The sequence below is a fragment of the Hesperophylax consimilis genome, chromosome 11, assembly GCF_061612785.1.
Source record: "Hesperophylax consimilis isolate HC1 chromosome 11, BYU_Hcon_1.0, whole genome shotgun sequence".
NCBI lineage: Eukaryota > Metazoa > Arthropoda > Insecta > Trichoptera > Limnephilidae > Hesperophylax > Hesperophylax consimilis.
The window spans coordinates 36,960,218-37,104,396 of NC_142846.1; the positions used below are offsets into that span (position 1 = coordinate 36,960,218).

The following is a 144,179-nucleotide window of genomic DNA, read 5'->3' on the forward strand; positions in this document are numbered from 1 at the left end:
ATTAGACAAAGGCCATCAAGTAGATTGTTCATACAATGATTTTTCAAAGGCCTTCGATACTGTAAATCACGACGTTTTACTTAATAAACTGGCTACAATAGGATTCTCCATGAGACTACTTACTTTTTTTGCTAGCTATCTTGCAGACAGGAAACAGTTTGTGTCTCATGGACTATTCCAATCCAACCATTTCTTTGTACGATCGGGGGTACCCCAAGGCAGTAATTTAGGCCCACTCCTCTTTTCCATATTTATAAACGATATTTCAGAAGTAATTCTGCATTCTAGGTTTCTTCTCTTTGCTGATGACTTGAAACTTTTCTTAGAAATACTAAATTTAGAAGACTGCAATCAACTCCAGTCAGACATTAATAGAATTGTTGAATGGAGTAAAATAAATCGGATTGAGTTTAATGTTTCTAAATGTTTAATTTTGTCATTCACTAGGGCGAGTCATACCTGGTATTACCGGTATACAATGGACGCCCGAAGTTTAAAACGTGTCTCGACAATGAAGGATCTTGGAATCATGTTTGATAGTAGACTGACATTTCATGCTCATATTGAGGCGGCATGTAGCACTTCACTTAGAATTCTGGGCTTTGTTCTACGCACTGCAAGGAATTTCAGAGATAACCGGGTTCTTATAGTTTTATTTAATTCCTTAGTAAGGAGTAGACTTGAAAGTGGGTCGGTGATTTGGAGTCCACACCAGGTAAAGTATTCTCTCATGTTGGAGAGAGTTCAGAAGAAATTCTTGAGATTTCTCTACATGAGGGAGTATGGCTACTACCCGTGGCTCTATCCCACTGACTTTCTTTTGGGTATGCTCGGAATGAACTATCTACGGGTCAGGAGAGATGTGCGCATTGCTACACATTTCTTTAGACTGATTCGTGGATGGTTTGAAAACTCGGTCATCATGGAGAGCATTCATTTTTATGTTCCCGATGGTTATCTACGTCACCGACAACATAGACTATTTTATCTCCCGGCCTGCAGAACTAACTTGCCAATGGTCATGCCTGTGGGGAGAGCAATCTTGCTGTTGAACAGAATCAATTCGGATATTGACATGTTTGCCATCAATGAAGCTTCTTTTAAAAGGCAAGCTTTATTATCACTTGTATAGTTGATTTACACACTGTAAATATTAATATTTCAATTCTTATTATAAAAATTATTTTAAAAACGCTTTGAAATGAACAATTTTGTAATGTTTTTGAAATTAATAAACAAATTGAATTGAATTGAATTGAACTACTATCATAAATATATAAACACATAACCTGGTAAGACGGTACATTTACAAAAAACAAGTAAGTTATTACGAAAATAGAATAACTGGAGTACGGCGAAAATTTGGCGTCGGCGAAAAAAAATAGTAATTACACTTGCGTGTCATCGTATATCGCGAACCCATCTGAAGATCATTTCAGATCTGCGGCGATCAAACAAAAGAAATGTGGCCCTTTTCCTTAAAAAGGCTGCGTACTACAGCGATTGAAACACGTGTATTTAGGTACATAAATAAAAAATATATATGATACTACCTATTATTAGATACCTACTGGTAATAATTACTGGCAAATGTATAGTTAGAGTGAAATCGGTTGATAGTCACGATTATGTTAATTAAACCTCAACGAACATGGAATTTCATGATTTTCTAGAATTCCTTCATTAATTTTCTCAGTAAAATTGTTTCATGTTTTTGTACAGATTATCTTCTGTCTACAATACGATTGTGGCTATGTTACTGAATTTCAAATATTTCATTATTTATCGCTATTATTATAATTGCACTTTATTAAAACTTGGATGTTATAAGCCATCCAAGCCATAGACATACTAAAGAAAAAAAACAACATAACCAAATACCCCGGTATTAAAATTTATTCAGACCAAACCCCAGCTCAAAGAAACTATCTCACCAAGCTACGTTTAACACTAGAACAAAGAACCAAAGATGGTGAGATTGGACTCACAATAAAATACAAAAATAATAAACCTGTTATTGTAAATAGTAACTCAAAAAACTAAAACCTATCATGGCTTACTATCAGAATATCAGAGGCTGCCGCACAAAACTTAATGAGCTAAGATCATCGATTCCAATCCATCCCTTTCATATATATTTCCTGACTGAAACTTGGTTGGATCCGTCCTTTAACACAGAAGAACTAGGCTTCACTTCACACAACACCTACCGCTTAGATAGAAGTACCGCCACCAGCACCAAATCAAGAGGAGGAGGTGTATTAATATCAGTCACCAAATCTATAACTTCATCCAGGCTAAAATGCAAACACAAAAATATAGAACAAATTTTCCTACTACTCAAGACGAACCTAGGAAAAATCATTCTTGGATGTGTTTATATTCCTCCCGGATCAATTACACAAATTTACGTAAACCACATTAAAGATGTAGAGGCCCTCAAGCTCAAATATCCGGAAGCTAGAATGCTGCTAATCGGCGACTACAATACTCCCAATACAGACTGGATTACCCATAGCGATAACTCAACAACTCATTTTAATACATCTGCTAATGCTCGTGAAATTATAAATATGTCAAATTTCCTAGGTCTTAAACAAATTAATAACGTATACAACTCTAATCACCATTTACTAGATCTTGCATTTAGTAGCGATCCTTCAGTAAAATTATGTAAATCCATAGACCCCCTTCTTCCCGAAGATTCCCACCATCCTCCCTTAAACATCACCCTTACTAACAACTTCCTAAACATTTACTCTAATAGTGTTCCTAAATATTCATACAATTTTGCAAGGGCAGATTATCCACTCATAACAAAATACTTAGAAAGTACAGACTGGTCCTTTTTAGACAAAAACACAAATGTTAACCAAAATCTTGAATCTTTTTACTCCATCATCAACACGGCTATTGAAAAATATGTTCCCTTAATTCAATTCAAACCATCAAAGTTCCCCAAATGGTTTAATAATGACTTAAAACACTTAATAATGAACAAAAAAATCTGGCACAAAAATTTCAAAGAGAGCAACTCTATCTCAGACTACAAAATATTTCATAAATATAGAACTGACTGTAAAAAGCTCTCCAAAAAATTATATCAAACATACTTACTCAACACAGAAAAGTCTATTCCTTCAAATACCAAAAACTTTTTTACACATGTAAACTCACTAAGAAAAAACAAACCTAGCCTACCAACATACATGTATTTCGAAGGGAAAAGTAGTAGTGATACTAATGACATCGTTAATTTGTTTGCCGACTTCTTCAAAAATGTTTACGATAATGATATCCCAAATGTTCAACTTCCACCCTTTCATCCAAAGGAATCGGTCCACATTCCCGCTTTACATATAAATGTTCCTGATGTTATACGCAAAATAAAAACACTCGACTTAAAGAAAAAAGCGGGTCCTGACAAAATTAGTCCTGACTTTCTAATTAACTGTGCATCAATAATAGCCAATCCACTATGTCATATATTTAACCAATCATTAAATTCTGGATGCTTCCCCGACCTATGGAAAAATTGCTATCTAACACCTGTATTTAAAAAAGGCGATATTCATGATGTCACTAATTACCGACCCATCTGCATGCTCTCAACTATCCCCAAACTGTTTGAAAAACTTATCCTCGATAAAATCTCCATACATATTAACAACATCATTGTAACTAATCAACATGGATTTATGCCAGGCAGATCCACATTAACAAATCTCTCCTTATATGAAAATTTTATAGCATGTTCACTCGAAAACAAAACCCAAGTCGACTCAATATATACAGACTTTGTAAAAGCGTTTGACAAAGTTAACCATAAAATTCTTCTTAATAAACTTAGTCAAATCGGAATTGAGGGTAAACTATTGGAATGGATAAAAAGCTACTTAACAAATAGAAATCTACAAGTAAAAAATAATTCTAACCTTTCACACAAATTCATAGCTACTAGCGGTGTACCCCAAGGGTCACATTTAGGCCCAATACTGTTTCTCCTTTTCATAAACGATATTGTTACTGTATTTGATAAAAATGTTGAAGTGCTACTTTTTGCCGATGACCTTAAACTATTTAAAATTATAAAAACAATAAATGACTGTATTCAAATTCAATTAAATTTAAATAAACTTCAAGATTGGTGCAAATCTAACAAACTTTATCTCAATATTAGTAAATGCCACATTATAAGATTTTTTAGAACAACACAACCCCTTAACTATCAATACAAAATTAATAATGTTTCTCTCGCCTCTGTAAGTGAAATTAACGATCTCGGCATTATTTTCGATTCAAAATTTAACTTTCTTTCACATGTAGAAACAGTCACCAACAAAGGACTAAAAATGATCGGCTTCATTCTCCGAAATGGCAGAGACTTTAAAAATATTTCAACACTAAAAATCTTATATTCCTCACTTGTTCGAAGTCAAATCGAATATAATTCTCCTATTTGGTGTCCTTACTTTAAAATCCACTCCGACTCTATTGAAAAAATTCAGCATAAATTCCTAAGATACATTAACTATAAACTCGGTCTACCTATAGAATCAATAAATTACAATCACTTGATGAAAGAATTAAACTTACTTAAACTCTCAGATAGAAGACTTATTTCCGATTTGACTTTTATTTTTAAAATTGTCAATGGTATTATAGACAGCCCTGATATATTAAGCCTAATTACCTTACATATACCCACTAGAACCACTCGATCCAAAATTCTTTTTAATTTCAATAACAATATCAGGACTGAGTCATTTAGAAACTCGCTTATACCTAGATTGCATGCAGTTGGCAATGCTTTCTCAGAAGTAGTAGATGTGTTCAACTGCACGGAATATAGTTATAAGAAGGCTATAATAACATACCTCTGTCGTAATTATCAAAGTTATTAGGCATAATACCATTCTATTCATAAGTTATCACAGAACCTAAACTATGCACTTACATCAGATATCAGACAGAAGAGTGTTATCTAATAATTTTATATACTTAATCAAAACTATAATTTTTCCCAAAATTGTTATGAGATGTCTTACTGACAGCCCTGTTTCAATAGAGCTAACTCTTAGTTCTCAGCAAATTCAACCAAATCCAATATTGAAGGTAACAATAACCTCAATACTAAACTACTGTACGGATTGAAAATAAAAATGCTATTGTACCTATGTATACCAGATGTTATTCTTGTTTAATTTTCAACATAATTTCTCAGTAATTATTCTGTTTAACATAATACTGTTTCGCTCCTGTGAACCACTGTAAACATAAATCATGTATATTGTAAAAGCCTTTTACGGCGTTTAAATAAATAAATAAATAAATAAAATATTTATTAAATAATTAAAATATTTGTTAAATAATTAAAATATATTTTAAATAATTAAAATATTTATTATTTAATTAAAATATTTGTTAAATAATTAAAATATATTTTAAATAATTAAAATATTTATTATTTAATTAAAATATTTGTTAAATAATTAAAATATATTTTAAATTATTAAAATATTTATTATTTAATTAAAATATTTATTAAATAAGTCATATATATAATATTCAAATGAATTATTTTAACATTATTTTAACATTATAACAAAACGTCAACTACTTAATACATTCCTGACGCATTGTGCATTCTCCTTAAACATTGCACATCCTCTTCCAAAGTTGTGCGTTTTCTTGAAACATTTTATATTCTCCTGAAACAATTCACATTTCCTTTAAAACATTCTATGTTCCCCTGAAACTATGCACATTCTCCTGAAACCATACACATTTTTCTTCAAACATTTTATATTCTTTTGAAACTTGGCACATTCTCCTAAAACAATACACATTTCTCTTCAAACATTTTATATTATTCTGAAACTTTGCACATTCCCCTGAAACAATACACATTTCTCTTCAAACATTTTATATTCTTCTGAAATTTAGCACATTCTCCTGAAACAATACACATTTCTCTTAAATCATTTTATATTCTTCTGAAACTTTGCACATTCTCCTGAAACAATACACATTTCTCTTCAAATATTTTATATTCTTCTGAAAATTTGCACATTCCCCTGAAAAAATACACATTTCTTTTAAAACATTTTATATTCTTCTGAAACTTTGCACATTCTCCTGAAACAATACACATTTCTCTTTAAACATTTTATATTGTCCTGAAACTTTGCAAATCGTTTTATATTATATTTGCACATTCTCCTCAAATACTGAGCATTTTCTTGATACATTGCACAGAACTCTAGAACACTCCAGAATGATTGTTTATTGGTAGTAATACTTACACTACAGAAACACTGCACATTCTCCTAAAATATTGATAGTAGATTGATATGTTTTATTGAACATTGTACATTTTCCCAAAACATTGCATGTATGTATTTGATCTCGAGACAATGCACAATGCACATTCCGGTGAAACATCTATATTCTTAAGAATCATTAAGTCAGGGAGTTTCTGTACATCAGAAGCAGGCGAACGTCATGAATCGAATATTAAAATGTTCATTTTTTCTTTTAAAATTCGTGCTTAACAACAATCGACAATTCCAAATCAATAGGCAGATATATATATGTTTTATTGTGTGTACATGTTTTTTTGCAGTGTCCAAATAAAAAAATGTTTTTTACATGAAGTACATTTTGTGAAATAGATCAATCTAAAAAAATAAAAGCTTACTACAGGCCTCATTTACTCGATTAATTTTTTTTCAACAGTTTAAAAATATACTTTCAAAAAATCAACCCGTTAAAAGTTTAATCTAATTTAATATAAATAAGTTTGGTACATCTATTTTTATTAAAGATGTATTAAAAAATGGTTTGGCAGAGGATTGAACTTTCCTCCCCAGGGACTAGCTCTGTAAACTTTTGAAATGTCTTTTAAAACTTACAATCCTCCAAAAGTTGCTAGAATGCATTGTCATCGCCAACGAGTCTATCTGACGAGTTTAAGCTCGTTCGGATCTCGGCAAGTGGGTTAATTTCCACTTCCAAGATTAGCATTATTTCATTACCGAAAACAAAAGTTAAATTCCAATAGATTTTTTTTAATTCTGGTATTTAAATTCGAAAGTGAATAGAGTTCAAAAATATTAAAAATTTAACCGGAATTTCTCATTCGGATCCGATGGATGATAAAATAAATAACGATTATTAAAATGCTTTACATCCTCTTTTGTCATACAAATAAAACATGGCATGCACTGTAAATACAGTTAAGAGGAAGCTACAAGCCAAAAATGTGTATATTCTTGGTAAACCTTATATTGTATATAATTGGCATTAAAATGGCTTGACAAACGGAGTCTAGAAACGTTCGATTTCAAGCACAAAACTGGTTTTTGTTTATTTTGTAAATAATTTTATAAGAAAGAAAAAAAGTTAATCAATTGAAACTATCACAAATAATCTTAGCTATAATACTGTATTTATTAAAAGTTTTTTCCTTTACGCGTTCATACATTTCTATTGAAAAAATATATTTCTTAGTAATTTACATCCATATTTTTTATTTAGTAATTTTTTATTTGCATTCTACTCAAGCGAAACGATAGGAAAACCTTCAATTCATCTAAAGCATATTTTTTGGAATTCATAAAGTACACTAATTCGTTATAAAGATTAATCAAAATAGTGCTTTGGCATTAAACTTCGCCTTAAATTCCAATAGATGTTTTTTTATTCTGGTATTTAAATTCAAAGGTGAATAGAGTTAAAAAATATTAAAAATTTAACCGGAATTTCTCATTCGGATCCGATGGATGATAAAATAAATAACGATTATTAAAATGCTTTAAATCCTCTTTTGTCATACAAATAATACATGGCATGCACTGTAAATACAGTTAAGTAATACATAGCATGGACTGTAAATACAGGTAAATACTGTAATCATAGTTTAAAAAGCTGTAATTCTGAGTAAAATAAACTGCAACCTCATACTACATAAACTACAACACCATTCATTTAAATAATCATAATCATCCACTAACATTCAAACCTGCAATACATGGACATAATAAATACAATGCTAGTACATTATGCTGTCCGATGTGAAAAGTTATTTATTAATTGTACAAAAATTCTAAATATTGATTCTCGATAACTTTGTTGATAAAAAAATAATCTTTTTGATTTCATTTTTTTTGCTGTGTATTGCTAATAATTATTATTATAGTATCAATATTTTTTATAAGAATTTCGTTCTCTTCTTTCGTTCTTTAGCGGAAAATATTGCTTCTGTTGTGATGGAGGACTGAGCCGGCCGAGGAATTGAAACACAACGCGTGTTTCAATTCCTATTTTATTATTTCTAATTTTATTTTTTGTTGTGATACTTTTTGTGGTTTACCAAGTACTTTAATTTGCCGCCATTTAAAGGAATGTCAATATGCTAGACTAGCCCCTCTAGCGACCAAAGTTGATACTGCCAATATTTTACTTGTTGGACGGATTATTAATATTATAGGGTATTTGATAAAATCATTTAATTATCTCTGTACTTCAAGGGGTTGAAAAATTATTTAAAAATGTGCGTTATTATGCATAGCAGTCGGTAGTACCTTAAAAAATGTTTAACGTAAATTCCGCTAAACTACTTTTATAGTTTGTCAGCAGGTATAATCAGTAAGATTTTTTTTTAATTGTTAAATTATTTTCATACGGTGCGAAGATCGAAAATTTATAGGTTTGTTTCACATTTATGATGAGAGAAAATGGAGTAGATATGTATGAGGACACATTATAATCCATATAAATTTAGGTCGATACAGAAGTACATAAAACAAATATAACTTTAAAATGATTTGAAAATCAACCCAATAGAGTTATTAAGATACGTAATACAATACAATCATAACACAATTAATTTGTATAATTAAATAGCCACTCTGAGATTGTACTGGACTTAAATTATAATTGTTTCGAATTGTCATTGGTCCAATTAATTCAATTAAAAAACTTTTTTTTTCAATATCTCCTCTTGATGCAGATATCTCATTGAATTTGAGAAATTTTTATATAAAGATAAAACTTCTATGATTTTGGTCTCTACTCGAGAATTACATCATTTAGTTCACATCTAATACCATCACCCTGTAGATACATATGTAGTCCTAGTCTTCCTACATAAAACTGTTGAACAAACATCCATTTCCAATAACAACGATTGTTTCCATCTGAAACATGATATATACCTCTTCCACAGTCTACAGTGTGAACACAAACACTGTTCGCTTTTGTTGAAGTAATCGTCTTTTTAACCACATGTCTAAAAATATACCGGTTTTTTTTCTTCCTTAACACACTACATACTTTATTAATTCTTCTCCCTCAATATTTATCTAAATTTAACGTTTCCTAAATCTGTCAATATCGTTATGCATGAAATATTTTTACTGTACATTCCTGTCACCTATCTCAGAACAGGTTACATGTAAATAGTGAGGTACGTAATGTAAAGCATGCAAATAAATTACATAGAAAATTAATTATTGCAACTACTTATGTATTTGTTTTCTTTTTGTATGAAAATGTTAAAATTATATCTTATTAAACGTCGATTTATTGGCACTGAACTAAACTGAACTGAGTATAATTACAAAACTTCTCCTTTTTGTAACTGCGCCATTTTTGTGAAATATTCCTCAAGGGCGCTTTACAGAGCAAAATTACTTCATTATTAAAACAAATTTTACTAAATTAGGTGCATTCGGCCAAACACAATCAGCCTTGAAATGACAAGCTGAATATATAAAAACATCCGCAAAAAACGTCACAATAATACTTATTGTAATTTCTGTTCTAGAAGCCAACAAGGTGATAATACAGCATGTATACCAACACCAAGTAATTGCCTTAAATAAATCACGTTTTATCGTAATAAACCACAAATTAAACGTTCGTATTCAAGAAAAGTTTTTAGTTTTTCGAACTATGTAATATTAGATTTTTTTATTTTTTTGTTCATTTCGAAGAAGTAGAAATCATAATTTTTTATCTGTAACAGTACGTTATTTTATTTTATTTGGGAATCCGACAGTTTTGCTATTCACAGTGTACTATGTATAATTAGAAGTGCAATATGTATAATTATTAAACCAATAAGAGATTTTCATTGATGTATATATTTTTTTTTGATAAACAATAGTTACACTAATCATATACTACTCGATATAATAGCGTTTAGATGCTGCACATCGTGTACTGTCACTGCATAGACATTTAATATAATTTTGAGTGTCTATTTATCACTGAAATAATTAAAAACATCACAAAAAATGTTAATTCATTCCTTCGAAGGAAAGTGCCACACTTTGGGCGAAGGCTCTCGAATCACCGTGTCTGAATTAGATAATAATTATGAACTTGTATAGATGTGTTCCTGGCGTCGTAATTTCTGTTAACAGTCGTCAACATTGACATGACCGAGCCTGACAGTTCGATCCCAAATATCTACAACTGAAAAAAAACATCTAAACCGTAAAGTGAAAATCTGCAGTTGTCTCAATGTTATCGTGTCTCGTATGACGGAAAAGAAAACCTGTACAAGTTGATAGAACAATAGCAACTCCTGTATTTATTTATTGTTCGTCGAGTATTTGAAAAGTTGTTATTACAAGTTTCAAAATGGTGCTGCCTTTACATAAACCGGATGAAACTATCACTAATATCAGTACTGCCGAAAAGTCGAAACCAAAAGACTACAAAGAACCTTCACTAGCTGAAAGTAAGTTCAATTTTTTTTTAAAAAACCTTCTTCTTGAGAAATAATATAAGATTCTACACTTTTGCACCCAATGTCATTTTATTTCTCAAATAATTAAGTACTAGAACAACGGCAAACAGAATCAGCAAAATATTTAATGAAAGAGAAAGCGATTATTATTTGTTTTTGGTATGTTCCAAATATTTGATGTGTTTGCTTACTTTTCTTTTGTTTTTGTTTAACTTACCGCAAATCTGTCCTCAAATAAGAATCTGTTTTTTAACTAAAATAATATTTTTTCCGAAATAAATGCAGTATACGTACACTAACAGGGCATGTTAATATTTTAGACTTCTGAACACTAAAGTTAAAAACAAAAACTTTGATATCAAAAATAAAGTAGGTACATGTTCTAAAAAACCTTAAAATATTCAATGAATTTTTTGGCATATAACTGAACATGAACAGGGACTGTTTTATTTTTTACTGATGGTATGAATTCTTTGGTAGACTGTTTTGTTAAATGTATTTACTGTTTTGCCATTCTATTGACACTGAAATTCCTGTGCAGACAGTAGGTACCTCCCATTAATTTCGATTTCGAAATATTATAATATGACTTCAGAACGAGTATTTTTTGTTTGTTTTTGTTATAAGGTACATGGCTCTTTGTTATGCAGACATAAAATTGATGGAAAAACATGTGTACAATACTATCAACAATAAAAATTCTCACGATCGTAGTTCATGCCCCTCTTGGTCTAACATAACTCAACCTAACCCAGCGGAGAGGGTATCGGTCAAACGGACAATATAAATAGCTTTTTGGTTAAATTAGCAAAAAATTGTGTGGTATTTAATGACAGTGAGGCATGAAACTAGTAAAGTAAGGCAGAAAGCAGACTGAATGCTGTAGAAATGAGATCCCTGAGGCGAATGTGTAGTAAAACAATGTATGATCGTATGAGAAATGTGCAAATAAATATTAAAATTGTGTAAGCGAAATGAGTAAGATTAAAAAAGGGAGGCTTAGATGGTTCGGGCATGTAGAGCGAATGAACGAAGAAAGGCGTGTAAGTAGAATATATGAAGTGAATGTGAATGGTAGAAAAATTCGGGGACACCTGAGGAATACATGGCAAAATCAAGTGAACCAGATACTTGAGTCGTGCCATGTCAAGAGACAGGATAACAGAAGAGTATATATGAGTCGATGTATGAATGTGAATGAAACATTGAGTGGGTGCCAAGACCGATCTGTGTAGCGGTTCGTGCTCTCTGCCTACCCCTGCTGGGAAACGGCGTGATGGTTATTTAGTTATTTTCGATTTTATTTTGGAACACTCAAACTACTTACATATCAACTTATTTGGATTAATCACACAATCGAACAAAAATAGTGACCTAGATTTTTGTTATTAGTTCTAACTTGTTGTCATAGGCTTTATTTGCCTTATTACGTCCCCAAAAGTTAAATACTAGTGCCAATCCCGTGGGAAATTAGAATTTTTCATATAGATAAATAAAAATCACAACATCTAATTGGTAAGCTCCGATTTACCACGAGTTAGATTAAAACACTTCCCGATAATCCAAAGGATAACATTATTATTAAACAGCCGTGATAAGACTCATTTATTGGATACAATATATACAAAAATAATTAATTTTATTAAACATATGTCATTGTGTTATAATCACAATAAAACACATCACAATAAAACCGTGACATTTCATTCCCACCGACTAAAATAGCAACACTGTATTTATGGAATAATGCAAAAATTCGCTTAAGTACCTGACTAGCAAAGATGTAAACTTTTGTCCCACAGATTCGAAATATTTAATACGTTTTAAATATAGAATAAAAATAATTGTCTGATAAAAATATTATGTGTGGGTAGGTACCATGATGGTTTGTCTGTATTTAAAATATATATTTTTAAATAATTTGATCATTATCTTAACACGTAGGTACCTTTTTTACAAGAACGCCACACAAGAGTCCTAACTGCTCCCAACCGTCTAGAGCCAGCATTCCCAGTTGGAGTATGTTGTGTGGCTGATGGTAGTGGAAAGAGGAAGTACCTGGCTATTCATATCTGATCACGAAATACGGCTAAAGCCATTTCAAGCACTGTTTCAATTCAGAATGGTGGTATTACACCAGAGTGACTCTGGAACGTGCCGCAAATTATTTTTAATTGATCAAATGTGAAATAACCCAAATAAATCAAATAAACTTTAGCACACGCCGGGATTTGCATCCGCGACCTCCGGATTGTTAGCCGAGAGCCTTACTCCTCGACCACTGAGGCGGTCACCTTCATCAGTTACAATATTTATTATGATGTTTGGGTTTTTAAATCGTTAAAAATTAATTAAGAAGTAATGTTTTTTACGAAATAAACATGACCAAAAATCGATAATCGATAATCGATAACTACTATGTTTTCGAAATATTTTTAGGCGATAGAGTACCTACGTTTTTTCACCACTTTAAAATGAAGAAATGCTTTTGGGAAATTCTCGCGTTGCTACTTGTGGGTTTATGAACTGCGCGCAAACTTGATGTCCATGTCATAAATAATAACCTTATCCTGTTGTTACTTACTTCGTATTTACTTTAACATAATGTTTGTTAAAGTAACAATAAATTAGGAGATAATGTTAAGATTAAAAGTGACAGTTACGTCTTCTTCTGCCATTTTGGGATTCCCGGTTTCCCGAGGCAAGAAGTAAGACTACACGGAGAAAAATGATTACCTACGGCTTTTTTATACTATCAAAAATGTGACGGCATGATCATTTCCCAGTAAAATATTAGTCATTCAGAATATATCTGAAAACGTGTTCACGCAGGTGCGCTTGTCCGAATAAATATAATGGACGAGTTGCGAAACTATTATTATTTTGAAAAGCACGTGTTCCGACTCCCTTATAACATAATATTCGTGCTATAATGATAGTATGTTATGAAATTTGTCAAATCATTCGTTATACACTACAAATAAAATAAATAAATATATTTAATTATAAAATAAGTATTTAATTTCAAATTTAAAGAAAATGTGCATTGATTTTAAGATTCTTGTCTATGAATTGGATAGTCACCAGTTTGAATCTCAGCGTGTGCAATTTCTGTTTCTTTAATATGTGTGATGCTTATAAATATTTCAGCGCCCTTAAGGTGATTTTTCACGAAAACGGCGCTATATAAATTAGCCAAATAGTATTAAATATTATTATTCTCCTATACTCAAAAATGATACATATATTTATTTGTACTGGGTTTACGTGAGAACAATCTCTCGAAAATTATTTATAAAATCGGGTATTTCCAAGTTTTCTGAAATTCCAGCCGGCCCGATACCGTAATAGCCTAATTACACCTGGCGTTCAAAATTCAACTCAATAGTCAAACTTTCCCAAATAAACTAATTATATCTATTACTCTAATCATGAACACGTACGAAAATACCGTAGCCGCCTTCGTGTACGCTAGGATCAACATAAATCTCTCGCCAGAGGAAAAAAAATATCCGAAAGATTTAATCCATCAAGCCAACAAATACTATCCCTGCGGCGGCATCCTTCTCCGCAGAGGCCATTTTCCTCCCTACCCGACCCATGCCGAAGAAGTCTGAAATGGAAGAATGTTATTCTTCCTCCGAAGAGGCAGGATTACGTCTTGTCTCCAGACGAAAGCGCACTTGTACCACCTCCAATGGCTCATTGACCCCTTTAAACTCGCCTAGGCCCTCTCCTAGTTCCTCAGCCCGCTCAAAAAAATACAATATTTATTGGATTCAACCAAAGATATTAGAAGAACGAGATATGCTATGTTGTCCGCCGGACCGTAGGCGGAGTACTACCTAATTAGGGTACTTTGAATACTATCGGGACGTGTACGCACAGAAATCTCATCTATGTATTAGTGCGGATACCTTAGCGTAAGCGAAGGTGTGCAGTAGTATTGGTGAACAAAACCGGCGACACTCGGCAAAACAATTCCACACAGTATGAACTGCTCATAGCACATCTCGTTCTTCTAATATCTTTGGATTCAACCCATGATACGAACAAATTAAAGCTGCTGCCAGACGCAAAGCTCACATCAAAAGTTAATGTACAGCGCATCATCTTTTCTACCGACACACGACGCTATCAAATATTTCTTTCTATGGTAGGAGAGGGGGTCAGTTGAATTCGAGAGCGGCCGAGGAACATAATTTCATCTGTCAAAGTGACAACTTTACTTACTGACAGCTTGAGCACGTTTTCGAAATGGATGATACTTGTCGCCTATTGCTGGATCTGTTGGACAGCTCATCCTCAGATGATGATGCCGCCAACTATATAATTATAAATGCTATTTATAAACTTTTTAGATTTTAAACAATCTGCGCGTAAATAGCGCATTTTCACATAACCTGACATAACCTCTCCGTCGAATCAGGAAATTCGCAGTTCGCACGCCGATCGACGAAAGTGACATATAATAAATTATTGTAAAATAAGCTCACGTCGATTTCTAAAAATGTCGAAGGCAAAGGCGGCAAGGACTAACACCAGGGCAGGGAACGAGAAGAGAGCACGAGAGCTGACGAGAGCCAACCAGATTACCCATGAAAACAATCAACAAACGAACAAACTAGAAGCTTCTCTATGTAGGTATCAGGCCGTCCAACTTTATCAAAAAACCGAATGATATTATACATATAAACATACTGAGATTAAAAATATGATTAATTTTGAAAGGGCGAAAATTTGTTTACTTCAAATTCAAATATTGATTATATTTATATTTTAAATATATGTTAAGTATGTTTGGCAAATAAAGTTTTTTTTTAATGTATCTAAATTTACTAGCACACATGACGATATGAGCTAACATAATAAATAAGAAATGCATTATTAGGCTGCTTATGTCATGGCTGTCAAAGGGAACACGGAACTTAGTTGGTAGCTCCGTAATTAAAATTACCCCCTCTCCTTTTTACGGCGGAGAGGGGGACGCATAACTTTTCAAATATCGCGTCGGGAGCGGTTACGTAAAATAAATTCGGTTAGCGAAGTTCAGAACCACACTTATAGCGCGTTATCTTTTTACGTGTGTCGGGTCTGTATGGGATTGTATGGCGAGCGCTATTGTGCTTTATATTATCTGTTGATGTGAGCTTTGCGTGTGGCAGCACCATTAATATGCTGAGGTCACTTTCTCCCGTTCCTTCCACCTCTGCTCCGGTAACTAAGCCAGACACAGCGGCTCGACCACCACGTAAATATGCGTGTATTCCGCCGATTGTCCTTCACTGAAAAACACAAGTAACTACCGTTTTCCGCACACTTGAGGATTAAATTACTACAAATATGGGGAACTTTTTCCATGTTCAGACCAAATCTCCGAGGGAACATAGCAGTGTTACAAGGCTGCTAATTAGTCGAAAAATTGAACAACATTCATTCATTTTTTTTTTTTTATTTATTGTTTTTGTGTTTAATTCGTAGAACTCCATTTTTTTTTAATTTAATCAAAATCAAATTTAATAATATAATTATTAAGTTCTGCAAGTATTGTTTTTTGTTATTGTTACGGTTCTTTGAAAGCCGAAACAGCTGTAACAATAACAAAAACAAAAAACACTTGCATAACTTAATAATTATATCCTTAAATTTGATTTTAATTAAATTTAAAAAAAATTTAAAAAAACATTCAATCAGGCTCCCTGAAGAGAAATCCCTCAAAGTAGTTATCAGGGGTATACCTGGAGATATAGATACAGAGAAGGTCAAGAGATGGAACTTGCCCTCAGCTATCCAGTTTTATCCGTTGTAATATTTCCTCCTTTTCATCATTTTCTTTTATTTTTATTTGTTTAAAACAATATAAAATTTTCTTCTCTCTTGGCTATGACCGATATTTAATTTTTCTCTAAGGCTTTGTATATGTGTTCGCAGGGATGGAAAATTCCTCCCCTACAACACATAAGCCTCCATGAAAATTGGACCCTTTTCTTTGATATCTACAGAAAGCTACTTAAAGCTCTCTTGTACTATATATCTTTATAGACATATGTACTTAACTAATTAATACGTTATTTACGAACTTGAACGCAAATATTTCCGTATTTATATTGTAATTAAATTCCATCAAACGTTGTGTAATTTTTTTGATTTATGATATAGGATTTTAATTACCTTCATTTTTGTGGTAACCCTCTTGGTTCTGATCGAGGTGTTGAGTTTCACAATTTAATTGGTCTTTCCATTGCAAACCTAGACTTAAATGAATTCCCTGAATGAGCTAACTTTCCTAATGTAATTATTCTGATTCCCTGCACCCTAACAAAATCGTAGTTAAACGCTGATAAAAGATATTATACATGTTTATTTGGACAGGTAATTTGATATAACTCAAATGGTTAATTGTTAGTAAATTTGATTTTGGTAAACTCTTGGGTCTGTTTGGCGCCACTCCTTTTTGATTCTGCTGCTATAAGGTACATGTAAAGATTGATTTAGTAGGTTAATGTAATTAGTTAATTGCATATTTGACGAACTCGGAATAGCCCATTTGCTGGCATAATTTGGCTCCAAATCCTCCTGCAAGTAAACGAGATGATCGTGAGTCAACAAGAAATTTGCACAATCCTTTGACACGGCTCTTTGATTGATACCTAAGTTATCGCGTCCCAAAAAGCCTTCCACGTCATCATGTACTGCATTCAAGTTTCCCCTCGGGTCTCGAAACCCCCAAATTCCGACTCCTCCTTGGACTACAATTTACTTAGGGCGAACCGGTTTCGTCCTATATACAATCATATACTCACGGTTGGTGTGGACTTACGGGTCGTGAATCCTCATTCCACGTTTAAAAGAAAATGCGAGAGTGGTCTATAAGACCTAAAATGCAAGCTGTATGCAGGTCCGCATTCTCCAGTAAACAGTACATACGAATAAATATATGTATACATACAGTTTGGGAAAGGTTTATAACTCGCAATACGAGGCTATCTACCTCGCATTCCGAGCTCGGATCTCGCACGAAGAGTTCTGCGAAACTCTAGGATTGGTAACCGAATATATACGTAAGAATAAGGTTATACTAATAAATACTAGTAGAATAAGATATTATTTGATAGTTTGTTTTGGAGAGCTATCGAACTCCAGGCTTTTTGTTTGGTTTTGACGTTTTTATTTAAGAGAATCGCCATCTCTATTTGATTTGGTTAATGGTCTTGTTGTAGGAGCGACCACTGCCTCCTATTGATGAACTGTATTTGTTTTAAATTTTACCTCCAGGGTTCAACATTAATTTTTGTTCATCCTATCCCGTGATTTTCCAATTGTTTCAAGTAGTTGATTGCCACATTAGAGAGTACTCGGCTCTCAATGTCTCAGGCAACTGATGGGGTTCTGTATGAGCACCCAATCAATAATATTCAAATGTTTCGTATAATTATTCAATATAAATCTTCCTAACCCGTGATTTTTCAATTGTCGATTGTGATTGATAGGTATTTGTAAGCACGCAGCTTCCAGCTGTTTCAAGTAACTAATAAAAACTGTGCGATTATCTAATCAATGATATTTAAATGTTTCATGTAATTTCGATATAAATCTGGCTAACCCGTGATTTTTCAATTGTCGTTTGCGAACGATAAGCATTTGTGAATGACCCAAATCGCTGCACACTGCACAATAACATCCTGATGTTTACCCTTATAACTCCGATAAATTATCTAGTTACGGCCAAGGTCGTTTCCAAACTATGCAGTTGACCCAATTCTCCAGTGAGCTCTTTATTTGTAAACAAATAATATAAACATCTCCTGACACACTAACCTAAATGTGAGATTTGTTTATTTTAAAATTCCTTAGAAGTCACTTGTGCCTCTTTACTTTTATTGTGCACTATTAATTTAAATATTTTTTTAAAATCCTTTATTGAAGTTAAACTATTTATTTCATTTCCCGAATTTAGTAAATTTACTAGAAATTAGGTGAAAATAATATAAATATATATATATGTACACATATCTCTATTGTCAAAATATGTTGAATAAAATTACATATATTAATAAATAAATATAAGATATATGATTCTACATAGTCTTGAATATTAATAAATACATATTTTCTTTTTTCAATAATATCGATATGTCCTCGGGTAGGTATTAAAAATCGCTACCATTTCGATGCTTCGATTAATAAGTAAAATACATATATATAACTACATTACTCATATATTTATTCTTTATATACAATATATTACTTTATTTTATATAAATAAATACATAATATACATATATTAATGTGTAATGCTTTGTTTTGTTGTTTTTAATAATTTAATAGATATACCATAATCAGCTGTATCTCCTCACTCCTAGGTCCTGAAAATTATTTATAAAAGGAAAACTTACCCCCCACCAAGATTTTTCCAGTTGGGTGCCACACAACAAATCTTGTCAAAGAAATCCTACCTAATTAACTGTATTTTCCAAATATTTTCAAAATTAATCTTTTCGACTATTTATTCCTATTTAATATTTTATTCTTGCTCGATTCATATAAATTAGCTGATATTTAAAATTCGTGATATAGATGTGCCGGAAAATTATAAATTATTTAGGTCGAACTATTTTTGTTGTTTTCACTCTTTTTTAAATTTTTTTTTTTTTTTTTTTTTATAAATTTATAAGAAAATTCATCCCGAATTGCGCAAACTTTTAAATATTTCGATTCTGAATAAATTAAATATCTGTTTAAAACTTTCTTCTAAATTTCACTGTTTTCACCAATATTTTAAAGTATCTACAATTATTTTTTTTTTTTCGAATTGTTACTTTTAGAACAAAGGTTTGAGCGATTATTATTATTGAATCCTTTTTTTTTTGTGTTTGATTGATGCAAAATTATAATCTATTTTTAAATATCAATCCGCGAACCCGTTTACTCTAGATTAACGATAAAACTCTCCACTAAATTCTAATGTTTTCACTTTGAATGAAATAATTATTTTTAAATTTTAATAATTCACTTTTAACACTTTTTGCACTATCCACTTTTAACACTTTTAAGCACTTCACACTTTACTTTTAAAGCACTGAGTTTAAACTGTATTTATTTTCACTGTTTGATTTAAATTAACTGACTTATTAAATTTCACTGACTCTAGCACTTGTACTTTTCACAAAATTTTCCTAAGTCCAGGGGCTTATTTAAAATTTAACACTTAAAGATTTTTCACTGTTAATCCTACCAAAGACGTAGTACTGCCACGTAACAACTTTTCGAATCCTCGGCGCGACTGTCTCCTGACTGATGTGTTCCATCTTTTACACCCCTCTCAGGTTCCAAAAGACGTATCTGAATTTCTCTTGATGCTTAATTCTATCTCCTATCAACTCGTAAATCCAAACACCCCTTCCATCAATATCGATTGTGCTTCCATAAGATGTTCTGCTTTCCGGCTCAAGGCGGTGGTCAGTTTCCATCTCACAAATCTAAATCGATAGGGTCCGAATCGGGTAAGTCTGTGTTAATCGCCCAAGCTTCCTTTGTCCTGTGTTCATACAAAATGTAGTTAAATTCTCATGATTTTGTGTTCCCTTTTTTTTCTCAATTTGCGATAGGTCCGTCCTCAATAATATATATATACATCTCAATTTTATGCATCTCGTGCGAAAAATGCCTAAATCCATGTTGAAATCCCTACTATGCAGTTTAGAATTTCGATTTGTTTAAATTCTACTTAATTTTATTGTCACTTATATGAGCTTTTCCATTTCCACCCGCACTTTCTCTTCTTTAAGTCGCAGATTCGAATTTTCCCTTTCACTTTGAATTTTATATTATTCGCGACGTTTTCCTGCACAGTTTTCTTCTTTATTCTTTTGTTATTTCTCATAACTCTATAACTAGTTATTTTCCAAGTCGTATTTATTTATTTCACGGATAAATTTGAATTGTATCACTTTTCTCCACTTGGATTATTCTTTATCTCCGTTCTTTACCCTTCCTTTTATCTTTTCTCCACTTTTCCCGATGTGTGTGGTCTCCAGGAAAATTTCATACTTCATCTATTATTAATTAATATATAATTTTCCACACTTCTATGGGAGATATACCTAATTAGACTTTGGGATATCTGTCATTTTTATTGTTTTATTCAATCTCCGCCCAATTTTCTATCTTTCTCATACCAGGATTCACATAAAACATATGCATTGACATCTGTTTACGTTTAAAATTTTGGTACTAGACTCGTAAATTTAGTTTGATTTCAAACCTATTAATTTTAATCTCTTTTTCCTAATCTAAATACTTCATAAGCCCAACGTTAAAGTTAATCGCTTTTCTAATCGTTTATTACCTTAACGTAAATAAAAATCATGTTCGGATTTTGATTGTTTATCCTCCAAAATATACATGAGACCGCCAACCTTTTATCTTGTTTCGATCCCTCTGTAATATTGGGTAACTCTTATATATATCTAACCTTATAATTATGTAAAATGTCTACTTTTCCTGAATCTAATCTATCGCTATATGTTTAGTTTTACTGTCTTCTTCTGATACTCAATTTTCACGTCCCTAGGACCTTCGTAGCAGTCCAAAATCTCTGTATTATCCTTCCATTCGATCGCCGCACTTTTCTAAAATGTGTATTTTTTTTGCGAGATTTTTCATTCAAAATTGATTTACCAATATGTCCGTTTCATCTTAAATTGATAACGATTAATTTCCATTGTTTCCAACACTCACTCCTCTCTTTAGTACGATTTTTATCGAACATGACACCCTCCTTCTATCATAAATAATTGCACTACAGTTGAAATTCCGCCAGTAACTTTCCTTCGCTTTTCCCGTCCTTTTTTTATACTATCACGTTTATAATTTTTTTCATTGCATTTTTGTGTGTGCGCTTTACAACTTGTAAAACTTCCAAGCACCCGATTTCAATGGTTCGATACCCCATAAATGTCTCAGTTATTGTAAACATTCCCAGGAGTTTGTCACCTTGAAAGTCGATGTTGACCCTAAAGTGCGTTCACCTCTAATTTCTGTGAGAATCGAAATGTCGTTAATTATCTTTTTTATTGCCCGATCCACAGTTCATTCCTTTGTCTGTATTTGGTGTACGCCTCTCCGTTCACTGATTGGTTACCCAAAATTTTATAGCTCTTTGTTCAGATCTATTGGTTGACAAAATTCAATATTTATTTTTAGGCCTAGGAAAGGGGAAGTACCAGTCGTCCTAGACGATTTTACGACCTCTCTGCTTTCGTCCCGGAACCTTGATTTAATTTCAACTATTACAGGTGTCTACTGCAAGCAAGCTGGATCAATTCTTTCTCCGCCAGATGTCGTTAGCATGTCCGTTTTCATAAATAATTTGCATATTTTCTTGCAGCTATGGTTTATCTGTTTTTTTTTTTTTCACTGTGATTTAAAGCCTTTCATCACACCGTTCACTGGATGAAAGCTTATCGGTCTCATAAACCGAAACCTCTAGTGCTGGTCAATCGACCAAAAACGAAGAAAGCAAAAAAATCTTCAGCCAACTTACCTCGATCTTTCATCAGCGGAGCCAGGTAGAGAACCTGGGTAATAAAACAAGATTGGGGCAATGCTTTCGTTGCGAAGCTCATGGGCAAATTGCTGCCACGGACTTGAGCGCTGCGTAAAATTTGCAGATCGTCCGATTGCACGAAGCCTAAGGTTACGCATGCCAAGTGTGCCCTCTGTGAGGGTGAACACACCAGCTACAAAGGTTGCCTTTCCAGGACTCAGCCAATACATTTAATTAATAGAAATTCGAAACCAATATAATCACAGGCAAAACAACCGTCAAAGCCACCGACAGCCTAACGATTTTTCCCACCCTCTACCTCAGCAGCAAAACCAACCACCTAGGTCTGAGCCCATACCAAATACGATTCCCCTCCTTCGCACTCCCCCAGCGCCTGCCTCCTGACCTGCGCCTCACTATTATAAAAGCCGTTTTTGCCAGCACGAACAAAAGCAATTCCGTCTCAAACGCCGACCCGAGTCCCCTCAAATGCCTCAAGACACCTCTCTGCCTCCTCTCCTCCACCACCATCGAAACCCTTGGGTTCCGAGTTAAAGATGCTCATAAAAAGAGCCACAGAGCTTCAATTCCTCATTCAAAATGCAACAAAAGAGCTCTCTTCCATCCAGACCTTCATAAATAAGCACAATGGATAGACAACGCGTCAAAGACCCTAACTTACAGACGGCTTATTGAAACGCCAATGTCATGGTTCTAGAGATCTAGAGTATCGTGAAGAGATAATTGAATTTCACCACGATCATAACCTTGATTTATTCCTTATAAATGAAACGTGGTTAAAACCATTCCGAAACCTAAGAATACCAAATTACAACATCTACCGCGATGATAGAACGGCCAAAAAAGGAGGTGGTACAGCTATCCTTGTTAAAATCAACATCGACCAATGCCTAGCCCATTCCTACTGGGCTTCCCTATATCATTAAAAAATCGTTTATAACTATCTTGTTTATCGTACATTTAAAGTTGAATTAGATGAATTTTCTCATCGGTACGTCTTCTATAAGCCGAAAGCCCTCAAGAAGGACAACTGTCTCTATCCTTTTATAATATATATTCTAACGATATTCCCAAGCCAATGAACCATAATGTTAAAATCACTCAATTCGCAGATGATAAGCATATCATGTCAAGCTCGACTGTCACGTCCACTGCTACAAGACGCGTACAGCTCCAAGCCATTATAATCCAATAATAGAGCAATAAATGGAGAATCTCAATAAACCCCTCAAAAAATGCCGCAACTGTCTTCTCACTTAGAAGTCCTAAACAACCACCAAATATAATACTATTTGGTGAAAAAGTTCCATGGGAGGAATCATTAAAATATCTCGGAAAAACTTTAGACTCAAAATTAACGTGGGGAAAATACATTAAAGAAAAAGTCAAATCAGAAAAAAGTCAATAGCCGCACTCTACCAGATGCTAGGTAGAAAATGTCGATTATCATCAGACAATAAACTACTTCTTTACAATGCGACCACTAGACCGGGCTTCACATACGCTGCACCCAGTGGCGGTTCTTCCCTTAGGTCAGTTCGTGTTTGACCCCCCAAAATTATAAGACAACAATAATAATAAAATTATTTGAAATGTAGCGGTGAGTGACTAGCAGTGATATCTGTTGTCTCTAATAGAAGCTTTCATTCACAAGTCCACACGATTCGCTGAGTCAATTTAAAGTATGTATCCTTTGGCATCTTCTGTCCCTGTGGGCGCCATAGAATAAACGAGATAGGTATTAAAAATTAGGTACCTAAGAAAACTTAGGGACGCTTTGGTCATGGCCGTGAGGGAGACAGTACGATGAATATTATATGTTTTAAGGAGATGGTGACATAAACATATGTCGGTTTTTTTTTATTTTACACGCTTGTCGTGTGTGGAACATTGATTGTTTTTCAATTGCTTCGCATCCAGAATCTTTGGACATTAAAACGTATTCTCTTAAAAATAATTTTCCTTAAGTACCTACATGGGTTGTGTAGTTATTTCCAGTTAACTTAATATGTATTTAGAGTCGTGGACTTACAAATGGATATAGATAATAATGTATGGGCATTTTTCACAATTTCAAATAAAGATTAGTCACACATTATTATTATTAATAAACTATTAACCCTGCAAAACAAAGCCATTCGACTAGCATTGAATGCGCCGAAGTGGATCGGGCTTTCCACTATCCACAATGATACAAACATTCCTCTGATAAAGGATTTAATTGTGGATTAGCTGGACGTGAAAACCCTACCATAACCTCACCCCAGGAGCCCGGGCACACCTGCTGAGTCACCAAGCATAGCGAACCACTCGGGGTGACCTATGGCAGGGGGTGTTGGGAATTCAATAAATGGTTCCCGAGGCGGCGGTATCCACACGTGCCTCCCAAATTAAAATAATTATTTGTATTTTCAATGTTTATTTACTTCGAAATCGTATTTTATTTTCTTCAGGGCCTCCTGTGTAATGTAGAAAAAAAATGACCTGTGATATTTTTATTTTAGTAAAAAAATGTACAAAAAACAACGAATTTTAGAATGTTTCCTGTTAAAATATTTTTTTTTTTATTAGGTACGTATTGTTTGTTTTTGCGTAGGTATGTATCAAACACTGGTACCTGGGTATATGTGTTTTAATTTCGTCAATGCTAGCGATTAAATGCAGAAAATGCAAGCCCTTGAAACCATTTTATCTTTTCTAATTTATTACAAAACCAATTCTGTTATCAAGGGATGGAAACTTGGCATTTAAAAATGGTGCTATTTAAAATCCTGGCCTTGTATTTAGATTTCCTAAGTAGGTACTTATAATATTTATTTTGTTTGTATTCAAACCCAATCTTTCAGGAAAACCTAAAATTATTGCATAATTTTTGAGAAAGTAGAAAAGTAACTATTTCATGTGGTACTTAAATGTTTTCGCATTTACGGTTTACAAATTATAATCCATTTTCACCCATTCTCTAGATTGGTATATTTTTTAAACTTTTCCTAGCGGTCCTCCACACTGACTTTTAATTTAATTCGAAAAAGATCTCAATTTCGACTACATTTTTCAATTAATTTCCGTGTGTAATTCAAATTCTTAAATATTTTTTTTATAATTTTCAATGAATATTTCAGACTAAGTTGTGTAAATATTCATTACACACAAGTTATTTTACGAATGTAAATAAGAAACTCAAAATGGAAATTGAAAGAAAATATAGCACAACTGCAGTTGTTAATTGTTATTTTTTTTACAAAAGTTTGATAGCTAGTGCAAAGGGCCGATTGTCGCACATGTGGAACAATAATTGTTGATTGTGTAACATACATTCCAATTTTAGATGAAAAAATTAACATAACGATAGAAGATCAGATAACAAACACAGAATCCGCGGAAGATTTCCAAATCCCTATAAGATAAGAAGTTTAATAAATCACACTTTGAAGTAAAAACTGCGTCTAATAATTATTAATGAATCTCTTTAAGATAGAATAGACAGTTTGCTCTGTCACCTCGTGTCAAATAGTCTTTCCTTCGGAATTCCCATTCGCGTAATATTTCCTCCAAAGACGTGAAGCGAATTGTGATAAATTTAGATGATGCTTGTATAAGCAGTGACTTGTTGTTTCTCACGTTAAAACAAAAAGTGGTAGATAATTGTTTCAGATACAGAAGAAAAAAACTTGTGATATTGTAATATGGCCAGGGAAAAAAGTATGTTATTTTTCAATAAACTAACTTATTGTTGTAATTACCACACGATTATGAGTTCTGGGAACATGTTATTCTATTGACACCCTGATTACCTGTTTCGTAACAACTGGGTTTATAATAATATTAACTAAGGTTTCTCGATAAAATTAAAAAATATATGTAATGCAAAAAAGTTAGCTTTTTGGCAAAACTACTACTTGATACCGCACTAGAGTCCCGAGCCAATAGGACTATCGCATCCCCATTGGACTTGGGGAGATGAAGGTTGGAAAGTTCTGGCTATTCAGATTAAAGATGGCAAAAATCATTTCAAGCAAATGTTTCGATTCTAAACTTTATAGTTCAAATAAGCAAAGAAATCACTTGTTGAAATCTGTCGGCTGCGCCCTGTAACACACTTCATAATGCGCATTAATTTGAAAATGCAAATTCAATATTCCCGAGTGTGACTGTTCCGAAATAAGATGGGAACAAATAACTGAATTAATTAACCCCCAGACTAAAGAATAAAGAATCACAGCAGAATTGCCTTGTGTATTTCGTGATATTTTCACACAAGACTGTGTTTTATGATATTCAATTTCAGGCAAGTGTAAGAGTGACCGACCGCGTGCTAAATCGTCTAAAACCAAAAGGTACTAAGTCAGTGGCACATTTGTTTCCATTCAAATTCGTATAGAAGACACTCCTATTTTTTTCATTTATTGTATGCCCTCAAACTTCTTATCTTATTTGTTTAAATATGCTCAAGAATTACTCACATTGCAGTAGTAAATCATTTTTTCCATTTCTTACAACAATATCTCATAATAATAATTAGACTAGCAGTTAAAAACCCGCTCCGCGGGTTTTTGCTGCTAGGCCCTGCGGGCGGCACTTGGTTGGGCTGCGTCCAGTTTAAGTGATATTAACAACAGTTACATTTGATAGATAGATATTAGGTCATTCACAGAGAGAGGGTGAGTATATATTGTTAAAAAACGGAACAGGAAAGAGTTAATGAATAATAACATGCTCAATTTAGGCATAATAAGAATGACAGTTGTTTGAATAAATGAAATTTTACGTATTTGTGATGGATTATTTCAAATGAAACACTATTATTGACTACATGTCTACAACTGATATTAACTGTTATGGTACCTAATATAATTTGCTCATAGGAGATTTGCAGTGCTTAAATATGTGTTACAACCGTCAATGTCTATAAGTTGAATCAATATCGTATAGTTTGTCACAACAATTAAAGATAGTTACAACAAAGTTGACTGAAATAATACATTATTACATATTGATTAATTGTACCCGTGTTTATGGATAAAAGGAGGGTAATTGTGCAATGTGATTAGCAGTCGGTTTAATTAAAAGGTGTGAATTTTACTCCAACTGGTGGTAATTCTTTTCCTAAAACTGTTACTGTATCTAATAAAGTTTAAAGTTAGATTATATATACACCTTCATCAGGAGAGTAAAAATCTATATATAAAGGTAGATTATTACAATATAGCGCCCCTGAGGTAATATCTCACAAAAGCGGCGCCATGCAAATTGTCCAATTAATAAATAAATATAATGTTTACATTTTATTATGTACGTATGCATTGATATACAATGGAAATAGATAAAATAATGTTATCCGATTAAACTTTATTTTATTAAAAAACAAATAACTTTTTTAACTTCACTTTATTATATACAACCAATACATGTTTCATGAACGAAGTATACACCGAAGTCAAAAATTAAATATAGATTACAATTGGAAAAAAGAAGTGGAAGGAGGGGGGAGGGGTAAGAGTAGGCTGGGTTTATAAGAATTAGGAATTACAATATGAAAGACCAGTTAAGTGGGAAAATATTTAAAAGAGAGTTTATAAAAAAAAATTCTTGTTAATTACATCTACATTTATAAACATGTTCTCTTATTTCTAAAATTTCGAAATTATTTATTTGTGATGCTTTATATCCTGTGTGAAGTATTTTAAGACCTGAATTTTTTTTTGCATATAACCATAAAACAATATATTCATAAGACAAATAACATTTAATAACGGTTATTCTCATAAATTGATAGTTGAAATACTAAATAAAATAATTAAACATATTATCTCCAAACGGTATTTTTACCCTAGTTCTTAAGATATAAATAAACAATCGCGTAGAATTCTGTTTGTGGATAACGACACTTCTAAAATTATATATATATAAACATTCCTGGTACTATTCAATCGGCGTTTTACACTAATAACAGAATGAATAAATATATTCTTAATAATATAGATTGCGAAAATCAAACAAAAAAATCAGGAGTTTATAAACTCAATTGGGCTGGATTGTAATTTATTTTACAAAGGTAGAACCAATAGAAACTTTGAAGTCAGAACTAAAAAACATCTCAGGGTTCTAAATGGAAATAGTGAATATGAGTTTGCAAATCATCTTTTGAATCACACTTTCGATAAAAATTCAGGTCTTAAAATACTTCACTCAGGATTAAAGCATCGCAAATAAATAATTTAGAAATTTTAGAAATTAGAAAACATGTCAATATAAAATCAGATGTAATTAATAAGCAAAAAAAAAATTATAAATAATAATGAAAAATGCCATTGCAAAGTAGAACTAAACTTCCAGAAGAAATCTTATTATTAAATGCTTGATGTTCAAGTAATTTTGCATATTTAAATATACGCGCCAGTCATTTGATTCGTTTCTTCACCGCCAGAGGGGCGCTCTGTCGGCCACCTAGCCGCGATGCGTATCGGGAATCGGCCATATTGAATTAACGCGTGCTTTTTCGTCAAACGTCAAACGTAATCACGTAATTGTGGATAATTTTCACTGTAATGTAATTAATCCAATGGATTATGAACTTTCTAAGACATATTTTCTTCGATATTATCCAAAAATTGTATGAGCAGAAACGATATTTTTTAAGAAATATCGTATTACATGTGGCGATTCTATTTCAGTATGAAATGGTGTCTTAATCTTTAAAGTCTTATTTAAACACAATTTGAATTTGACCAATCACAGGGCCTACACCGTCCAGACGCTGGAGTAATAATATTATCAGATGATTTTTTAGCGCCATTTTCGTGTAAATTACCCCCAGGGCCCTATAATAATAATAAATATTATATGTTTTATATAGTAAACAAAAACATTTTAAGCGAGGTTAACGAGTTACTTTAATAAACAAGGATTCCTCATTCTTATTTACGTGAATACCGCCGAAGAGTCCCAACTTTTCCAAACTGTCCGGAGCCCTGGATTGTCGCATCCCTAATTGAGATATTCGTGTGAAGATGAATATAGTGTGGAAGGAAAGGAGGTAGAGAACACACTATCTAGAAAATTAAAGATTAGTACACAATCTAGCGAAAAGTTTAAAATTATAAAATAAAAAAAGACTCAAAAAAATAGAAAACAAAGATTACATAATCTAGGGATTTTTTTTCTAAAAAATCAACCTAACAGTTACATTATTATTTTATAATGATATAATGCCAATATGGATAACAATGTTTTGCACATCCCAAACACGTAGAACTAAATTATGATCAATATTTTCCGACTTTATGTCCGGGTTAAATCTTCCCCATAGGAAAAACTAAGCCCTTCCACACACTTTTCCACAAATGATCATCTAGTCAATCAACATTATGCAAGTGCATTATATAAGCAAAATAAATACAAAACTATACAAGAACAACACGTCAACTCACCAGAGATCAAATGGGAATAAATTCACCGACTCCAGATATTTTCATATCAGAGGGTTCGGCTCGGTAGAACTCCTAACAGGGCCTATAAATCCTACTGATCCCTCAACATAAATATTTTAAAAAATATTATGTAAATTATAATTATTATAATTACGTAAATTAAATAAATAAATTTCATAGGATGTTGGGTTTGAAACCAAGCCCTCCGACATCCAATGTCTAAAATTTGTCCGTTCTGCCCCGGAGTTGACCGATGCATGCATTTCACATTTATCCCTTCGTATCGCTTTATAAACTAATTATTGTTCATATTAAATTATACCTATTGCCTAAAACCGGCCCTCCTTTCGCCACCGACTGCCTTATCTTTGTTGCAGGAAGAAAATCAACAATAGTGTCTTTTCTTAATTATTTTCTGACACTTGTTGACTTTGTACGGCAAATAATACTCTACGTAGATTGTTTGATGGAGACATTAATCATATAAGAGCCCTAGTAAATTACGCTCGTAACTGGCTATAAAATGCCGCATTTCACGCATCGCGGGCCTTTTTCAAAGTAAAATTTATTTTCGATTGCAGGCCAAAATTCCCAAGCAAACGGAATGACCGTTTTTGAATCAAAAGGTATATAAAATATGTAATTATTTAATTTTGTTTTAAAATACCTACTACTAGTGGACCCCGCGATGCTTCACTATTGCTAATGTCTTTCTCGGGCGTCTCTGACTTCTTCCACCATTTACTTCTGTATACCATAATTTTAATATTAAAAAACTACATTACATCGACTTTCATTCGACTCCGTATCACATTCTGGTGCAGATATATTGCGTTAAGTCTCCCTCGGACGTCCCTGACTTCTTGTACCATTCAATCCACTCTCTAAACACCCCTGTCACTAATAAGAACAACCGTTGAAATTTTCAGCGATATCGGTCTACAACTTTTCGAGATTTGCGAGTGCAAACATACGCAGGCTGATTTTTTTATATATTAAGATAGGCTATTAGAGTCAATATAGAGATACGATTTTATTTATATTAAGATAGGCTATTAGAGTCAATAAAGAGATACCTTTTCATATATATTAAGATAGGCTATTAGAGTCAATATAGAGATACGATTTTATTTATATTAAGATAGGCTATTAGAGTCAATATAGAGATACCTTTTCATACATATTAAGATATCTCCAAAAGCCCCTGAGGTGATATCTCACAAAAGCGGCGCTATACAAATCATCCAATAAATAAAATAAAAAATAAATAGGCTATTAGAGTCAATATAGAGATACGATTTTATATATATTGAGATAGGCTATTAGAGTCAATATAGAAATACGATTTTATATTTATATTAAGATAGGCTGTTAGAGTCAATGTAGAGATACCTTTTCATATATATTAAGATAGGCCATTAGATTCAATGCAGAGATACCTTTATATATATATATTAAGATAGACTATTAGAGTCAATATAGAGATACGATTTTATATATATTAAGATAGGCTATTAGAGTCAATATAGAGATACGATTTTAGAGGCAATATTGGCAATCACTCGAGTTAATGGTTATTATATATTTTTAAATACTTTTTCCCCGTGTAAATATGATGAAATAATAAATTAAAGTAGGACAATTTTACTTTAATACGTACCACAAAGCAGCAAATCTATGTAAATAAAAGATAACGTCCTTATTAACGGTCTCCGTGGTCGAGGGGTGAGGCTATTGAACATCCACCTGTTTAAATCCTGGGGTGCGCAAGTAAAATTTACTGTAATAAATATGTGTTATGTCTCAATTTATTTATATAAAATAATATATAGTATATTTGCAGCACCTTCCAGAGTGAAAGACACTCTCATTATGACCCCGGTGAAAGAGCACCATTCAGAATCGAAACGTTGCTTGAAAAGGTTTTAGACGTGACCAGATATGAATAGACATGGACTTCCTCATATTCCTCTTCCCCATCTCCTACCCTCTTCCCACGATACCTTCAGTTTCATAACATACCCGATTGGGGATGCTATAGTGTCAGTTTCATAATACGGTTGGGAGCAAATGGAACTCTTGTGCGGTATACACAAAAAAAATGACGTGTGTGCTCTGTAGATATAGAAACTACTGGACATTTAGGAACGTTCAGATAGTGATTTGAATGGTAAAAGTCGGGGACGCCCGGCCAAGACTTACACATTACCTCTGCACTGGAAGGAGTCGAATGAAAGTCGATATAATGTTTCTTAATAGTAAAAATGTGGTATACAGTAGTGAATGGTAGAAAAATTTGGAGACGCCCGATTAAGACTAATTACAGACGAAATCATTTAGTTTTTAACAATAACAATGTGGATTTTATGATACTACAGGAAATGAATGGTAAAAAAATTTGGGAACGCCCGAGAAAGACAGAAATCAAATAATTATTCACAACCTCAAACTTTACTCCAAGCTACTCATAACCCCGAACAACACAGGGTACTCTTCAGCTGGTAATTTCTAAATTTCTCTCTAAAATCATGAAAAATCGATTTTTTTCAATGGCCTTTATAAAAAATTCGTAAATAATACTTATGTGTGGTACCAGAAAAGTGTTGGCTATAACTTTTGAAAACAAAGTTCAATCAGTTTGGTTGGATATTTTGGCCTGATTTAGTATTATTTAACTGATCTGTAGAATACAAATACAACCCGTTGCCATAAAGCAGAAGTCTCCGAGTGCCGGAGGGATCAAGATAACTAGTTCCTCATAGCGCCTTCCGTTTATATACCGGTAGAATAGGGACAGCATTCCCATCTGATGGCGAGGCATTAAAGACTGCAATCCGTAGGTTAGGATTAAAAAAAATATATTTTTTTTTTATTTATTAATCTTAAGTTAGCTCACATCTTCGTGTGTGCTAATAGTTTTATAAACATATAAACATGTACATTGTTTGGCAAACATAATCTTTCTTTAAATATTTCAATAAAGTTACAAAAAAGAAACATTAATAATTGAGATAGACATATTTTCTTAATTCATTTTTGAACTTATTAATATTTTCTATCACAGCAATTTCCTTCGGGATTTTGTTATAGAGTTGAACGGCCTGGTACATCAGAGATTTTTGGGTACTTGTTTTTTTTCTTGTTGGCAATCTAATTTGCTTAGAATTTCTCGTTCCGTGTCCGTGTATCTCGTTATTGTAATTTATTTTTCTTTTCAGTTCCTTAGACATCATCCCTATGTTAATTTTATGTATAAAAATAAGTACATTCAAATACACAGTTTGCTTCACCGTCAAAATATTCAGCTCCTTTAACATGTCTCTTATCCGTGTGTATATGTTGCGCTTAAGTATTATTCGCATTGCTTTATTTTGCAGTATTTGCATTTTTTCATTTTCTCTTTATTGCAGAGAAAAAGAATACTTGAACAGTAATACTCTACGATCAATCCTTGATATAAACACTCTAAGAACTGTATATTTTGCTCTATTTCAATCGATAGCAACGTATGGCATTATAGGATGGGGAGGTTGTGCAGCATCCATCCTCTACCCTCTAGTGACCGTTCAAAAACTTTTGCTAAGGGTCATCTTCAAATGTTCCCCCTCTCATCCATCAGAGCCACTCTTCAAGAAACTCACAGCCATTGATATTCGCCAACTGTATATCAAGATAGCTCTTATCCATATCTGGAAAAATGGATTGATAAACTCTACACAAACGGACATACATACACGCTACTCAAAGCACGGAAAATGCATAATTCCTGTAACAAAAACCACTTTTTCACAAAGGCAATACTCATACATCGCACCTAAAATATTCAACACGTTAAAAAACGACATCAAAACATCAAAAACACTTACTCACTTTGCAACCGGTGTGCATAAATGGATATCTGAAAAGGGGCGAAATTTCTTTAAGGAACATATGAACCTATGTCACCAGTAAATAATTTAAATAACTTGTATATTACTAAACAATATATTTCTTTTTCATATTCATCATTAAAAAAAAATATTTACCACCACTGATATGTTTCTTATACTCTAGTATTTATTACGAAAAATATTGTGACAATAATTCCACATTTGTGTACATATCCTTAGCCGTAGCTCAAACGTGGATTTACACAAAAATTGCCGATATATATCTATACACCTATGTTACCATAACACGCTCATGCAAATCGCTCATCAAGATATAACTTATCCCTACTTTCTTACCAAATAGTACTTTCTTTGATTTTATATTGTATTTGTATTATTTTTTTTAGAAATACACTTGTACTTAATGTACTTGTATTTTTACTACACTTTTAATTCTATCTTAATTACACAAATGTAATTGTATTTTTTCTTTTTTTTTGATACATGCTCCTTGTATTATTTTTAATTCAATAATACGTATTTTCTTTGATATACTTTTTATATTATTTTAAATTTTTCTGTTTTCCACACCTATTTTTTATATTCATATATCTTAAACTTATGTAGATATTTTGCATTATTTTTAATTCCTTTATACTTCATACTTGTTTTAGATGTATAAATTATTTTATTTTATTTTTATATTATTTTGTTTTCATTCAACTTATTTTTAATTTGTATTTATAATACTTAACATAAAATTGACCACTACAACACGGGCATGTGCCTAGTGTGGTGGCCAAAAATTTACCCGTTTACTGTAATGTATAAACTTTACTGAATAAAGAACATATAAAAAAAAATTAAAGTGTGGTGATAGAATTGTATTGTATATTATCTGGCATGTTTCTTTATTTACTTTGTTTCTGATTCTACCAAGAAATGATATTTTTTTTGCAATTTTTTTAATTGTATAGTCTGCATTTTTTGAGAAGTTCAATTTTGAGTCTATAATAACACCTAGATATTTAATTTCTTCCACTTTTTTTGTAAACTATTAAACGGGCTGCTCGTTCCTGTACCAGTGTGAAGATATTTTTTCATGTATTTTGGAGCTCTAGACCAGGGGTGGCATTTTCAGCAGTTGATAGCCCACTATAGTAGATCTAATTTTGTTGTTTTTGCTTTTATCGTTTCGCCAATCGGTGTTTATATCGATATTCTATTCACGCGATAGGTTTCTGTATACTCAAGGTGCTGACTGCTGAGGTTCTCGCGCAGGATCCTTCCCAACCTTCCTCCTCTCGATATCCTTAGATATCCCCTCCCCACTTCCTTCAAAAAATCAACATTCCCTGTTCCTGGGGGTGTCATAATACGGAGCCATCGTAGTACTCACAGGTATCAATAAAAAAAAAAAAATATATATATATATATAACAACAAACTAAAAAAAACTAAATCAAAGTACGTAGGTACCAACTAACGAGTTGGGTACATACAAAAATATCTGCCTGTCATTATCTCTATATAGTACAAAACAAAGTCACTATCCGCGTCTGTCTGTTTGTCCGCTTAGTTCTTCTAAACTATGCAACCGAGTTTGATAGGGTTTTCACTATCATTTAGAAAATTTCTTCCTGAATGTTTATATATATAAAACATGGATATTATATTTATTGAAAGTAGAGAAAAGTCGAGTAACGCCGTGTACACGTCAGCTGGCTATTTTTATTATATATTATGTGTACGACAGATTACTTGTCCATTTACAGTACAAGATTGATAATTTTGACATTCTCAACATTTGTTAAGATTATTTAAAGAGTACCTAATGGAACATATGTCATGATAATAAATGTCATTATTATTTTCAGGGCTGCGAGAAGCATGGCACGGCGGCAGCGTTACCTGGAAGCAGGCAGCCGTGCTAGGGCTGTCCGAGCTGATTGGCACAGGTCTGCTGGTGAACCTGGCCTGTATGGGGTGCCTGCCTGGTTTCGCATCGGGGGCGCCCCCCGTCCTGCAGTACTCCCTCAGTACGGGGCTGGTGGTCATGTTTGTTGTGCAGGTAAACGAGTCATTCCGAGTTTAAAGTCACTTTCAGTTTAATGTATAAAATCACTTTATCACTTTTACTATGCATAGTCTTTAGTTACTATATCTGACATACGACAGTGGCGTTCATTGCTCTTTCATCAAGCTTGTATATTCAAGGCAGAATAGAATAGAATGAATATCCTTTAGTATCCCTCTTTGCTGAGGATTCCCACTCCGATTTATTGCCCTGTTGAACATCCTCCACTCCTCGCGGTCCTATGATTTTTTACAGTAACCCCACACGACCTTGAGGAAAATAATTTCCCTCAGGGCCATTGTCATATTTTGGGATGCTGTGTGGAGAGTCTTTTTTAAGGAAACGAAGGAGAGGAAGTTTTGAGAGGTAAAATGAATGAGGGTTGAATAGGAATCTAGGGATCAGTGTGTCCAGGAGTGATGGACATATGAATATATAGGTACCTCCCACTGCGGCGCAAGTCCCTAAACCAGTGTCTACCGATCTGGCAAGCCACGCAGCTGTTGGGCAGGCGAATCATGAACACACCTCACACAATGAAACCGAGCACCCCTGCTAAATCACCACTTGGGATGACCCATGGCAGGTGTTGGTTATCCAATAAATAGTTCCCGGGGCGGCGGTTAACAAACCCGCCTCCCAAACGCTGCATAGGAAGTCGCGGACATCAATTTTCACACACCATTGCACACCACTGTTAACCAAGTTCTTCCAACCTTTCTTAATATTCTCGTCCGTAGGCAGTCGTATGTTGGAGGAATAAGGTAGTAATAGTTACCTTTCGCATTATATTATGACAAAATCGGATACTCTATAAAACAGAGCTCAATGAGAAAACAGAACACAATAAAATATTAGGTTAGGTTAGGTTAGGTAATCCAAATACTTACCAAATAACAAAACACGGTAATCGGATAAAATAGAACAGTGATAAAACAGAACACGATAAAAAATAGGTTAGGTTAGGTAAGATTAAGTTAGTTTAAGTCCATAATAATAATAATATTTGGATGATTTTTAGTGCCATTTTTGTTCAAAATCACCTCAAGGGCGCTGTACAAATATAAAATACATTTCTACAATGATCTATGTTATTACCAACTATATACGCAGATAATAAACAGTACAATACTTACCTGGTAAGTCACTTGAGATTAACACTGTTTCAATGTTTATTAGTGAAATTTAGATACGGCTCGCACGCACGAGACACAATTGGAAAATTGGACATAATTGGCATTTCAGATATTTATTTTAATAATATATATTTATGTTCTTTAATGAGAGTGTTTAGGGAAGGAAAAGCAAATTTTATGCTGGGTGGTACTATATAACAAGGTTTAGCTCAGAATTTACTTTCCTGAATGTGATTCGTCTCTTGGTATAAGACAGATTTCGAATAATTTAAATCCAATAAGAAATATCATACCTTTCTCAATACCTATATATAACAAAAACGGTAACCGTGGAAAACAGAACAATGACAAAGCAGAACACAATAAAATAGGTTAGAACTAGATGAATTAATAGAGTGAAGATACGTTACTGAGACAATGCGCGAGGTTTCACTGACTGGTCCAGAGGACATACTTTAGCGCAAGGCTGCCCAACCTTTTTAACAGTTGGGCGAAATTGACGATTTTGAATCACTGGCGGGCCACTGAATACCTGGCGGTTCCTATTTCCATGGGGGGGGGGGATTGTTAGAGAATTTCTATAAAACATAATTCCCCCCCAAAAAAAATTCAAAATGAATGCTCCCACAAAATATTTGAAATCCATGGGGGGGGGGTTGTTACGGAACTTCGCTGAGAAAAAAATTCCGCGCACCCAAAAACATCATATGTGATTCCCCACAACAATTTTTCGAATTCCATGGTGGTGGGGTGGCTACAAGATTCCATTTCGGACGCAAATAATATTATATCAAAAACTGGTGTATTTTTGTTTAAAAAGTAAGTTCAACAGGTTAGATTTTTTCGTCGCTGATTCTCGTTCTAAGTAGCCTAAATTGCGATAAATCGCCTTCGTTGGCAACACTGGTGACCGCGCGCAAGCTGCATTGTTTGTTTTACCGCGGGCCCGCGACATTTTTTCAAATTGGCGGATTGGCGGGATATTTGAAAATGGTTCACGCGGGCCACTTATAATTCGGGCCTGGGGTTGGGCAGCCTTGCTTTAGCGGGACATTCATATAACTATTTCACGTACATACATATTCTTAAATAGCTATCGATTTCATAAGTGGTTCTTCATCTTTTGTTCGATTACTATGAATATAATGTTTTTGTGTTTTTATTAAGTCATCGGGTGAGGATGGGTTTTTTGTTTTACTTTTCTTAAATATTCTACTTTGTCATGGAACAAATTCCTACTTTACTTGAAATCGTATATTTTTTTTAATTTCCAGTGTTTTGCGCACATATCAGGTGCCCATGTGAACCCTGCGGTGACCCTGTGTGCAGTGCTGTTTGGTGGGATGTCCCTGGCGGTAGCGGCGGTGTACGTGGTGGCACAAGTTGCGGGGGCCATCCTGGGCTATGGCCTGCTGCTTGTGGTCACCCCAGAGAAGATCTTCATGAATGAAACTGCCTTCTGTGTGAACTTGCCCCATGAGTCTCTGTCCCCTGCTCAGGTAGATACTATGACCAATCAATATGTTTTGTTGGATAGTTCTTATTGCCAGATAGATAAAAACCTACCAAATAATATAATAAAAACATTTTTTTTTGTTATCTATGGTAGATAACAGGATTCCTCAGTGGCCTGATAATTTAACATGTTGAACCATAGTCTTTTAGTTTTTAACTAAGCCTATTGTCCCACGTGTTGGTAAGCAATCAACACAAACGCGCCTGCGCAGAAAGAATCCGCGCTGCAGACCGTTACCTTGCTATAGAGAATTTAATTTTCTGCGCAGGGTCTTGCAACATTCGGTTTATGTCGATTGCTTTCCGACCTGTGGGCTGAAAGGTTTAACTAAAACTGTGGTTACGCAGATATAAAGGGACTCCCGAAACGCTTCTTTGAGGACAATTTATTTAACTGCAAACTAATCAAAAATATAATAATGTTTATATAATGAATACAAATTAATGTTTTTCTAAAATAAACAAATAAATACAAAAATACCTTCGGGGGACGAGGTGTTAGTTTTAATATATTATGTTAAAAATGTTGTTATTAATATGGGTTATTTCAGGCGGTGTTGGTTGAGGTCATTTGCACAACAGTCCTGATTTTGCTGACTTGCTCAGTTTGGGATTCACGGAACAAGACAAACACCGACTCCACAGCTATAAAGTTTGGCTTCACTGTGGCTGTGCTGAATATGTGTGCTGTAAGAGTTTTTGTTTAACTAATTCATCATTATTATTATAAAACCAATAGTGTCTACACTTGAGTTTCAGCAATCTGTTTTCTTATTAAACAATTGAAAAATATGCAACAAACAGTATAACAGTAAATTTGATGAAGTCAGATCTCACATCTCACAATTCAAGAATTTTTAGCAGAATACAGATTGTCTATTAAATGGTGAGATATTAATTTTCACAGAAGATAAGGCACATAAGTCCACCTTATCTATTCTATGGTACATTTCATAGAACAAAAGTTGAAGACGGTTCAACATTCTTTATCTTTTTTTCTTTCTATTTCTATCGGGCATTCTATTGCATAAAAAGCCTTCTAACTAAACATAGAATGGATAAGGTGGAAACGTCCTAAACGCGCCGCCATAAGTCATGGATGCACAGTTCAAATATAGAAGTAAAATAATTATTGTCTGCTAAAATATATTATTATTATAGGTAGTACCTACTTTTCGTTGCCTGATTTTGAAAAGATTATTTTTCTAAAGAGTTCCAATTTTGAAAAGTTTAAACTCATACAAGGTTTACTCACAAAGGAAATTATGTTGCAAAAATCAAGGAAAAAAAATTTTTTTGATGGAATTATGTAATCCAATATTGTGTTATTTACAGAGTTCTTTCACTGGATGCAGCATGAATCCTGTCAGATCATTGGGTCCAGTTGTATGGACCAATCATTGGGATGACCATTGGGTAACAATACTAAGATTTTTTTTATTCCAGTTCAGAATAATTAAACCTTTTTTGGAAACGCATTTGTGCTTGTGAGGATACAAATTTGACACTACTAAAACGGGATTCGAAATCACATCTGTTGAAATGGCAACAGATGTGATTTGGTGTTTGGTGACCAGACCTGGATAGCCAGGTACTTCTCGACGTTCTTCCCTTCCCAGATCCCTTCACCATCTCAACATACCTCAAAGAGGTCGACCCCGACAACGAAATTTCATGTTTCAAAACAGTACTTTTTGAAAACTACCGAATTCTAACGAAGATATAAGCGGTCAAAATATTGATTTTTGTAGCCAACGCTAAATGTTCGGCAGTACTGCCATTCATATTATGAATTGCACATGAATGCGCAATTGCATACATTTTAGCAATGTTTACTTTAAAAACTCATAACTTTGTCATTTTTGGACAAAATTAATTTTATTGTTGTTAAAAACTCTAAATTGGTGCCATAGTCCTACTGGCTCCACACAGTAGGAAGGCGTCGGGACACTCGTGCAATATTCACACTATAAAAATATTTTCAAATATGTATATAATAATTTATTGTATATTATTATTGATTCGACACACATGGCTGATATAATAAAAAGGTTTTTTTTATTGCAGGTTTACTGGGTTGGACCACTACTTGGATCTACCATCACAACTCTTTTCTATTGTGCTGTCTTCAAGAAATCCGAGCCCCCGGCAAAACTTCAGGAGCAGGAGCCTCTCAACGAGGTGCAAGAAAAACAGATTGCAGTCACGGCTTAGCTACACCACCAAACCAACACCAAACTAACTACAAAATAATGTTATTAGGATAAAATTATTTAAACTGCATGTTACATGGGAGAAAAACAATATAAACTTTTTCATACATCATTATGCGTCGAAGCAAAGAAGAACTTTCTTTGAAGAATAGACAACATAGCCTTTATTATGGTTTGTCCATGTGAATTATAGTTTTATCATAAATTATTATCGCATATTTTTTTACTATTAGGTACCAATTTAAGAATATCTTTTTTTTTTTTGGTTTTAGGCATTTCACCCTGAAAAGAGTGCTTTGTGCCGGTAACAGTTAAAGTGGATAAAAAAATTCGGTTAATCTATTGGGAGAATAATAAAACAAATTAAATATTGGACTCATTTAGATCACGAAAACAAATTAAATGTTGAATTCATTCAGGTTATTATTATTAATTATTCAACTTACATAAAGCTGTATGAACACGAGAATTGTTAAGAGATAAAAGGTATGAAATGTTAAGGGGGGACTGGTGTGTGATTTTAATAAGCCGGCGGTATATGTTCTTGAAAGATGAATGGTTTTTACAGTTAAAGAAAACGTGGTCGAGGGTTTCCTCTTCCACACCGCACTGGAAGACCAGATCATCCAAAACTCTAATTCTAGCAAAGTGGGATGCAATTGAACAGTGACCAATTCTCATTCTCGAAATACATGAAATGAATCGTTTTGAAGGATATGGTTTTGAATTCCAGCATAGAAAGATCCAGTTCTTATTTTGGAGACTGCCCAATTTTCTTCCCTAAGAATAACTTCCTAACCATTCGAGCGATAGCTACCCAAATCTAAGTAGCGTAGATAGGTGATTTTAATTAATTAGTTGAATGTACCGCTGATAACCTGATGCGTTTAACTTCTATTGAATACCAAAAGATGTCACTAATGTTCGTCACTGAAATATAGGTGGATTCATTGGCATTAAACCACAGTAAGCAGTTTTCGTGTTTACATATTAATTTTCGGAGGTGTTATTTTTGAAATGAGGTAATCTCTATCGCTCAAGCGGTGAAGCCTTCTTCTGCATCCAGTGTTGTACGTAGGACTCCCTCAAATGCCGCCAGTTTTGCCAATTCTTGGCAGCTCTAACCTATCTGAAGCTGGCAGTTTTCTTTAGGTTAGCCCATCTCACCTGCGGGGACCTCTGTCTCTTTCCCGAGCAAAAATTTTTGACATGCAAGAATTTCATCAATGAATAAGCAATACTATTGTGTATTTGCAAAAATGTTACTTGAGTGTTCAGGATATAGTAATAAATACGCATACCTTATGTAAATATCTCTCAAGCCAAGCTTATAAAGCAATTGAATTACCGGCCCCAAGGGATTATTCATGTTATTATTATTCATACTAAAATATTATTTAAGTTTTGATTGGCTTGTGTACAGTTCATGTTCAAGTAATTTTTGGAAAACATTTTTTTTTTCTGAAATCAAAATAAGAGGCATCAGGTTTCTGGTAATATCTAAAGTTTTTCAAATAAAAATGTATTCATTGATTTTGCTGTTAAGTTGTGGTAGTGATAGATTTATGTTCCTATTAAAACTGTGAAACTATATTGTAATCAATAATACAATTAACAAATGTGTGACTAAAACTAGATGCAGTTTTATGCAACAATAAATTATTAAAGTAATATACATTTGTGTTTTCTGAATTTATCATATAACTACCTAACAGGCACGTCCCTCTATACACTCTTTGGGTGCGGTGCATCCCGTGTTCTGGAGTAAAAAATTATTATTATTTAAACTTAAAAATAATTATTTTTTATTTTAATGATTAACGTTTATAAGCAATAAATATTAGCCTGAAACACCCATACTCTGAAAAAAAAAAATGTCGCCGACGGAAATTGAACCCACAGCCTTCCGATTGCCAGTCAGCTGCTCTACTATTGCGCTACATTGGCTTATTCTAAAATCGCCAAATAATTCAATATGTACTAGTATTTTTCATTCAACAATTATTGCTTATTAGATTTTCACCTGAAAAATGGTGTGATATCTCCTAAATTTCGACCCTTCAGAAGAATAAAGGATCAATATTTTCAAACAAGTACAAATCACCCTACTTTGTGCTTCCCTCTCCAGATCAATCTACATATATATTTATTAAAAATACTCCATTATCAAAGAAAAGTTTATTTATGCATACATCTATTGCTCTGTTACTTTGTTTCTTGACATTGTCATGTAAAAAGAAGCAAATGTACAATAAAATTGAACATACTTATAAATAATATTAAATTGATGTACCATCTTACATGGGACCAGAAGAAAAGTTTGCAACAGCAGAAATAATAATAATTTATTATCGATAGTCAGAAAAATAATGGCAGAATAAAAAGAAAGAAATAATTGGGTAACATTCACTTAATTACGTAGATTTAAGTGGCACGGTATAAAATGATTGACTGCTGAACTTATTGCCATTCAATTATAATTGATTAGAGGAATAACTAATGTAGCCATTTATTAAAATGTTTATTATAAATAACACCTTGTATATATAACTTCAATATAAAAGTTTTTACATTAAACTGAAGATTATCGGTTCACAGATTAGTTTGTGGTCGGTTCAATAGTCTCTCCTCCTCGAATCTGTCCCCAACCAATCAACCTGGAAGCAAAAGAACAAAAATTAGAATATGGTTAAAATAATTATATTATGTAGAATCTTTTAATAAATATTTCACTGGATTCTGAAGATCTTTTTAAACTTAAAGAATAAGTACACAACCATCAACATTAAATGCGTTATTAAATATCAATTTATTGTTTTTGGGATTACGTCAATTCTCTGAGAGCTTCATATATTTTATAGCAAGAATATGACTACGAAGTTTTCAAAATATCAATAAAATGAACCATCGATGTTGGAGAGGATAAATGGGTGAAGCGTCATTTATTCTTTCCAGCGTTGATATTATAACAGATAGGCATATTACCTCCAATGTTTCTCAACACGTCTGCTGAGGGCAATCTTCTCCCCAACTTCTGTACACACGGGGCTGGTGAGAGCAATCTTGGCCAAATCAGCCTTAGTGGCCACCACCCTTCCTCCAGTGCTCAGGGAGCCGATGTTGACCAGCAACACCTCGTTCTTGGCTAGCTTCTGCACCTTGGCTGCCTTCTTGTCTCCCTCCGTGCGCACGCCCAAAAGGCGCTTCAGCAAGTGATATGACACTTCGAGCACCACGAAGATGGCGGGCAGAGCACCCACAGCTCCCAGCACTTGTCCCACCAGTCGATCAGCACGGCACAAAGTCGGCTCGATCAGAGTTCCAACACCGATCAGACCCCCGGGCACAGCGAACTGGAGTTCATTCTGTTCCGTGTATAGCGACACGATACGCGAGCGAATAGGCCGGCACGCCAGCTTTCCTTCAGAGTCTTTGCTCACAAGTCCAGGGCGTACTTCCACTTCCATTCCCAAACGGAGCACTCCTTGCAGGATAGAGCCTCCAGCAACACCTCCCTTGAGCTCCGCTACTTCGCAGCCCGGCTTGTTGACATCGAATGACCTGATGACGATCATCCTCGGGGGGGAGGTGAAGTCACGCAGGGGGATGGGAATCTTCTTAGTGATGTACTCGCAGAGCACCTCGATGTTGTACTTGAGCTGGGCCGAGATGGGGATTATGGGGGCTCCCTCAGCCACAGTTCCCTGGACGAACTTGAGAATCTGCTCTTGCTGCTCTTTAGCTTGGCCTTCCTTCACTAAGTCAATTTTGTTCTGAAGGATTAGAATGTGCTTCAACTTCATGATCTCTATAGCAGCCAAGTGCTCACTGGTCTGTGGCTGAGGACACGATTCATTACCTGGAAACATTCATTATTTCTGTATATTTAGGGACAAGTAATGAGTGCAGTTCTGTAGAGTTATTTCAGGCTGCAGCCTGCAGAGTGAATGATGGTAGTCAACCTCCAATAGGACAGGATGCCAGAATAAGAATCAATGTATATTGATTGCTACAATACCTGCAATGAGCAGCAGAGCGGCATCCATGACAGCGGCTCCGTTCAACATAGTGGCCATAAGGATGTCGTGACCGGGGCAGTCCACGAAGGAGACGTGGCGGACGAGACAGAAGCGACCGCTGCAGGCGGGCCGGAGGCATGGCAGGCGGTCCTCTCGGCCGGAGCCACCTGACGTGTAGGACGCCGGCCGTGAACATGACGGATTGTCACACTTGTAGATCTTGGCATTGGCATAACCTGCAATGAGAATGTTTCGAATTAAGCTACAAAGTGAGAGTGATAATATTTATTTATTTTAATATCAACGGTATAAAATATACCATTTACAGTAAATTATAAACAGTGACATCAGAAAATACACAATTAACAGAAACTCTAGACGGATATAAAAAGTTAGAGATACAAGTACATGCAAAACTTATAGGTAGACAAGGTTAGATTAGTATTGATTGAAATATAATATGATAGTATAGATACATGGTATAATATATTACAATAGCTAAAATGTATGCATTTATTTTCAGGTTTTGGTTGAAAGTAGGTAAGTGCCAATCAAGCTGTTGGTTCACCGAATTGAACCAAGTTGAATTGAGATTGTAAATTGGGAATTAGAACATTTTGAAATTTAAAAATCAGGATGCTTACATTTTGAAATAAGTAATATAATAAATAACAATACAATGTAGGGAAAAAGAACATTTTGAATTAAGATTATTAAGTGGAAATGAGATTATTTAGAACTAAGATTACAAAGTGGAAAGGAGATCATTTTGAAATAAGATTATAAAGAGGGATTGCGAATATTTTGAAATTAGGATACAAAGTGAGAATGAGAACATTTTGATTTAAGATTAGGTGAGAATGAGAGCTTTTTGAATTAGGAATAGAAAATGAGAATATAATATATGAGTCGTGTAATTTCTATACCCGCTATATCAACTTTCATTGATTTGGAGAAAACCGCAAAAAACTGTCACATCTCTAGCGTACATAAGAAAATGCATTAAAATTTTTTATATAATGAATTGGAGTAATAAAATTTCGAAAAGCATTTATTTTTCTATATATGTCTAGCAATAATTAAGTAATTTCGATAAATAAAATGGATATAGCGGATTTTGATACTCACTTCGTGATTTTGAAAGTCAACTGAGGCGACATGGCGGGTTTAGAAACTCACGCGTAGATCATTTTGACACACGAGCGTGGCGTCAGAGCGGCGGCCATATTGTATTTTGGTAAAATAACTGCTTGTGATTCGTTGAATCCGATATAGCGGGTTTTGATAGTGACTTTCTGTATGATATAGCGGATTTGGTTTCTCACTCGCAGTTTTAACATGGTTTTTGGTCATGATAAGGAGGGTTTTGAAACTCAATTTTAGGCTCCTCTTGTTGCTCGCAAAAATGTGAACAAGATGTCATACTCAGATCATTTTGTCAAAAAATCGGATATAGCGGGTATAGAAATTATAGGATTCATATCTTATATGTACTTAACACGTTGAACGCCATTATGGAAATGAAGAAACATTACCATTTTAAATTTGAAAAAAAAATACTCAGATGGCATCGGCGACCATCAAAACGTATTCCTTTTTTTTTTACCAAAATTTTCCATGAAAATCAAGAAAATTAACTGCGGTCACCGGTGACCGTCATGGCGCTATGGGAGAAAAATGACGATTTTCGTTATGAGGTCACTGGTGGCCTACATGGCGTTCAACGTGTTAATTAAATGAATTTATTTTATGATACAAGAATTTTTACAGCTTCATCAGCTCCATCAAATTGTAATAAACTAAAAATGCTGAAAAACACAATAGTTGACCTCTTCTGCTGATCACTATTTTTCAAGAGCTGAAATAGACTTAGAATCGTCATTTAACGGGGAACTTCCAACTGCCAAAAAAACAAAATGGCGCAGAATGGCCATTTGATGATAATCTTATATTTGAATTTCTGTGAAACAACCTGTCCTCACCCTTCAAAAATATAATAATTTTCTGTAGATACATGATATATGAGTCGTGTAATTTCTATACCCGCTATATCAACTTTCATTGATTTGGAGAAAACCGCAAAAAACTGTCACATCTCTAGCGTACATAAATAAATGCATTACAATTTTTTATATAATGAATTGGAGTAATAAAATTTCGAAAAGCATTTATTTTTCTATATATTTCTAGCAATAATTAAGTAATTTCGATAAATAAAATGGATATAGCGGATTTTGATACTCACTTCGTGATTTTGAAAGTCAACTGAGCCGACATGGCGGGTTTAGAAACTCACGCGTAGATCATTTTGACACACGAGCGTGGCGTCAGAGCGGCGGCCATATTGTATTTTGGCAAAATAACTGCTTGTGATTCGTTGAATCCGATATAGCGGGTTTTGATAGTAACTTTCTGTATGATATAGCGGATTTGGTTTCTCACTCGCAGTTTTAACATGGTTTTTGGTCGCGATAAGGAGGGTTTTGAAACTCAATTTTAGGCTCCTCTTGTTGCTCGCGAAAATGTGAACAAGATGTCATACTCAGATCATTTTGTCAAAAAATCGGATATAGCGGGTATAGAAATTATAGGATTCATATTTTCTACCACCGTTGTCAAATGTATATAGGTTTCTATTGCAAGTCTAATTCCCTACAGGACGACTGAAGTAAAAATAATTTTTTGGTTTATCAAACGCATTTTCCATCTGTCAAGGGATCCGGATATTAAATCATTGAGAGATGAGTACATACAACCTAAATGCACATGAATGTTGCTCCAGAAGTCCGAAGTACCACTGTTGATCTTCCTGGAACTGTAATCTTTATTTATTACTAGCTCAAGTCCCAGGTGTTGTCTGGGCTTTTCGAAATCAGATGCAGAAAAATTTCATAAAGTATCAAAATTCTGATTTAAGCTGTTATACCCTTAAATTAAATATACCATTCCTGAGAGAAAGTCCAGTTACATCAAATTTTCCAATTATTTCCTAAATCCTGTATCTAAATTTCGCTAATAAATAATTAGTTAATGTTAATTAAGTTAATCTCAAGTGACCTACCAGGTAAGTATTGTACTGTATATTATCTCCATAAATAGTTAGTAGTAACATAGATCACTGTATAAATGTATTATAAATTTTACAGCGCCCTTGAGGTGATTTTGCATAGAAACGGCGCTATACTAGTCATCCAAATATTATGATAAGGGGTGGGAAAATGGGATGGGGTGGTTTTTCGAAATAATAATATTTGGCTAATTTATACAGCGCCGTTTTCACTTCACCTCATGTAAACAGTGGCCTTCCTCTTATATAAAGGTCAAGTGTGTCAAATTTCATCAATCTCACAATAAAACTATACATTTGTATACAAACATCCTCTTCTTTATATTATACATAAATATTAAAGGTATTAAAGAAAAAGAGTTGTGATTAATTTCCGATTTTTATTGTGATTTATTATACAGCAGATTTCTGACTTATGACCTCCCCGTAAAATGTTCATTTTTAATTTAATTTCACACATCAATCATTACTCCACGAAATATGACGAAAAATGTTAACATTGCAATTTTTAGAAACATAACACAATAAAACATATTCATTTAAAAAAATAATATTACCACAACTTAATTAGTCAATCTTCGGAATACCAAGTTAAAATGTCGAGCGGCCCGCCGTGCGCCACCATTTTCTCTGTAATTCTTTTTTTTTTTTTCAAACATTTCTGGCTTTCACCTTACAAGGGTGGTGTTCTAGGCCTTCATTTCAAATTAATGAGAGAGGGAAGGTGAATTTATGTATATACGAATTTTGTTTAAAGGGGCAAATTTAAAATTGTATGGAAGATTGGAATCGACTTCAGACTTAGAAGAGATGAGATCTTGAATGGAAGGGAGGCAATTTTAGATAAGGCTATGTTCGTTATAACTTGCTATTTGCAAAATTACGTTTTTTGTAAATTGAACCGCCTAACCGGGTAATGTGTTTATATATTTATAGAAAATGCAAATATCTATCCTATGTAGTTTCCCCAGGATAGCTACTTATATTCAGAGAAATGTTCTCTCTAAAGTTATAAAATAATATAATACATACAATCAAGAAGTATGAAAATATTCTTAAGGTTTATTGTATTTTCGAGTAAATAAACAGTACTATGACTTTTGAGAGTCAAAATTATTACATTTGACTTGGAATTTAAAGAATTTAAGATAAAATAAAGATGATTGCAAGTGATGAAACAATAAGCTAGAATAATATTTAGATACATTTTTCCTTGCCATTTGAATAAAATATATTTTATGGCAAATTTTTTAAGGTTCAAAATACCATAAAATCGAGAAGAAAAGTGTGGTGAAAAAAAAAATTTACAACAAAAAATTTTAAACACTATTTCAGTCTCCAGTGTATTTATTACGCTTTCAGTATATTTCATGATTAGATTTATTGTTCAATGTCATAATTTCAGACCCTTTAAGATTATCAGAGAAATGATATCAAAAAGAAAATACATTAGAAGTTATACATACAATAACAATTATTAAATAGGTCACAAGAAACACGAAACTGCTGCAGACTTTACCCACTACCGGGCGCGCTTTTGTGGGTCGCATGATTGGACTTTGTTAGTTGCGTACCATGTTGGGTGCGACAAAAAAAAAATATATATTTTCATCAAAATGTTCGTCATCTTTATTCCAGAAGGATAAAGTTATTCTGAGTAAATTCAAATTTATTTCAACAATCATAAAATCCAATGATAATTTATAGTATCAAATGAAGACAGCAACCTCTCACTTTCGAAACTCAATTGTGACTGACAGGTGTTGATTAGGTGACTGCGGATAGTTCAATAATATAATAAACTAGGATAACCTAACCTTCCTAGACATTTCATCCATCGCTTCCCCTCGGAAAATGCAAAAAAAAACAGGGCTTGCTGCACTCATTACAGCTGAGTACTCGGCAGTAGGTAAACATAGTCTACATTTAATAATACTACAGGAACTGCATGAACATATTTCCTCACATACAGAGTAAAGAAGAAAATATGGTATGCAATGTGGGCGTGTTTCGTTATCCAAAGTTCTGGCCATTCGGGCCTTAAATTTTAAATACTGAACTGTGTTTCATCTTCATTTTGAAATTCAAATAGGTTGGCGACATACGAGTCAGTGGCAACATTGATTTGCATTCAAATCTACATGGAAGGCATTTCTAGTGTACCATCTATTCAGTGCATGGAAAGTTTTTAAAAATAATTATCTAACAATATTATAAAAATATTATTTATTATAGTCTTCATATTTAGATATCAAAAATTTGTCTTCCTCTTTAAAGCTGTTGGGAGCACAGGGTTAATACAAGTCTATGGTGAACCTAATGAACAACTATGGTTTGAAGCAAAGGATATAGCGGTATGACACTTTAGCCATTTATCCTTTCCAGCGATATGTATATTAGAACAAAATCCAATTTTAGATTACTAATAAGGGCACTAGCTTTTAGATACTTGTGGGTTAAACAACTTCATTAATAATGCATGAGTTTGTCAATCTATAATAATATTGGTATTGTGGACAGTGGAGATACAACTTACTAATTTACCCTTTGTCGTAAACAACACATTGAAGACATAATTATACCCTTGTCCAAAATAACCTTAATTGCAATATACTAACTCTGTTGTAAACTGCCACTTGCGGGTCTTTGGCTACTAAAGTGCCGTTCTTCGAAAAATGACGTCTTTAAAATACATTTTATTTTAATAATAATCTCTAAATAGTATAAAATAAAGTCGCTATCCGTGTCTGTTTGTGCACTTAGTTCTTCTAAACTACGCAACAGATTTTGATAGCGTTTTCACTATCTTTTAGAGCATTTCTTCCGAAAGGTTTAAATATATAATACATGTAAATTATATTTATAGCAAGTACAGAAAAGTCGCAGTTTTGTAATCAAGTTGTAAAAAAATATTTTCAGGCGCTTACATTGCAAACGCTGGCTAAACCTTATAAGATACATCAAAACAATGTACTACGGAATTGTATATCTTAAACAGGCCTACAGAAAAGTCTGCTATGGTATATGTCTATCTCTTTAGGATAACCCCAAGCAACGCCAGGTACACGTCAGCTAGTATTTCATAATTCAAAAAATACAGTACTGTTCTCGTCCGTCAGGTTGTTGTTGCTGTTGGCAGTTACTCTAGTACGTCTTTATCTATGAAGTTTCCCAGAGGCGTTTGGAATTTGAGATTTCTTTACTGTCGAAAGTTTTAAGACATTTTAAATAGTGCTTGGTTATCGTTCCTCAGTTAATTATTCTATTGCGAATCCTTTATTTGTAGACAATTAATTGTATTTCTCTAATATTTGCACTTCAGACATTTTTATATTTGCTCATTTAGGCTGTACATATTATTACAAATTTTCGTTATTTTATAAATTATCGATATAAGTGTTTTTAAGCAGTGGTGGCTTGTGCGTTTTATGTTTTGAGTTTTAATATTTAAAAAATGGCATTATTGATGTCATTGTAATGCTTTTGTTTTTTTTTTTTTAAATACAGTTTATTCTATGAAGATTTTCAGGAAATCGGTGCAGTGCACTACAAAACAGAATTTCCTGAAAATCTTCATACAAAAAGCTGAATTTTCGAAAACAAAATAACCTTTTGGTGAAACATCATCAATAATGTCGAATTTTTCGAACTTAGCACTCTATCACACTCAAAAGTGACAAGCTGCCACTGTTTGTAAGTTCTTAGATTTTTTTTTAAAACTTCAGTTACAAAATAATATTATTGAAAATTTAGTACCATAATATTATAAAGTATGATACATACAGGATGTCCGGGGGTAAAGTGCGTTAACTTCGGGAGGTGATTCTACATGATGGTAGTAGTAAAAAATACAAATAACTTTTTTCGAAATTCCAATGCATATTTTCCCATAGAAGAATATTTATTTTCCCATGCAAACAATTCAACTTTTTTACCTAAAAATTACCTTAAAACGTTAGAATTTTGAAAAAAGTTGTTTACCTTTTTTACTTGTAATATCATTTAGAATCACCCCTGAAGTTAGCGCACTTTACCCCCGGACATCCTGTCTATAGTTTTCTTTAATATAACTGGTTTTAACAGACTTAAAACAGGACTCTTGTATATGAATTTGTGAATCAAAATCGTTGTACTGCCGATATTTGGCTCTTTTGACTAATGAGTTTGCCGATCACTGAACTAACTTAATTTAGCAATAAACAGAATATATCTGTGAACTTATCTGGAAAGGGCTCCATTATGTTTGAGGCACTTGTGAATAAACTTCATAACAATATGTATGTAATAAGAAATATAATTAGATTATTTATAGAATTTAGTCGTAAGTCTTAACAATTTGTACAAAATATTTTTAGAATCATTACTTAGGTTTTTCAACTACATATACACAATTTAATGAAGAAATGGATTAAAAATTTCTCTTGCTTAAATTTTTGTGATGAATCGAATGAATTCAGTGAGAATTGAGTTTTAAATTTAATATTTTTTATTTTATTTTAATACACCTTAGTTAACCCTTTGATTGCCAGTGGCGCATATAATCGGTTGCCACCATACACTATAATATGTATACATATGAGTATACACGTATCAGCAATCTGTGCTAAAAAAATCTATTTTGGATGCCATACTACGTGTTTACTCATGCACTACACAATTAGACGATTTTCTCTTTTTAGAGAAAATACATAAAGAGAAGAAAATATGTCCAGTTTTAAAATGTATCATACAGACCCATAATTTATTGAAAAAGAAGCTAAGTGTAAACATGAGACACTGTGAAACAAGTGAAAGTTATGATATTTATGTGTGTATTAGAGATTTATGATAATATAACTCTTCCATGGACATATAGTTTATAAGATTTTTTTATTGAAGTTAATAAGATATAAGTTATAAAAGTTTTGTTTTGAAAATTATTAGAAATTTGTATTTTTTAATAATTTAACCTTTTTTTTCACATAATATATTAGATTTTTGTAAAAATGGTTGCTGTAATTCAAACAGTCAAAAAAGTACTGGTTATTCAAAATATAAAAAAGCGAAATCTACACAAATAGAGGTGTAAAAGTCGGGAAAAACATTGCGAAACCTACAATAAATTAATAAATAGGTGTTTGCACTGTGCAAACACATCGTCGGAAAGGGTTAATGACAATCACAATACAAAAACTAAAAGTTCCAAGTACTAGTGTACTGGTACTTAGCATTCAAAGGGTTAAATATAAAACAAATTATTTAACATTAGATATTAAAATCTTTTTTAACTATTAATAAAATAATGAACACTGGAGCAACATTAAAATAGATACTTTCTGCAAGTCTTGGCCCCACATTTGCATACAGGACGAACTCGTTCAGAGATACCGTTAATACTAGAAAGGTCCATTCTCAACTTCAGAGGAGATCGCAATACTTCAGGGCGGGGGGGACACTCCTTAGTCGGAGTCAACATTCCTTGTGGCTCCCCGTTTGTCAGCGGGGGCAGGTCCTCCACTGTCACAGGCCCACCCTCTTCTGGCGCAGTATCTGGAGACTCGTCAGTATTGGGGGTCGTCTGAGCATAGTCAAAAGATATTTCTTCTCCCAAAGCAATTTCCCTGGTTGCAAACAAGGCCAGCATCGGGAGGTTAGGGTCCAGACAATTCCCCCAGACGGCCCACACCCCGAGGTTGGGCTCGCATGAATGGTTGATGAAGTGGGAGACATTCCCCATAGCGGCCGCGTCCACCGTATACATTGAGTCTTCACTGTTGAAATCTAAGTCAAAAAGATAAGTGGGTGCTTCGGGATCTTTCCTGGCTCGGCGCTCCGCCTCGTCACAGTTGATGATCTCCCCTACATATTGGCACACAAAATGTCCCTCGGGGATGCGCTGACCCGCCCGCACTCCCCAGCCACACCCTGAAGCAGTACGGAAAATTCGCAGGCGAACAGTGCGCCCGCTCTGCACCAGGCGGTTGGTACAGTCGGGGGGACATTTACACAACTTATTGCACTCGTATATCGGAGTCCCCACGGCTACGCGTAGCCTTCTCTTGCAGTTATATGCAAAAAGTCCACCTTCCGAAGCACACGAGCACTGGGACCTGACGTTACACGAGGTGCACGAACATCCCATTGGTGGATCTTCCGGTATCACTATTCCTTCTTGCGGCACATTTTGGTTAACATAAGTAAAGTTTGGCGGTGGCCCTTCAAGATCGACATCATTGGTGATGGTCAACTTGGCGTCAGGGTCAACACAGTTGATGTGCGCCTCCCATTCCCGCAGGGAGCTGAGTTGACGCTGGCGAGTCTCCGAAAGTTCCTGTTCCTGCAGGGCGGAGCGGGCAGCCTCCTCCAAGAGAGGCTTCCAGGTCTCTTCCTCAGGAGGCAGCGTGCACAGGCACAGCAACAGGGTTAAAGAGGAGCCAGGCTTGGATTTGGTGTGACCGCACGAGTTCCATAGAGCTTCCAGCTTGGCGCGGTCCAAAAGCCCACCTCCAACCAGCTGTTCCTTCACCTCTTGAAGTCTCTCTCTCTGCTTTTCTGCTAAGTCATCGAGGAAGTGCTGCATCAGGATAGGACAATTGTGCAGATTGGCTGCGGGTTCCCAAGTATTACTGCTTTCTGGCCAGCCTTTCCATTTGATAAGGAATAGAGGATGTCCAGTCACAGCTTGTAAGTCTCTTATTGCTTCTACAATATATTCTTCTTTCTCGACCCGCCTCGGTTTTTTTGGATTCTTGGCAGTCATATTATTTGGACTGGCTTTTCTTTTCCAGGTTTGCTGGTTTTCCTTCCGAGTGTATTTGTTTATAACTGCTTCAGACAGTTTCTCTGCAACAACCACGTCTTTATATAAATATGAGGTAAAAATTATCAAATCATTATTGTTATGTAGTGCTTCAAGTCTAATTTGAAATTCCCCAAAAATTTGCAAGTTTTACCAGTTAAATATTCCATCGATTCAATACATAACAGATTATTGAAACAATTTATCTGACAAATTAAGATTAAAAATTAGCACCATATTTGGGTAATAATGATAGTATTTAACCTCAAATTTATATTGACTGCGTTGTGCATAAGAACGCAACCGACAAATGTTCCAGATTAAACAACACTATTCATAGTACATAAACATCACTGACACTTTATGAACAAATATTATTTTTGATAAAAACTAAAATAAAGATGAATTACAAAATTCACTCTCGGCACTTAAAACAATAAAAACACATAATTACACTAATTATAAATATAATGATATTTCGAAGCAAATTTAATACTTTTTTCCACTTATTTTATTGTTTTTACCATGACCGGTTTCAGCTTATTATAGCCATCTTCAGACTGGTACAATTATTCCTTAAACTATGGTTAGTATACATAACATTTTAATTACATCTGGAGCATAAAACAGAAAAATTAAATTATTCTAAAAAGGATCGTAATAGAATGCTCATATGTTCTCCACAGACCTTAGCTAGAGTTATTACCAGAGGTAATTAGTCCTGCTGGTAATAACCAAATAATTCAATTGTGAAACATCTCATAGCAACAAAGATGGGAAAATTCATATAATTAAAATAAAATCATTGTACACCATTCCAGTTAATCCACTCCTTCCCACAAATGTTATATGAACCATAGTTTAAGGTATAATTGTATAAGTCTGAAGATGGCTACAATAAGCTGAAACCGGTAACGGTAAAAAAATAAAATAAGTGGAAAAAAGTTTTAAATTTGTTTCAATATATCATTATAATGGAATTCCACCACAAATTGTCAGAATCAAAAATATAAATATGAAATTTAAATATAGTTCCAGAATTTTAGTAGACATTACCAAAGTTGGAAAAAAATATACTATACAAATTATTAAACATGGCACTATACAAATCTGCACAGATCTCTTTGTATTGAATATTTTATGGGCTAGATGTTTTATTATTAACAGCTGTTAGACATATCAATGTCTTAATACAGAACTTGTTACAAAACTAGTTAATAAAATATGAAAATTAAGGTAATTAATTAAGCGAATGAAACATAAGGGGGGAAAAGATGTTAAATCTGCGTACCTAATTTAATTGTAATGTTCCTCTCGAGCTCGTTCTTGAATCGTACGGTCTGCACGCCAGAAATGGCCTTCACAACAGTGGACTTTCCATGGGCTACATGGCCAATTGTTCCAATGTTAATGGTGGCCTGCCGGGAGATTACTTCGGGGGACACGGCAGTCAGCTTACTCACATCCTAAAAGACAAATATACATTAATTAGATTAACTTATATCATAAAAAAAATTATGTTTCGACACAGGAATATCCCAGAGATATAGACATTAATCAATAAAAGTTTTATTTATTTAATATCAAGGGTATAAATATACCATAAATCATGTACAATGACCTCAGAAAGAATAAAATGAACAGAAACTCGAGACATATATGAGAGATACAAGTGCATTCAAAACTTATAAGTAGACTTAGGAATTAGTATCGATTGAAAAAGTGATAGTATAGCCTTCTTGTCCCTACATTCAGTGCAGTGAAATAGATCTGCTACCATTTAAAAATAAAAAATTTACAGACTTTAAGAGAAGATATGTATCAGTTAAAAATCACAGATAAACACTTCTTATCTAGTTTGGCGCTGAGAGACAATGTTTTAAAATCATTGGCACGATAAACAGGAAGACTAGTGCCAGTCGTATGCTAATGTAATAATATAACAGCAAGCTTGAATTATTGTTTTCTGACGTACAGCGGTATCATTTGTTGATAAACAAACAATGAATGTTAATGGAAATCGTATGGCTGGCGTAGATTGTTAAGCATTTGCATATTTTAATTCTAATACACCTCCAACCCTTATAAAATAAATAACCACAAAACAATGACAGCGTTGCGTCAGCAATATTATTAAACACAAATCACGATACGATAACACCAAAGAATTATTACAAATTTCGAGAAATTAACGGCGTGAACCATAATGTCTCAAAAATTACGTGTAATCACATATTTTAAAAGATCTGGCTTGATGGGCGAACATAACCCTATGGACCGCCACGTGTTAATTCACTTTCCCAAGCGGCATACCGCCTGGATAAGGTATTCATTGGATAAGTTGAATTATTTACGCATTTTCAAACAATGTACTCACTAATTTCGATAAATCCTGCTGATGCAAATTTGCTTGGGAGACGCTAACGCCGCGACTCTCGGATGTCGCCATTTTCAGGTTTATTTAAAAAGAACCATAGACGATACTGCTACCTCTAAGCCTTTTCTATGAGGCATCTGACAGATGCATTAAAATGTTGCCTGTGCTATTCCTGCAACCAAAACTCTCAATGCCACGATTCTCTCTGGTCTTTCTAGTTTGGTTGGAGACGTTAAATAAAGTAGAGCCATAAAAATATATAAATTAAATAAAGAAGTATCAAAAGTCACAGATAAAAAATGTTGGTTTGACGTCGTTGCCAATTTCGGTATTTTAGGAAAGTGAAATGTCCGTTATATTTGACAGTAAACATTTTGTTTTCACTTGTTGGATGATAACATATTAAAATAGAATTACCCGTATGCGGTTATCATAGCAATGTTGAAGGTATATCCCTGAATTAAGTTGTTCAAAGTAAATGGGATATCATGTTATAGGTTAAGTTATATTGATCTTATTCTGTTTACAGGATAAGGGGCAATTGTTTTTCGAGGATAAATGGCCTTCTATGCGCCCAATTGTATTAAAACTTCTGCAACAAGAGCCTGTAACGCAGCCCGAATGGCAGGATCTGTTTTATTCCGTTCACCTAGTTTGTCTGTGGGATGATAAGGGACCTGTCAAGGTGAGAGATGCATTGCAGGAGGACATTGTTGCCTTCATTAAACAGGCTCAGGCTCGCGTCCTAGCGCAGTGTGAAGAACAGGCACTGCTTAAAGCATACATAACAGAATGGAGAAAGTTCTTTACGCAGTGCAATTATTTACCAACACCATTCCGGCAGCTAGAGACAGCACTATTGAACAAAACGCCAGGCAGCGGTCTCAGCTTTGGAACTCACAAGAAAGGCACCACCAATACGGAAGAGAGCATTGTTAGGAAGCTCATGCTCGATTCTTGGAACCAAAGCATATTCCATGACATAAAGCAACGCCTACAAGACTCCGCCATGAAGTTAGTTCATGCAGAAAGGAACGGTGAAGCATTTGATTCGCAGCTTGTCATAGGAGTCAGGGAGTCATATGGTAATTGTTGCAAATTATATAAGCCCTCAAGTTGAATGTTTTCTGAATTCCAATTAGTAAAACAATTAAAAATACTTTCTGCAATGCCGTTTATACATCCTTTATGGATTTATTTCTGCCTACAAACCTCTTGTATATTTAATCACCATATGAATTACTCTAAGTGAAGTGGTTATATGTGGTATTTTGATGTGAATTACACTTTGACTATTCACTCGCACTTTAATTCAAATAAATAACTAATACGAAATACACATTCTTGAAGTGTTTTCCTTACTTTTATACTTTCATGGAATAACCAACCATTGAACTAATGTAAAAATAATGTTGTCAACAGTCAACCTTTGTTCGAACCCAGAAGACAAACTCCAGATTTACAGGGAAAATTTTGAAGCAGCTTACATGCAGGCCACGGAGGCCTTCTACCGCCACAAGGGAGGGGAGCAGCTGCAGGCCAACGGGGTGCAGGCATACATGCGCTACGCCGAACAGAAGCTGCGCGAGGAAGAAGCTCGAGCAGCTCGGTATCTGGAAGCTGGAGCGGGGAGTGTAGGGGCTCTGGTGCGACGTTGCGAGCAGGTTCTCCTCGCCGGACCCCTCCCCACCCTGCTGGCAGAGTGTGCACCTCTCATACGAGCCGGGGAGACTGCTCGACTGCAACTCATGTTCAGACTCCTGGACCGTGTCCCTGAAGGTGTTCAGCCCATGCTCCGCGATCTCGAAGCACACATCCTCTCTGCCGGCCTCGCCGACATGGTCGCCGCAGCCGATCTCGTCACACAAGACTCTGAAAAGTACGTTGAACGTCTTTTGGAACTGTTCCGTCGGTTCAGCTCCCTGGTGAGGGATGCCTTCCAAGATGACCCGCGCTTCCTGACTGCCCGCGACAAGGCGTACAAGCGAGTTGTGAATGACACTACTGTGTTCAGACTGGAGCTCAGCGGGCCAGGTCGGGTCCCCAGAGCTGCGGCCCCCGAGAGCAAGTGCCCCGAACTGTTAGCCAACTACTGCGACATGCTTTTGCGACGGACCCCACTTAGCAAGCGTCTCACGGGTGAGCAAATTGAAGCCCGTCTGCGCGACGTGCTTCTGGTGCTGAAATACATAGAGAATAAGGATGTGTTCATGCGCTATCACAAGGCTCACCTCACCCGCCGCCTCATATTAGACTGCAGTGCTGACTCTGATAAAGAAGAAGACATGGTGGAATGGCTGCGCGAAGTCGGGATGCCAGCAGACTATGTCAACAAACTAGCTCGCATGTTCCAAGATGTGAAAGTCAGTGAAGATCTTAATGCTCACTTCCGCGCCGAAACATCTCGTCACGACACCATCAACATCAAGATTCTCAATGCCGGGGCGTGGGCGCGTGGCTCCGACCGTGTGTCTGTTAGCTTACCCCTGGAATTGGAAGACTACATCCCAGAGGTGGAAGACTTTTACAAAAAGAAACATTCTGGTAGGAAACTACAATGGTATCATCACATGAGCAATGGCACCGTCACTTTTGCAAATGCCGTGGGACGGTTCGATCTGGATGTTACCACTTTCCAAATGGCCGTGTTGTTTGCCTGGAACCAGCGCCCTAAAGAAAGAGTTACTTATGAGAACTTGAGATTGGCGACAGAACTCCCCGATCCAGAGCTGCGCCGAACTCTTTGGTCTCTAGTGGCTTTCCCTAAACTGAAGAGGCAGCTTTTGTTGTATGAACCCGCCGCTCAGGGCCCTAAAGATTTTGCGGAAAATACTCAGTTTTGGGTTAATCAAGAGTTTGCCTTGGTCAAAAATGGTAAACCGCAAAGACGGGGCAAAATTAATTTGATTGGACGTCTGCAACTGAGCACGGAAAGATCTCAAATTGAGGACAATCATTCTATCGTACAATTGAGGATTTTACGAACCCAGGAAGCAATAATTAAAATACTCAAGATGAGGAAACGCATTTCCAATGCATCATTGCAGGTTAGCAAAAATGTCATTTATTATTTATTTATTTTCGGGAAATCGACGTTTTATATCGGTGTGTACGTGTGTACTATAGCCAAAATAAAACCAATTGTGGATTTCCTCCTTATGACAGTACCTCTAATAATACAACACAATAAGAATATTAAATATTAAATTTTAGAAAAAATTGTATTAAAACAATTTTACTGTTTGTAAAACCTATAATAATTATGTACTATTTATTGTTTTTGTGTTTAATTCGTAGAACTCCATTTAATTTTTTTATAAATTTAATTAAGATTAAATTTGACTTCAAAATTTACATTTGAAATAATATAAATACGTCGTCTCAATGTGGACTAACCACAGTTTGAAAATGGCCTTGTAAGCCGAAACAGCTGTCACAATAATAAAAAACTAAAACACTTGCAGAACTTAATAATAATATTATCAAATTTAATCTTAATTAAATTTATAAAAAAATTATGTACTACATATTCATACTAGTAACATAGTTTTATTGCTTTTAGCCGTTCTATATATTATATCTACATACTCGTACTAGTAACATAGTTTTATTTCTTTTAACCATTCTATATATTATGTCTACATACTCGTACTAATAACATAGTTCTATTGCTTTTGACCATTCTATATATTATCTCTACATACTCGTACTAGTAACATAGTTTTATTTCTTTTAACCATTCTATATATTATGTCTACATACTCGTAATATTAACATAGTTTCATTGCTTTTGACCATAATATTTGATATTATATTTCCTTTCAGGCGGAGCTAATTGACATTCTGAAAAACATGTTCCTACCTTCTAAAAAAATGATCAAAGAGCAGCTCGAATGGTTAATAGAACACAAATATATGAGAAGAGATGATGACGATATCAACACATTCATATACATGGCTTAGGCAGTCCTCAGTCAGTATTGTCAGTCCTGTCACACCGAACAAACAAACCTTCAGGGTTCTTGTGGATTTTGCAATGGTCAATCAATAAATGTTACTTTGTTCAATCTATGGACTTCTCGGGAAGCCTTGTGATTTTCCACTAATTAAAAGTCTCCGAGAAACTTTTGAATACATAGTTCCGTTAAATAATTGTTATATCAAAGAATCTCTAGGAACTAATAAAGTACTGCTGTGATTTCTTCTTGTATTATATATTTTATCGATATGCCATTGAATTCATTTTGTATAAATATATATATTGGAAGAAAAAAAAACTTTAATTTATTGGCAATAATGAATTCCTTCATCGCAGTAAACATTTCACGTCAATCGTGCAAGCGTGAATTCTATTCTATCGATTAAAAATGTTTTCTTTTTCATGTTGTGTCTTATTCATATCACACAAACTCCAACGGCTCGGAGGGCTTTGAAGCAGAGAATGGACGGTTATCTCGAGAGTATTTCCTCCTGGGGTAAAAATAATCTCGTCGAATTTAATGTTTCAAAGACCCAATCCTGTCTGATTACGTCTAAAAGGGATCCAAATGATAATCTAGTCTCCTTCAACGGAAGCAATTTTCCGAACAGGCCTTCCATTGATATGCTTGGTGTAACTATAAGTGACCAGCTCAGGTACGGGGGCTCCATCGAAGCCAGAGTAAAGTCGGCCTCTCAGAAGCTGGGCGTACTGTACAGGGCCCGCAGATACTTTAATAGTACACAACTGCTGACCCTGTACAAATCGCAAGTGCGCCCTACTGTCGAATTTGGCAGCCATCTCTGGTCCGGAGCCCCTAAATACCTGAAAAAAACCCTTGACTCTGTGCAGAAACGGGCGGTCCGTTTGATAGATTCCCCAATCTTAACAAACGGACTGCAATCTTTAGAGCACAGGGGTCAGGTAAGTATGCTGTCCTTGTTCTATCGGTATTACAATGGAAGATGCTCTGAGGAACTAGTGTCATTGATCCCTTCGGCACCGGTGCGGGATACACGCCAAACGCGCGCCCAACATTTGTACACGATTGACATTTGTCACATGAGAACGGGTCGCTTCTACGATTCGTTCTTAGGTTCAACAGCTCGGCTGTGGAACGAACTGCCGGCCTCTGTGTTTCCTCCCTCCTACAACTTGGGAATCTTCAAGACCCATGTTCACTCCTTCCTCTCCACAAAAAGACCCTCCACACAGCATCCCCAAAGATGACATAGGCCCTGAGGGAAATTATTTTCTTCAGGGCCTCCTGTGTGGAGTTAATATAAAAAAAAATAGTATATATATTTCAACAATTTTTATCCCTATTACTATTTTTCTTTTGCTGCATGATTTTAATCATCTCGTGATTGTGTAGTGAGTCAATTTGGTCTATAGAGAACCTGTTGTCAGTCCAAAATTCAAATTCGAGTCCCAAGAACTCCGTCATTTGTGCTTGACTCGAATTTATATGCTACAAATGGACGCATGATTTCACCGTTGAAATTACGGACCACTCGGATACAATTGGTTTAGAGATATTATGGGAAGTATATTTATGAATGATGGAATGCTTGATAGAGAAAGAAAAAAGGGTGAATGCAGGAAACACCGTTAACGGAGGAGTGCACGCGGTTGGCGCTAACAAAAAAATTGTATAAAGAAGCGAAGCTAGCTGTCCACGATGGGAGTACTGGTACCTGCCGTGATTTATGGCAGTGAGGCATGGAACTGGCAGAGAATGCTGTGAAATGAGATCCTTGAGGCTCACGTGTAGTAAAACTATGTATGATCGTGTGAGAAATGTGGAGATTCGTAAAGAATGAAAGGCTGATTTAAGTGTAATAAGTAAGATTAAGAAAGAGATGCTTATATGGTTTGGCCATGTAGAGCGAATGAAAGGAGTGTAAAGAGAATAAATGACGTGAATGAATGGTAGAATAAGTCAGGAACATCCGAGGAAGATATGGCACGATCAAGCAAACCAGATACTTCAGTCGGGCCATGCCAAGATTCAGAATAACTTTTTCATTTTTTTTTAAGAGAAAGACAAATATTCCTGGGTTAAGAAGAACCTGACAATATTTGAAAATGTCCTACTACCACAATAGTAATCGGAAAATGGTCAGTGGTATCCTTATTGGTTTATTGAAATGAAATTCATAATACGCAGATAGGAGAAAAGAGGCAAAAATAAAGACAGCTGTGCAAATCTGTGTACATCTAGAGATATCTGTTCCAAATAATATACTAAGATGATATACTAAGGTCAAATAAGTCTTTTGCAGTGAAATTATTGATTTAACAATGTCCCTTACCTTGACTGAATCAATTTTCTCTACCTACGAAAAAAAACATTTCAATTTCATATTTTCCTAATCATGAATTACCTATTATACGGCTACATTATGTTCTTTGGGTTTAAAAAATATAGATCTTTTAGAAAATATGTAGTTAATTTATTTCAAGGGTTCTATTTATTAACAATAATAATAAATGGTATTACATGTACAAATTAGATGACACATTTACTTTGCGTGTAAAAGCATCTGTGATGGGTATACACAAGTGATTCAGTAAATTCACAAATGGCTGCGTGTTAATAGAGTCCATCCCATATATAGGAGTGTCGTCGTATATAGCATAAGCTTGTCCAGGGAGGTCCAGATGGTCTCGGAGACAGATGACTGAAAAGAATATATCATTTAGAACTCTATTTATACCATAGATAGCAGAAACAAATGGATATATCACAAAAGCGTACCGACTGCTGCCAGACTACCAGGCTACGACCAAACTGTGCGGACTGTCAAAGCGGCAGAGCCTGTGAAAATTATGGGTTTATTTTGTATGTAGAAAACTAACTACTGTGTGTAGATGCGATTTGCAGAATTATAGCTAGTATTGGTATTACTTTCTATAAGTGCATGCATATACCCCATATGAAAAGGGAGTTAAAAATAAAAATGTGATGTTATGTTGAGTAAAGGGAAATAATTCAAACTCATAGACATATGAATATTAGTAGACCTGCCCTAAGTGATTAAAAGCGTATTATCCCCACTCCCCATACCGGTTCCATTGAGCCGGCTGGGCTCGCGTACGGCCTCAAGTGATATTTGAAAACGTGACGTCATCATTCTTGTGCGAACTATGGTCGAGGCATCATCGGTTCATTTTACGAAATAACACGGCAAAATGTTTACTTGTACTATGAAAACTGGTAAAAATAGATGCGAAAAAAGAGAATAAACCCAATTGTCGTATTACATTCCATATATAAGCATTATTTTATTTTATTTTAAGCATATTCACATCGTATAATATGAATCAGTTGTTACTATCACATCGAGAAACGTCTGGACGCGAAACACAAAGCTGGTTGGTTGCTGGGAAGTAAATTATGAACATTTATAAAAGTGTCTTAACTAAATACTCTGAAAATAACTACGACTCTGAATATAGAAGCTGCCTTACTTTGCCGAATTTGGACTTCGCAAATTTGTTCATAACGTGGCGAGTAATTTGCGCTCCCATGTAAAAATGTCTATTCATTCAAAGCAGATTTTACTTTTAAGAAGTAAATGGTGATATTATAATGCGAGATGCCTATTTACTGTCAGATTGATTTATTGACGAATCACAGTCATCTTCACTCCCTTCGTTCTTCAACAGTTGATTTTACCCCTCGCCTTTATCTTCTCGTCTATTAATTCCTATGTCTGTGTTCAAACTATATTTTTTTACGTAAATCAACTGCTTGGGAAAAAAAAAGATGATTCTTGACATGCTGTCTCTAAGGGGGCCGACAGACGTAGCTATAAAAGATCAAAAGTTATTTGGCTTGGCGTATTTCGGCATATCGCTCGCCATACATTTCAATTGGAAATGTACGGCGAGCGATATGCCGAAATACGCCAAGCCAAATATCTTTTGATCTTTTATAGCTACGTCTGTCGGCACCATAATACCCAACATTTTTAATGATTACATACTATATATAAATCATTGCCATCTGACAACACAGTTCAATATGTTCTCCAGGACGGATGGTGGGGGGTTTCAGAGCGAAATATCTAGGTCAGTAAGACAGTCTAGGCCCCGCCCTGTGGACCTCATCAATCCCGCCGGGGAATGAATGCAGCGGGCATTCTTTAACCACATGTCCGGTGGTCTGCACTCACATATCGCCGACTATTCAAGGCCACACCTGTGCATTATATGGGCACAGAGGCTTTGGGAGGACCTTATCCTATTGATGGTGGACCAAAGTTTACAAGGCAGTCAGAATCCAGGCTTACTCTCAGTGGGGTCATGCACAAGATGGGCATTTCTCAAGTCGGCCATTTGCCAGTCAAGTTTCCATCTATCTTCTGGAGTGAGAGGTAATTGGGGGAGCCACCCTCCTTCCACCCAGAAGGGTTTACGGGATTTCAGGCAGCATGCAGGGTGAGAAACGACATCATTGTGCAAAGGTATTGAGCTTTTTTGCAGTGCCTTCTTGTATTCCCTCAGGGTTGCAATCTCACACCTGATATTTGGCAGGGTTAAATTTGCAAGTATGGGGAGCCAAGGAAGAGGTGTAGATTTTAAAGTCCTGCTGATGGTTCACATTGTGGCATTAAGTTGTGTGGCATTACCCCGGTGTGGGCGCTTCTAGCCTATACTGGAGCACAATATTCAGCTGTTGAGAAAACCAGGGCAATGGATGCCATTCTTAAGGAGTTGGCATCGCATCCCCAGCTAGTTCCACCTTTTTTTATATTTCCTTGTATTCTTCAATTTTTTGTTTTTTCATTTTATTACCCAGAATTAACAAAAATCTTCAGTAAAAATAAAAAATTAGGAGAAAAGAGTACAGTAAGGAAGTTTTTTTTAGTATAACATCCAACACACTTGCAATATGCATCATTAGAAATGTGATTAAATTTCGTAAAAAGTAAATTAGTTGATAATGTGGGAACATTTTTCGCAGAAATACATCAAACTTCGTCTTTTGTTTCCTGATCAATTCACTTTTACTTTCACTACCCTGAGCCACATTATGTTGGCGACACTTTTGTAATGGTCATTGGCTCCCTTGTTTCTATTATCTACGATTTGTACCATGGATCAAAGACTTTTGTGATAACGGGACGCCATACGTCATGACTTCTTTATGTGACTGACATGAGTGCAGTTCTGCAGAGTTGTTCCGGGCTGCAGACTGCAGGGTGAAGATTTCTCTGATGATATCAACATCTGATGTGCGAGGCCAGTAGAAGAATATAACAGTGAAACAAAATTTATACTAATGGAGCCAGTGAGATTATGGCATCTCTAATTGGGGTATGTTATGAGGCTGAAAGTAGTGGGGAGGGAAAAGGGATAGGAGAAAAAGGAAGGTGGGAAATTACCTGGCTATTCAGATCTGGTCACCAAACACGGCTAAATGGTTTGATTCTAAATGCTGGTCTTTCACTAGGGTGATACTGAAAGTAACTACCACTCTGAAATATGCCGCAAATATAAATAATGATGAAAAAAATATGTGATCGTTGGTTAGATAATAATATAAGAGACTAATATGCATAATATTATACAAAAAATGTAGACATACCTCCAGCAGTTAATCCACTCAAAATATTTGGTTGTTCCAATCTACTCTCCAATTTCCCGGTTGAGTGAGTAGTCTGTAGGCTGCGTATAATAGAATTCGATACGGGAAGAGACAAATTCTGATATCTTGTGGATGATAAAGACTGAATACATATAACATTGGAAGATTTCTCTAACAATGGTTGCAGCAGCAAAGTTATCTCCCCGAACTTAGTGTCATCATCGTTTAAAGATGTGCAAATGATAATCAGCGTATTGGGTATCTGGTAAAATGCGACATTTGAAGGTGACACCTCATCTATCGGATCTGTGGTTATTAAACAGGACTTTGCAAACTCCACGGCCAGTGCACCCTCCATGAGCAAAAGCAGATCAATCTCATTGGGTAGGGAAGATTGCTTCGTCCACGATAAACTGAAACATCAACAATATATTGACATTACTGAAAAGTTAAAGAATACGTATTCATTAGGTGTTATTACCATTATTATTCCTATTTACTTTATTGATTCTTCGTCGCCTTCAATATCGTCCCACAATGCACGGCTCGAAGGCTCTATTATTTCACCAAAACAACTCATAATACACTTTTAGTTAAGAAAACTGTGAGAAAATAGAATATTGTGACACGCGAATACCAGACAAGCTAATAAAGCTTAATCTCTAACTTATAACAAAACAATTAAATGTTTAGCGGCCTTAGCTGTAAGCACAAATAAATTTGTTTTCAATAAATAATCGAATAATATGACATGCAAAATGCAAAACACAAAATCTATGGCTTTAAAATACGTAGGTACATACCTAAAATTGTGTTAAGTACTTTCCCATTCGCATTTATTAAACTATTATAAGAGTATACCTTCACGACGTTACATAATTTTTAATCATGGACCTAAAAAGCCCTGGAGCTGTTCGAAAACAATTTGAAGCTGCGGGGCGAGGGAGAAGTTGCATGAAAATAACAAAAATCGACTTAAATTTTTTAATGACATATCTCATCAAATATTAAAAATCGTAAGCCGACATAACTGCTTTAACAACAGAAAAATAAAATTATAATAGCATATTATTTTTGAGCATTCTGGAGGAGGCCCACCACTTCCCCGCCCTGTTTTAGGTATTGATGGTACCCCTTCAGAGCTCTCGCAAGGATGCTAATTTTTTTGATATAACGAGTTATATCAAAAAAAAAAAAAAAAAATTTAAATTATTTTTGAGCAATAATTAATAGCCTGAAACACTAACAGAAATTGATAAAAACTTTTCTAGAAAAAAAAACATGCCAACGACGGGAATTGAACACCAGCCTTCTGATTGCCGCTCAGGTGCTCTACAAATTCAAAACCCGCTAAATTATTCAATGCGTACTGTTAAAATTAATAAAATTATAACAGTTCATTATCCACCAATATGAAAATTATTCAAAAGTTAGTCATACAAAAGGCTGCCATGCAATTACCCTTCAATACCTTTTTTTCTTAATTATAATTTTGTAAAAACGGAATTATTTGTTTTATAAACTGCACTAAACAAAATAAGTATACCGACGAACTGACGATGCCTATGTGGGATTTTTTTTGGTATATATGCATACTATTCTATTATATTTTTTTAATTTAATTGTATCATTTTATTTTTCTTATCTTAAATATACCTTTTTTATTTTTTAAAGTACCTTCTTTACCTGTGAATGAAATGCTTTTTGTAATACTATAATAATTTTAATAATGTAATACTTGTTTTTGTAATACTTGATTTTTGTAATTATATTTTTATGCATGTAACAAAAGAAAATTATTAATAAAAAAATAAATAGCTTCAATGCCATTCATATAAAATCGCACTAATGCTCTGTCCGGCTTTTTAGGTCCATGTTTTTCCTTCACTCAGCTAATGCGTGAGTAGTTTATTTATGGCTAATGCTGATAATCATGCACATTGATTTGACGGGTTTGAGCACAAGCTGTAGTATCAGCCTTCAGCCTTCAGGAAGTGAGGCAAATTATGTCGTAATATTACAAAGAATTCATTCAGCCTCCCCAAACTGAACAATTTTAGTAGAAAGAGATAAACTTTTTTTTCAGCTACAATGACATCAGTAATATCTGACTAAGTAACCATCACACCGTTCCACACCAGAGATAGGTAGAGAAGACGGGCCGCCAAATAACTCGATCTTAGCACGTACTCCTTGATTCATTCACATTCATACATCGTCTCATCCGTACTCTTATGTTATTCTGACTCTCTTCTGACAAGGCCCGACTCAAGTATCTGGTTGACTCGATCGTGCTGGGCTCTTCCCTGGGCGTCCCTGACTTTTTCTACCATTCAAAATGTTGTCATATATTCTCATTACACTCATTTCTTCGTTCGTTCACTCTACATGCCCAGACCATCTGAGCGTCCTTTTCTTACTCATTATACTTACATCAGCCATGCATTATTTTCAGATCTCCACATTTCTTTCACGATCATACATAGTTTTACAACGCATACTCCTCAGGGATCTCATTTCTATACGTACCAGCACTCCATTGTGGACTGCTAGCTTCGCTTCTTTGAACATTTTTTTGTTAGAGCCAACCGCGTTCAGTCCTCCATTAATGGAATTATCTGCATTTATTCTTCCTTATTTTCAATCATCATCCTGTTTCGTCCTCAACATGGAAAAAATGAGTATTGCTGATTTATTAAAAATCTCGTCAAATTAGTGGTCTTGGTATTTGCAAACTTTTAGTAAATTCATAATAATATCGGAACACGTGTTTGTCTTAATAATATATTATGTAGTAGGAGATTTTCAAATATTGTCAGGTTATTTATAACCCGGAAATGTTCGCATCTTTTTTAAAAGGTACTTACGCATTTATGGTCACAAACTGGGCCGGCCCTATGCTGGAGCAATTGGAGCAGCTCGCTCCGGGCGCAAAAATGCCAATGCGCTGATAAAATCTAACACCTAACAGTCCTAACACATTGCCCTAACAATTATGCAAAAAAAATCACCCGAATATTATTGACTACAGTGATCACCTACCTAGGCGTCTACTCGTTTTGACAAGGGGCACGAAAATTACATTCGCGCCATGCGCCGTTTGGCTCAGGGTCGGCCCTGGTCACAAATAATGATGAAAACATCACCGAGCTGTACTCGTTTTCACTGATGAGGGACAAATTCCTCTGAATAAATTATTGCGCCATATGTTTTTGATTGCTGTGCCTGAGGAAATGTTTCAGGGGCGGTGTGCATGAAGGAAGCCCTAGTTAGGGCAATGGTCTATCACTCCCAAATAAGTATTTTACTTTACCGGTAGGTAAAATTATATTTTTTGTTGATATCGATATTTTTCTGCCACATGGTATTGAAAACTGCATATTTTAGTAATATTTTTTCGGTAGAAAGCAGTCGCTTGTGGTTTGACATATTAATGAAAATAAAACAATTACTTCTTTTAAAATTAAACAATTACTTTGTTTAAAATCAAATTCACTAGAAACCTTAACATATTTTGGACCGAAATTTTTACCAATAACAATGGTTATTTTAATCCTATGTCTAGAATGTCTCGATCATACAACGATATTGCTAAAACACATGCTTGCATAGATATTTTCGTAAATAATATAACTTGTTTCATGAGATATCTCCACGATTTCTGTACTTAAAAAAAAAAATAAAAGCAAATATACTGTGTGTTGATTTTTGATAGTTTGATATTTTCTATTATATACCTAATTTGAACATATTTTTTAAATTATTATGTCTTGTAATCTCTGTAATTCTAGGCTTTATATAAAAAAATAATGATATTGTTTTGATAGTGAATCTGAAAATGTGATTGCTGCAGACACATTAGTCTAGGGACATTTATATTTGCATGTAAATTTATTTTATACTTTACAAAAATGTACTTTAAATGTCCTGTTTGTGTCTCAAATATAAAAAAATACATAAATAAAACAATTACTTTGTTTAAATAAAGCAAATACTCTGTTTAAATAAAACAATTACTATATTTAAATAAAACAATTACTATGTTTAAATAAAACAAATACTTTCTTTAAATAAAACAACTACAACAACCACGGAAAATAGTAACTAGTTTAATTTTGTACCCTGGAGATGCTTGTGGTACATGACATGCTTGTACATTATGTACATGACATGCTTGTGGTAAACGAAACGGGTAGGTCATCACGATAATAGAATAAAAGGTCATAACAAATAAAATTCGTGGATATAAACAAAGTAATTGTTTTATTTTCATTTATTTATTTCATTAGTTTGTTCTGTACAAAACTGTTTGTTCTGTAAATCGATAGTTCTAAACCAGGGGTGGAAACCTCAACAAATATCCACAAAAATCCGAAAATATGCTCAAAAAGTAAATTGATGTATAAATAAATAAATTTTAAAATTCCACAAATATTCACACATATTAATTAACTTGCTGAAGCAATTGGAAAAAACTGTCTGATTGAACAGCTTTAAACTACAGATGAACAAAATATTGTTCAGGTACACAAAAATAATGTAATATTATATTACCTATATGTAATGAAATTGTATCACAGGCTTTCTAAAATCAGTACCCATAAACCACTTGAGCTTTTTTTAAGCTTTGGTTAAAATTTGTGTGTCTAATTAAGTTGGGAAGAGTACTGCCACCTGAAATAAATACAAAATAGCAAGGCATTTACGCAAATATTTGTGTAAAATGATTGTCAAGTCACTTGACAATCTTTTTGCTCAAGTATTTAGGTTTTCAAAGTGTTTTGCTATGTTGGATTGAATGTGAAGACCAAAATGTGTCTTTAATAATTTCGAACATCACTTTTGTCAAACTTTTTTTAAATCTGAGTCAATTATTTAGTCTTTAATTACATATCAAAGTCCAGTTCTTAAAGAATACGTTTACTGGCAAATTATTGAGTTATTCTTGTAACACCGTAATTCGTTCATTATTATTATTTCACGCCTTCAAAATCAACACACTCTGCAGCCATAGGTCACCGTAGGTTTATTATGTGTTTTTTAGTAGAATGTGTACCGCTTAGATACTCAAATCCTCAAATCACAATTAGTAACATTTTTAAAGTAGGTACTGCTTTATATGAAAACATTCGCTCATCGTGTCCTCGTGTTTGTAATTCTACAAATTCTTTGCATTTGTTTTTCATCTAGCCCATTTAACTAAGAAAGAAAACCAAAACGTGTAAACATTCTAGTATGATTCCGATCGTTTTTTTAAAGTTATGGTTTGCAACTGGGGCAATATTACCAACCAGTGGGCGATTTAAGTCGCTTATGGGGCGATCAAGAGTTATTTTATTTTATTTTTTTGAACAACTTAATGAGTAATACCTCAAATTGTAATTAATCATTGAACGATTCTTAAGCGAAAATTTGAATCAGAAAAAGATAGGTAGCATTTAGAAATTGAACTTAGGACCTTATCCCTACCGGGCAGAGCAGTTCCCCGACCGTATCTTTTTTCTGATTTTCTGTTTTAAATCTTCGTTTGAGAGTCGCTAATAATGTCTTAATTAATTAATTATTAATAAAAATTACTTTAATTAGTAAAAATTACTTTATTCTAAACGATGTACATAATTCAGAGCCTTTTGTTGAGATCTACGTTTGACGTAATTTAAAGTAAAAATATATATAAAGAAAATTCCAAAGATTTCATGAAAAGAATTTTCTTTGGAATGTGACTTTCCAGATGATAAGAAACAACATCAATATTTATCGGTTTGTCCTTGAGCCTAGTCAAATTTAGCCTTTGGCGCTTTCTGTTTGTTAACTGATATTCTTACATTTAATTGATATTTTGAATGGGTTTCGTTTTACGCATTAAATGTCATTACATAATGAACAAGTACCTTTATATACTGAATATGTCCGCCACACAAAAGACACCAAATTATTGAATGGCACCCTGCGACAAAAGGGTTACCTATCCCTGTTCCAAACTAACCATCGATAAGTTCTAGTTTAGAAGGAATCCTGAAAGAAGGGTTTGCATGACAATAGATAAATAAATAAACTTCACACCAAATGAAAGTAGTTAGATTTTGACTAGATAATTTTATTTTTCTATAAAATTTAGATTCTGTGTTTTCTACAATGTTTTCTAGAACATGTTTATAATATAAAGTGACGCTGGAATCTCACCTTATCTATTTCATGATAATATATTTCACAGAACGAAGTTCCATTTAATTTTGGGTTCCTATCGAATAGACAATACATATATTATTTTCAAATAATATTTAAAAGAATAGATTCGGTGAGATCCCAACTTAATATATAATTTTTTTCACAGTGGAATTAATAGACTCATGCTCACCGAAAGATACAAAGTAGTTAAATAAATTAGTTTGATTAATTTTAAAGGGCGCCGCCGTAAATGTAATCGATTTAATGCCGTAACACAAAAACATGTAAATTTAGATAATTCAATAGTGAGAAACTGAATCTTTTCTCGCTATTGAAATATCTAAATGTATGTGTTCATTTAGATAATTCAGCAGTGAGAAAGGGAATCTTTTTTGACACATATTTATTTTGTGTATTGTTCAAGAAATAATTAGTTAACTTTACTAACCGACTCATTGCCATAAATAAATACTTTTTAAGAGTGCATGTGATAATTTAAGAATGTACTTATATTTTTTTACCAGAATTAAGTACCTACATATTAATATACAGGACATTTTCAAACATAACAGCTGGACACGCGTTATTTTAATGTAACTTAAGAAATAATTCCACATAAATTAAACTTATGTAATGTTTATTAACCTTTCAGTAACTAAGTTAGGGGTGATTACAAATAAATATATGTTGTTGTTGTTTGTTAAAAATCTTTTGACGACTTCATTACGATAATACTTATTGTTCATTCGCTGTGCAAACTTATTCACATTTTACACATAAAATTATATTACTTGTATTAGTAAAAAAATGTATAAAATGACCTAGGAATAGTAAGAATTCAAAATTATTAAATTGAATAACTAATTTTCATTATTTTAAAAGTTTCGAGGAAAATTTTTAGGAATTCATTTTAATTTACATAAGTTATGGTTAAATAAGTAAAATGGGGTGAATAAAATCTTGTAATTGAATAACTTTTAAAGTTGACAAAATTTGCTTGGAATTTTTTTTTTTGCTATTGATGAGTTTGGTACCAATTTGTGTTGTTTATGGCACATGTTAATAATTTTTATTCATCAAAACATTTTTTTTTTTCAATGTTACTTCTTGAAATCGATAATCTAAAAAAATACATTGGTTTAAAAAATATACCTACGTTTTGTTCAATGGATGGAATACAACGTTTTTATAGCTATTTCGACACAGTATGTAGGTACCTATGCTCTACGAGTATCGTTTAAAAACGCAAAACAATATTTATGTCTAAATCTCTTCGACATTGTCTCGATTTTTAATTGTTGTATACTGAACTTTTTTGGTGATTGCCTCAACCATCGGTGACAACTTCGCGCGTAATTGAAACCTGCTCGAGTAGATCATAATCATGATCAAAGAAAACAACGCCATTGTCACTATTACCAGGAGACCCATCGTGGCCTTCTGCCCCTTGGTGGTGGTGTTCCTGGGAATAGCCAAAGAACAGGGATTAACTTTGAGTTTCACCAAAACATTACCAGCATAGATCTTTGGCCTCGCACAACGCAAGTTTTCTTTGCGGCGAACTGTGACATTTGTCTTCTTGAGCCAACTGTACAGATCCCACACAGAGCAGTCGCAAGCGAATGGGTTTCCTCTAAAATCCACCATAAATCCTTCTTCACTCCCGGGACGCGCGTTTATCTTATCAAACACGCTCAACTCGTGCGCCGTTAGAGTTTCCAACTGATTCTCTTCTAAATCTAGAAATCGTAAGTGTTTTAAACAAGTGACATTAAAGTTAATCCCGGTCAGCAAGTTATCACCGAGATACAAGTCTCGCAACTCCGGCAAATCGCAGAAGACGCGGTGGTCTCTAAACGTGATGATTTCATTCTGCTCCAAGTGCAGCTTCTGCAGTCTAGTCAGGTTACTATTCACGAATATGTCGTGAAGGTCATCAGCGAGAGCTGCGTCTGTGTTGTCTTCAAAAGCATTAGTTAAATGCAGTTCCAGAAGGTTGACAAAGTTTGACAAAACTCTCGGATGATGGTAACTAATGTCGGCGCCGTCCTCGGATATCACCAATTCGTTATGATTCAATATGAGTCTTTCTACATTTTGGACGTGATGATAAGTCTTTCCTTTGATCTCTTTGATTTTGTTATTGCTCATGTCGACGACTCTCAGTTTTTCAAGGGAGTTGAGGGTGCCGAAAACGTTCCACGGCATCTCGGGGATATAGTTCCCCGTGAAGATCAGGACCTGGGTTTCCGCAGGGAGGTTCTTGAGGATTTCGGTGTCGTGGAAGCCTTGGTTGGTGCAGTTGACGACGTACTGGCTGCTGAAGTCGTACTCTCTGGGGCCGCAGGAGCACTTTCCCTTGAAGGCGGGACCGCAGTCATTCTGGCCGGCCCCCAGCACAGACAGACAGAGCCCCCCGCCCACCGCCAGCAGCAGGAATACGGAGCGCATCCTGAAACACGACAGATGACACATTAGTAGATTCGATGATTTCCGCACCCACATAATCTAACTTCCCTTCACTTGATGGTTTCACTTCCCAGAAGAAGATAATAAGAAGGATGAAAGTTGGATGGAATTACAAAACAATAACCGTGCGTGCACCTACCTACCTAATCATCCAGAAAATTTATTTTTCAAGGGGGTGATAGTTATGAATGGAAGTAAATTAAATTTTGGAATCCGGTGACATTTTTGATGTTTTTTTTTCAACTTAAAACCTGAAAAATCAGTAGGTATTGGACAATTAGGATCGGGGTGAGGAGTTGGTCAGTTACTAAGCTGAGTACCCAGTGGCGACATGTGGAAGATTAGTTTTTGCTTGGTTTAAAAAAAATAAGGAAAAACTCACCGGAGACCAAAATTTGATTTGCAATTTTTACTCCAAATAATGTCAGGAATCTCCGATTTAAAGTAAGTCAGGTACTTCCCTTAATACCCTGTATAAGCAGGTACAATAATACAAGTTATCATAGAAAGTTCTGTTTCATAAAGGAGTTCAATAATTGTATATAATAACAAGAGTACAAAATAAGTACTCGATGTACTATGAAAGTATAGTTACTTTTGTTTAGTAACTTTGTTGACATTTATTAAAATAAAAATGAACAGTTTGTTGTAGCATGTTTGTATTTGGCAAAACTTTACTACGCCAGATTGTGTGTTTTACAGAATACAGTTAAATTAATACAGCTATAAAAGGTCGACATCAAAAAGTATGAAAGATATATCAAAAGCTATATATTATGTTCCTAGACGGAGAAAAATGAGTAGGTAATATTGATTTATTAAAAATCTCTTCAAATTATTGGTAATCCGGTTAAAAATGGGACTGCAGGCCGCTTCCTGATAAATTTTTAGTAAATTCGTAATAATATCGGTACACGTGTTCATGCACCAGCGTTGGTCTTAATAATATATAATGACAAAATACGAAAATGTTAGGATATTTGTGAACAGGTGTACCGACATCGTGACAATATATTGGTGTTTATATTTATGTATTAAAAGTTTATCAGGAACCTATCAATTTATTCCGTTTTAACCCGATTAGGAGTAATTTGAAGAGATTCCTAATAAATTAGAATTTTTTTTTTTATCAGTAAGTTTTCTCCGTGTATTGCCTACCTATTTACTTTGAAGCGGTATCAACAACACCTAAAGAATTATTATCTCAAGATGAAAATGCGTGGTAGACAATTCGAGTTTTATGATATGTCTCTCTCATGTATTTTATTTAACTAACAAACAAAAATAACTCCATGATGATAATAAGAATATTTGTTTCATAACTAACCTTTTTAGGGGCTTTTACGTAGGAAAAGTAAACAGTTTATTTCTGTTTTTTTATACACAACTAAACTGCCCCAGCAACAATTTTTTTAACGTTAATTCTTTCGTTTTTATCTCTAAATAGTATAAAACATTGGCGTCTGCCTGTTTGCTCGCTTAGTTCTTCTAAACTACGCAACAGATTTTGATAGGGTTTTGACTATCATTTAGAAAATTTTTTCCGAAAGGTTTATGTACATAATACATGCATCTTATATTTATTGAAAGTGGAGAAAAGTCGATGTTTTGTAATCAAGTCGTAAAAAAAATATTATCGTGCGCTTACATTGCTAATACCTACTGGCTAAACCTTATGTAAATAATGCACTCCGGAATTGTATATCTTAAAAATGACGACATAAAAGTCCGTGATGATATCTAGGTATCTCTTAAGGATAGTAAGTCAGCTAGTTTTGTGAAAATAACTACAAACGTAACAATTTTTTGATCGGTAAATTTTGCTGTTGTAATTATTACGAAATTGATATTTTAACTGAACCTAAATATCTCTAACTACATTACACTGAATTAATAAATCATTCTGAAAATAATCACACAGTTAGGTATCTACGTTTATTCGGTCAGATGCCAGTCTTAAAATAATATTACGATAGCAATGAAATTATTTATTCAGGTTCTTAGCTTATCTATGCGTTGATTTCCTGGCTAATCAGTAATCCAAAATCAATTACAAAATTACCTCTCGTTATAAAAAACCTGTACTAAGAATTTGTATGTACAGTAAGAATCATTGACAAATCCATTCTGAGACGACAATTATTATTATATTTTGGTATTCAAGGAAGTGGGACAAAAAATAATATACCTTCAGTTTACCGTTGGAGCCAGAACTTCCGTCAAAATTACACTGCCATATAATTGACAAAAACGAATGGCAATGAGTCACTTTTATAAGAATTACTCACTCGTAGAATCTGAAAATACTATCGTGGTTCCTATAAGTAAAGAAAATAAATCTCGGTTATCTATTCCAGTTTTATGTAGGAATGTAAGTAATACAAACTTTGAACTACAGACTGATGTTTTAGTCTTTGAATACATACAAAACTTGAATGCATTACATTACGAATTCTGACACTAGGTAGGTAAACTTTTTCCACAGGTGCGAGCATTTCTAAATAATACACAAGAAAATGAGGTTATGTTAATAACCAGCCTATTTTGCCTACTTTTTGCCGATGGATAATAAATATGATGCAGGCGACAACAAATGTACATGTGTTGATTTCTTACAGCAATATATATATCAGCAAAAGATCTAAAATTAGCTGTTAATAACTATCGATGTATCTTTTAGAGAAAAGTTGCATTCTACGGATTGCATCTTGACATTTTTTAGGCAGGATCACTCGTATTTTATTATAGGTCGTTTATACATCGGAGTGGCTTTGTTTTTGACTTAGTGAACTTAATCTCAGACTTCACACCATATTATATTACTCACCTGAAGTATAGATATTCGTACCACTGCCTAAATATAAAAAAGCGACTTATTATGGAATTACAGTAAACAAGCACAAACTTCATAAACTAATAAAAGTTTATTGAGAACTCCGCCCACGGTTATGCTTTGTCTGCAGTCCCAGAAATTTTCTTACCTGTTCATGGCCAGTCAAATAAAGACACTTTGTAAAAAGCATACCTCTACCCAAAATGATATTGAATATAGGGATACAAAGGCTTTGATCCTTTTTAGGGGAGCACTTAAATAAACATACACAAGTTGATATTTCTCACGTGCCCACACCTGTATTTACGAGGGATACCTACCTACCTTCAACGTTTTTTTCACAAAATTGCACAATTTTACCACACGCAGGTCGTGAGTGGTTTATTTATGCGCACGTCGCAAATTTGACAGTAGGTAAATAGTGCAGACAGCCATAAAGTATTTTTACTAAATGAAAATAAAAAGATAACAGGGTAATTTCCACATCGATGTAAGATATAATCCAGGTGACCCAGGAGTAATTTATTTATAATAGGTTATGAAAATCATCATATTGCACCTGAAAGGGTCAAGCCTAACAAAGCAGTGGACTTAAATTGTTATATTTTTAAGGAATAAATTAAGATTAAAATAGTTTTCTTTGAATATCTGTATAAACAATTTTTAAAAATATGGTCGACATCTCTGTTTTTTGCTACTTTTTTGTCACGAAAGTAATCAAAATGTACCTACTTCTTATTCTTGTGCCCTCTTCTACCGGAGCATAAATAAATCACTCATTACCGGAGGTAGGAATATAACTTACCCTCACAAGAGCAAAATAATCTTTATTCGACATGTGAATGGTTTACTTATGCTCGGCATGTTCCAGATTGCAACTCTGAGATGACGGACAGGGCCGGCCCCTGCGTATAGGGGATTTGAGTAAATAATATTTTTATTAATAATAGACTTTTAAATACTACGTCCATGTAGATCAAAAGACCTAATTCTGAATATACACAAATATTTACTCTGAGAATTAATAAATCGTTCTTGAAAATGATAATGTCATACTGTATAAACGATCTTATTTATTTTACGATATTTTTTTATTTAAATCTTTGTTTTTCCGAACTTTATAAATGATTATGATACCCTTCAGTATCTTCTAAAATTATTTTAGTGACATCTATCTCAAAATAGTATTAGATACACCTGATCCAATTCTTCTTGGAATCTATTTTCTACCCCAAAAAATGACGTTTTTGTGCTTTTTCAATAACATGTTTTCAAGTTCGTTCGGCAAAATGTCAGATATTATAGAGACGCACGAACGAATAATTTCAGTTGACGCCGTGTTGATTATCAATATCGATTCGATTTAAACTGAAACTTCTGAATAAATCTTGTTCAATTTCTGTCGTTCAATAAAAGTTGTTCAACTAAAACTGAAACGTCAGAACGAGGCATTCAAATGTATGATTACATTCCAAAGTAACTGTGTTGAATATCTATTTTTTTCTTGGACATACTGTAACATAACATAACTAAATCAATTTTTGGGCAATATTGAGTGGTTCTATTAGGCCTTCTATATATCCCCAGCAAACTATATTATAATGATAAGAAAGTAGAGACTGAATTATTGCAAAAATCTGTTTTTATTTTTTCCTTGTCTAGTACATGTATGAGATCTTTAAAAATATAATGTATGTTCTTCTATATAAATATATATGTATGTTCATAACAAATCGCATACGACGAATTAATGGTAGTGTAGGTTACTTTTGTAGTAATTACTAGTACTTACGTTAGTATAAAATATGCTGAACACTCAAAACTCAAGATATATAATGTTTTAGTAGAGGTAAAATTACTTTTTTTTTGGGAATCTCACGATTGTGATCATTACATTTATAAGTTGCAGCAATAAATTTAATATGTAATATAATTACTGAGACGTAAAATACACAAGACAAAAATAAAGCAAAGAAATAGGTGAGAGTTCCTACTCAATCGCTCGAAGATTATTTTATTTTGTCGTATGGTATCACTTAACTTGACTGATCGAAAAAAGAACATTCCAATATTGTTGCAGTAAAATTTAATAGAATCTCATTTTTTTGATTCTGATTCAGGTGTGTGATTTTTAAAACATCCTAAATAAAACAAACTGTCGACAGTTGAAGAGCATTATTGCTAAAGTTGAATGAACAATGTCTTCGTACAAGGTTAGTTGATATCATACCTTTTTCAATGTAAATATTCGTGTTTTTGTCTAAAATTATCGAAATCACTGTAACATTTTTGCAGCCGTTAGATACAAAGCGAGAGGAGTTCCGGAAGTATTTGGACCGGGCAGGAATAATGGACGCTTTGACGAAAGTATTGGTCAGTTTGTACGAGGAACCAGAAAAGCCAGAGGATGCTCTGGACTACGTGCGTAAACATCTCGGCGGAGTGGCCATCGAGGAATACGAAACCGCAACCGCTCGAATTGCCGAATTAGAAACTGAACTTGCCGCGATTAAGGGAGCACCAGCTCCGGAAGGTTAACTCCATTTAAAATCTTGCATTTAAAACTAGTTCCTAGGTCCTAGTCAAAAATAGATAGGTTCTGATTAAAGAGCGAATATAATAATGTGCAGCTGTAAATTGTACAAATTTTTCTCCATTATATTAACAATGCAAATAACCCAAATGCATTATTACCTATCTCAATTAAAACCTCTATTATTTTGTAATTTTGCTTCACCTGGCCACCTGTAACGCTAATAAACGTTACAATGCCGGAAGGTTCAATTCATGGTAATAAAAACTGTCATGATATATGATGAAAGCTTTATATTGTCATTATAATTTCTCGTAACTTTACGACGTTACCCAGTATTAATCATATATTATTCCACACCATTGTTTTTTTCGCTTATTATATTTTTTATTCAGTTTTAGTGTTAGTAAATACACCTAATTAATATAAATTGTCTGTAAAGAAATATTTCATCGTTCATCACATAAACGATAAATACTGTCAATGAAAAACCACTAGAAACTCTGAAAAAGTAATATGATTTATTTTCTCATCACTTTGTGGTTTTTCTTTTCGAGTGTTGATAATCAGTATTCATCTTTAAAAGGATATTCTTTTGAATATTACTATCATATTGTACCATCTAATTAAATTGTTATAACTGCTGGTAGAAGTTTATTAGTTTTAAATAAAAGAGTTTATAATTAATAATCTTACAAAATAGCTATGAATGCTGTGAGTACTATTTGAACATTACTATGTTATTATTGAATATAAAATTATAAAAATTGTACTGAAAGATCTATTCCATTCATATTGCATTCCATTCTATGTGAATAAAATTAATATTTATGAATGGTGGTGCTGCTATTTAAATTATAGTGAATTATGATACCATTAGTGTCATTTAAGTTAACATAACATTACATTTCTTCATCCATTTAATTATATGTAAATTATCTGTGTTACTATTGTTGATTTCAATTATAATAAATGTAGCAGACTATAAATGGTGTTTTATTTTGATCGTACATAAAATGTCACCAAATCATAGACATATGAATATTAGTAGACCTGCCCTAAGTAATTAAAAGCGTATTATCCCCACTCCCCATACCGGTTCCATTGAGCCGGCAGGGCTCGCGTATGGCCTCAAATGAAATTTGAAAACGTGACGTCATCATTCTTGTGCGAACTATGGTCGAGGCATCATCGGTTCATTTTACGAAATAACACGGCAAAATGTTGACTTGTACTATGAAAACTTGTAAAAATAGATGTGAAAAAGAGAATAAACCCAATTGTCGTATTACATTCCATATATAAGCATTATTTTACTTTATTTTAAGCATATTCACATCGTATAATATGAATCAGTTGTTACTATCACATCGAGAAACGTCTGGACGCGAAACACAAAGCTGGTTGGTTGCTGGGAAGTAAATTATGAACATTTATAAAAGTGTCTTAACTAAATACTCTGAAACTAACTACGACTCTGCAAACAGAAGAAATTTACTTTGACGAATTTGGACTTCGCAAATTAGTTCATAACGTGGCGAGTAATTTGCGCTCCCATGTAAAAATGTCTATTCATTTAAATGCAGATTTTACTTTTAAGAACTAAATGGTGATATTATAATGCGAGATGCCTATTTACTGTCAGATTGATTTATTGACGAATCACAGTCAGCTTAACCCCCTTTGTTCTTCAACAGTTGATTTTACCCCTCGCCCTTATCTTCTCGTCTATTAATTCCTATGTCTGTGCACCAAATAGATTAAACACCAAATCAAATAGTTGTGATATACCCTATTTGTTTTGTTAATGAATATAAGAATACAGTATTTCATCGCGGCAGCAAAATAATTTCTGACATACGACTACTAGTGCATCAAGAAGAGCTCCGTCCTGACACTATGAAGCTTGCCGGCAGATATTCTAGTGAGAAGAGCGAAATATTAACACATTTCTGACGGGGTATTTTTTGCGCTGGCGCTACACTGTCTCCGGGCGAAAATGAAGGTCCCGCGAATTTGTTTTAAATCAATATATATTCGAAAATATTTTAATAAAATTTCTACGTAGTAACTCAGCATTCCCAAGCTATAAAAGTAATCTAAAATCGAATATTATTTGAAATGCAATTCGATTTGTTTTTTACGGTCCTCCTATCAGCTTTTGCCCATACCTGCTTTCTTTAAATACGCCCGACATCTCTCACTCGCTTGGAGTTGAGTGGGGCGGAACGGAGATAGAGATTCGAATCGGGTTTTACGATCTTAAAAACCCTCATTCCAGTTATTGAATTATTACGATAAAAAATAATATACTATCCTTTTATTGAAATACCGATGTGAACGAAAGGCACGAAGATAAATATAAAAAGAAGACTTGCATTACGATTTGATAATTATTTACATACAGTTGGGACCTTTACAAAGAGATTGGTATATAATATTCATGTAAAAACATTAAATAATTCTGTATTTTCTGCCATTGAATTGAGGCCGCCACAAAAGGTAGAACTACCCTTCTCGGCGTTAAGCATCAATCGACCGAATGGGTAGAACTACCTTTCCCTGCCGAAGTGTATGTATTTTATTTATTTGTCTTGTCCTTAATCTAATGTTGTCTTTCCCGAAATGAGTTTTATAAACTCACTTTGACGCAGATATTGAAACGCTTTTACTATAAATTTATTTATCCTTTCTACAACTCACTTGCTGAAACTTTATAAACTATTGTACATAATGTTTTCTCTTTACTTTTTATAATAACTATAAACAAAAAAAAAAAACTTTTTCTGCTAATGTATATTATACTTTAGGTACTTGAAATATAGTAATCGTTTTATATTACCCACACTCAGGCAGTCAGTGCCTTAGTGGGTTTTCATTTCTTTTGTAAACTATTTGGTATTATATATTATGTTATTTTATACTATCTATTAATATGTATAATATGTGTAAAGAAATGAAAATAAATAAAGTATAAAAAAAAAAAAAAAAAAAACATTACTTTGTTATCATTTTGTAATGTATTATCTTGTAATAAAAAATAAAAAAAAAAGAAGTGAGTTAAGTAAACAGGATACCAACATTTCATAAAGCCGAAATATAAATTTTCACCGTGGCGCTAAGACTGCTAAAACAATATGTTCTATGACAGTGTTGAATAATATTTGTACTATCTATTAACATTAGATCCAATACCGTTGATGAAAATTTTCGGGAATAATGTTGATGACATCTAGGTTTTATTTATTTTTTCATGAAAAAAAAAAATTGTGGTGAATAATTTTTTTTGTTTTGATCCTTGAAGACTATATTAGCTACTCAAACGAAAATCTGAAACAGAAAAGATTCGGTCCCATCTAGGAATTGAACGTCACTCATTGAATATGCATTGCAATCGTGCCGTTTGAGTTTGTTTGGCGGCCGTATATTATACTCTTCTAATGAGGCTGTGGACAAGAGGTGAAGCTAGAGTTAAAGAACCGCAAATGCTTACGAAAAGAACTGCGGTCTGCCGACCCCTGGCCTAGATGATGAATGCGTCGTAGTATCAAACAATAGTTGCACATTAATGTAATATTTTTACTGTCCGAATTGGTTGTTCCCTCGTTTGATGGTAATTTTTTTGTTGTTGACTGCGTAAATATTGTTTTCTTTCTTCATTTCATTTTAGATGCCAAACCACCAGGCGAACATATCTATGTGTCTTTATTTTGTGTTACTATTAATGTAAGTATGCATACATTATTTCGTACTAAGAATCGTGCATGCAGGGACATTGGAGGGTCTAGAATCGTTTTGAAATAAATGTAGATTCTTTTTACAAATAAATCCTGTGAGTTCTATGAGTCCTGACGTGTGCGGCTAAGGAGGTTAAACAATCAGTTTCCTCACACAGCCGTTGGGTTTTGAAGCCCCAAACTCCAAGCGTATATTTATCTTTTTTCAATTTATGACAAAAAGAGTTATGTATGCGGCAGTGACCTATGTTCAAACTCCCCAGAGTCAATGGGACTTTGGGCAGTAACCTTCTTGAAGGAAAGTACTGTTGAAGCCCCCAATATTTGGGAAATTATGAAAGTGAAGAGATTGGCGGATAAATTATTTTTATAAATTAAAACATTGAAATGTTAATAATTATTTTATTATAAAACAAGCAATTATGAACAATGAAGGTTATTGTTAAAAGCTAATTTTTCACTTTGAGATTTAGCAAGCACTGGTGTCTTTTAATTCATAATATTACCTGCGATGGAGACAATTTTTTATTTGGATGAGCTTCCTTTATTTGATATAAATAATTATTTTTTAATAAAAATTCACAATACTAAAAGTAAAGATGCCGTGAGAGAAATATAGAATCATTCTACTGAAGCTGGCTCTACACTCGCGCGCGAAGTCGTGAATTCACGCCGTGAATATACGCCGCGATCCGCGCGTGAACTGTGTCCATCCACACTCGCAAAGCTTCAGTCTTGTTCGCCGCAAACCCTTTGTCGCGGGCCAAAAAACCGACAAAAATCGGGGAATGGCGCGAAGCGCGAATGCGAAGATTGCGAAGGCGTGAACAAGATCCACACTCGCGGCCTTCGCGGCCGTTCGCGCCGCGAGTGTAGAGCGCGCTTGAGAAATTTTACAAAAGCAAAAATAAATTAGGATAATTTTTCGTAAAAAATGCAGATATAAAAGTAATTAGTTCAAGCTCATGAAAATTTTCTCCTCAATTTTTTTCTCTTTAAATTCAAATGTTAGTGGATCTTAACTTACATACATTATAGAAAAAAAATTTACACTATGAGGGAGGAGATTATTCAATAGTAATGTTTATTAAACAATAAATAAGGATAAAAATTTGGAGCAGAACTTCTTCTGTACATATTATGTATTTGCAAATAACAATAATTATTATGTTCAAGAATAAAAATGTTGATAAGGGACATTGTTCATTTAATGGTAAATATAAAAGCAACCAGGACAATATAATATTATGATACAATAACAATATACCATTATAAAAATTAATCAACTGTTGGAGATGTTTCAATACGTCCAGAGATTTATTCCTGGATTTGACGGTAATGTAAAATGAAATATAATACGGCTATGAATAACGATTGGTTTTATGCTGCATTTTGCATTATGTTGTTCAATACACCATTTCGAATGCTTATTTGTTCAAAATGCAGATAAGAACTTTTCTAAAACAAATCCAGTTTGTGTTACCAACAGAAAAGCAAACCAGAGGAAGTAACGCTGCAGACAAGAAAAAATCAGATAACACAATGCAACTTGAGTGTTTTTATAACCTAAGTAGCAAATGAGATACATCATACACATTATGTGTTACATATCCACAAAGAGTTGTGTAATTTCTGGAAGTTTTCGATGTCCGATCGAGTGAAAATAGCAGATTGGGGTTAGGTTTGAAAATTCCTCGGCGTAGTAATTAAAGGGCAACTTTTTTAGACGCCTGCCTTTTTGTCACATCCCAATTATAAACACGTGCCATGTTAACTTCTGTTGTCGTAAATTGATCTCTGAAAATGAAAAGAAATTTAGAAACATTTATGTATAGTAAAATCTTTGGACCTACAATGAAAAATTGACTGCAAGATGGCAGAATAAAAATTATGACTAAGTGGATGCCCCAGTGGAAGCGACCCTGAGGCAGGCCGAGAGCTGTAGCGGATGATGTTGATATTATTATATCGAAATCATTAAATAAAGGAGACTTAAGGAGAGAGATAACATGATTGTAAGGGCTACAGTCGATTCCAAATGGTTATCAATGTTTTTTGAGAAGTTAGGTAAGGAGTGAGAAGGCAATAATTATAAGTCCCACCAACACCACTTTATCTGATCTCTATAATTTCGTATTTCCATTCTTATCGTACCATAACAGAGTATGAGAATGGAGTAGTTAACTGGTATTGTGTTGCAGAAATATAGAGTTTATAGATTTTAAAAAGAGTACTAAATAGTTTCACATTTACTAAGCTCTGATGTTTATAATGCAAACTTTTTTTACATTAACTCCACACAGGAGGTCTCGAGGAAAACAAATTCAATGAGGGCCTGACATCTTTGTGAATGCTGTGTGTAGGATTTTTTTGGGGAGAGGAAGGAGTGAACATGAGTCTTAAAGAGACCCATGTTGAAGGAGGGAGGAAACAGAGTCCTGCAGATCGTTCCGCAGCTGGGCTTTTGAACTCAAGAATAAGTTGTGGAAGCAACCTGTTCTCACGTGAGTAACGTCAACCGTGTACAAATGTTGGGTGTGCGTTTTGCGTTTTTTTTTTTTACATCAACTCTACATAAGAGGACCTGAGGAAAATAATTTCCCTCAGGGAGCTATGTCATCTTTGGGAATGCTGTGTGGAGGGTCTTTTTGAGGAGAGGAAGGAGTGAAGGAGGGAGGAAACACAGAAGCCGAGCTGTTGAACTCAAGAACGAGTCGTTGAAAGAACACATTCTCATGAGACAAATGTCAACCGTGTACATATGTTAGGTGCGCATTTAGCGTATTTCCCGACTATGCACCGGTACTGAAGGTATCAATGGCGCGTGTTCCTCGGAGCATCTTCCATTGTAATACAGGTAGAACAATACCTATGCTCTAAAAATTGCATCAGTTTGTTAAGATAGGGAAAACATCAATCCTATCATCATCCCGTTTCTACAGAGTCGAGGGTTTTTTTTAAGTACTTTAGGGCTCCAGACCAGAGGTGGCTGCCAAATCCATCAGTGGGGCACTTGCGATTGTACAGGGTCAGCAGTTGTATACTATTGAAGTATCTGTGGGCCCTGTTCAGTACGCCCAACTTCCGAGAGGCTAACTTGACTCTGGCTTGGATGGAGCCTCCGTACCTGAGCTGGTCACTTAGAGTTACACCAAGCATATCAATGGAAGGCGTGTTGGGAAGATTTCTTCCTATTAATACCAATAAACGGGCAGTCTACTTAATGATTAAAGAATCTATGCCATAAATATTAAAAAAAAAACAAGTATCAAGTGACAGACCACGCTATAAGCGAGCTATATTTTCGTGGCTTGGTATATTTCAGCATATCGCTCACCAAACACTACCAATGGTAATATATGGCGAGAGATATGCTCAAATAGACCTACCCATGATGCATATAGCGTAATATGTCGCCTACCTCGTGGGAAAAAACCCAGTCCACCTGCTCTGCTGCGCTAAATTAATAACAGCGTACAATTGATGGCAACATGTTCTTATTCTTGCGTAATTACCAAAACTTTATCAGTAGAAATAAGAACTGAAAGAAGAATATTACCTCAGGTAATCAAGGTCATGTTCAACATAGCCCAGATTTCTATTGGCATTGGTCATATTGGTGTCTAATAATTTCTCAGCGTCATCCAATGAATATTCCAGCATCACATTGGCTCCGAGCCACAGGCAAACAGTTTCTGTTGGAGGAACAGTGGCCTGAAAATATAAAAACAACGGTCAGATAAATAAAACCTTTCAAATCACTACCAAATAACGTGGTCATGAAAAAGATTTTTTTCCTCTTATTTTGCATATGCGTGATAATTATTTCTTTTTTCTACTACTAGGTAAAAATGCAATTAAATACAGGCTATTTATCCATCAGATCTACTTCAGAAGTGTTCATTTTTGAGGAGCGCCTCAAACTAAACAACACGCGAACATGTCGACTATCGTTCCTTTCGATTCCTTGGGACTTTCCGACTCTCCTCTGCCTACATAAAATTAATGGCTCTCTGAGGCCAGCCCCACCTCTAAATCACTAGCGTATTATTGTACTCTGCGGTGTAGGTCGCATTACACTGGTATGATGAGTTACATAATATAAAGACAACCAGTCCTCGTGAAATTCGATAATATTAATGGGTAATATATTACCGAACCGCCACTGATTCTGACAATTCTCATAAGAGATGTTCATTGTGAGTTGTCAGATGACTCAACGGTTAAAAACGGCAGTTGTAGTTAAAAGTTTACCTATATTATATTTCTTTACCTTTACAAACACTTGCTCATTGAGCAAGAACTGCGTGTGGAGTTCTTCTTTCTGTTGTTTTAGCAGCTTGATCATATCCAGCGACCTGGCGAGGTCCGGAATCTGCTGATTCAATCTTTTCCTCTTGGACAGCAGATTATACTCCATGAACTTGTACTTGCTGTGTTGTTCATCTAATCTCTTAAGTACCTTGTCCACTCCATCGCTGTTGTCTGTCAGAGCCATGAAGGCATCTACATCTTCCTGCAACCGCAAATAACAACATGTAGATATCGAAATAGCTCTAGTTTTGTAAACAGAATGAAGGTGGGGTTCACCCACGACAAATAAGCAGAACGAATCAAAATCCTAGCCTATAATTCGTGGCCTACAATGGTCTTAGACAAATAATCTTTGGCATGCTTTATTGAATAAACATTTTAAATATTAAAAAACCATTACGTTGGTTATTATATTTGGTATATTGATGCTAAAAATTATATTCTTCGACTTACGATGAAATCAGCCTGAGGTATGCCGGCGTAAGACTTGACCTCCTCTTTGTTAGAAGTTTCTGCTACTTCGTTTGCCATTTTTTAGAAAATATGGATACTGAAAAATATTATTTTGAAGAAATCAAACTATTTACACTCCTTTAAATCACAAAATGAAATTAAATGCAAAAAATCTAAATGGAGAAGCACCATGTGTAATATTTTTTTTTATTTTCTATGCATTTTAAGGTTCGTAAAATAGATAATAGATGGTGGAGTTTTGTACAATGTGAAAAAGACACCCACACACGCTGAAAAATGTATTATATTTTCGATTTATTAACTAAATTATTTAAGGAAAGATAACTCGATTTAAGTTGTGGTGATATTTGAATTAAAATACATTTAAAAAAACATCTTAAAATATATATAGTTGCGAGCCGGGATCGAGCCAGATTGAGCGGTCCCTTTTTTCGGGACTCACTTAATTTGTTTTCTATGGACATTGTCCACAATAATCTGAGTTTTTGATTTTATGGGGGGTATAACTCCGAGAAAAAAGTGGGTCAGAAAAAAAGACACGGTAATCTCTATGGGTGACTTGTGACGTATATTTTCCACAAACCAATACGAACTTCATGCATGTTTATAGGCCGCTGTCATTGGCCGATTTTAGGCTAGCCAATGGGTTGGCTCCGAATGAGAATTATATTGTCTATGGTTACGCCTTTTTTATAGTTTCTATCCTAGTCGATGGTGAGTATGTGTAGTAGTGACGTATATTTTTCAGTAACAGACTTTTATCTATGGCAAACATTAGGACCCATGGGCTCAGTACTAAAAACCCGAAGATATTGATCTAGTGAGTGGTTCATTTATGGATTTTATTTTATTAAAATCTGTCACTGTCAAATGTCAAAATCTTTGCCGAAAATAGTCGAACTACAGTTAACCACAACTTAAGAACTATTTTAACTCATGGAAAGGACAATAACAATATACAGTCTGTATACAAACTACGAGGACACATTTTTGTGAACAAAGTCCGCCTTTGAAGATATAATGGACTCTGCTACTACCCAGCGACGAAATGTTGAAAAACGATTGAAAAAACGCGCTTTTTGCGGCCACTATATGGAACGACGACTAGTGGACGAGTACCAGGGATATCGTGACGTTATTTGGCTATCACCAGAAGAAACTGAACTGGCAGCAGATCTAGCACTCGCCAGTGAAACCTGTGGATCATTGTCTCCAAATGTTTTTACCTCCTATTCGTCTTCTCCGGTGCCATCTCTATGGGTCACCCTAAAAGACATTCCACTAGGATGTCACTGGTTTCAAATCACGTCTGTCACATTCACCGACAAAGAATTAACATTTACTCTCAAAAGCTTGCGTTCCTTTCCCGACGTTAAGTATGAGAAGCCAAAGCAAGTTTCCGTGGAAGATATCCAGATATCTTTGGAAGGAATGATGCATTCGTGGAAACAAAACTTTATTCTTTGCGTAAATGGTGTCAACATTGACTCAATTTTCGGGATCTTCAAATTTTTGGTTATTCTGATTACAACTCTGTTTACTGGTTTGTTTAGTTTGATTTTTTTTTTGGGAGACTTCAGTATTAAGCTGGTACGAGAAGCGTCCATCTTTATCAACGCTAGCACTCCTGTAATGCTGGGTTGCATGGAGTTTGTAAGTAAAATAATTGGCGGGTTTTATATTCTGTTGGCCATGCTGTGGCGAGGAACCACTTCTCGGCCGCCCCAGCCACCTCCGCAGTTCGCACCCGCTATTGGGTTTAAACCGCACCAAAGATCATACCCGCACCAGGATAGATACTATGACTGACTTTAACCAAATTAATTAATTATAAAGGTATTGGTGACTAGAAAAATTAGCATTGCTTTTAACACGGGCTGGCTCTTTTGTGTTTGGAAAAATGAAGTAGTGTCGCTTGATGGGATCTAGTATATTTTTATAAATTAGGTTTAGTGATTTTGTGACCGCCAATTAACATTTTTTTTTACTTTCAATCAATATTTACATTTTTGAAATATTGTTGGCTGCTTCATGCAGCTTTTGTATTAACATTTCATTAATCTTATTACAATATCTAATGTGTGTGGTACAAAGATTCCTATTATTATTATGTTTTTTTTTTATATCAACTTAATCATGACTTTAAATATTAAATTTTTAACGTAATTATTTCTACCATCTGTTGTTAGTTAATATTTACCAATTCATAACTTCCAGCGCACTTGATTAGTAATAATTATTAATTTAATGGCACATGTTTTATTTAACAAAGTAAGCAGTGAAAAGGCACCAAAGGGAAATATAAATATTTTCACATTTTTTATTTAAAATTTTGACATATTTCTAAAGTAGATATTATTTTATTCAATCCATCCATTTAAAATTCGATATTGCTGGGAAATATCGAAACCTGTTTGTGTGTATATTTTTTTAGATGTATCATTTTTATGTCCTTTTTGTATTAATATACAAATATATTTTATATCAATGAATTTGTAAATAAACCTATGAAAAAATCTATTTTACTTCAAGCCTGTTTTATTCATGTATCACCGGCTAAGAAACAGAAAGACAAATCATGAAATTGGCCATTTTGTCAGTAAGTCAATTTGGTAAAGAACGTATTAGGATCCTACGACTTATCCCGCCGCTTGGCCAGACTTCGCCAATTCACCGGTTTGTATACACACAGGTTGGGTTATCTTACTCTTAGACGCTCAATTACTATACCGCCGTCTAGTTTGCTGTAGCTGACGTCACGAAGATGAATTTTTGTTTTTTAGAACATTTTGGTTAGTCCTCGTTGTGTAAATTCTAGCAACTGTTGCATATATTTATGTTTGTTTTGTTCTGCCTCATTTTTTGTTTGAATAAGTTTACAAAACGGAGTCTCCCGCAAGCATAAATAAGTTTAGAAAGAGTCCTTTCGTAAGCTTAAAATAGAGTCTTCTCGCAAGCGTAAGATGGAGTATATCGCGAGCGTAAAGTGAAATCTTCTCGCAAGCGTAAAAACATGACTCCTTAACTTTATACTTAAAATTTGATGAAAGATCGATAGCGGTGTTTGCTTATTTTTATTTTTTAGCATATTTTGTATGTATGCACTATAATAATCTGCCACTTTCACTAATTGGACCCTTTGGCCGATCAGTGACTGAACCCTTAAATTAATTTCAGCGTGAACTGGCAAAGGGATTATTTCTCCTTAAACTGTCATGATAATCTGTAATAGAGGTTTTTTTTATTTTGTTTATTGGTGGAATTAAATAACAAGCATATTTATATGTATTACAGTGAGCTTTGTAATTAGGTATCACTTTTAAGTTACATAAAAACAATGTGTAAATAACAATTTAAATTTTTAAATTGAAATGAAACTTTCGCATCAAGATTGTTTTTTAGGGGAAATTTGGAACTTTGATTGAATAAAAATAGAATTTTAATGCGTCTTTTACCATCTCTCCTGATGAAAATAGTTGTTTCTTTTAGTAATCAAGTTAAAACGAAGTGTTTTTTCCATTATCTGAGCCTATTAAAAGCGTGGCGATTAAGTAAATATTTACTACATAAGAATTAAAATAAGAAAGAAAAAAATATTTTTTACTTGTACTAACAACCTTCCGATGCTAGTGCACTATACCCCCCAACACCTTTTGTTAGGTATATTAGTAATTAAAACATGGAAATCAAATCGATTAAAATAAATGTATTTATGTTGTTGCAGCAGAGCTCCATATTATTCAATTTATTACGAATCTTTTGCAAAATTTGTTTGGTGGTGTTGAAGGTTATTAAATACAATAATAAGAAAGAAAAATATTTTACGATATCACCTTTTATTCATAGGAAAAATATTTCTCATCACAATTGACAAATTAAAGTTTCCAAAAATGTACCTTAGAAAATGAAAAACAATGGAAATAAATTAAAAAAAATCCTATACCAACAATAATATGCAATAAATGGTTTTATATTTCGAAAAAAGAGGCTACGAGCTTCAAAAGGGGAAAGTAGCCGACAGTGGGAGTCATTCCGTGACTAGCATAGATAATAGAAACAAAGGGAGATATAGTAGCCGAGGTACTACCAAACTGCACAGATTACTAAACAAGAGGGCCAATGGAAGTTATGCTTTTGGTATGTAGCTAGAATCAAAGGCGGTGTGCATAGATGTGAGCAGCAGTAGAATAGGTGAACAATGTCGGCGACACATGTTGTGTGCGCAGTTTTCTATTAATAATGATTCATTGCATATCTCCATTGTTTCTATCATCTATGGTGACTAATTGGTGGAGTGTCTAGACTTGACGCAGACCAATGACTCCGCAGGCGATGCGGGCGCCGGCGTTGCCAGTGGTCTTGCTGAGTTCGTGGCCGCCTTGGCCGAGGTCATCGGGATCCGCATGCACCACCAGGGTGCGCCCAATGATGTTCAGGTCTCCCTGGAAAGAAAAATAAAGGATTGTACTCACTGAACAAGCCATTGAAGCGTGATATATACAGACTTGAAAGAAAAAAAATGTTGCCAATTTACATAGGACCCTTGGATCCCAACGCACACACAGCTTACTTTAGGCACGGACAAAAATTATTATTGTACGTCATTTTGTGTGTACAACATTTCTGAATGTATTTTATTCATTTTATGACAGATTCCTACACAAATGTAATTTAACCCCAAGGTAACATCATGAGAAGAATATATAGTAATTCAGTTTATTTTCATAGTAAACATAAAATCAATAAATAATAATAATAACAAATAATCAAAGATACAAATCAAATTGATGATTTATGTAGAAAATGTTTGGCTTTTCCGGAAACTATAGAACATATTATATCGGGATGTTCTATATTAGCACTGTCCGAGTATACATTTAGGCACAATCAAGTTTTAAAAATAATTCACCAAAGTTTGGTAATTAAACATAACTTGATTGACTGCCGTAATATAATACCATATTATGAATACGAACCAAAGAAAACGAATTTTATAAAATATATTATGATAAAACTATACTAACAGACCGAACGATTAGTCATAATAGACCCGATATAGTTTTACATGACAAAATTAAAAAAATAACTTATATCATTGATGTCGCTATTTATTAATTCCTGTAACATTAAAAAATCTGTTAATGAAAAAATAAGAAAATACCCAGATCTAGGAAATGAAATAAAAAGAATTTGGCATTCTCAAACTATAAAAATATTACCATTTGTTATTTCGGCTACTGGCATTATACCTAGCTCTCTCATAAAAAATTTAGGCGTATTAGATCTATCAAAAAATTTATATATAAAGATGCAAAAGTTGGTCATTTTGAATACATGTAGGCAGAGGCGGTCCCTGCCTTAGTGCATTTGTGCACTGCACTGCCAAACATCGATATACGTTAGAAATGTAAATTCGTATATCCACTCACGAAGAATTCACGCCAGATCATTATAATATTCTTACCAATCAAAGTTTGTACTAGACTCCCGCGCATGCGAAAAATAGTGTAATATATCAACCCGTGCATTTTCGGCTTTGCCCGAGACATGCCATGTACCTTCTATAGGCACTGTCTCTAGAGGTCGGAACCGTGAAATGAGCGAGACAGGTAGAGACCCATAACGGCTGTTGATGTGTTAGAGCAGTGGAGATAGAAGCTGGTCGGTGCATTATCGGCGCATGCGCCGAAACATCCTGATATATATCAAAAACCTTAAACATGCGTAAAACGTTTGGAATGCATTAGTTAGGATTGACAGAATTCGAACTAATTAACAATGTTATAATATTCAAGCGTTACCGGCGCGATCTACATATCTGCAAACTTGACAGTATTCATTATTGGCGATTGACGCGACGTTTTAACGGTTTTTACGAGTTTTGCTCTGCAAAAAGCTTTTTAAAAATGAGTGCTAATGAAAACATTGCGGTTAACATTGATTTTATCAAAAGTAACCGAAGTTCATTTAATCCCAACAAACTAGAGATGATTTTGCGAATGCTGACGGAGCAATATCAATTTTACAATTATTTTACAAGTGTAACTTGGTGGAGTATTTTAGTGAAATAGTGAAACTGTTAAAAATAATTTGTACTATTCCGATGACAACTGTCGAGTGCGAAAGGTATTTTTCTACGTTGAAACGTGTAAAAACATTTCTGAGGAATACTGTAATGTCCTAAGATCGTCTCAATGCTTTATCAATGATGAGCATCGAAAAAAGTTTGATCTCGTCTATACCAGACTTTGATAATCTTGTAATTGAAGAATTTTCTCAAATGAAAGAGCGACGAATGGATTTTCTCTACAAATGAATTATTTGTACTGGGTATGTAGTTCCTTTTAAATAACTTTATTTTCCTATTTTACATGTTACCATTATTTGTGAAATGCACTGCTGGCAAATTCTGTCACGAGCCGCCTCTGCATGTAGGATAACAAAAGATTTTTTAAATATTTATGTTGAGGGATCAGTAGGATTTATAGGCCCTGTTAGGAGTTCTACCGAGCCGAACCCTCTGATATGAAAATATCTGGAGTCGGTGAATTATTTTCCCATTTGTGATCTCTGGTGATTTGACGTGTTGTTCTTGTATTGTTTTGTATTTATTTTGCTTATAAAATGCACTTGCATAATGTTGATTGACTAGATGATCATTTGTGGAAAAGTGTGTGGAAGGGTTTAGTTTTTCCTGTGGGGAAGATTTAACCCGGACATAAAATCAGAAGTATAAAAAAAAAAGAATAATAACTAAAAAAAACTTAACTTAAAAATTAACTTGGACAATTTGTATAGTGCTGTTTTTTTATTTCAGTCGTAAAAGGGCACCTCAAAATTAAGGAAGAAAAATTTGTAAAATAATGTACTGCAGCCTACCAAACTCTATCTCTAATTAATTCGATATCTCTGTGGATCTGTTAAACCCAGAGTTCATATTTTGGGTGTTCCTCAATAATACATTTATTTATTGGATAAAATAATCTAAAATGTATTATAAAAAGAAACCCGCAGTTTCCCAACCCGCCTGATTTTCTCCACAACCAGCCACTGCCACCCAACAGTGTTTATTGTGGTAGATAGCCCTTGGTGTCATATATAAAGTAAGAGAGTTTGTGGTAGATAGCCCTTGGTGTCATATATAAAGAAAGAGAGTTTGACGGGGGTGGCTGAGCATGGGTTCCCACCCATGCTTCTGGAGTGGGTAACGAAAATGTGCTTTGTTATGGGAAGGCTGCGAATGCTTCAGATCATTTCAGAATGGACCCACCCACAGACTGTCTCGGTGAGTCTGGAAGGTTTCAGAAAGTTAATGAAGGTTCTGGAAGATTGTATATACAGCAAGTGCCAAGTGTTAAGGACCATTAGTTCAAACATTTATGAGACCTCTTCAACCGAGTTGTATTCTAAAAATAAAATAAGTAATATTTTTAAACATTTTGTTTTTGTTTTAGATGATTTGTATATACATCAAACATTTAGGAGTCGACTCAGTGGTAAATAACCAGTGGGTCGCTAGATGTTCCTAGATAGTTCATGTCCGTTTCTGCATGGTTGGTTCCCACTAATTATGTTTTTCAGTCCTTCGGCCAAATCATTTTGTCTGGAATGATTTGTGCATGAGGATCAGATGGGCGAGGAGGGGAGTACTAGCAGAGTATGCGACCCGGAAAGTAGTGGAAACGGTATTTAGGGACGCCCGGGGGAGACTTGGCACGATCGGGTGCTTATGTCGATGTATGAGTACTTAGCCACTATAACTTGAAAAGAAGCTTGAGACACAGTGTGAATGGAGGTTAGGAAGGGCGTGAGTGGTGCGGCGGTCTGTCCCAGAAGAGGAGAGAAAATGCATAAAGATGTAAGAGGATCCGGGGTGTGCCAAGAAGATGCGAGAAGAATGTAAATTTCCCATTTATTTGGATTTTATCGAGAAGCGGAAATGCACACACATTCTCCGACTTTCTGACAGCATCTTTAACCTTTTCTCTGCGGGAGACGCACGCCTGCGACGCACTGTACATGCCCTGTACGCGGGTGGCACATCTGTGCGACGCAAAGTTTCTTCGGCGTTATGGGTATGAAACATGCTTGAGCACGGTAAAACTTATACTCTTAAAAAATCTCACATCTTTACACTACTGACATCTTACGATATTTATCCATAATACGTATCCTAATCATCGATACAAAGATTTGAAGGGATCTTCCAACTCAGAGCGAAAAATGAATCAGTTTGAATTCTTCCCGCGTCTTTACACACGTTATTGCGCAGGCGCATTTTATAAGATTCTCAAACAGAGACGCTCGCCGTGTAGATTACATTGTTTTATCGAATTATTGTTTGCTTTTTCGTGGATATGAACTTTTTTAATTACAGTGTACATTCATCTGATTTATCATATTTTAAAATAAGTTCAGTTACATAAATTCATTCAAACTATTGAAGAAATATAAAATTTCGTCAGTGTTAGATTATTTTCAAATAAAGATACGTGGTTAAAACTTTTTTTTAGTGAAAAATCAAGTGTAAAGTTGTACAAGTTTGACGTTTTATCAATTTTTGAAAGTATTTTTATTGCCAAAATACAAAATGTCGGGTCGTGGTCTTAATGACGAAGAAATATTTGGTGCTACTTTAGAAATAGATTCAGATTTTGAAATTAGTGACAGTGACGTCGATAATAATTGCGAAGATGCTGAAATACATGAAAGCCATGATTCTGAACCCGAAATGAACATTGAAGAAGGAGAAGAAGTGGTTGAAAATCTGTGGACTGCCGGCCCTTTCGTACCCATTATTTATGAATTCGACGATTTCGCATCAGGTATCAATCCAGATACCAGGTTAACTGAAGACACGCCCGAACTTATGTTTTTTGAACATTTTTTGAATACAGAAATTATGACAAAAATTGTTGATGAAACAAATCAATTTTATCAATATAAAGTTAGGACGATGGATTTTACAGCAAAATCGAGAGTTACAAAATGGGTTGATACAACAGTCTCAGAAATGTACGTTTTTATTGCGTTAACATTTGCCATGACTAGGAACAAACACTTAGCTATCGAGGAACATTGGAGTACGAACCCCATAATCTTTTCACCAATATTTGGAAAGACAATGCCCAGAGACCGTTATCAGATAATATTACAGATGCTCCACTTTAGTGATAGTAATATTCAAACGCCTACTGATAGACTGCATAAAATACGTGTTCTTGTTGACCACACACGAAATATTTTTAAATTAACTATGATGCCCCATGAAAATCTATGTATTGACGAAAGCATCATCGTTTTCAAAGGCCGTCTATTATTCAAGCAATACATTCCATCTAAACGTCACCGATTTGGAATAAAAATGTTTGTGATGTGTGACGTCATGACGGGTTTCATTCTCGATTTTATAATTTATGTTGGTTCTGATACAGAAAAAAATGATACTCAAGGTATTGGTATTTCGGGAGGCGTTGTAACCACCCTTTTGTCAGATTATTTCGGAAAGGGTCATAATTTGTGGTGCGACAACTGGTACACTAGTCCAAATTTATTTAAATATTTACACGAAAAAAAAACTAATGCTTGTGGCACTGTTCGGAAAAACAGGAAAGGCATGGCACCTTTTGTTAAATTGAAGAAAGGGGAAATCCAATCAAAGCACCAATCACCGTTGTTAGCTTTGAAATGGCACGATAGGCGTGAAATCCACATGCTGACCACTCTTCATGATGGTTCTGTTGGACCATCGGGAAAAATAAATAGATCGACAGGAGAGCCCATTTTAAAACCACAATGTGTTCTAGACTATAACAAGAACATGGGTCTAGTAGACAAAGCTGATATGATGCTAAGCAACTTAAGTTGTATGAGGAAGTCACTCAAATGGTACAGGAAAGTTGCATTTCATATAATTGATTTGTATTTATTAAATGCTCACATAATATACCAAACTGTAACATCAAAAAAAGTCAGTTTGGCTGATTTCCAAATGGCTGTGATTGAGCAATTACTAGAGAAATATCACAAACTTTGCCGAGTATTTTACGTCCCACAGCATCAAGAGATTACCCGATGCGTTTATCATCGAAAATTGTTTCCAAACACATGCCCATTAAAGTTCCCCCTTCAGCAAAAAACACAAACCCTCGTCGAAGGTGTCGTGTCTGTGCCACTTCAACACTGAAGCCCAAAGTCAGAAAACTTACTAAATTTATGTGCTTAGAGTGCAATGTGCCGTTATGCGTTGAGAACTGTTTCAAAATTTATCACGATAAAAAAATATATTAAGTGATACATATTTACGGTGACATAATAACAGAAAAATTATTTCATTATTTTTGTAAATTTAAGTGTAGTTATTTTTTATTATATGAACCTTTTTAAGTGTGTCAATATTTCATGTATCCAGTCAAACGCGACATCGCACCCATAAATCAACCACTTACATCGCACCACAGTTGAAGAGCTCTACTCCGGTATGTTTATAAGCATGTGTATCGTTATCTTTGAAATATAAACATGGCCGCCCGGGTATACCGTATCAGATTACGAATATTATATACTTCGAATTTTTATCAAGTCTCATTGATGTTCGGATTGTTTATTTATACTTGAAAAGATAATTCAAGACATAAGCGACGTATTTTTTAAAACAAATTTTAAAATCCATGCGTGATTATTGTTTAAAGTCATAAATTAGATTGATGATAAATAGCCCCGCGTGTGAACGAAGTGATACAAATTAATGACGCATAGAAAAGGTTAAGAAATGTAACTGTCAACATGCCAGCGGCTTGAAGGGTTAAGTATTTATCGAACGCAACAGAAAAAAGAATTTTTTCAAAATTTTTGAGAATAATTAGTTAATAACGGGTGTACCAGAATTTTTTTCATACCGATCGATATTGCAATATGGTCTAGATTTTTTTGGCTTCAGAAATGCAAAATCAGATTGGCTACAACCGCACCACATTGTTCCATCAAGATGGAGCCACTTCCCACTTAACAAATGACTCGTTAGCTACTCTTCATGATTTATTCCCTGAAAGAGTAATTAGTCGCCACGGAGACATCAACTGGCCACCGAGGAGTCCAGATTTGGGGCTACTTAAAAGGTAAAGTTTTCAACCCGTTACCACCCAACTTTAATACGAGGATTCACAGACAAAATCAATGCAATTCCAAGAGAAATGCTTCAGCGAGCGATTCCCGGTTAAATGAATGTGAAGAAGCGACGGTGCAAATGGTTGTTTTCCATAAATAAAAATTCAAAAACTGCTCTGTAATTTAACAGTAATTAAATTACGAAAAACATTCTGGCACACACTTTATATTATGTATGCCTGTGTGCAGTTTTTGGTCACTGTGCCACGATGCGCGCTTGTCAGTAGTAGCCGGGTGTAATGGAAGTTTAATCAGTCGCCAATGTATTTTCCTTGTTTTCAACACTAATATATTACATTTTAATTACGCTCATGTGTCCACATGTACTGTTAATAAAATGATTTACAGAATTAATTAATATAAATTATTAATTTTTATCCAACTTAAAAATTGTAAATATGTACCCTGTGTACTCGTACACAGCCCGCAGCACGAGGGATTTTATAGCACCGTAAAGGAAAGGTTAAGGATACAACACTAAATATTAAGTATACAATACCTATAAGACAGTTTCATTGTTACCTATTCGTTTGTTAATATTACTTCGTATTTTCCCTGAGTAATTTGATTATTAATTTAACATACTCTTCACTTCCACCCATAAATAAATAATACCTGCAAAGAAATCTGGGAGTCCTTAATGTCGACCTTGGTGACACCTTTGTCCTCCGATGCGACCACATTTCCGAGATCCCCGGCGTGGCGCTCAGCCGCATCCGGTGCTCCGTGGGTCTTCTTGAAGGGGTTGAAATGGGGCCCAGCCGACGTGCAACCGTTGGTGTTGTCCCCAAACTCATGCACGTGGAAACCATGGTTACCCTGTAAAAATGGTATTACATATTAATTTTCATAACATTATTGAATTTTGTTATGAAAGTACTCTCAGTAATCTGGCGTTATTTTAACAGTTGAAAGCTCAAAATTAAGTTCTATAATTCACCCGTATTAGTATGTCAAATTCAGTATTTAATAACTGCCACAGGCCTCGATTTGAATGCCAAGCTTTAAATACCGACGGGCTAGGTTATCTTACTCTTAACACATTCAGTAATTATTGGTCTCGCTGACCATTTGACCAGTCACCACGTTCTAGTCATTATTGTTGTTTTAGGATATTCTGTGATTTATCTCCCCTATCAGGGACTCTATTGATAACGGAATAATATTGCCGTTTCAATCTGTAGAGTTTCTCCAAGCAGAGAAATTTGCATATTACATAGGGGTGTTTGAACAACGTGGGGCTTTAAACGATGATAATTTAAGGCAACAAATTTATAGCTCTATCCAGCAGGAAGTCAATTAGAGAAAGATATTAAATATAAAACTGATATACTAATACAATGCATATCCGAGTATGTAGAGGCTATGTCATAGCTCGAATATAGTTTAAACAGAATAACAGTGGTAGGAAAACTACATGTTGTTTATGATGATACTAAAAATAATTCTTAACCTAACAGTGATGATTAAAAATAATAAGATACCTTAGTTAACCCCTCCACTGATCCCGTCACTACCACAGGTTTACCAGCACTCTGTAAAAAGAAAACAATAATTAACACACTGATAAAGAGATAATTGGTACTTGTGTCATATTGTCTGTAATTTTACAGTTATCTCAAAAAAATATAAGGACCACAAAAAAAATATATACCTATATATATTTATATATAAGTGGTTTTCAATATTTACTCTGCACACATGGGTTACTATTTATTTATATAATGTTAATTCAAATAAATAAACATTCAGTATTGCAGCAAATCATTTTCTGTCAAGGTGATTCATTTTGTTGAAATCCTGACAAGTAAGGTCACAGTATGTTTCTATTATGAAAGAAATCATGGAAAATAATGTAACGATGACCTTGAACGTCAAAAGTCATGATATTTTCTTGTAATACGTACGTCAATGAGCAGTTCATTTATGCTAATTAATGTAATTGGGCAATTTATTGTAGTTTTGTAATGACAGCATGAATCAAACCTACACTAATCCAGTGTCAAACGGAAACTTTAAATTCAATCAAATATGATTCAAACCGTAATAAATAAACTGATTATTAGTTCGAATGATCGCATTAATAAATACATAATAATTAATTGCGTAATAAAGTAAAACTTACCTCCTGTTCAAAGAAAATAGTGCCGGAAACATCACCCTTCAGAACGCAAACTGCTTTAGTAACCATGTTTTGTAGAAGGTAGTTCTGCGCGTTTTACTTCGAGGATCGACGATGAATGACTTGCGAAATGCGAAAGAGGTGAATAGGTGATAAGACCAGCCTGTAGAGGAAAAATAAAATTGTAATGAATATATATGTACAGCCGGCACAACAGCGTTCAAAGATCAACTAATAATCATTGATCATACACCACACTAATGTACGTGCTTTAATATTGACAGCATAATTGACAGTATCGTACGTACTGCATTTGCACTCTATTATATTTAAAATAAATTATCACAGCTCTTCGAATGTTGATAACACAAGGTGAAAAGTACTTGTACTTTACTTGCTTCAAAGCAGTGATTTTATCACGATAATTATAGACAAATTAGCAGGCACCTCTGTAATATATTTTCTTCAGATTTTTTTCCGGCCTTTTCAAATATGTAATTAATAATGAAGAATGAAGTTTCTAGAATTGTCTATGGTTTGGGTTTGTGTTTTTCTTTTTTTATTCTATTCATTAGGCGCAATTACACGCTATGGGCGCTACAGACCATTCAATTTGGTTGAGCGATTATATCAATCTTGTTAAGTTAAACGTAAGGTTGAACCGTACGGACATAAATAAACCACTAGACTAGTGTGGAGGGGCGTGGCTATTAAGTTGAACGGTTGTACCGCCAGAACATCCATACAGCGGACCATCACCGGACGGTGGTCCACCCAACCACAAATCAAGTTAATTCGACTGTAGCGTGGTTGAGCAGTTGAATTAAATCAGTCTGCCTAGAGAGCCGTGGTGCGTAGTTGTTAATGTTTGTTAATATTTGTTTAATAAAAATAAATAAAATGACCTTGAAATTTTGACGGACTTTTTAACATTAAATGAAGATTTAACTTGTTTGTGAGATACATGCAAGATGTACTCTGATAGAGATTTTTTTTTTTTTTTTTTTATTATTTATTGAGTTAGTTTATACATTTGAATATAAACTAATATAAACAAGATCATATTTCATTTTGTAATTTTACATATTTTTACAATAAATATAACATTTCTTTTTAAATACATTCATTCTTCCTTCATTCTTCAGACTTTCAGGCATTTCATCATACATTTTTAGTCCTTTGTACATTAGGCAGTTCTGTGATTTTGTTTTTTTCATATGTGGCAATCTAATCCTATTTACATTTCTGGTTTCGTAATTATGAACATCTCTATTAAAAACAATTTCATCCTTAAAATATTTTGGCATTTGGTTGTTCATGATTTTATGTACAAAAATTAACACATTAAATAATAGTCTCTTTTTTATAGAAATCCAATTTAGCTGTTCTCTCATTTGATCTATGCTTGCGTATTTTCCTTTTCCTAGTATACATCTCATAGCTCTATTTTGTATAACATCTAGCTTGTTCAAGTTTCCTTCATTGGCCAAATACAACACAGTAGAGCAATAATCTAAATGTGGAGCAACTATAGTTTTATAAATCAGCTCTGTAGTGTTTCCATTTAGTTTATTTCTTAATCTTCTAAGAAAATTGACTTTTTTAGATACCTTTTTTAGCACATATTCAAAATTTGCTGCGAAAGTTAGTTTTGAATCTAGTATCACACCCAGGTACTTAATTTCATTTACTTTTTCAATTTTTTCGCCATTAATTGTCAATTTTAACTCTGTGTTATGTGTTTTGTTGCCTATTTCCATATATTTTGTTTTGTTGACATTCAGTTTTAATTTGTTTAATTTCAGCCATTTCGCTATATTTTGTAGGTCTTCATTTAATTTATTGATTGCATCTATGTATTCTTCACATGAAATATAGATTAATGTATCGTCTGCAAATAATCTAATTTTGCAATGTTTTATGGTTTTAATTATCGAGATACCAAGAACGAAGCTCATATGATCATTTTGGAAAGGTTCAAATGTATTGAAAAGGATGCATTGTATGAAAACCATCAAAGGCATAGTTAATAGCCGCTTTAATATATTTTTAAAATCTATGAGTAAAAAAGCACTAAGGTCGGGATATCTCATTTAAAAAAACGCATTTTATAATTTATTAACGTCAAATAAAGAGTATAATTTCACATAAAATCCATTAAAATGTACGAGAGAAAACCAAGGCGCACAACTCATGCCGCTAAGAGGCACTAGTGTCGCAGGTTGCCATCAGAATGTAAGGGAAACTTCAGAAGTTGGAGGTATTATTAATATTATTGGGTATTTGCCAATATCGAGAAGACAGTGAAAGTGTTATAAGAAAATTCATTTATGATTATACTCATTTTACGAAATACACGAAACACACAAAATACAAGTTTTTAACCATAGAAGCCTAATCTATTTCATAGGTACATAAAGCCTTAATATACGTCTCAGAGGCGTACACATGTAAATGACAGCCAGTAGGCCAAAATATACCTACTTGTGCCCTATTTTTCGATGGAATGTTAGTGTTGGTATGTAAACTAATAACAAAACAAAGTTTTATCAATTAAAACTACTATCACAGGTATTTATTACAACGAATCAAAACATTATGCTTATATTCAAATAAAAACAATCATCTTCTTAAAAATCAACTTGAACGTATGTTTTTTTTAAATAATCATATATTTTTTAAAGATAAATTTCTTATTCTTAGGACAAACATTAAAAGTAATCATGATTTTTATTACTAGATATAATTTTAGAGCAATCTACACAGACATCAACTCTGTGCTCAAAAAATATTGACTTTTTGCACTTACAGCACACTAATTTCGACATTCTCTTTTTTTTAGCAGCAAAAAGGGCAGTATTTACGATTTTCGGGCTCTGGTTTTTTTGCCTGAATCAATAGGTTTTGCGAGAATTTGGCTTATATTTTTAAGTCGGAGCTTCAAGTCTAAATCCAAGGCTTGACCGAATCTGTACTGAGTTGTTTAATGAATTATTTTATGTTTTGAGAGTTTATTAGATCATGTTGTGGACATAAATTACAGCAGAATTGACAAAAGCCATGTTCGAGATGCCATAGAATACACCCATTGACCATCTATTAGTTTTGCGGCTGCACGTCGTTGAGGAGCACATTTGATCAAATAAATTTACTCTTCCTTTTGTTTGGTTGTAGAAATGAATCAAATCTGGTTTGCCACTTGAATTATTAATTATTGCATTTTCATCACAAGAAGATAAACGGTAAAACATACTTGCAGGATTTGGTTTGTACAATAGAAGTGTCAGAGGGTCATCTAAACGAAACGTAGAACTGCCAACAGGTCGAGATCTCGAATTCTTCAATTAATCGTGGTTTTCCCGCCTATTTGATCGGAAAGTGCCCACTAGATTTGATTTGTAATTCGAGCTGGTCCTCGAGAGGTGCGGACTTTATTCATAGCTGAAGTTCTTTGACATGAATGTCCCTTATTAGTTGACCAAAAATCCCGCGTGCATTCTTACTGCGAAGAGTATTTCCAGGAACATGATAAATTCGCCCTGAGTTGGCAGATTGCGAAGCATGAGCAGAATCAGATGATAGATCAGCTTCTGCAATTTTGAGTCGGCTTCTTCAATGGGAGCAGATTCTGGTAAAGGGAAAGCCTCTTCAGTTACATAGTTATTCTCATCTTCTTTGAGTGTCGTCCACAAACTGGCTGTCCTCGTCTTCAGAAGCTGATTCTCCCAGAGAAAGACTATCTTCTTGGTCTAAGATTTTCAAAATATCGTTATTGTTTAATACATTAGACCATGACATGTTGGTATCTGAAACGATGCCAAAATAAACATAAGATGGACGAAAAATTAACGAAAGTAAAAACACATAATCTTAGTTAAAAGTTACACAAAGCCTAAACATACGTCTCGCAGGCGTACTATACCTCAAAAACTCAGAAATGGCTAGACTTACTTTAGTGATACAGGTACCATCGGCGAGCTCCCGTCGGCCACTGGGTTGGTTAAAGAGCACGAGGCGCTAACTTCAACCGTTAGCAAGAGAAATAGAATTTAAGATTTTGTGTACGCCTCGCTGGCGTAGATAAGGATTCTAGGGTTAAGATTGGTGAGTTTTTTACCACTGAATTTGTCATGATTTGGTCGTCATATAAATTTTTTACAGAGTGAAAAACTAACGAAATTATTTTATTGAAGTTAACCGTGCCCATTACACAATATTCTTATTTTCGTTGTTAACATTAACATACCCTCGATATATTCGAAGGGAGATACAGATAGCCTCAGAAATAAACCACTCACTAGATCGATATCCAAGGGCTTTTTGTATGAAACAAATTGGTCCTAAAAAACAATAGATAATAGATATGCCAATAAATAGACAGCACAATTCTCATTCGGAGGTTACTTATTATATTATACACCAATGAAAAACTCTGAAAGTTTATTCCATAGACTTTCAGAATTTTTCATTAGTGGATACAGTCAGGCAATCATATGACAGTTAGGGGGTAGGATAAACCACTACACAACCCCGTCATGGCAAAAGTTATTTGGTTAATTCATACTCATGTATTATCGTTATATAAAACTGACTGTTGACGTGACCCATAAATAAACCACCCACACGTGACCCGACTCAACTTATTTATTGATCATTAAGGTTTTATTGGTTATGTATTACGGAGACTGTGTAATATTGTATAATAAGTACATACTCGAAGGCGATGCCCAGCAGAAAAATATGTTTACAAAATATGTTCAATAACATCCCATCCCTCGATTCCTATACTTCAATCCTGTATGAGGTTAATTCAAATCACTTTTGGAAAAATCATTCCCCTCCCCTTTTTTATGATTGCTACAACTCTTTCCTGGATTTATCTTCAAACACCTATCTCGATGAATCTCTTCCCTTATACTCATGCCCCTATGAAAGCCTTACTTTCTATCCGAAGGTCCAACAATTTATAGGAATAAGTAAAAAAACATTAAAAACTTAACTCAATTAAATAATGCAGAATTTAACAAAATTATTGAACACAACTAGCCAAATTACATCAAAATTTTCACAGATGGTTCCAAACTCAGTCAGAACTCCCATTGCGGGGCCAATGACTATGTTCCTCACAGAAAATTGTGTTTCCCACACAAACTTCCCAAAGAATGCTCCATTTTCTCTGCTTAATGCATAGCTATCATAGAAGCTCTTCAACTCATCAAATCATTAAATATTAAAAATGCACTCATCCTTTCAGACTCGCTTAGCTCACTACAAAAAATAAGCGCATCCCCACTCAATTCGAGTAGCGACGCGACTCTCTAATCTGCTCGTTCAGGGACCTACTGCACATAAATCAACTATCTACTACTGCATTCCATGTCACTGGTTCATGCATCAGTGATCCTAGCCTGTATACCGGGACACCTCGGTATTACTGGAATTTTTTTTTTTTTTTAATTTTTATTCCAGATCTCGGGGAGGGTGGTGCAATCCCACGAGCTCCATATTATACATAGAATATATATAAAGTAAATATAAAGAAATATTGTCAGATAATACATACACAATAAACGAAAACAAAAGACCATAATAATAGTGCAAAAAAAAAACATAATGAGATAAAAGTTTTTTTTTTTTTTTTTAAAGAAAAAATCTTTAAAAAAAAAATATATATATATATATATTTATCTATGACATCAGGATTTGGCTCCATCGCTTGTAAATAGGTCCCTGCCAGAAGTGCAGTGTTGCCATCACAAGACCGTTTTCGCTCGCGGCTAGTCGTGTTCGAAATGGCTGATTATATTGCTAAGGAAGCCACTGCCCATGGTCCGTTAAGTAATATCCCTATTCCGGTTAGAGACCATTTCCCTATTCTAAAAACTAAGTACCAACTCCAATGGTCTTCTGAATGGAAAAAAATCTCTTTGATAAAAGGTCACAAGTACTCATTAATTCAACCTTCTATTCCTGTTAAGCCCTGGTTTCACAAATACTCTACCATGCCTAAAAAATGTATTTCTTCCATAACCCGAATGCGGCTGGGTCACACTTGTTGTCTTAGCCATCTTGCCAGGTTCCACATAGTCAGTTCGCGGTACTGTGATTGTGGGTCAGAGGATACTCTGGACCATAATTTTTTTGAGTGTCCTATCAATGACCAATTTCCAAACTTCATGCATGAATTGGTAAAACTTGATATTAAATTGCCTACCAGTATACCCTGCCTTCTTAGTCTAAACACTCCTGAAATTTACAATTTGTTGGCAAAATTTATTTATAAAAATGGCCTTAATATCTGACCATAATAATAAATATAAACCATTTTTTTTCACTTTCATTTGTATTCATTTGTTCACGTTCTCATTTCTCATTCATCTTTATTTTCATCTTTTTTCACTAATCCCAACTCTGCATATTTTGACTTGAGTTAAAACACTATTATTTATGTATTTGTATATTTTTCTTGATTCTTTTATTGTATTTGTTTATATTTATTTCATAGTACTGTTTTTTAAAAAATAATTCTTCTAATTTTGGAAAAATCTGTTCTTTTAAATAACAAAAAACGCCCACTACTATTGTGAACAGGTTCCTATTTTTATAATTTTGTAATTACCTATTATTACCAGCTCTGTATTGTTTTTGTTAAGTTATGTTTATGTTATGTTTATGGTAGGTTAAGGTTTATGTTTATGATATGTTATGTGTATGTTATGTTATGATATGTTTTTGTTATGTTCATGGTATGTTTGTGTTATGTTTATCTTTATGTTTTATAATCACATTTGTTTACTCTCATATGCTGAGTTTGTTTATACGACTGCCAATTTCATAGTTCTGCTTAGAAAAAAAACGCTACTAATTTTAGAAAAATCTTTGGTTAAATAACGAAAAGCGCCCAACTGTACACAGGTTCCTATTTTTATAATTTTGTGAAATCCTACTGTTACCAACTCTGTACCGTTTGTGTTAAGTATGTTATGTTATGTTTATGTTATGTTTGGTTTATATATGTTACGTTATGTCAATTGTAAATGGCGAAGATCACCCCTAATGGGTGAAAGCCAAAATAAAGAATTAAAAAAAGTACATACTCGTATAATAAAACCCGTAATACGTATCATCTGTGCCTCTCTTTAGAATACCTTTTGTGTACCTATTTAAAACAGTGTGGATATACCAAAAAAAATTGATCCTGACAGCTGACAGTTCAGGGGCATTTCTCTCAGTTTTGGCCTTGAAACTCATTTTAAACCGCCACGCCCACCTCAAAATTCTTATAGAAAACGAATAATATGGCTAAAAGTTCAGATCTCATTGGTTAGAGCAAAAGGATTGGTTTGATCTCTCGCTCTCTACCATAATGACTCGTGTAACAGAAAGAGATGACGGAATTTTGCCGTTTGACAGTTTTCAAATCATTCCAACAAAATGAGAGTGGTTTATTTATACACGCGGGTTGTGATTTGCTGCCGAAATACTATCATTTCACGTCGAAAATATTGCGTGTTAAAGTTGTTCGAGATAAAAATACAATATAAGCCAGTATAGTGTTAGCGAGTTACAAACATATTATATTCAACCTACCTACGTAAGTTCAAGTTTAAAGTGAATTGACAGTTTTTAGGTTATTACGTAACGTACTTGGTCTTCCTCAACAACGTATAAATGTTATTTATTATATCGACCAACTTATTGATGTTATTGATTAGTGTTAGGTTATTATTGTATTGTCTTATTGTTTTGGTGAAATTAAAGTTTTGAAACATATGTAACAATGAGTTCAAAATAGGCAGAAAAATGTCGGAATTCATCGTCATACTGTCGGTCAATCATGTTTTGGAATTTTTCTTGTAATTTTGGGTTTCTTCTTCTCAGATTAACAAGTTTCATCGGAAATAAACTGTAAAAGTTCATTTTCTTAGTCAGATGAAAATAAAAAAGTTTTCCCTCGGAAAACATTTCGACATTTTTCTGCTTCAAGGACATTTTTATTTTTATAATAGTTTTTTTGGGCTAGTGAGTGAACAGAGTAGGCTGAGAGCAATTATGTTGTCTATGGTCGCATCTTTTTTAAATGGCCTTGAGTTTCCTCTACCTTGTCTACTGCTTTGCTCCGCACGGTAGGTACTGCTTGTATATCTGTGGTTAAGTACTGTATAATTCCGTTACATACAAAAAGCCCGAAGATATCGATCTAGAGAGTGGTATATTTATGTGACAGTTCTAGTTCGTACAGGGGCGTATAACTCCCGCATAACCTTGTAACCCTGATGGGAGGAGTTATTCCCAACCCAAATTCTTATAGACAAAGCTGTTGTGGCTGAAAGCTCAGATCTCATTGGCTTAGAGCAAAAATTGTAGTTTGATCTCTCGCTCTCTACCATAGCGACTTGTGTAACAGAAAGAGAAGCTAAGCATGCTTTATGCTCCGATAAAAATTAACGGTAATTTCCAAGACGCCATTTCGTAAGTTGAAATGTCAGTTGAAGATTTTAGCGTAAATATTTTGAATTTTCTTTCACCCATCAAAAAATAATGTTACGTGCTAGAAGAAAGGTGATAAATTAATGCCGTGTTGTGTTATCCGGTCTATCTCCACCAATCGAAAGAAGGACCCGAACCCGTTAAATACAGGTACCAACCTCTCGTTCTTTGATACAATGTTCGTTCCTGATTCCTGAATGTACTTCATTGGCTAATAATTTAATTAATTTTCCTTTTCAGACGTATCCGTTTTCCGAAGCGATACTATACCACGTATTAGGATGCTAAAACTGCTAAACAAAGCCACGATTACATCAAACAAGGTCATTTAAACCTCTCCAGAATTGCATCATGTAAGTACCTTATTCAGATATAACCAGCATTTTCAATAATGTTTGTTGACGACAAAGCTGTGGAAATTATATGAAACCCTTGCAGGAGAATTTGAATAACTTCTAGTGCTGTGGCAGTAATAATTAACACTTAAATTTGTTACTCTTTAACTAATATTTATAAGATGTAAGTCACCTACAGTACGCTTCAACAGTGTGGAATCCTCGTCATTTGAAGGAATATTCTGAAGGTATACACCTAATTTATATTGCAGTGAAACTCGCTCAAGAAGTTTTGTTTTCGCTCCCTACAAATTCTGCAGAAACTGCATAAAACGCGATTTTTTCCCATACCTACAAGAAAGTTCACAAGTTCAACAGTGAATTAATCCATCACCATTAATGTCCCCTTTTTCTTAAAATATTTTTAATTAATTTTAATCCATGAAATTTATTAAATATGTGTACAATACTAGAATAGAATCATTGGTCTCAAATTTTGTCTTTTTCTAGGTAAGACGAAGGGCATTTTGAGCTGCATTGGTCTGACGGCAGCCCTTTCTCCCAGGAAACAGAAGACGCACTTGGAGATTTTGGGGACCAGACGGCAGCTGCGATATGTATAACATTTGTATATATATAACAGACTTCTGTATATATTCTTGTATTTTTGTGCAAGGTCAAATTAAATCCTATTAAGTTGTTGCAGTAAGACAGAAATCCTGGGTTCGATTCCTAGTTGAGACCGTTACTTTTTATTTTTCTGTGTCTTGTTCTGTTTCATTTTTTGTTTAGATAAATTATTATTATCTTCTACTTCAATAATAAATCAATGCTCAATACATCGGTTGTACTGACCCTATTTTGTATTACTGTCCATTGTCTTTTTGAAAATAAAAAATATTTTGATGTGTGCATAGCTGTGGGTTTTTTTTTAATTTTCCTTTTCCTGCATTCCAATATTTTTATTTTTAAAATATATTTTTTTTGGGCTAGTGAATGAACGATGTTAGTTGGGTGCAGTTATATTGTCTATGTTTGCACTTTTTTTAAATGTCCTTGAGATCTCTTTATGGTCCACGATATATTTACCTGTCTGGACCAAACGACCGTTTTATCTGTGGTCGTCTGTGGTTAAGGGGGTGACAAAATGGCGCCATACAAAAAGCCCGAAGATATCGATCTAGAGAGTGGTTTATTTATGAGTTCGTAGTTCGACGCCAAAGCGCGAAAACAGAAAATATTTATATTTTATCACTGCTTGGATCATTGCAGATCATTGGATATTGGATGCTGCTTGGCGTTAGTGAATAACTACTCTTACAGTATTTCAAAAACAACATTTGAAAAAATTTATTCAATTAAGCAAAAGATTTACTCGCTACCCAGGCAGACATCCTTCGATAAACCCATTACTTTAGGTTAATCATGATAATGGAGGTCCAGAATGTAAGTACATGTTATAACCATTTTTTTTTGTATTAACGCATAGCCGTAGCAAATGGCATAAATGCTTTTGGTAAATATATACAGAAAATGAATACGAACATTTTATTTTAAAAACACGTTGTAAAAAGTTGTCGAATTCCGCCTCATTATGCATTTTGTTTTAAACAACACAGGATTTCAACTTAATTACTACAAGAAACAACTATTATGTCGGGGGAGATGTAAACATGCACAATATAGCTTTTTAGGTTGTTAGTTACTAACCTGCAAACATCGACGGGCGATTTGTGAAAACACGTTAAATTTTGAACCTTGATTGAGAAAAAAATGGAACTTTGTTGTTTCTTGTAGTAATGGTGAAACCAAGTGCTATTTATAATTTTTTTATATTAAGCGTTGACGATCAATAAAACATCTGTTAGGAAACCTCTAGTCCTACGTTTATCCAAATGTGTAATTTAATAAATTTCCCAAATGCAGTCAGTTTACTTTTATAGTAATTAAGGTAAATCAAAAGGTTTTATTTAAAAAAAAAAAATTAATCAGCCGAGGCCAGCGATCCCGAAATAGTAATAATAATATGTTAATAACCAAAGTATTTACTTCCTTTTTCTTTTGTTTTCAGAAACCGATGGCCCCTGCACAATTTTGTCCACTTTGTGCCAAAAAGGGAAAAAAAACAAAAATTCTTCCTCTCTCTATCAACCTCTCTGTAGGTGTTAGCATGTGTATTTCAGTGAAATGCACCTATCCATTTGGGGAGTATGTTATAACAGAGCTTCAACCACCCACCGGCCAGGAACTGTCCAAGATAATTCAAGAAGTAGCTGAAGAAAATAAAGGCATCACTGATGAGGATATTATTTCTTCCGTGGAAAACAGACAAATTGCAAAAATGGATGAAAATGTTTATTTCCCAGATATTGATGATAGTTTTATTTTACAACAGTTAAACCAACAGTTGGATACGGGAATCTCTGAATATCCAAACACTTATCATTTGGTCGACAACGAAACATTGGCTGGTGACAATATCCATATATTAAATGATACTGTAGAAGAAATTAGCATTTCAGCCGAATTCGATCAACAGACACAAGAGCCTTTTAGCCAAAAAAACATGGTTGTCGTAAATATGCCAAATACAACGGAACCCGTCCAGGACATGAATGTAGATGTTTCTGATTTCTCAAATACTAATAATTTGGATGATAGTGAAACATTAGTTTGCGACGTGAAACATTTACTACCTAATACTGTAGATCAAAAAAACATTGCAACAGAAATTAACCAACCGACACAAAGAATCTTCGACCAAAATACTGCCCTTGCCGTGCGGATGCGAAAGAAAAGAAAAGCCACCGTTTTGACGTCACCAAATAATCCGTTTCACGGAAATGGAGAGCCAGATTTTTTAAATAAAATTACTGAACAATACATGGGGGATGTTTCAAATTTTGCTGATTTCTCAAAATCTTCCTTCCGTGGAACTCTCTCAGAATGTAGTACTGCTCAGCGTTCAGAAAGTGAAAACACAGAACAAATGTGTGAAGACATAGCTACGATAGAGGATGATGCCTTAAATAATCACAAGTCTGCCAAGTCAACTGAACAGGTTGTCAAGCCACCTGAAAAGGTTGTGGAATCAATTGCAAAGGATGTCCAGTCAATTCCAGAGATTGTCCAGCCAATTGAAAAGGTTGTCCAGTCAACTCCAGAGATTGTCCAGCCAAAAATTGAAACAATTGAAAATGCATTTTCAATTGTTGTCCTGAAAGATGAAAAGATTACCCAACCGTTTTCAATTGTTGTCCAGAAAAACGAAAAGGTTACCCAACCATTTTCAATTGCTGTCCAGAAAGATGATAATGTTACACAACCATTTTCAATTAATGTCCAGAATGTTGAAAAGATTGTGGAGCCAATAACTGAAAAGGTGGTTCAGTCACTGGAGAGGGTTGTTCTGACAAAGGCAAAAGCTGCTCAATTACAGGGAAAAGTGAATATTTTGAAAAAAAATAAAAAATCCCTATGTAAATCAAATCTTGAGATGTTTGTTGAAGAAAGTGATTCTGACTTAGAGATAGTTGAAATGCCAAAAGTGCCAAATAAAAATAAGAAATTTGAATCTAATTTAAAACTTTTATCACTGTCGCGTAGACACACTGTCCTAAAAAGGAGCTCCCCTCGGGTGTCGTCAGGACCTACCAGGTTTTTGTAAATTATTGAGGCAACAATTTCTTTGAAAGGTTTTGAACATGTTCTACTGTATTTTGGAACAAGTGAAATGTACTGTGAATCAAAGTGTACTGTTTTGTGACCGAGTGTAATGTGCTTGACCCTAATTTGATATTGCATAGCAGGAGATCGCCTGTAGAGAATTTTTTTTCGAATTTTATATAAATAGTTTTCACACAAAATACTTTCTTTGCTCATTGAGGTTTTTTTTATAATTTAAAATAAACTATAAACTTTAAAGTTTTATCTATTTATATAAAGGAGATTGTCGGTGGCATTTGTTTGATTTTTATGCAGTCTGTAGACTGTAGACTGTAGTTTTATTCTGAGCTTGATGTAATATTGCACACTTAGCCTTCAAAACAAGAGGAAGGTCACTGTCTAGGTCTAATTTTTAAACTCTGTAATTCTCTGGCAATACCTTTATATTTCTTAAAGATGCGGTCAAGAAGTCGGAGAATTTGTTTGCATTTCCGCTTCTCAATAAAATAATAGAAATGAACACATAATTTTTGAAATATTTAAATGTTAAAATTGTTGTTTTTTTGTCTTTTCACGTAAAAATAATTAATAACTAAAATTTCATAAATTTTTCAAAAATCGCAGTCGGAACCTTTGGTTTTATAAAGGTGTGCATTTTAATTATTCTTTGGTTAACTTCTATATTTGAATATAAAGCTTGACGTTTTGTCTTTCTAGCATTATTTAGTTTATATTTCTAACTATGAAGGTTAGGGAGACAACAGTTTCTATGAGACCAAATAAGCTGTTCTGAAAAGCTAAATTGACTCTACATATTTACCTGAGGAGTTAAGAAAGCTTAATGTTTTTAATGTTAACATTTAAAAAATACAACTCTTTATTGGTTTAGCTCAAACATTAAATTAAACCAAAATAAGTATTTTATGTAATGTATTATAAAAAAATAATTTATTGTTTTCTAAAGGTGAGCCCCTGTTTTGCAATAGTGAATCTGGGTTCCAGTTATCAGCCATTTACAAAACACAAAACAGCTGAGCGTCGAGCCACAGGCCCTTGCTTGAAAATCCCTGGTATTGACTGTGTATGAACAGGGTGATATTATACAGGTTTTCCAATAAGAGGTGTTATTTTGAATAACCCGCTATTTCGGTAGATGTTACTTTAGAAGCTGTCATTTTTTGACATTTGACAAGTAGAAACTACGCCATTAATAAAAATGGAACGATACACGCTTCAACAACGCATTGAAATTATTAAAATTGAGTGAATCAAATGCAAATCATCTTGGGTGATGAGGCCCATTTCCACCTCGGTGGCTTCGTCATCAGGCAAAATTGTCGCATCTGGGGCTCGGAAAACCCAAGAGTTACTGTTGAAAAGCCTCTCTATCGTCAACGTGTGACTGTTTGGTGCGGTTTATGGTCCAGCGTAGTCATTGGACCTCACTTTTTCGAAAATGAGGCTCGAGCAACAGTTACGGTGAATGGATTGCGCTATCGAGAGATGATTAATGATTTTTTATGGCCGGAATTGGATGGTATTGATCTGGACAACGTTTAATTTCAACAAGACGGCGCTACGTGCCACACAAGCAACGAAACCATTGATCTTTTACGATTGAATATCAAAATAACACCTCTTATTGGAAAACCCTGTATATGTTAAATTATGGATCTAATAAATTAGTAAAATAAAATATAAACCTTTTTAATTTACACATTCCCTTATACTTTCAACTATATTAAATATTTTGGCTCCTATGTTTAGCAACTCGCTTTGTGGACAGCAACGGTAAAAACTATTGTTTTTACGTTACTTCAATCATCATCATCATTACGGCGCTGCATCCCAGACTTGACTTGGGATTTGACCTCTTCTGCAGACGCTTTACACCGACGGCGGTTCTTTCCCTTTTGCCTCCAGTCCTCGGTCCTTTCCGTGTCGCCCCAATCCTCTTCTACACAGTCTATTTACCTTTCCTCGGTCTGCCTCTGGATCGCTTCCTAATTTTTGGTGTCTTGACATCTGGCTTTCTTTCAAACAAGTTGGGCCCATTGCAGTGTTTAGGACCTACAGAATCTCATATTGATTTCATGTTCAATAAGATGATTATCCAACAATGGAAAATATGTATTTCTGTTTTTTATTGAGATAATATATATAATATTATAAGATATATAAGAGTGACAGACATATGGCTGGATTCATATGTCTGTCACTCTTGGACACACCAACCCCTAGATTCCTATCCATCCCTTCGTACCTTTTTCCTTCACAGAATTTCCTCTCCTTTATTTCCTTAAAAAGACTCATTTGCTTTTTATAAACAAACAAAAAAATTAGAAGTAACTTTCTCCGATACTGTAAGTATATTTATTTATTAATCGTGTTTTTTCTCATAAAAATCAACCTCGCTAGGACTAAACTTGTATTGAGGTTAACCATTTATATTTGAGTGAAGCAAACATAAACTAATACTACATACATATACAAAATATTTCAAAAAGAAACAAAATATATGTATTAGATGAGTTACCAGATGGGTAATTTGATAATATTGTAAAATTTCGCCATTTTTCCCTTAATTTCTTAAGCCAACCGTTTGGACAACCTAACAGCGTTCATCATTAGTAAGAATATTACAGGATGGTCTGAAACATTGGCTCAAGAACCGAGAGAAGAAGAAAGCGCCTCCTTTCTCATTACCTTAAAACGGAAGCAACATTATACAAATGTATATATATATATATATACATTTGTATAATGTTGCTTACATATAGACATCTATGTAGGTATACATATTATTAGTATTATTTGAATCCACTGAATACACAATGCACACCAGAAATGCCTTTCATGTAGATTTGAATTGAAACCAACGTCTCCACTGACTTAGTACCTTTTGGTTGTAGCCTATTTAGCATGCGCTCTTTCTGTCTTACACTTGCCTGACATCATGTATCCCATTTTTTATTATATATTACACACTTTACTTTACAAAAGGCAAAAAAGTCCCGACAAACTGCTTTTTAGCAGTTTGTCTAACGGGTTCTTTACATTATAAATCTTATTATAGTGAGTTTACAGTTACATTTATATGTATAAAATAAAAACACGTTATATGTATAAAACAATTTTTTTTTAATTTTACAGAAATATATCAAAAGAACATTATTTATTTAATTTATTTAATATCAACGGTATAAATATACCATAAACAATGATAACATGTCACAGTTAAAATCGTAGAAATATTTTTAAAAAAGAATTACAAATATATGTGGCATTTGAATAACTGGATGGGGGTCTGCCTTGAGCACTCACACAGAGCGGCTCAATATAGCACAAAAAGGAGTATTAAAGACTATACTGAAAGTTCCGCTTAGAACTCCGACAGAAGAAATATTCAAAAACTTCAATGTTTACAATGTACAGAAACTATATTCAAAAAATATTTTATTTAAACTGAAAAAAAACATATCCGAATACTCCACTGCCCAACATAAATACACAACCAGGGCAAAAAGCGAAAATATCCTGATTACTCCCAGTTTGAACACATCCTTTGGACAGAGAAATAATAAATTCCATGCTATAAAATTGTTCAATGCTCTACCAAATGAAACCAAAAAAATAAACGAAATGAGTATATTTAAAACAAAAGTCAAAACATGGCTTAGAGATCAAAGTAATAATCAACTTACAAACATTATGAAGACAATGTAAAGACAATTCAAAACTAAATACAAAAATTTAAGAAAAACTACAGGCCGCCTCAGAACAGGAAACCCTAGTGAGGAGGACTGTGAAAAAAAATACAAAAAATATACTTATATTATACTTTAAACCTACATAATGTACAAATTTTGCTATTGATATTAATAAAAAAAAAAAAAAATTTGATTGTACTAAATGACATTAGAGAGTAAGTAAGTAAGTAAACAAGAGATACAAGTACATAAGTTTCTATAGTGCAAATAAGGTAGAATTAGATTAAATTAATATTGATTGAAAAGATTTGATAGCATAGCCCTCTTGTAAATATAAATAAAATAAATTAGATAAACATAAATAACAACTTTAAAATTAGAATAATATATCATTGTAAACTAATACAAATGAATTCTTTCAGTAAGCCAAGTCTTCAGTAAGTTGTAACATAATAAAACAACAATCATATAGTTTAACATTCTTTGTCCATATTTATTTGTATTTTTTTTATTTTTTTTTTATATTTACTCCACACAGGAGGCCCTGAAGAAAATAATTTCCCTCGGGGCCTATGTCATCTTTGGGGATGCTGTGTGGAGGGTCTTTTTTTGGAGAGGAAGGAGTGAACATGGGTCTTGAAGAGTCCCATGTTGTAGGAGGGAGGAAACACAGAGGCCGGCAGTTCGTTCCACAGCCGAGCTGTTGAACTTAAGAACGAATCGTAGAAGCGACCCGTTCTCATGTGACAAGTGTCAACTGTGTACAAATGTTGGGCGCGCGTTTGGCGTGTATCCCGACTACGCACCGGTGCCGAAGGGATCAATGACGCTAGTTCCTCAGAGCATCTTCCATTGTAATACCGATAGAACAAGGACAGCATACCTACTTGACGCCTGTGCTCTAAAGATTGCAGTCCGTTTGTTAAGATTGGGGAATCTATCAAACGGACCGCCCGTTTCTGCACAGAGTCAAGGGTTTTTTTCAGGTATTTTGGGGCTCCAGACCAGAGATGGCTGCCAAATTCGACAGTAGGGCGCACTTGCGATTTGTACAGGGTGAGCAGTTGTGTACTATTAAAGTATCTGCGGGCCCTGTACAGTACGCCCAGCTTCTGAGAGGCCAACTTTACTCTGGCTTCGATGGAGCCCCCGTACCTGAGCTGGTCACTTATAGTTACACCAAGCATATCAATGGAAGGCCTGTTCGGAAGATTGCTTCCGTTGAAGGAGACTAGATTATCATTTGGATCCCTTTTAGACGTAATCAGACAGGATTGGGTCTTTGAAACATTAAATTCGACGAGATTATTTTTACCCCAGGAGGAAATACTCTCGAGATAACCGTCCATTCTCTGCTTCAAAGCCCTCCGAGCCGTTGGAGTTTGTGTGCCCTTTGGGGGCTTGTCAAACAAAAAGCTATCATGAACTGTACTGTCATCCGCGTAACAATGAATCGGTGCACATGTCAAAAGGTCATTGATGTGCAACAAAAACAAAGTCGGAGACAGAACCGATCCCTGTGGGACGCCAGCATTTATGGAGTGCGAGGAAGAGGTGAAACCGTCAGCAACCGCCTGAATCGACCTATCCCTTAAAAAGTCAGCAATCCACGTACACAGGGATGCGGGAAGTCCGTAAGAATGCAATTTGTTGACAAGTCCTCGGTGCCAGACCCGGTCAAAGGCCTTGGATATGTCTAGTGCGACCGTTTGGGTCTCACCGTGACGTTCCAGGCACCGCCCCCAAACATGCGTCACATACGCGAGAAGATCACCGCACGAGCGGTTCCGCCGGAATCCGTATTGACGGTCGTTGATAATTTTGTTCTTCTCGAGGTATGTGAGCAGTTTGTCGTTTATCACACGTTCCATCACTTTGGACAGAACTGATGTGATCGCTATGGGGCGGTAGTTGGCCGGGTTGGAGCGGTCACCTTTCTTGGGAATAGGGTGAATGACCGCTTTTTTCCAATCAGATGGCACAGTGCCACACTTCAGGGACATTTTGAAGAGCTTTGTCAAAACTGGAACTATTTCCGCAGCACACCTCTGCAATACCAGGGCAGGTATTCCATCAGGTCCACTAGCTTTGTTAACATCGAGCCCCCGTATGACGTGGAGTACATCCCGATGCCGGATCCTCAGCTTTTTCATATAGAAGCCGCAGTGAGGAACCGACGGCGGAACAGCACCCCCGTCGTCGAGGGTCGAGTTTTCCGCAAACATTTTCCCTAATAAGTTAGCCTTTTCGGTGGCGGTGTTTGCTAGTGAGCCGTCAGGTCTGGTAAGAGGTGGCAAACTGGGTTTGCAAAAATTTCGACCTATTGAGCCCGCAAGCGACCAGAATGCTCTGCTGCCATGCGGGCAGGCAGCCAGCTTTTTGCTGATCTGCAGGTCGTGTTCGAATTTTGACCTATTGATGATTCTCTTGCATTCCTTTGCCGATTTGTTGTATGCTGATCTGCTTTCGGGCGTTCGAGATGTGTTGTAGGCTCGGTAAGCCGCGTTTTTTCGTCGGACTGCTTCGGAGCATTGTCGACTGAACCACGGCTTTGAGCCCACACCAGTTTCTTTAGTAGTCGATTGTATGAAGCCATCCATCGCCGATTTGATGACTTCACCAATCTCCTGGGCACATCTTGAAGGGTCCGAAGTCCGAAAACAAACAGCTGACCACGGAAAAGCGTTGAAATGGGCCCGCATACCGAACCAATCTGCTGACCTATAGTGCCACACTTTTCTCCTCAGCCTCTCATTGGTTGGTCTGAGGCTAACGGGGATTGATGTCGTCACTAGGCAGTGGTCAGATGATCCCAGAGGCGCTGTGACGTCAATCTTATAACCGTGTGGCACAGTAGTTAAGAATAGGTCTAACAGATTGGAGCGGTGAGTCTGGACATCAGGAACCCTTGTAGGCTCCTGAACCAATTGCTCTAATCCGTAGCAAATGGCAAAGGATTCCGCCTGTCGGCCAGCCGAGTCCGTTGGGCCTGAGAACTTCAACCATGGTTCGTTATGAACGTTGAAGTCCCCCAGAACAATAAACTCGGCCGAAGGGTAGCGGGGCAAGAGATCATCAATAGTATCGCTCAAATGTTTGAAGAGCTCGGAAGTGTCTGATTCGCTATGGTTCGGTGAGCGGTATAGACATGCGTAGAATTTTGCCGTACTGGCAAGATTGACGCGCACCCACATTACGTCGAATCTGGAGTTTTCCAGACTCAATAGTCGCACACAGTTGACGTCAGCTCGACTATAGAGGCAGACTCCTCCTTTCAGTCGGAATTTGCTTGCGAGGGTAAAGCCCGTATGCTTAGGTACAATAAATCCTTCATTAATGTTAAAACGAGTACCTATTATGAATGTGTTCTAGCCTTTATATATATATAAGGGGTTATTTATGTGCTGAAACATAATTTTGTACCACAGAATTGCTATCGCTGAAAGAATTTTGAGACTCTGATAGAAGTATGGAATATTATGCCTTTCTTTGTACAAATTTTTAACAGCTAATAATTTAACCAATGAATTTTGCACGGATTGAACATGGTCGATATTAGTTTTGCAGGAAAATCCCCAAGCTGTTATTCCATAACAGATTCAGCAGATAAATAAATTATTCGAAGTGTGCAGATTGGAACATTTTTTTTTAGTTTATACAATCTGCTTACAATTTATCTTAGTCGTGCACAAACTTTGTTTATTTGTATATCCCACTTGAAAAAGCAATCAATATTGACACCTAAATAAACATATTCTTTAACTAGTTCCATATTTTCACATGTACACATTGCAGGAATACCATCGTGTAAGAAATCTGAGGTATGGGTCTTTATTTCTGGTTTAATATATACCTTAACATTAGGGGATCTTATGTGTAACAATTTAGTTTTTTGCGATTAAGCCAGAGTCATAAGACCATTTTAAGAGTTTAATGTAGTCTTTTTGTAAAAGGTCTGAACGAGTTTGCAAATCACTGCTAGAAATCACTAAAGCAGTATCATCCGCATATACAAAGTGCTTTACATGTCTAAAAATGTATTTTATAAAAGATACATATTTAATATACAGAATTGGACCTAATATGGAACCTCGAGGAACGCCGGCAAAAAACTATTTTTTTGCTTAAAGAGTTTGAGAGTTTTAATTTCATGCATCGGTTGTTTAAGTAATTTTCAAAAAGTTTTAGTAGTTTTCCTCTTTTTAATTTAATGGGTTTTGTTTGATTACGTTTGATCGAAATGAAAATTAAAAATTTATTTATTTATTCAGCAGATGAAACACAGTTCTGCGTATGAAATTAAAGAATAATCAAACTTTGGACCACCGAACATGCCCACATTGCAATTCTTGTGTTATTTATGCTATGTTTCAATCTTATCAGATTTAAAAAAATTCAATTTCTAACATTGGAACATGTTTGGATTCTATTGATTGTTGAAGTCAATTATTAAATAAGCCATTAAAGAAACTATTCCGGGTTTCCAAGTCCAACCGCATTTTAACCCTTCCATGTTTACTGATCACGTCCACTTAAACATGGTGTTTTCTAAGGGTAATGTCCTCTTCAAGTATTCATTATTATTTAATTACATTCGCCATTGAACTAGATGTTCAGGTAGAGGTCTGTGACATTGTCTTCCTGGCCCCCCTACCCAGAGGCATAAATAAACCACTCACAGAGGAATCTAGTGGGAGACTTGTATATAAATACTTTCTTGTCATTATTCTGCAGCAGTCAGCTTCAAGTACCTATTCTAAACTGTTCATTTTATTGTTCCTATAGAAAATGCATCACACGGTAAGTGTAAGGGTTTGTTTGAAAATATTAAATACTTTCATTTACTTACTTATTTTGCTTTCAACAAGTTCTATTCAAAATGAGAAATAAATATATTTTATTTGCAAAAAAAAATAGTTAACTTTACAACCACCCTTGGAGTGTGACGTACAGTTTGTATACATTTTCCTCAAGCGACCCACCGCTGAGAGACATTTTTACACAAAAGTACCTACCAAGAAACAAATGTTTTTTTCTGGGAAAACGGAACAAAGGTTGTAGCAACCCATGATTTTCATTTACTTATTAATGTGTTTTTCAAGTACTTACTTAATTGTTGTTACTTCTTATTGCGTAAATAGTATCTACTAATGGTGACGTAACTTTTGTTGCTTAGTAAATATGCACCAACTACGAAGTTTTTTTGGTAAAATAAACATAATAAGTTAATCTTATTCGACAGGAATTGAACCGCAGACTTATTTATATGTTAAAATATAAAACCAATAAATTAATGTAGGTAGGGGTAGGTATAAGATTAAATAAAAATAAAGGTCAGTCAAAGGCCAGTCGAAATCAGACAGGTAAAGATGGGATTTAAAAAAAATTATTTGAGACATGTTTGTAGTAAGTTGGTAGCTTCTTGTATATTAGAGTATTCCTTTTTCTATTCAGCAACCTTTTCTGGCGGAATTTTTGTACAGACATCTATTTCACCGAATAAGTGGGTTGTTTTAGCTATCTTGTTTTCCTTTATTAATATTAAAATATCTACCAATAATTATTTACAGATTACTTAGATAATAGGTTATTTGCTTAGATTAATAGCAATTATAAGGTATTTGGTACTGATACGTACGTTGTAATGTGGGGCACCCTCCCTCTGGAATGAACTAGAAATTCTTCGAACTTCGAACGAATTCTATGAAAAAGTAGAAAAATGGGTACCCGACGTTTTAATCGAAATTCAGAAGATCGATATTTTTATTTGATCGTATTTTTTGCTTATAATCATTTGCCTATAATTATTTTGCTTACGATCACTTGATTACAATCCTTTAATTACTATCATTTTGTTTTCGATCATTTTATCTATAACCAGAAAAATGTAGTTTTAATGTTTTTCATTTACTGAGGTTTCGGTGAATTATTTATTTCAGGTGACATCTCTTACCAAACCACTTGTTGTGCTTCTTGTACTTCAAGGGGTATCCTGTCTCCCGGCTGCGGGCTATCGATCCAAAATAAGTGAGTTTAAAATAATGTTATTAAATGGGCACTAACCCTACTAATATTTTACCGATTTTTACTAAAAATAATAAGGTAACTGGTATATCTTCTGGTAAAGCGATACATAAAAATACTTAAAAAGCTCTCCCGAAATTAGGCAATATTCGTAGATATGACTTTGAATGGGTAACCATTTTACTGTGAAACTGTACAAATTTTTTTGTAACAGAGGCTTATAGAAGGTGACTGTAATTGAATTTATTGAATTATTATCTGTTTAATAATGTTTCCCCACAAAGTTGCTAATTCTCGACAGAATCGCAACTGACTCTTCATTTTGATGCACTGCTTCATCTTATGGACATTGCATGTTTATATTCTTCGTTTTATGTAAGACCTCTTTAGTGGTCATTGATTTCTCTTATAGTGTATTTCCAGTTTCTGCAAAATAACATCATCTAAACCAGTTTCTCTAACTTGCACTTTCTGTATTTAAAGGTAACTGGTATGTAACTGGTTTAGTGGGTATCTACCTTCATAATAATTACATGTGTGTGATGAGGTACCTGCAGTACCCACCCTGATAAATAGAATCTTGTGGTATTTTGCTTACCTACCTGCATATATCTTTTATTATTAATTTGGTACCAACGGAGATACACGTGGATTATATGAGTTTCCATAACTTGTATTTTGTTTTTTTTTTTCAGAATATCCATTAGATGAGCTGGTGGAACGCTCTCGTATAAATGCGGCAACGTCAGATAGAGAGCTATTTCCATCTCTTCGCCACGGATCTGGTGGACCGCAGCATCCTCAGCCCCCATTTGCTCTTAGAGGCTTAGAAGATCGTTCACCCTCGCACTCGGATAGTTATAACAACAATCCAAGTTTCTACGACTCCAGCTACGGGTTTTCAAAAGAAGCCATCGCGGGACTCGTCACAAGAGGAAAGGACTATTCCTCTGCCGAGCCTGAGATCGTTGAAAAAGTACCACCAGAGGATAGCGCTTATTCCAACGAATATCATACTGGTTTCGAAAAATTCCATGAACTAGGAAAAGATTCGAGAAATGAATTGAGATACGAACCAAATCGATATGAGGCCGCTCAACATCTTGATTCTAAATTTGCTGGTTCGTACGAAACTCCCGTCAATCTATTTAAAACGTTTATTCAACAAGTTCAAAGGAATAACAGAACATCGTTCGGCGATGAACAACCAAAAAGGCCTCTCCCGGCTTTTGATTCTCCCGATTATCCCTACAGGTTCAGAGAAGGGTTGAACGTCAACACTTTTCCCAAAGTTAGCTACAACTTTCAGGTGACAGATGTAATAGAAAAGCATCCGAACGAAGTTTTGAAAAACCAGCGGTTCCTCGGAGAGCAGTTCGGGAAGAATATACGCACGAGTAGCTCCGTTGAGAAATTCAAGCAAGGAGTTAGTCATCAGTTTTCGAATCCGGGGTCAGAAGACGTTTCGGATAACAACCGAGAGATATCTGCCCTCTTGAAGCAATCTCAAGCCTTGGGTGAGTACCTACGTAGACTGAAAGTGAAGGCGGAGGCAGATCTGGCAGGGGATACTGAAGTTGTTCGGGAACATCCACGACAAGGAGGCAAAAGCCAAAGGCCTCCACGCGGAGGCAGAGCGACATTCAGGGGCAGGGTCGTCAATAAATACCCTGGTGCCTGATTAGTCAACTGATAAACCAATATTATTTTTTTTATTAAACCCTTTGGTCCTGTAAATCTGGTCCAATCTGCGCATACGCACCATGGGTACCTACTTAAATTCAAACATGTTCTGTACGTATTTAGAAGACATATTTTTTTAAATACTTGTAGGTACTAACGACAAAATTGATCATTGATCTCAATCAAAGAAACAAAAGAAATTAGATTTTATTTTTTACTGTTATATTGTGGTGGATGAGCGATGAATGAAATTAATGATAATTACTTACCTGAGTAAACTGTTGATTATTGTTATAATGATTAATTTTTGAATTATTAAATATTATTGTTGTTGTTTTAGGATTAACTATATTCAATAAGTGTTTATTGTGATTTTGTTGGCTCAATTTTAGAGCAAATTTATATGACATATTAAATATTTAAAGCACACAATTGTCATACATAATAATTATTATTCACCTCAGGAATTTTCATTGTACCTGTTATCAATATTTTTTTATCACAAAATAGCTTAATAGTGTTCGTAGCGCATTCTTTTATAAAAAAATATTAATTTTATCTAACGCACAAAACTTTAAATTTTATGACTTGGATCTTAATTCTACGATAAGAAATAACCACGTTAATCCGTGTGTTAACAGCGAAACTAGCAGTAATGAAAATTAAGGTATGGATGGTGATTTTTGTTTTTTTCAAAGAAACACTCATTTCTTATTTGTGAAGATCATAACTTTTTTATCACGAAACTGCTTCATTTAACATTAAAATAATGTCAGCTTCAATAAATAATACAATACTTACAACACGTTAAAGCTACAAACTTACATAATATAATGTATTATTTTTAAATATTATCTACTCCTACAATATCACTATTTTGCATAATAATAGAATACATATGTATATCTACACGGGCATACCCTTAAAAATAATACTAAGCAAGTTGATCGGGTCGTTTTCTTTTAGAAAAAAATGCTAGTGAACTCTAAGCATCGACGAAATTCCATCGACAATCATTTTTTCTATACATGTGTTTTGTTCTGGCATTACTATGGACCTAAAAATGTCCATGGGCACTACAGTGCGACAAATATAAGTTGCTGAAAAGGGAGGGCGCTTTGGTCTTTGATATTACTATACAGTAGATAGTAATATGTGTGGTTGCCAGATTAAGATATAGCGGTAGTTGACGTTAACGCCACCGCCAACTTATGTTTATTACACTGTATTTTGAATTTGAACAATTAAATGTTCGTTTAAACATGAAACAATGGACCTAAAAAGCCCTGGACGGAGCAATTCGAGAACAATTTGTAGCAGCGGGTTGAGGGGAAGATGTATGGAAAATGCCAAAACCTACTTAATCTTTTTAATTACGTATCCCATCCCTTGTCTCATCAAACACCCCCAAAAAAGCCGTTATAACTGCATTAACAACACAAAAATAAATGCAAAATGAATATGCACCACTTTGCACACAAATCAGTTCAAAATTAATCATACAAGACGGCTAACAGGCAATTTCCACTCAGCCTTGATTTGGCCTCAATGCCATCATAAAAAAGTCGCACTAATACTCTCCAGGGCTTCCTAGGTCCATGCATAAAACGCATAAACCGAGTGCTGTAAGACCCTGCGCAGAAATGTTAAGCTCGGTAGCGTAAGGTAACGGCTCATAGCTCAGTCTAATGTGGGATTTTTCTGGGCAGGGTCTTACAGGACTTAGTTTATGTCGATTCCTTAACCGCATCAATGCATCGAAAAACAGATGTACCTGAAAAGCCCTGGACAGAGTATTAGTGCGATTTTGTATGAACGGCATTGAAGCCAAAACTAGGGTGAGGGGAAATTGCCGTAAATTAGATGGCCGCCATCTTATATATTATGTCATTACTAATTTTTAGTCGTTATTAGTAGTTAATATATAAAATTGGAATTTTGTCCCGCCTGTGGGTTGTGATTTGTGGAGGGGGCTCGGGGTGCTTGTGACGTTGAATAGGAAAATTCTTCTGCATAATAAACGTCTTCTGTATCGGGATCAGGTTTACTGGAAAGTTAAAGAAGAATGATTAATTATTTATTTATAATAGAGAATATTTTAATTCTCTACGATTGACTCCTTTTTGAATATTTTTCGATTATACGCCTGAAGAAATCAGCTAGTTTGGAGGCGAATAAGTCGTCGAACCAATATTGAATATCGTTAACAGAAGGTCGGCGAAGTAATGCAAAATAAAGAAAAACTATGTGTTTTTTGTTTGAAAATTGGATCGTCTAAAAATATTAAATATGTCTCGAGTAGAATTCAAACAAAACGCCAATGTATTTTTTTTAAACATTTAGAGATTAACGTACCACACAGAGAAAAATGAGTAAGTACCTATTGCTAATTTATTAAGAATCACTTCCAATGATCGGTAATCCGGTTGTAACGAATGAATTAACAGGTTTCCTGATAAACTTTGAGTAATCATAATATTGTCGAAATTCGTCTTTATATATAATCAAGGCAAATATAGAAAGAAGTGTTCCGATATATCAAGAAACGGTCTGTAATCCCGTTTTAATCGGATTACCAATCATTTGCAGAGATTCTTAATAAATTGGCAATACCTACTTATTTATTTCCGTCCAGGTACTAAGTCTATAATAATGCTTTGAAATGTAAATCTCCTATTTACAAAGGTTTCTTCGGATATAGATTTATTTTTAAATATGGCAAATTAAGTTCTTCAAAATATGACCGGAATTTTTTTTACATTTTTCGTATAATAAAATCAGACGGCCGTTGTAAAGCAATCATTTAGAACATATCGCCATCTGCGTAAAAATGTGTGATTTCGTTAGAATTTTACGAATTGAATCTCCAGATTTTATTATTATGAAAATTTTATCGGTTAGAAATAGTCAACAAAGAAAATTACTCGACTTTTTCATTGTGTAAATTTCCTTATCAAATACGTTGTTAACATCAATTGAAGATTATGGGTAGATACCTATATGAATAAACGATTATTATTGACACGGGTAAGATAAAACCATTTCTGGTTTCAAATTTATAGAAGTCACTGAACTGCGTAAGCAAAAAATGAGCACCTTTTCAAAGGGGATATTTTACCTGCTTTTGGGTGCGTGTTGTGAAAAGCCCCTTTTGGCTAAATCTTCTCCAGGTAGAATCCCCGAGCTGCCAAAGTTGTAGACGTCGTTACCTTTTACGGACCTCGCTTTGGGGTTTCTGGAAAATCAAGAAAAAATGTAAATTAATTAAGGCCGTGTCCTTGTGTAGTACATCTTTAAATATCTTTAGCTCTTCTAACCTAACCAGCGGATTTTGATAGGGTTTTCACTATCATTTAGAGAATTTCTTCCGAAAGGTTTACATATATGATACAAGCATATTATATTTATCGAAAGTAGAGAAAAGTTGATGTTTTATAATCAAGTGGAAAAAATATATTTTCAAGCACTACGTTGCTAATGCTGGCTACAGAATAGTCTCTCTACAGAATATCTCCTAATAATAACCTTCAGCAACGCTGGGTACACGTGAGCTAGTCTTAGAAATCAAAACATTTTTGGTATTTTTAAAAGCTGCAAAGAATCTCGAACGGTTGGCTCTGGGGAAATATAATAAATTTACACATCTCTAAAATTTGGAATTACCATACATCTTCAGCCAACAACGTCATTTTGATCATTAGCTATAGTTGCGCGTGAGGTTTAAAATTGAATAGCCTTAAAATGTGTAACCTTCACCCCCCCCCCCTCTGCCACTTGTCCCCTTTCCTTGACCCGGGTCCAAAGACAAGGAGCATTGTTATCGTTGCATCTTCGTCACCGCGAACATTCGTGTCATTTGTGAATACCCGCATATGTTGAACTCGGCTGTGACTGTTTTTAGAGCACACATCGTCCAGTGAAACGTTTTTTACCCGCCGCAGTGAATGTCACTGTTTTGTTTTGTGTTGAGTGAGCGAATGTTAAAAGGGAATTGCCCTTTATTGTATGCACGCTGATAAGTGTAAAGAACTAGCGGCTAAGGAGGACGAGACCAGGGTAAGTCTTTGGCCTTTCCCACTCATTTCCTCTTGCAAAATAATGGAAAATTCAATTCATTTTTGTTTGTCTTAGTCTATATCGCACTTTACCGCAACCAACCCCGCACAATTGCGAACGAAGCTTGAAAGAAAAAATGAACAGTCAAACAATATCAAAGCCTTGTATTTTATTTTTATTTCAGGTACATTTTTAATAAAAATCTTCGGCGAAGTCGGGTTTTTAAGTATATAACTGTTATTCGTCGATTGCCATTTGAATTGTTATGTTATGGTATTGTAAGTTTGTTAAGTTATGACGTATTGTTTAAATGAAATTAATTACACTAAATAATTTCGTCTAATTTCATGTTGTCGGTTTCGGGAATATTCGTTTATAGATAAGTCTAATTTCTATAAAGCTCTTGAATTTAGATAAACAAAGAAACCATTTGTAACTGTCTGCTATGAGATTAAAATAATTATCTATAAAAGTAGTGAATTAACAAGGTTGATATAAATACTATCCATTTGTAATAGATTATAATGAATTAGCCATAAATTGTAGAATTTGTTATCACATCAGTATCTTCTTCTAGCTAAATTAATCATAATGTAATGAGTAATGACTAATGAGTAATGACTAATAAAATTGCAATAAAAAAATTCAGTTTTTGGTGCCTTCTCCTATCGTCAAAGCATGGTAAGGCGTTTTTCTCATGAAAACGGCGCTATAAAAATGATCCAATCATTATTAATTCTCAGCCAATCTTTACCCTACAGACTCCAGCCTGGAACAGCATTAAGGACGGATTGTTTCGCAGATATTCAAATGTAACATTGTTGTCAAATGGCCATTCAGCGCCATTTTGTTATTTCGACATGTCGATTCTGAAGTCTGTTTCATCTTTTGAAAGAAATGTGATCAGCGGAAGAGGATAACTATCACGTTGTTAAGCTTGTCAGCTTATTACAATTTGGTAGAAAGAATCGACGTTTAGCGGGGACCTTTCAAATGTCAATGAAACAAAATGGCGGTGAATGACAATTAATGACAATATTACATTTGAATTTCTCCAAAACAACTGGGCCCTGGTTTTTTACCAGTCTTACGAGCTTTGAAGATATTAAATGCCACATCGCCCCACCCTTACATAACGACACAAAATTTGAATGATTATCGAGAATGTTCTAGATTGCAACACGTAGAAAATTAGTATAGTGGTAAAATCTCTTCAAATTATTGGTAATCCGGTTAAAACGGCATTGCAGTCCGCTTCCTGGCTAAACTTTTAGTAAATTCGTAATAAATCGGAACACTTGCTCATGCACCTTCTTTTGCCTTGATAATATACAATTACGAAATGCGAAATAATTAGAATTTTTATGAACACGTGTTCCGACATCGTGATAATATATTTGTATATTACTAATAGTTTATTAGGAAAACGATCAATTTATTCGTTAAGGGTCTGCAATCCCATGTTTAACCGGATGATTGAAAATCGATGATTTGAAAAGATGAATTAGCAATGTTCTGTATTAGTAGTTTTTCTCCGCGATAATAATTTTTCTTCCGCAGATTAGCCGAAATTAAATTTCCTTCCAATAGCATATTTCTTCCTTGTCAAAGCTGGGTTTAGTGGCTAAGTTTAACATTACAGCCATATACACAATAATAATGTTATAGGAAGATGGCAATTGTTATTTAATTTACTTTTCTTTCTTTCTGATAAAAAAAACCCATCCGTTTCAGAGCAGTAGTTAAATATTTTACAAATCAGTTTATTTGATTGTTATATATGTTCGCATTCTTCATTGTGGTATGACGCATTGTCTATAACAAGCACAGATTTTGGTTCCAGATTTGGCAATACCTTTTCCGTGATCCATTTTCTGTAATTGGCAGAATTCATAGCACCATGGTAGTCGCCAGTCCTCTGATCAGATTTAAATGTTAACAGTGCGTTGGGTACAAAACCATTTTCACTGCATGCATGAAGTATTATTAGACGTTTGCCTTTAGACACAGGAACTTTAGCTCCTTTATTGGAGTTGTCAGTCCACGCACGCGGTGTTGTATGTGTACTATGAATGTATGTTTCATCAGAATACACAATTGGACGTCCGTCATTCCTATATTATTCTAATTTAGTGAGATATGTGGTACGTTTAAGTCGGATATCATTTTTTTCAATAAGCAACTTTCGGTTTGTTTCTGTTTTTCTCCATCGAAAACCCAAATTGTGAACAACTTTCCTTAACGTAGTTATACACCCTGCGTAGTCGATGTCCCCTTTCAGAACTCTATGAATCTTTTTCATCGTTGGCAAAGACTTATGAACTAAATGAAAATCATACACACATCTTCTAATAACTTCCTTATCGAAATCATCTACATCTGATTTGGTTGATAGTCTGCGTCGTTTCTTCCCTGGTGTGCTGAAGGTTGGTCGTTGAGTTGACGATGATGACGGTTGTGTTTCTGCTTCCTTTGCCACTCCAGTTACGATACGTCGAATACTAGTCTGCGATACTCCAGTTGCCTTAGACGTCAAATCATATAAGTCAGTCATGCTTAAAAATTGACCACCGTTTTTTATATTATGCATAAAATAATTAAACACGCGGAATAAAATTTCACGACTTTGTCCATTCAGTGATTTGCCACGTCCCGTTTTGTAACAGGACTCCATGATGTCGTAATAAATATTCACTTGCACACTTTAAAAACACTCTGTAAATCTACTAATTCGAATTAAAAATGATGAAAACTATTTATTATTTCAAATTCAAAAATTGGTAATTATTTCACTTGCGATATGTAGGTGCACGTATGTTTAAATCAAATTACGAACTGAATGAATAGGACACCCCGTAAGTATACCCCGTAACGGTATTGTTAAAACTTGCCTCTCTTCTAACTAGTTACAATAAGTGAGCGTAAGCAAGACAGAGAGCCTTATCGCGTTAGTGGGCGGCGCTTGACGTTCACACAGATAGACCAATACATCAATTCTAAGCATTTTTATTGCTTCCTTCTTTCGTTGCGTTACCTATACTATCTAATCACGAGGTTAATAGTTATTATATTATATGAATAAATTAAATGGTCATAATAGTTAATTATTGCATTTATGTACGAGTATACAGCAAAAACATTTATGAATCATAATAACGTATTATTAATATTATACATATATATTTTTAATAATAATTAATATCATTACTCAATCAATCACCGCTCATTGTAATATTTTCTTATGTAGGTACTTATTTATCTGAGCTTGTCTATTTTAAAATTTGCATTATGTATATTGTGTTTATCCTGACCAAGATATCATTCGATCCTTTTTGATTAAATAAATAGTGGTTTATACACTGACTAAATACATCAATGGGTAGGTACATACAAAGTATTGTATTTTCATTTAATAATGTTATTGATTAAATTATTGGAAATTTATCATGAATTATTTTACTCACTTATTAACCTTCGGAACACCATTTGGCACCTCGCCTATATTTCTGACTTTTAGAAAAATTACGGTGATACATATCGCCAATATGACCCAAAGTCCTGAAAGAATACCGCACCATATGTAAATGAGAGTTCTGTCTGTCATATCATCTGCCTAGAAAAAAAAACAAAATAAATATTAAACGGTATTAACGATTTTCAATAAATAAGTACTTACTTATACCTATGTACCTAATAGAGAAATAATCTCCAGTAGGAAAATGAATAACGTGGCGTAATGGAAAGCCATCTGTTTTACTGTTAATAATTTATTTGCAAACTATATACGAACAGTATATAGTTTACGTAAGTTCTTAGAGTGTAAGCTTTTTAAATTATATGCATTATGAAATACTTAGGTAGGTACCTAATTTTAGGTAAAACTGATTTTCAAACGGCACCTTTATTATGGACATTTTGGTATTTATTTAAGAGAATTTAAAAGATTACAGTTTGAGTTTTTCATTTGTGGTATTGCTGAGTTAACAGACCATAATGTGATATTTAGGGCCATTTTGAGTGCTGGCCCTTAAAGGCAACTTTGGTAATTTGTTGTAACTAAATGAAAATTTCAACATAAAAAACTACTAATCCAACTTCTTTGAAAATTCATATGATGATATTATATGTTTACAATATAAGATAATAAAATAAAACGATGGCATTTAAAATTACGTTGAAATTTGAAATTAAAATCGGAAAATTGGTGTTCTACTCAGTTGTAATATAATTTTTCTAAATGTTTTTTAGTAATGCTTTTTCATGTTTACAAAGTATGAACAATTTATGTTTTGGTATGGGCTCCTTCATATAGGCAATTTAATTAACATGTTTCGCCTTTAAACGGGGCTCCTGTATTACGGCAATTTTACTTATCTAAACGAAAAATGAGACTGAAAAAGTTTATGAGAAAATAAGACGTTTAATAAATAGGTCCCAATTGTCGAGTGGTTTTTTTAAACCACTCTTCTGTCCCGGTAAGACAAGAAATCCTGGGTTCAATTGCTAGCTATGATCGTTATCTTTTTATTACTCTCTGTCTTGTTCTGTTTCATATTTCATTTAGTTTTATTGTTATCATCTTCTTCTTCAATGACATCTAATAAAATTTGTTTTCTTGATTTAACGAATGCATGAAGTAGATCTTGGATGTGGAAATTAACAAACTTTACGATATCCGATCGATCTGAAAATCGGCAGATACACTCGTTGTAGATGACAATGCATTTTATCAATCATTGGTGGCACACAAGTGCGCAAACGCATTTTATTGATTTAGCAAGTTATTTTTAAGATGCTGCATTTTTAATTTCATCCGAAACATAGCAAACTTCCCTTGAACACTATTAAATAATTACCTTTTCCCAGATGAAGAAGTAATTATTTAATTCCCACGGTAGAAAAAAATCGCCACGTATACTCCGAAAATTAAAAAAATATATACAACGGTACATGAAAATTTTCCCAGCGTTTCTTTAAAATTTGTCGAGAGATTTTTGCTCTTTTTTAAATAAGTCATGCTTATTAATTACAATCGGTTTTTTTAATATTAGGCCGCAATTAATTCAATTCCCTTTTTACAATTCGTATTTACATATATCTACCCTTTCAAACCTTCTTATACTTCTTTTTGAACGCTTCCTGGGAACTAACAATTTAATATAATAAAATAATTATGTTGCTAGATCCCCTCGTTTTCATAGGAGAGATACGGTCATTAAAATACATTGTAGTTTACACAATAGTACAGTTGCATTGGCTGGTGAAGTTTCCGGCGGATAACTACTACGGGGAACTTCTAAATTATACACCGGTGACCAAAGCGATCCAAATTACAAATTAGATACGTAGGTACCAATCAAAATATTTAATTTTAAAATAATTTAATGTGTTAATTGGCATAACGACTAATATAATATTAAGAGCGCACACCCGAGACAAATCAAGGGATAGTGTAAATTCCTGACATCAGTTCTAATTTAGTAAATGACACTTTAAAACAAATTCGAGTTCATTGAACCAGAGTTATAAAATTAAAATTAAGTAATCCCCTTTATTGTGGTTAGTTTTGACGTAGGTAATTGAAAAATACTTACAACTTTTCGAATATTTAAATTTTAACAACCTGTTGTCATTTTATCGCTAAAAATAATATTATAAAATAAAAATAAATAATAATAGTAGGCGCAAGAGAGACAAAATGCTGTTTCTCAGTGATGTCAGCAAATGAAGTAAAATGTGGCTATTCACACAATTCACTGATTGTACGACCCAGAATATAATATTACCCAGGTGTGAAAATTAGTAATTGAAAATACTGGTTTTCTGGGCATTTAAAAAATCAATGAACATGATGTTAACAACTCTTAATGGAATAAAAATATTTTCCTTAGGGACCATTAATAATGTCATCTTTGGGGATGCCGTGTCCAGGGTATTTTTAAGAAAAGGAAGAAGCGCAAGTTCTGGGAAGGAAAAAAAGATCTCCCTTAATTAGTTTCTCTCGATCCGGCCCGCCCCCCTAACCCTGCAAAGTCACTAAACGGAGCAAACCACTTATAGGGTGGCCTTCGGCAAAGGTGTTGGTTACCGGGCTGGCGGTACCCACCCCCGCCTCCCAAATTTAGTTGCTACCATTATATATATATTTAATTTTCATGTCTATTTTCGTGCTTTCACAAAGGTTCTATTCATGTTTTTTCATCATTTCAGTTTTGTGAAACAACTGGCCAATAAAGATTTAATGACAAAACTTGAATAGAACTTGAAAACCAGCTTTAAAATTTGATGTATTGTTCAAATTCTTGTTAATACTGTTTTCATTGATTAAATTTAACAATGAAGTTTATAAACTTAAGGTTAAGTTGAGCCTAAAGAACGTTTTTATTTCATTAATTTCGATAGAGTAAAATCAGAATCACTCATAATATACTTCAATATTGCACTATCGATCATCTCAGAATAATATGGTATCTAGATGAATTTATCAATGGAAACATACAAATAAATCTTTGATTTGTGAAAAGGTTACACAATAAAACATTATATCGGTCGAAAGAATACTAATCGTTAGATATTAATCTACATTACTCGAAAATAATATACGAGTTGCAATAATAACAATCGATTGAGCAATGTAAGTAAGTACTTGTATGCATCAATTGAAGTTTATTTTTAAGATTTACAAATCAGACTGTTTTGAAAGAAACTTTGAATTACAATCGTTCATAATATTCTGTATGTATTTTTATCAATGATAACGTTGTTTATCTATGTTTCATCGTATTCTACAATACTATTGTAGAAAGACGTAATATATAGTTCAATCGTTTTGATGTGTGCTTATCGGAATAATATTTTATTTACAGAATGTATAATTTCTTTATAAAATGCATGCAGAAGTATTACAAAACTGAGTAGGTTTGAGTATAATAAAACTCTCCATCAAACTCAGTGACACAATTTAGTCTAGGAAACCACATATTATATTTATATTAATGTCCAACTCAGATAGAATGACATGACTCTTTTTTAAAATAGTTATTTATCTCTCGAATCTTATTCAACTTCAGGGTTATTTTGAAGTGTTTTTCCCCATCAGAAATGCTGGGGAAAAAATTTCATTTGTTTTTTTTTTTTTTTTACAGTGAATACCTCACAAGAGTCCCAACTGCTCCCGTCTGGAGCCAGTGAGACTATGGCATCCCCAATTGGAGGATGTTGTGAGGCTGAAGGTAAGTGGGGAAGGGAAAGAGGAAGGTGGGGAAGTACCTGGCTATTCAGATCTAGTCACTAAACACGGCTAAAGCTATTTGGAGCAACGTTTCAATTGTGAATGGTGGTCTTACACCAGGGCGAACTGGTAGTATCTTCCACTCTGGAACGTGCCGCAAATATACTATATATTATTTTAATTAATTAATTGTGAAATAACACAAATTAATCAAATAAAATTTATTTGCGCACGCCGGGTTCGAACCCGCGACCTTCGGAATGGCAGTCCAATGCGTTACCACTGGACTATGCCGGCCGTCAAGTTTGTACCAATGATAATATTGATTTCTCCCCAAATGGCCTTTTCCTGATATTTTATTCCACTTCAGAGCACACATTTAAGTATGTTTCTTAAATTTCCTAAATTTCTGACCGTTTCCCACTTTTCCCCAACACGTTTATTTATTTTTCAAATCATTTTTTTTAGTACTGTTGCCGGTATTTAATTTTTATTCCCATTTATTATCTTGGTTAGTTGGAATAAATGACTACCTGTCAATAAACGTTTTATACTACAGCGTAAATAATAAAATGCTTGGTACTTAGCTTGCTTGTAAATAAATAAATATAATCAACTTTATAGTGTTAAAATCAACTCGATACACTTATAATAGGTACTGAAACATTACTTTTTTTTTTTTACTGAAACATTACTTTATAACTTACATTATTATTTTTATCACGACTTACAAATGACATGGAAACCTTTTCTGAAAACTATTGAAAACTTCAATATATTTTTTTTATATTGTACTCAGATCATAATCTGTACTGACACTTTTAACATCTTTGAAGATAACTATACAAAAAGTCTTAATGCTGCTTAAAAAGGAATTAAATATATCCACTGTTTCAGAATATTCATTAAACAGAACCATTACTCGAATAACGCTGTATTGTGCTAGAACATCTATTCCGCCGTGTGGTATCTTGCAGAGGCGGTTCCTTGGTACGTGCATTTGTGCATTGCACTGCTTGTCTTCAATCTCCACATAGCAAATAACTTCGACATCTGTGCCCCAGTGATCGATGTAAGAAATTCGTAATTCCCGTCAGGTCATTATTTGAGCTATCTTCTAGTAAAAAAATCCCGCACAAGAGCAAGCGGTCGTGCATACCCCGATATGCACAGAACCAACTTTTACCATACTACTAAAACAGCGTCGGGCGGTATCGAGACAGCCCGAAGTAGTCGAAACGGTGACATGAGCGAGACAGATTACACTCTTGACGTCAAATTACGTGTTAGAGCAGTGCAGATACATAACCCATCCGTGCATTATCGAAGTGCTTTGACGGCGAGTGAATTTTGCATCACTTTGATCATGCGTAATCCAATGCGTTTGGAATGGATTCGCTTCGAAATACTAATGTTCAATGTTAACGCAACAACATTAACACATTGGAACTCGTTCGCGGTGAAATCAAACGGTTTCGCTATATTTTCAACGATGAATTGAGTGTCCTTTACTTTCGAGATAATTTTGTATTTTTGTATTATTTAATCAGTTATTTTACAAATATAACTTAGCACATAGAATGAATTGCAGTAGGTGTTCCCATTCATTAATTTGCTCCACCTAAATTACAGACTAGGTACATTTTAAAAGTGAAATGCACTGCTGGTAATTACAGTCACGGGCCGCCTCTGGTATCTTGAACAAGTCATGGCGAGGACTCATGTTGAAGTTTTCGGGAACGTATAAGCCATAGAATTCCAAGAGGAATGGGATATCAATGGAGTTATGAATTATGTTAAAATTAAGTATTGCAAGATTTGCATAATGTTTGGTTTCTAGGCTACGTCTATCTGTCGCCTGAAGGAAGTCTGGTGCTTGAACATCGGATAAGTTCCATGCGTCTGTACATAGAAGTACAAGAGGATTTTTTCTGGATTTGTTCCAGCATTTAGATACGAAAGCTGACAAAATAGTTGGTTTTCAACCATTCAAATTAAACATTATAAGTTGACAGACAAATCTTACCATTTTGAAATATTATTACGAGAACAAACACACTAATGATTCACAATAAAACAAATGTAGACCTATTGAGACGACACTTCACTTTGTACTGCATTGACGCAATTACTGGAGAAACTAATAACAATGTATCATTTATTGCTATTATCTAGTCCCGTCCCACTTATCAGCCAGGTGAAACTCGAAAAGATAATCAATATGATCGCGCATTTTTACAGAATGATTAAATTCTTTATGGGCGGGTTGTTTCACAGAATTTGAACAATACATAAATTTCAAAGAGGATTTTCAAGTTCTGTTATTATTTCAGTTTTGTGAAAGAAACAACTGGCCAATAATGATACTATACCAGAACTTGAAAATAACCTATACAAAACTTCAAAAATCAACTTCAAATTCTATGAAACAATCCATCCTTAATCATCGGGAAAATCAAGTAATGATTCCTCGAAACTTTACAAAACTGAGAAAAACTATCCTTCAATAAATACAATCAAGATAAGAAATCGGGCATCTTTCTTTCCTCTCCTATTATTAGTAAAAAAAATTATAATATGTTTTAAACTACCCAATTTCTTACTTTATTATCTTTTTTATGTTACTATTCTGCATAACGGAAGGCGAATGCGCTATGCACTGCAGGAAAAAATCCTCTGTTGTTTTTATTTCATATAGTGGGATTCAAAGAGTAACATAAAGATTTGCAACTCACTCAACTCAGTCTAGGACCACATGCATCGCTCTGTGGATATCATCATATAGTGGGAGTCATAAGGTAACATCAAGGTAACCTCAACATTTGCAACACACTCAACTCAGTCTAGGACCACAGGCATCGCTCTGTGGACCTCATCATATAGTGGGAGTCAAAGAGTAACATCAAGATTTACAACTCACTCAACTCAGTCTAGGACCACAGGCATCGCTCTCTGGACCTCATCATATATAGTGGGAGTCAAAGGGTAACATCAAAATTTGCAACTCATTCAATTCAGTCTAGGACCACAGTTATCGCTCTGTGGACCTGATTATATAGTGTGAGTCAAAGGGTAACATCAGGATTTGCAACTCAGTCTAGGATCACGGACATCACTCTGTGGACCTTATCATATAGTGGGAGTCAAAGGGTAACATCAAGATTTGCAACTCACTCAATTCAGTCTAGGACCAAAGGCATCGCTCTGTGGACCTTATCAATACTTCCGGGAATGAATGAAGACTATTCAGGGGAAATTCGTTGACTAATCTTTATTCCGTAGTGGACTACAATGTTCGGAACTCTGCATCGCACCGCATTCACACATTGCCGTCTCTTATAACTCCCAATTGCGCACTATGTGGGTATAAAGACTTTTTTGATGTAAAACCGCACAAGAGTTAATTTTTTTAAACTTTTCTTTTAATAGCTTTTGAAGGTTTTACGACACCGCTATCTTTATTTTATATTTCAGTATCTTGTTCTGTTTCATGTTTCATTTAGATTTATTAAAAGTAATTAAAAAAAAGTCTGAATGTGAATATTTATTTAGACATTTAGAAAAAAGTCAATAGGTATCATATATAAATATTTTAAAAAACAGTGCTTTTATCAGAGACACTATCTAGGTGACGAACGAATTCTTTAGATCTTTGTAATCATTAAAAAAAGATATCTGCTATATATGGGAAAAATTAGTTGCGAGATAATATTGTTAGAACAGAAGGAATATATTCTGTTTTCCTTATAACACAGTTGGAATGTGGAGGGTAACCACTAGTGTCTTCTAGAGTGAGTGCTAACTGAAGGATTCTCTCGGTGAGGGTTTAGGGACTTCATTTCATGAAGTGATTGTATTGTATTGTATTGTACATATATTACGATTTTTACTTAATTTCATTTATTTTTCCTCCGATGTGAATATTGCACCGATGTGTTGACAATACGATTTTTTGTGAGTTATAATTATTTTATCTTATTTATGACGAGCAAGATTGAGAAAGAGACGATACGATTCTTCCGTCACGTAGGTACACTAGATAGACTTGTAGAGATTGTTAGAAGGAAAATATGATAAGTGAAGGGAAAATAAGTCGGGGACACTCCCGGAAAACATGACATGATTAAATTAATCAAGAGTCATGTCACGTAACCCCTACTATACTCTTTATAGAAAACATGACACGATTAAATTAATCAAGAGTCATGTCGTATAACGCCTTCTTAACTCTTTATAGAAAACTAAACTAACTAACTAACTAAGCATCACGCCGTTTCCCCGCAGGGGTGGGCAGAGAGGACGGACCGCCAAACAACTCGGTCTTGGCACACACTCCTTGCCTCATTCACATTCATACATCGTCGCATACATACTCTTCTATTATTCTGACTCTTAACATGGCCCGACTCGAGTATCTGATTCACTTGATCGTGCCATGTCTTCTTCGGGCGTCGCCAACTTCTGCTATCATATATTCCCCTTCTCTTCGCTCATTCGCTCTACATGCCCAAACTTCTTGATCTTACTCATTAAGCTTACATTAGCCTTGCACTCTTTGCGGATCTCCACATTTCTCACACGATCATACACGGTTTTACCACACATACGCCTCAGGGATCTAATTTTAACAGCATTCAAACTTCTTTCATCCTTTCTCTGCCAGTTCCATGCCTTACTTCCATACATTAGGGTAGGTACCAGCACTCCATTGGAGACTGCTTACTTCGCTTCTTTAGACAATGTTTTGTTTGCGCCATCTGCGTTCAGTCCTCCATTAATGGAGTTACCTGCATTTACACTTCTTTCAATATCTCTGTCAGTCTTCCCATCTCTCGTAAACATACTTCCTAAATACACAAACTCATCCACCTGCTCCAAGGATCTGTAGGGTATTCCATTGTGCGTTTGCACAGGATGCATTGAACAGCATTCTCTATGATAGACTAACATGTTTGAGTCAATGTAACCGGGTCAAGGATTGAGTGGTCAAGACAAAAGCGTGTGGCGTTCCATGATCTATGCTTACCTTTGCTAGTATGAAAATTTAGTGATGATTATAAATACGGAAAGTTATCCTAGGTATAATATAGTAATTTAATAATAATAGTGTCAAATTCACTTACCTACATAAACCGGATGTAATTTCAGAAAAAAATAATTTGTTTGTATTAAATTTGGTCACAACATGCAATGTGTTGACAGTTGAATAGGTAATTTTTTTAGGAATATGTGGCAAAAATAATTATATGAATTTGTGTGAAGCTAAATTACAGCAAGGCGATAATTTATTTAGATTTTATCTGACGAAATATAAATATATATACCTTGTAACATAATGTTTCAGTCGCAATTCGAGTTTGAAACAAGTGACTATGGATATTCCAAGTTTGAAGTAAGATTTTTATACTTTTGTGATTAAATACTAATTTTGTTCTACATCCCTGGCATGGGAGGCGAAAAAAAAATATTTGAAAAAAAAACTAAAATAATTCTCAATTCATATTAATATTCTAGGTTAATGAATACTGTTTTACTGATATTTTGTTAACTCTACACCTCTACCCATAACTTACTTAAATTCAAAACATTTTTCAATATTATGGTTTGAATAGCCCGCAAAACGAGACAAAAATCTTTTGTTTTTAGAAAGGGTTGCCAATCGGTGGAGAATTCCCCAAATCTGTTAGGAATTTCTAAGAATTTGAGCCGATTGAATATTTTGTCGGGAGAACCTTAAGGTGGGGAAAATGCGGGGATTCTTTGCGAATTGACGTAACTAATACCGATTAAAACAGCGTTTTCTGATTATTCAACCAAATTGAAAAATAATATTTACATTTACAAGCGAGGATAAAGTATTTATTTCGGTTCCTTTCGCAGTGAACTTAAAAAGAAAACAATTTTTTTAAGTCTGAACGAAAGAAAAAGTCCGGAATGGACTTAATAATAAAATAAAAGCTAATTTCAATAGAATTTTGTTTCATTGTGAAGGTAAAGGAACTTTAATGAAACTGTGAGGAACATCTATTGTTGATATTTTACCCTGTTTCGGAAGCCGTACGGACCTTACGATTCTTCTAATACCTGCTTTAAATGATACTTCTTTACGTACCGACTCCCATACCGGGATCCATATGAAAAAAATCGCTTTACGCGATCATTAATTATTTTCATACTTATAATTTCATACAGATTGCCATTAGACCTGGAGGGAAATTATTTTCCGGGGTTTATATACACCTTTAAATTTAAAAATAATATTTCCAGTGTGTGTATTTAAATGAAATATTACCACTTCAAAAAAATACATTTTTAATATCAAACATGAAAAATGTTGTAAAAAACTGAAAAATTGAATGACTCGATATTTCGAAAACACATTCAGGGAGTTTGTAAGAAAACTGAAACTGTACTTTATATCTCGTTTAATAATAAAAAAATTAAGTTATGTAATGGGGTGAAATATGAATGATTTACTTTTACTATTTTTAGGATTTTATTCAGGACATCCAGTATAAATATATGAGGCAAACTGGAAACAATAATTATATCTCTTTTTAACGTCGAAAATATTAAGTATTTCGACATTATAGAAAAATATAAAATATATACGCCCGGTCGTATATGACCATAAAACGCTGGAGGGGTTAAGTTGAAATCAAGTGTTGTTTTTTAAAGAGCCTTTGCATGAGGCTGAATTAGACAACTTTACCAAAATATTTTATAAATAAAGCCCACGCCTCGCCTAAAGCTGCGTTCCAAGTTATTCTATGAGAATTTATAGA

General features: G+C 34.5%; 10 protein-coding genes and 1 long non-coding RNA gene across 11 annotated transcripts; 4 read left to right on the plus strand and 7 right to left on the minus strand.

Annotated features, from left to right (window-relative positions):
• Positions 1 to 10,486: 10,486 nt before the first annotated feature.
• Positions 10,487 to 42,200, plus strand: LOC149420096 (aquaporin-like). Its single transcript, XM_089637164.1, has 6 exons — positions 10,487 to 10,750; positions 35,504 to 35,697; positions 38,114 to 38,338; positions 38,906 to 39,043; positions 39,690 to 39,770; positions 40,422 to 42,200. Exons 1-6 carry the CDS (start codon positions 10,651 to 10,653, stop codon positions 40,566 to 40,568), a joined length of 885 nt encoding a protein of 294 aa, XP_089493290.1. The 5' UTR covers positions 10,487 to 10,650; the 3' UTR covers positions 40,569 to 42,200.
• An 871-nt stretch (positions 42,201 to 43,071) lies between these two features.
• Positions 43,072 to 56,936, minus strand: eIF2gamma (eukaryotic translation initiation factor 2 subunit gamma). The gene is made up of 5 exons (XM_089637478.1): positions 56,809 to 56,936; positions 55,723 to 55,897; positions 44,586 to 44,822; positions 43,553 to 44,426; positions 43,072 to 43,224 (listed from the first exon to the last, which is right to left on the minus strand). Exons 1-5 carry the CDS (start codon positions 56,878 to 56,880, stop codon positions 43,167 to 43,169), a joined length of 1,416 nt encoding a protein of 471 aa, XP_089493604.1. The 5' UTR covers positions 56,881 to 56,936; the 3' UTR covers positions 43,072 to 43,166.
• Positions 48,020 to 54,700, minus strand: Su(var)3-9 (Suppressor of variegation 3-9). Its single transcript, XM_089637477.1, has one exon. It carries the CDS (start codon positions 54,390 to 54,392, stop codon positions 52,953 to 52,955), a length of 1,440 nt encoding a protein of 479 aa, XP_089493603.1. The 5' UTR covers positions 54,393 to 54,700; the 3' UTR covers positions 48,020 to 52,952.
• Positions 56,937 to 57,094: 158 nt separating the features above from the next.
• Positions 57,095 to 61,188, plus strand: Cul5 (cullin 5). The gene is made up of 4 exons (XM_089637165.1): positions 57,095 to 57,255; positions 57,338 to 57,893; positions 58,231 to 59,855; positions 60,634 to 61,188. Exons 1-4 carry the CDS (start codon positions 57,247 to 57,249, stop codon positions 60,769 to 60,771), a joined length of 2,328 nt encoding a protein of 775 aa, XP_089493291.1. The 5' UTR covers positions 57,095 to 57,246; the 3' UTR covers positions 60,772 to 61,188.
• Positions 61,189 to 63,227: 2,039 nt separating this feature from the next.
• Positions 63,228 to 67,134, minus strand: PSMG1 (Proteasome assembly chaperone 1). The gene is made up of 3 exons (XM_089637167.1): positions 66,884 to 67,134; positions 66,384 to 66,796; positions 63,228 to 63,471 (listed from the first exon to the last, which is right to left on the minus strand). Exons 1-3 carry the CDS (start codon positions 66,961 to 66,963, stop codon positions 63,287 to 63,289), a joined length of 678 nt encoding a protein of 225 aa, XP_089493293.1. The 5' UTR covers positions 66,964 to 67,134; the 3' UTR covers positions 63,228 to 63,286.
• Positions 67,135 to 72,295: 5,161 nt separating this feature from the next.
• LOC149420101 (trophoblast glycoprotein) lies at positions 72,296 to 77,981 on the minus strand. Its single transcript, XM_089637168.1, has 2 exons — positions 77,848 to 77,981; positions 72,296 to 75,003 (listed from the first exon to the last, which is right to left on the minus strand). The coding sequence occupies exons 1-2, from the start codon at positions 77,928 to 77,930 to the stop codon at positions 73,815 to 73,817; spliced, it is 1,272 nt and encodes a 423-aa protein (XP_089493294.1). The 5' UTR covers positions 77,931 to 77,981; the 3' UTR covers positions 72,296 to 73,814.
• Positions 77,982 to 79,892: 1,911 nt separating this feature from the next.
• On the plus strand, positions 79,893 to 81,231 carry LOC149420102 (c-Myc-binding protein). Its single transcript, XM_089637169.1, has 2 exons — positions 79,893 to 80,066; positions 80,149 to 81,231. The coding sequence occupies exons 1-2, from the start codon at positions 80,052 to 80,054 to the stop codon at positions 80,389 to 80,391; spliced, it is 258 nt and encodes an 85-aa protein (XP_089493295.1). The 5' UTR covers positions 79,893 to 80,051; the 3' UTR covers positions 80,392 to 81,231.
• A 3,289-nt stretch (positions 81,232 to 84,520) lies between these two features.
• On the minus strand, positions 84,521 to 89,112 carry mgr (prefoldin subunit mgr). Its single transcript, XM_089637170.1, has 4 exons — positions 88,891 to 89,112; positions 88,397 to 88,639; positions 87,683 to 87,837; positions 84,521 to 85,920 (listed from the first exon to the last, which is right to left on the minus strand). The coding sequence occupies exons 1-4, from the start codon at positions 88,966 to 88,968 to the stop codon at positions 85,830 to 85,832; spliced, it is 567 nt and encodes a 188-aa protein (XP_089493296.1). The 5' UTR covers positions 88,969 to 89,112; the 3' UTR covers positions 84,521 to 85,829.
• A 645-nt stretch (positions 89,113 to 89,757) lies between these two features.
• Positions 89,758 to 91,335, plus strand: LOC149420104 (uncharacterized). The gene has a single exon (XM_089637479.1). It carries the CDS (start codon positions 89,932 to 89,934, stop codon positions 90,718 to 90,720), a length of 789 nt encoding a protein of 262 aa, XP_089493605.1. The 5' UTR covers positions 89,758 to 89,931; the 3' UTR covers positions 90,721 to 91,335.
• A 1,393-nt stretch (positions 91,336 to 92,728) lies between these two features.
• On the minus strand, positions 92,729 to 102,724 carry Sod1 (Superoxide dismutase 1). Its single transcript, XM_089637480.1, has 5 exons — positions 102,594 to 102,724; positions 102,203 to 102,362; positions 101,562 to 101,612; positions 100,693 to 100,896; positions 92,729 to 93,353 (listed from the first exon to the last, which is right to left on the minus strand). Exons 2-5 carry the CDS (start codon positions 102,266 to 102,268, stop codon positions 93,210 to 93,212), a joined length of 465 nt encoding a protein of 154 aa, XP_089493606.1. The 5' UTR covers positions 102,269 to 102,362; positions 102,594 to 102,724; the 3' UTR covers positions 92,729 to 93,209.
• Positions 102,725 to 126,753: 24,029 nt separating this feature from the next.
• Positions 126,754 to 139,523, minus strand: LOC149420106 (uncharacterized). The gene is made up of 4 exons (XR_016302803.1): positions 139,421 to 139,523; positions 133,628 to 133,776; positions 129,226 to 129,342; positions 126,754 to 128,154 (listed from the first exon to the last, which is right to left on the minus strand). It is a non-coding gene; the product is annotated as an uncharacterized LOC149420106 (long non-coding RNA).
• Positions 139,524 to 144,179: the final 4,656 nt, after the last annotated feature.

Bases quoted from the DNA above. Each gene is read 5' to 3' on its own strand.
- eIF2gamma (XM_089637478.1), bottom strand. From the start codon at position 56,880: ATGGCGACATCCGAGAGTCGCGGCGTTAGCGTCTCCCAAGCAAATTTG. The intron at 44,427-44,585 runs GTATTGTAGCAA...GAATGTTTCCAG, and splicing joins CGCTCTGCTGCTCATTGCAG to GTAATGAATCGTGTCCTCAG. The intron at 43,225-43,552 runs GTAATATGCCTA...TTTTGCTTCCAG, and splicing joins CGTGTTGAGAAACATTGGAG to GTTGATTGGTTGGGGACAGA.
- LOC149420104 (XM_089637479.1), top strand. From the start codon at position 89,932: ATGGACTCTGCTACTACCCAGCGACGAAATGTTGAAAAACGATTGAAA.
- PSMG1 (XM_089637167.1), bottom strand. From the start codon at position 66,963: ATGAGTTGTTTTGGTGAAATAATAGAGCCTTCGAGCCGTGCATTGTGG. The intron at 66,797-66,883 runs GTAAATAGGAAT...TTGATGTTTCAG, and splicing joins GGCGACGAAGAATCAATAAA to TTTATCGTGGACGAAGCAAT. The intron at 63,472-66,383 runs GTATGTCTACAT...TATTCTTTTCAG, and splicing joins GAGTGGATTAACTGCTGGAG to TCATCTGTCTCCGAGACCAT.
- mgr (XM_089637170.1), bottom strand. From the start codon at position 88,968: ATGGCAAACGAAGTAGCAGAAACTTCTAACAAAGAGGAGGTCAAGTCT. The intron at 88,640-88,890 runs GTAAGTCGAAGA...TTGCGGTTGCAG, and splicing joins TACCTCAGGCTGATTTCATC to GAAGATGTAGATGCCTTCAT. The intron at 85,921-87,682 runs GTAATATTCTTC...TTTCATTTTCAG, and splicing joins CATGACCTTGATTACCTGAG to AGATCAATTTACGACAACAG.
- LOC149420101 (XM_089637168.1), bottom strand. From the start codon at position 77,930: ATGAAGTTTGTGCTTGTTTACTGTAATTCCATAATAAGTCGCTTTTTT. The intron at 75,004-77,847 runs GTGAGTAATATA...GTCGTGTTTCAG, and splicing joins TACGAATATCTATACTTCAG to GATGCGCTCCGTATTCCTGC.
- Cul5 (XM_089637165.1), top strand. The intron at 57,894-58,230 runs GTAATTGTTGCA...TGTTGTCAACAG, and splicing joins AGGAGTCAGGGAGTCATATG to TCAACCTTTGTTCGAACCCA. The intron at 59,856-60,633 runs GTTAGCAAAAAT...ATTTCCTTTCAG, and splicing joins TTTCCAATGCATCATTGCAG to GCGGAGCTAATTGACATTCT.
- LOC149420096 (XM_089637164.1), top strand. From the start codon at position 10,651: ATGGTGCTGCCTTTACATAAACCGGATGAAACTATCACTAATATCAGT. The intron at 35,698-38,113 runs GTAAACGAGTCA...TTTAATTTCCAG, and splicing joins TGGTCATGTTTGTTGTGCAG to TGTTTTGCGCACATATCAGG. The intron at 39,771-40,421 runs GTAACAATACTA...TTTTTATTGCAG, and splicing joins ATCATTGGGATGACCATTGG to GTTTACTGGGTTGGACCACT.
- Sod1 (XM_089637480.1), bottom strand. From the start codon at position 102,268: ATGGTTACTAAAGCAGTTTGCGTTCTGAAGGGTGATGTTTCCGGCACT. The intron at 101,613-102,202 runs GTAAGTTTTACT...TTCTTTTTACAG, and splicing joins CTATTTTCTTTGAACAGGAG to AGTGCTGGTAAACCTGTGGT. The intron at 100,897-101,561 runs GTATCTTATTAT...CCATTTTTACAG, and splicing joins CAGTGGAGGGGTTAACTAAG to GGTAACCATGGTTTCCACGT.